General features: G+C 43.4%; 8 protein-coding genes across 18 annotated transcripts; 5 read left to right on the top strand and 3 right to left on the bottom strand.

Moving 5' to 3' along the window:
- Window positions 1–229: 229 nt before the first annotated feature.
- On the top strand, window positions 230–16,092 carry tinagl1 (tubulointerstitial nephritis antigen-like 1). The gene is made up of 12 exons (XM_061760285.1): window positions 230–519; window positions 3,028–3,332; window positions 5,543–5,609; window positions 6,547–6,639; window positions 6,838–6,952; window positions 7,981–8,107; window positions 8,187–8,337; window positions 8,635–8,824; window positions 9,098–9,143; window positions 10,974–11,097; window positions 14,054–14,099; window positions 14,188–16,092. The coding sequence occupies exons 1-12, from the start codon at window positions 245–247 to the stop codon at window positions 14,356–14,358; spliced, it is 1,710 nt and encodes a 569-aa protein (XP_061616269.1). The 5' UTR covers window positions 230–244; the 3' UTR covers window positions 14,359–16,092.
- A 2,985-nt stretch (window positions 16,093–19,077) lies between these two features.
- Window positions 19,078–28,065, top strand: ubqln4 (ubiquilin 4). Its single transcript, XM_061759790.1, has 11 exons — window positions 19,078–19,259; window positions 21,883–22,034; window positions 22,832–22,983; window positions 23,065–23,327; window positions 23,413–23,571; window positions 24,660–24,894; window positions 24,961–25,100; window positions 25,754–25,837; window positions 25,963–26,078; window positions 26,175–26,367; window positions 26,832–28,065. Exons 1-11 carry the CDS (start codon window positions 19,119–19,121, stop codon window positions 26,982–26,984), a joined length of 1,788 nt encoding a protein of 595 aa, XP_061615774.1. The 5' UTR covers window positions 19,078–19,118; the 3' UTR covers window positions 26,985–28,065.
- Window positions 28,066–29,146: 1,081 nt separating this feature from the next.
- Window positions 29,147–33,779, top strand: LOC133470875 (ras-related protein Rab-25-like). The gene is made up of 5 exons (XM_061759791.1): window positions 29,147–29,594; window positions 30,985–31,180; window positions 31,636–31,829; window positions 32,342–32,422; window positions 32,508–33,779. Exons 1-5 carry the CDS (start codon window positions 29,558–29,560, stop codon window positions 32,633–32,635), a joined length of 636 nt encoding a protein of 211 aa, XP_061615775.1. The 5' UTR covers window positions 29,147–29,557; the 3' UTR covers window positions 32,636–33,779.
- A 3,789-nt stretch (window positions 33,780–37,568) lies between these two features.
- On the top strand, window positions 37,569–41,927 carry sgo1 (shugoshin 1). Of its 4 annotated transcripts, none has more exons than XM_061760152.1 (10): window positions 37,569–37,863; window positions 37,998–38,162; window positions 39,015–39,223; window positions 39,293–39,339; window positions 39,433–39,491; window positions 39,840–40,508; window positions 40,589–40,684; window positions 41,014–41,193; window positions 41,405–41,516; window positions 41,599–41,927. In XM_061760152.1, exons 2-10 carry the CDS (start codon window positions 38,006–38,008, stop codon window positions 41,744–41,746), a joined length of 1,677 nt encoding a protein of 558 aa, XP_061616136.1. In that variant the 5' UTR covers window positions 37,569–37,863; window positions 37,998–38,005; the 3' UTR covers window positions 41,747–41,927. The 4 variants fall into 4 exon arrangements, with proteins under 4 accessions (XP_061616136.1, XP_061616134.1, XP_061616133.1 ...); XM_061760150.1 differs by having other exon boundaries at window positions 37,577–37,863; window positions 38,001–38,162; window positions 41,324–41,516; XM_061760149.1 differs by having other exon boundaries at window positions 37,578–37,863; window positions 41,324–41,516.
- Window positions 41,928–42,093: 166 nt separating this feature from the next.
- On the bottom strand, window positions 42,094–49,210 carry kat2b (K(lysine) acetyltransferase 2B). Its single transcript, XM_061760148.1, has 18 exons — window positions 48,783–49,210; window positions 47,502–47,631; window positions 47,214–47,359; window positions 46,229–46,315; window positions 45,982–46,163; window positions 45,720–45,911; window positions 45,530–45,633; window positions 44,970–45,095; window positions 44,766–44,899; window positions 44,490–44,698; window positions 44,295–44,421; window positions 43,602–43,712; window positions 43,390–43,533; window positions 43,202–43,316; window positions 43,097–43,127; window positions 42,956–43,019; window positions 42,791–42,875; window positions 42,094–42,672 (listed from the first exon to the last, which is right to left on the bottom strand). The coding sequence occupies exons 1-18, from the start codon at window positions 48,987–48,989 to the stop codon at window positions 42,479–42,481; spliced, it is 2,388 nt and encodes a 795-aa protein (XP_061616132.1). The 5' UTR covers window positions 48,990–49,210; the 3' UTR covers window positions 42,094–42,478.
- A 2,043-nt stretch (window positions 49,211–51,253) lies between these two features.
- On the bottom strand, window positions 51,254–56,133 carry LOC133471060 (ras-related protein Rab-5A-like). 4 transcript variants are annotated; one of them, XM_061760227.1, is made up of 7 exons: window positions 55,931–56,132; window positions 54,513–54,713; window positions 53,490–53,641; window positions 53,287–53,409; window positions 53,127–53,220; window positions 52,200–52,361; window positions 51,756–51,896 (listed from the first exon to the last, which is right to left on the bottom strand). In XM_061760227.1, the coding sequence occupies exons 2-6, from the start codon at window positions 54,667–54,669 to the stop codon at window positions 52,243–52,245; spliced, it is 645 nt and encodes a 214-aa protein (XP_061616211.1). In that variant the 5' UTR covers window positions 54,670–54,713; window positions 55,931–56,132; the 3' UTR covers window positions 51,756–51,896; window positions 52,200–52,242. The 4 variants fall into 4 exon arrangements, with proteins under 4 accessions (XP_061616209.1, XP_061616211.1, XP_061616213.1 ...); XM_061760226.1 differs by having other exon boundaries at window positions 51,757–51,896; window positions 52,207–52,361; window positions 55,931–56,131; XM_061760225.1 differs by lacking the exon at window positions 53,127–53,220 and having other exon boundaries at window positions 51,254–51,896; window positions 52,207–52,361; window positions 55,931–56,133.
- Window positions 56,134–56,367: 234 nt separating this feature from the next.
- Window positions 56,368–58,621, top strand: otud6b (OTU deubiquitinase 6B). 2 transcript variants are annotated; one of them, XM_061760223.1, is made up of 9 exons: window positions 56,368–56,428; window positions 56,545–56,645; window positions 57,008–57,156; window positions 57,216–57,314; window positions 57,389–57,589; window positions 57,701–57,815; window positions 57,908–57,969; window positions 58,235–58,341; window positions 58,429–58,621. In XM_061760223.1, the coding sequence occupies exons 2-9, from the start codon at window positions 56,570–56,572 to the stop codon at window positions 58,493–58,495; spliced, it is 876 nt and encodes a 291-aa protein (XP_061616207.1). In that variant the 5' UTR covers window positions 56,368–56,428; window positions 56,545–56,569; the 3' UTR covers window positions 58,496–58,621. The 2 variants fall into 2 exon arrangements, with proteins under 2 accessions (XP_061616207.1, XP_061616208.1); XM_061760224.1 differs by lacking the exon at window positions 57,216–57,314 and having other exon boundaries at window positions 56,392–56,645.
- Window positions 58,622–63,914: 5,293 nt separating this feature from the next.
- runx1t1 (RUNX1 partner transcriptional co-repressor 1) lies at window positions 63,915–100,548 on the bottom strand. 4 transcript variants are annotated; one of them, XM_061760365.1, is made up of 11 exons: window positions 100,213–100,548; window positions 80,522–80,659; window positions 78,764–79,005; window positions 77,298–77,387; window positions 75,915–76,096; window positions 74,063–74,355; window positions 73,795–73,892; window positions 72,748–72,949; window positions 72,107–72,175; window positions 69,811–70,001; window positions 63,915–69,485 (listed from the first exon to the last, which is right to left on the bottom strand). In XM_061760365.1, exons 1-11 carry the CDS (start codon window positions 100,238–100,240, stop codon window positions 69,156–69,158), a joined length of 1,863 nt encoding a protein of 620 aa, XP_061616349.1. In that variant the 5' UTR covers window positions 100,241–100,548; the 3' UTR covers window positions 63,915–69,155. The 4 variants fall into 4 exon arrangements, with proteins under 4 accessions (XP_061616349.1, XP_061616348.1, XP_061616347.1 ...); XM_061760364.1 differs by lacking the exon at window positions 100,213–100,548 and adding an exon at window positions 84,674–84,734 and having other exon boundaries at window positions 73,804–73,892; XM_061760363.1 differs by lacking the exon at window positions 100,213–100,548 and adding an exon at window positions 84,674–84,734.
- Window positions 100,549–127,127: the final 26,579 nt, after the last annotated feature.

Raw genomic sequence — 127,127 nt, forward strand, 5'->3', positions numbered from 1 at the left:
CATGAAAAGAAATCCGAACATATTTAATCCAGAGAATATTCTAGATGTTTCCCCTGTTGTGTAATACATGTGTAGGCCGCCAGAGGGTGGTGTTGCGCATACGTGACCTCCTCCGAAGTTTTCCACTTATCCCCTTTGACCTTCCAAGTGAGACAAGACAGAGAACGCTCCTGCTACTTTCTAGCCGAGTCAATGCTTCAGAAAAAAGGACAAAGGGCGCGCTCGCTCGCACGTCCGCTCTGCGATGAGGACGAGTGAGAGGGGAAAGTCGCGGGGGGTGAAGGGAAGCAGAGAAAATGGCGGCAGATTAGACAGGCTGTCAAGCGGGGCCGCAGTGGAGGAGAAGGTGGGGTCAGGGTCCGGGGGTGTGGTCATCCCCGCTGCCTGCCTGTATATAGAGAAGACGCAAGTGCAGCGCAACACATCCTCTCAGCTAGAAAGACTCAAAACCAGAAGTTTCCTTCTTGATGCTTTTACAAAGCGGATTACAAAGAAAAAAAGTTGGATTTCTGCAGTAAGGTAAAGTGGCAAGAGCAGGATGTGCTTACTTACTTTGTTGTTGTTCTTTGTTTGTTTTTTTATATATTGCACTGATTAACTTTTTATCGAAGCCGTTTGGTGATCAACATTCGGTTGTCGGATCTTTAAAGTCACGCAGTTTCTCCCCGCCAAAAAATTATTGTAATGTTATGTTTTCCTTAAGCGGTTTAAAGCTTCCCGTCTGACTTTATGGTGCAGCAAAACACAAACAAATCGCTTATTAAATGCATCAACGACATGAAATATGATCACAATAAGACTGTTAAAAAAAAAAAAGAAACGATTTCCTCCAATTTAAAGTATCTATATCAAAATCCTACACTCCATTAAAATATTAATTAAATATTGTGTATGAAATAAAATAATTATTTTAAGCATTTCAATTTTAAGTGTGGTTTTACATAACTTTAAGTCATATTTTCTTACCCACACTTAAAAATCTTTGTAATTTAAGGTCAATTTATTTGACATATATTTGTGTTCAACTGTGTGGGTCCAGTTAACCAGAAATAGTTGGACTAAATGTATTGTATTCATTATAATTCTTTCTTATATATATATATATATATAGAGAGAGATATATATATATGTCAGTGTTTCACTTGTCTTCCCCGAAAATTGAAAGCAGCTAGCAAATCTTGCCAATTCACTTTGAATTTGCTTCAATTGAACTCTTATGAAATACACATTCGCGTCGTTGCACTGTAAATTCTTACTTTATATTTTGAGGTTTGTGCTTGCATGTAACTTTGATTTTGAACAGCGCAGCTTCCCCCCCCCCCCCCCCCCCCCCCCCCTCCAAGAGGTTACTGAGTCCAGTGTGTGTGCGCGCGTGTGTGTGTGATTGCTCTTTGTACTTGACAACAATTCAGTATAAACCTCACCCGAGCGCAACCGATTACCGATGCCACTGGTACTTTCGATACGTAACATTTTTTCACACAATGACAGATAATTGTGAACAAAGACCTCCTTTTTGATGTACATGACGATTCACCAATGTGTCAAACTGCCGCATTGTAGCGCCAACTACTGGTGAGGAGGACTTACTTATTGTCAGTTTTTTTTTTTTGCCTTAATTATCGGTGGCTGGCATCAGCAGCCTTCACGGGTATCCGATACCTTGAAAAGGTATACTGCACTATGGAAACATGAACCAAAGCAGCAAAAATACCCCCAAAATGATCTGGATTGAACTCCTGCTGGTGGCGTGGAGTGACAATATCTATAATTTAAACATTACTATATGACGTCAATGTGAACAAAAGCAGCAAGAGTAGTCTGCAGCATTATAGTGTCACACATATATATATAACAAAAAAAATATTTAAAACAATATATATTTAAAAAATAAAAATGTTCCAAAAAGAAACCATACTTTTTACTCTACTAATGAATGAATGCTTCTTAACATCCGGCAGCAAATGGAGGCCACACTGCTACTATTTTATTTTACTTTTATGTTTTCATTTAATTAGCGATGATAAGTGACCCTGAGTGTTTTTTTTTTTTCCCCCCACGGTGACAGTGTGACCTGAACGCCTCGGCGAGTATTTGATTGCACTGCTGCTGCAACAAAACATTTGTGTTAAGGAAGAGTAGGCCTGCCCATCCCATAATACTATGCGGGTGTGGCAACAAAAGGCACAGTCATGCAGAAAACAGCGCAGCAAAGATCTCTTCCGGCGCTTCATTTCACTCGGGCAGGGGGGGCTCTCATTGTGTCCTCTGATCTGATTGGATAATTAATGATGCTATTTATGTAAGCAGCAGGCCAAACGCTCCAGAAAATCTCACATTTTCGGGGGGTGGAGGCGAAGAGGGGCGGGGCTTTTTTTTTAACCGTATGGGAACTAACTGTAGATGGGAAATAAACACTTATGGTTTTTCCCATCAATGGGCCCGCAAATTCACCTATTTGTGGATTGTTTTTGTTTTTTGTCCAATTCTTGTCCTTTTTTCAAATTTGGGGGTAGCCAACCCTGAAAACGCTTATTGGTGGTTTATTCAAGAATTTTCTGGATTTAGAAAAAATGTATATATAGTTTTTCAATGCAATCGTAATGGCCGTCAATGATCCAAGAATTTTCGCTATTTGCTGTTTGGCCCGCTCGCAGCCCCCCAAGGTGAGCAGAAGAGGTACGCCGTACGTATCGAAGGGGATAGGAAAAAAATGCATATAATTGCGTAAAAATATCCAAGTTTGGGTTTTTGTTCCGTGTCATTTACTCTGTATTAAATAGAATTTCTTTTTAATGAAGTACGCAAATCTTGAATGTGAAAGCAACACAAAGGATGCTAAATAAGGACATTTCGGCGGGGGGAAAATGCGGGAAATGCCTCTTCCCCTGGGAAGCTGCCATTTTCCGTGACCTCCCCCATGATGCATCGCTTTTCATTCCGAGAACGCTCCATCTTTTCGCGTCGCATTTAACTGCTGTTTGTCTTGGCAGCGTCATTTAATTCCGTCGTCTTGCCCGCTCGCAGGCTCATCATGAAGCTCCTCCTGTTGGGCGCGCTGCTCCTAGTGGCGGCGGAGGGAAGCGCGGAGAGAAGCCAGCGGCGAAGGGCCAGGCGGGAGCTGGCCGCCCCGCTGCACACGGGCGGCATCCGCGACCCCCTGGGCTCGTACTGCCAGCGGCGAGGCGGCTGCTGCCCGGGCAGGGACGACCTTTGCACCGTGCCGTACTTGGACACCATCTGCTACTGCGACCTCTTCTGCAACCGCACCGTGTCCGACTGCTGCCCCGACTTCTGGGGGCACTGCTTGGGCGTGGAGCCCCCCTTCATTGGTACGTGGGCACGGCAGCGGGTTGTGTTGGCGGGTATGAAAATTATTCAGGCGTAGAATTGGGCGACCTGCACTTTTTTTTTGTTTTTCCGTTTTCATACTTTTTCTTTTTAAAGTGCAGCAGTTCACCTAGAGTTTTTCAAGTATATTCTCCCACACAAAAAAGCATAAACTTTGAAGATGGCCAATCTGCTACTAAATTAAAAAAATTAATATATTTGATATTTATCATTTTCATTTTATTGTGTGGTTATATGTCGAATACATTTTTATTCATCAAGTTTAAATATTTATTTTTAATTAATTATACTTTTTACTTTTTTTTTTTTATTTCACAGATTTTGGATTTATGCTATTACTTAAGTAAATCTCTTCATTATATTTCAATTTTATTTAGGTTATATATTCATATTTATTTTTAAGTTAAGATATATAAACTATTAATGTAAGTATATTATGTATATATTATTTTATATTATATATATATATATATATAATTGTTTAAAATTTATTTTGAATGAATTAATATAAATAATCTTTGCATGTTGTACTAATATTTCTTTATTTGAAAGGAATTTATACAACTATTTCTTCCTTTGAATTGCTTAAAAAAATCAAATTAACCCTTTTCACACTCCCTGAACGACGAAATCATCCTCATCATCATCATCGTCATCATCATCATCATCCTCCGGTTTTTGCTCCTCAAACGTGGACTTCTGACTTCAACATGCCAGTGTTGTTTGTTCAGTCCCTCCAAGTTTCTTTGCTTTATTTATTTATTGTATTTCTTTCTTCAAGGCAAAGTGTAAAAATGGGCCCTAAACAGCAGAAGTCCACCTGAGAACAGAAGACTTCTTATGGAGTCACGACGGGAAGGTGGGAGGTCGGGACAAAGAATGTTGACTATGTGGTGGGGAGGAGGGCACAGACAGGCCACGGGGGTTGCAGGACAGGAGCTGTAAGAAAGCCCCCTTAAAATGGCTCCTTCCACCTCCATGCCGTCGTAGTCAATCATTTTCGAGCATTCGTGTCCAGAACATTTCCGGAATTTTCCCGGCAGACGTGCTGCTAATGTGCTACGAATGACGTAAGCGCACGCTTCAGTCACCTCGCTGGAATTCTGCCTCGCACCTGACGAGGAAACCTGCGCGCCTTGTAAATTCTCCGCGAGCGCATTCCCAGAATTCCACGCGGGAAGCTCACGGGCCGATAAACACACATCGTCGAGCTGTCACAAACATTCCGTCGGGACATTATTTGTGTATACGTTGGAACCGGGGTTTCAAGGATAGTTGCGCTGCTCCGCAGTCTCCACTTTGCTGCGACGCTCTGTCTTGCTGCCCACAGTCTCCTCCTAGATAAAAGTCCTTACCTACATTATATCTTGAAATGAATAAAGCAAACACACTTAAAGGTTATTTTACCCTAAGGCTGCAGTTTTATGCTCCACAGTCTCCGCTTTACTGCAACACTCCGTTTTCTAGCTGCCCACTGTCTCTTCTTGGTCTCTCACCATGACCAAAAGGGAGGTAAATCCAAGAGACCTTGACCCTGAGTCTCCTCTTTCAGGATACATGGCTAGAAGCTCGGCACACTGCAGCGATATGCTCCACAGTCTCCACGTTGCTGCAGTGCCTTGTTGTTTTACTGCCCTCCGTCTCCTCTCGGATAAAAGCCTTTACCGACCTCCTTACCTACCATCTCGAAGTCACAAAAATAACAAACTCTAGTGTACCCTGACGCTGTAGTGTACTAACCCACAGTCTCCGCTTTGCTGCCGACTGCCCTCAGTCTCCTCTTGGATACAAATAGTCTCCTTTACCATGACCTGACTGTGGAGAAGTACAGGCAGGACCCTTCATTTTTGAGCGCAATTCCATGCCTTCAATACGGTGTTGTTTTCCCAGTTTGACACAGTTGTAGTCAGACTCAAAGGGGAATCGACCAAAAAACTGCACATGTAGCAATGGAACCGGTACTTTGTAGCAGAAAGTAAGACGCCGACAAGATCCCGGGAAGTGCAAGAGAAACGAACAGCACATTCCAGCACTGGATTACCAAAGCTCAGCGCCCTTTAACCCTCCTCTCTGCCTTAAACGTACACAAGGCTAACACAGAACACGATTGTGATGGCAAACGTTTGCACTTTGTGCGTCTCAAGACGCATTCTTGACATTTCAAGTGTTTCAATTTTGTGTCTCCTTTTAGGCTCCTGTGAAAGAAACGGGATCAAGTTCCTCTCAGGACAAACGTACAAAGACAACTGCAACTTGTGGTATGTTAAGACAAAAACAAACCGTATTTCGCTTATTGCAACATAAGCGTCACGTTATCTGCTGAAAAACTCGCAGCTGTCCGCCGTCGGAAGCCGCCCGTCAGCGCGATTGGCTCCCGACTTGGACGCTTATCAGAGCGTCTTGGGGAATTCTGATAGGAAACTTCCAGAGAAGTAAGAATAGAAGTTGACGGTGACGGCAGCCGAGCAAATACGCACGCCGAGTGCTGAAAATAGTCGGAAAAGATCCCATATGTTGGCCTTTCGCTGTCAAAACACAAAGACGCCTTATTCGTGTTCGCGTTCTCCAAGAATTGACAACTCCCACTCGGTCATTTCCCAAACGTGCATCCTCCCGTCCGGCCTGGAATCTGGACAGGCGGGCGGAAGACTTAGCTTCCGCTCCTCCCTCCTCGTTAGCGGCTGTTCAGCCCACGCAGCCGCTTATCGGCGTCTTCCTGCGCTGATTTTCATTGATTGAAATCACTTTTGTCCATTTATTCGGGGCAGGTATGATTCTGCCCCGTGAACTCTGCCTAGTAACAAGTGACAATCCAGGAACAAGAATGCGAAACCAGGCCGACGAGCGCCTGCGAGCTAGCGTGAAATGTTAGCTGTGAAGTTTTATCATTTATCTCATAGCCGTCCCAGCTGGCTAGCTTCAAACATGATGTTTTATAGTAAATCATCTCAGATCCGGCAAATTCCACTGTATGTTTTTTCTTTGTTAATACAGCGAAGTAACCCACTTAAAAGAATAAAGTTAATGTGTATACACGTCGTCGTTCAATAGACTGCCATGCGACCAGCCCTCTGGGGCATTTTCCATTGGCCGATGGGGCAGTTGTGATTAATATCTGTGAACTCTGCCTAGCAACAAGGCAAAAATCCAGCATTTAGCATTGAAATGAACTTTTTTTTTTGGTTGGCTTTGTAGCACATGCGGCACCACGGGGCGCTGGGAGTGTGAACAGAACACCTGTCTGATGGACACTAACATGATCCAGGCTGTCAACAGAGGGAATTATGGGTAAGACAGATACAAACGTAAACAGTACTAGTGTGATCTAGCAGTCATTCCACTGTGGGAAATTATCCTATTTGACCGAAAATGAGATTTTTTTTTTTTTTTTTTTGGGGAATGTAAAATATGTGCCTTGGCTCAATAAAATTTGGTTAACACTGTGGTGTAGTACTTGATGGGTCCTAATAAAGTGCTTCCAACCAGGTGGAGGGCCGCTAACTACACCCAGTTGTACGGCATGACTCTGGACGAGGGCATCCGGTACCGACTGGGCACGCAGAGACCCTCCAAAACCATCATGAACATGAACGAGATCCAGGTAAGCGGGAATCTGGGGTGCGTACGTCATGTCGGAGCTTGTTATTTGTCTTTATAATAGGGGCCGGAGATCAAAACGTCCTTCGTGGTAATTATGCTGGCGGCTTGGTATGCGGCTGCCGCGGCCGGAGGCTCACCCCTTTGTGTGCACTTTGGCCCGTTACATAAGACCCCAAGCAAAACATGGAGGGGATGGTCCGCTACTTTGTTCCAACGCCCCCCTCGTACCTCGCCCCGGCATTCCGTTCCGGCTTCTTCCACTCGCAAATCATCACAATGCGCCTCCTCCTCACGCTTTTGTCGTCGGCGGCATGTTTGTTCTTGCACCTGTGTCGCGAACAAAGACCGGTCCCGAAAGACCACTGGAGCCGATTCATGCGCTAATGTTACCACTTAGCTTTCAGGTAGCGTAGCGTGAGCGTTTTGCTTCATGAGTGAACTATTTTGCGAATAATTCGAGTACATACTGTATCTTATTTTGGATAGTCAAAGTTGTGCTATACGTATATTAGTGAGTACACGGACATCCGCATAGCTTTTAGGCCTCACGTCAGCAGCATAATGTTAGCGTTTAAGCTAACAAAAGCGTAACATTATTTTACGATTCATTGCTTTCCTTTGAGCAGTCAGATTTTTTTAATTTTTTTTTTTATACACAGATTCAGATAACTATGCAGACAACCGCATAAGGTTTTATGTTTCACATGAGTAGCATAATATTAGCATTTTGATTAACGAGCTAGCAGCAGTGTAGCATTATTTTACAGATATTACAAGTAGATATGTCGAATTTGTCAAAAATGCCGATTTTTGACAAATTCAAATGACTCTGCAGATGACCGGGTAGCTCTTAGACCCCATGTTAGTAGCATAAAGTTAGCATTTTGGTTAATGAGCTAACAGCATACCATTGTTTTCCATCAAATTGTGTCGATTTTTGACAGATTCAAATAACTATGTGGCTAAGGGATCAGGTTCAACCTGTGACTAAATTGGTTAAGGAAAGAAAGTCTTCCATCTTTGTCCCAGATGAACATGGACCCTGAAAGCGACGTCCTGCCCGTCAGTTTCAACTCAGTAGACAAGTGGCCCGGCAAGATCCACGAACCTCTGGACCAGGGCAACTGTGCCGCCTCCTGGGCCTTCTCAACAGCGGGTAAACTGCAACAAGACTGATATTTGAGTCTATTATCTATTCAGAACCTTTCAAAGACTTTCTCCCGATTTTTCCGTAGCCGTGGCATCAGACCGGATCTCCATCCAGTCCATGGGTCACATGACTCCTCAGCTGTCGCCGCAGAACCTCATTTCCTGCGACATCAGGAACCAAGGCGGGTGCGCCGGGGGCCGCGTTGACGGCGCCTGGTGGTATCTACGCCGCCGAGGGTAAACACTGAGACACTACGACACACTACGAAAAGCTAATACGATAAAGCTAAGCTCGAAAATCAACAGGCCCACCTTGTTTTATCTGTGTACCTTTATTAGTCATAAAATATATGAACGCTGTTGTTGCTCGATAACAAAAGAACTACTAACGTGAAACCTAGTTACTATCTGAGGCGCTAGCAAGCTTAGCCAGTTAAGCTAACTAGGCTAGCTGGTTGTGACGTTTGTATATGCTTCTTAGCGACAGGTCAACTCCCTCCGATATTGTATGCTGACGGCCATTTTGGTTTTCAGGGTGGTGACAGAAGACTGCTACCCTTACACGCCTCCGCAGTACACGGCGGCGGAGGCGGCCCGCTGCATGATGCAGAGCCGCTCGGTGGGCCGCGGCAAGAGGCAGGCCACGCAGCGCTGCCCCAACGCGCACCACTACCAGCAGAACGACATCTACCAGTCCACGCCGCCTTACAGGCTCTCGTCCAACGTGAGCACACCGCCGCGTCAAATCCATCATCCGACCAGTCATGTGGAAAAGTACCCGTCGGCTTCCTTATTTGGGCTTTGCGTCACTTTATGTCGTCTTACATTGACCCGGCGATACTAAACGACAGCCGATGACGTCTTTAAGTCACCCGAGCCCGCCTGTGAAGTCAATAAGTCGGGCATTAAGGACCTGGGAGAAGGATCAATCTTGTTATTCGACTTTTAGCGCACTCGAGGGATTTAACGATCTCCCCGTTTATGTCGTCTCTTGCAGGAAAAGGAGATTATGAAGGAGATTATGGATAATGGCCCCGTGCAAGGTAAGGCCATGTATTTGCATTTATTTCACTTTGTGTCCATTAGGAGATGTTATAAAATAAAATACAGTCAACCCTCGCCATCTGTGGGGTTTTACATCCCAGCACTGACGTGAACAGCTAATATTCACGGAGAAGAGATAAGAAGAAGAAATCGAGATATGAATCGAATCTTAACTTAGGTGTATCATTACAGTCCTAATTAGGAGATATGGTTAAAAAAAAAAAAAGCAGAAATGATTCCAAACGTCCGCTTGGTTATTTTAGCACATGATGTCATCGTGTCTGACCTGCCGGCGGAGGGTTTTGTTGTCCGCCTTTGACCCCGGTCAACTTCCGTAACTGTGCCCGCCTCACAGTCTGGTGCCCATCTGGACTGCTGTCAAGTTCCTCTCGGAGAGGCTAGGCACGTGTGTGTGTGTGTGTGTGTGTGTGTGTGTGTGCGCCTGTGTGTGTGTCTGATTGTTCAGAACTCCAGGAAGACGCGTTGGCTTCATGACGAGTTTCCTTTGAATTTGCTAAAACAAAGGCATGTACACTGTGTTTGCATATAATTACCTATTGTATGTTCGCCTCTTTTGTGGTTTGCGGGGCGGCGGCCACGCTGTCTGTCTCCCAAAAGAGTGTGCAACATATGCCCTGGAATGATGTGACTCGTGGGGAAAGTGGCATTTGTGCATGGTGGACTCAGGAAATCATCTGTTTTAGTGCTTCATCCCATATTACAAGTGTGTGCGTGTGTGTGTTGTTTTTTTGTTTTTTTTCCTCAAGGTGGTTGTTCAGAAATTTCTGGAAAATGATTAACCTTGCGGTTATATGAAAGTCACACACTATAATAGGGGTGCAGCCCACACACAAATGAGGAATTTCAACATGGCTGCAAGAGATCATATTACATGCTTATAACAGGTTTATTACACATCACTCATAACTCATCTGTACCCATAGGCAAAAATAGCATAAATAGTGAGTCGTATGCAGGTGCATCTCGGTGAATTAGAATATGATTGAAGAGTTCTTTTTTTCAGTCGTTCAATTCAAAAAGTGAAACTCTTACATTATACTAAGTGGAGTGAATGTGTATGACATGAGGAAATGTATTATTGCGCATTGACCCCATATTACATGCTTATTATTACACATTTATAACGGCTCATTACATGTTTATGGCACATTTATTGCATGTATATATTTCTGTTGGTGATGACATTGGCAAATTTCACCTTTGCTTATAGATCCTATGATATATGCTTATTACACATTGATTACACATTACTTGTAATTAATAAAGCATCAGCACCTCTCTAGTATAGATTGTGATGTCCATCTTATCAGAGATGACAAATATTGTTCGCATTTCCTATACATCCATATTGCATGCTTATTACACATTTTTGTTTATTATATTTAATCCATATTTATTACATGTTACTACAACCTGCAGTGTACATAGTGACATTCATATGTAGCCTACAGTATATTGGAGATGACATTAGGAAACTTTAGCATTGCTTATAGGTCCCGTATTACATGCTCCGTACACATTTCTTACAGTTCATTACATGTTTATTATATGTATTAATCCCTATGATATAGATAGTGACAGTCATTTAGCGCTACATTAGCTAGGACATTAGTAAATTTTGCCTATAGCGCGCATATTACACGCTTATGACATGTTTATTACACATTTGCATCCTTAACTTTCGAGTGTACATAGTTTCATTTGTTGCCATACCACACTTACTGTATTGATCTTGTTTTATGTAAATGTGCTGTTTTATATTATTGGGTATAAAAGTTTAATTTCATTTGACTTCTGTGTTCTCGTAGCCATCATGGAGGTCCACGAGGACTTCTTCGTGTACAAGAGCGGCATCTACAAGCACACGGACGTCAGCTTCGCCAAGCCGCCGCATTTCCGCAAGCACGGCACGCACTCGGTCAGGATCACTGGGTACGTAAACGCGGCGCGACACGCCGGGAACGTGAATCAGGCTTAGAGGCACACCTCGGCTCGCGCCGCTCCCCCCTTCCTCTCCCCCATTATCTCGTAAGTGTGCAGACCGCAAATATGCAGACATCTGACACACCTGGCCTACCTGACTCGCGTCTCTGTCATCAACGGGCGGCCCTGCGTCTGCCACCGCCGAATGCCTTTTCTTCACCGCATCCGAGACAAAACACGACCGATAATTTTGAGACTATCTCCAGACGATCAGTTGCTTTGGGGCTCTCGTGTACGGAATGTGTGCGGGACGTTCCCACTTGTAAAATGTCCAAAATGCCACTTTCCTTGGAAAATATTTCACTCATCCGTCTGGTTTCAAAGTATCAATGACACGTTGCGTTTCAAATTAGGAAAACGATTGGCTACCTTCTAATGGGTCCATATAATGACTCAGAGGAATGTAGGCGAAACATTCGGACACACCTCAGGCTGAAAAAAAGAAAAGAACATGCCAAAGCTACAGGTGGTGCTATAGCCCCCAATCAGAAGCCTGAAGAAAGTCAATACTGGAAAAGGCACAAGAACACAAAAAAGAAGTCAAGTAATGCAGTTTTAGGGGACTCCTCGATCTAGTTTTGAAGTGTTGTCTCAATTTGGAATGAGTGATTACCTCCTAACAGGTCCTTTAATGAGGCAAAGGAATGCGGGCAGAAATTCCGACATCCCTCCGGCCACGTTTGCGTTTTTTAAGCATTTTTCCCACTAGTGGCTGTCCTATGAAAATCCTTTGCTGAAAATGCAAAGATTTTTGGGGGGGGAAATCGCTACTGTATGCCTGTGTAGATAGAAATTAGTACCCGCTAGCGAGGAATTGCTTTGTTGTTTCTCGTTCATGTATTGTGATGTATCGCCGTCACGCACAGACACGCCAAACACCTTCAGACCTCATCATGATTAGCGTGTTTACGCTAAAACACGGAGAGCTACGCAAGGCGCGGAAAGGCGAGACGGCCACTCCCAGCGCTGCCGCCTCTGACGCGACGACGTCGACGCACCGGACGACCGGCGAGGGTCGTTTCGGGGCACCCGACGCACCCTGCCCGCGGGCGTCCGAGTGTTTTGATAGCGGTACGCGTCCCTTTAAGCCAGCGGCCTGGGAAAGTTTTCGGAACGAGCATTGAGGTCCAGTGTGGTGGAAAGGGCATTGTCTGGGGTGCTGATCCCGAGCGCGGCGGACAGAAGAACCGGGGCTCAATCCACCCGGGGGAAGAGGTCAGAGGAGGGTCGAGGGGCGCAGGGGGTAAGGCGCGTTTTCCGAAGCGAGCTGATTGGAGGACAGATTTGACCTCAGCGGTGGTGCGATTTTGTCTGGTTCTGTCCACGCTCTGATGCGCCCACACCTGGATATACAGTGCATAATACATACATGGCGTGCCAAAAAAAAAGATTTTTTTTTACAGGCTCGACTCACAACAAGGTTCGGGATATTCGGCTTTTAGTTGAAATTTCAGAATGATTCTCAAATGTACGGGCGAACTTGCACAACTTGCTGTTCTCTTACTGGTCCAATAAATTCGCTTTTCCCGTCATAATCGGCATTTAAACGTCAGGTTGCAGCATTGAGACTGGAAGACTCACAGAAAGGCATACAAGTGGACTTCCTTGGAATTTCATTTGTCAATTCATGGATCAAACGCGCGTTGTGGATTTAGCCATTCAGTTCCTTGTCGGGGAGCAGCAATTTGGGTTCAACTATGAAATTAAATTGAATTGAAGGTTAATTAGTCTATTCTACTACTTCCCAATCCCACAATCCGGCTCCTGTTCTTTGTGCAGCTGCTCGGAACATCGTCGTTAAGTCCTGACTGACGGGCGGCCGTGTCCGAATCCGTCCATTTCCCGGCAACCCTTTCCCTTCGCTTTTAAGATAAAACGGCGTTGGCTGCCGGGAGTCTCTCGGGGGGGAAAGTGCAACGTTCAGGATTGCAAAAAAACAGGATGGGAATTGGCTCAGGGAGAGTGTTTTGTCCAAGTTGGCCATAGCGAGGCGTGATGGGAATTATTATGGCGACTCGCCAAGACGTCCCGAGTATGCAAACATTGGCGAGGAAGACGGATGGGTGAGGAAAGGCTTTTTTTGGTCTTTTTTTTTTGGGGGGGGGGGGGGGGGGGGGGTATTTTTGGGATCAAGGCGGCATTGACTTCCTCGTAACCTGTCCTCTACTTCCTGTTATAAATCAGGAGAGGGAAAAGGGCTATTCCATGTTTTTGAAGATCGGATTGATGTCGGAATGTTGCCTATGAATACTTATTTTTCCAGGATGTTATTGACATTCCATTAACTCAGATGGCATGCATTACTCCTTTTTCTCTCTGTGACTTTCTGTTTTCGTCATGTTTATTCTGAGAAGGGGTGGGAATAGAAAGCCGGTTGTTTTTGAGAATTCAATTCCAAGGAGTCGTTTGTTTGCTTGCCTGACGATTCCGTGAATCGATTCCCTCGATGTACCATTTTTAGGGACAATTTGGCCATTTTCGCAGGTCAAAATTAGGTGAACATGAGGGGGCGCATGAAAAAGTCTCGGAGCCGTACCCAAAATTGAACAGTGAGTCAGCCATTTTGGTTTAAAGCGTTCAATTTTGGCCAAATTTAAAAGTTTGATCATTTCGGAGATCTGAAAAGGAAAAAAAAAAATTGCCCATGTCTCCAAAATTGGGTGGACATGTCCGTCACAACGGGACGCAGGAAAAAGTCTCAAGGACACGTGCATGAAATTTAACAGGAAGTTAGACATTTTGGATTAAAGCAGCCATTTTGGGGCTTGTACGTGAGCCCCAATCCGAAGAAGGCTAATGACGTAAAGTTTGACGTCATTCTTTAGAATTCTGCTTCTTTTTGATGACTGTAATGCCAGTAGCGTAACAATTCCGAGACAATAACCGTCTTCTCCACTTTCTTCAGGTGGGGCGAACAGCGGGACTATGACGGCACTCCCAGGAAGTATTGGGTAAGACCAAGACCGCTTCCTGCCGTCGTTATCGATAACGAGGCGTGTCCTCAATGTGTGATCATTTCCCGCCGGCCCTCTCTCAAAGATCGCCGCCAACTCCTGGGGCAAGAACTGGGGCGAGGACGGCTACTTCCGCATCGCCCGCGGCGACAACGAGTGCGAGATCGAGACCTTCGTGGTCGGCGTGTGGGGCAGGGTCACCGTGGAGGACATGCACAACCATCCCCACCACCGGCACCGCCGCCGCCACGTTTAGGGAGCAGGCGGGGAGCACACCAGGAGCCGGAGAACTTCAACCGACGCCCACCCTCGCAGCCACCCAACTACCCACGCCGGCAGGTGGCAAACCACATCTAAGCTCTTTTTCGTTGCCTCGGCGGGCGTCTGAAGAAGCGCACGCCGGGCCCCTCAGGTACTCTTCCGAAGGCCACATTTCCCAGAATTCCTCAGCTTCAGATCAAGGGAGACACGTGTGGGAAGATGATGAAAGAAACAAGCCTTTCAAGTTGTTCTTTTCTTTATAACCACTAAGAGACGTCGATGGGAAAAGAAGAAATCTGAGAGGCGCAAATCCCCCCCAACCCCCCCAAAAAAAACAAAAACATAAACAAGCGACAGAGACACGCCCAAACTTTCCTTGGAATCCGATCCCCTGTGTCAGAGTTTTGACTTTTTGGACAATGCATGTCCGAGTTGCAAGCTGCAGGCGGTAGACTTTCCCAATTTTGCCCTCAAACTTCCCCCATCACAATCCATCACGTGGCCTGAAAGAGAAAGCATTGATACGAACCATTGCTGTTATTATTATGATGATGATGATGATGATGATTATATATTTGTGCAAAGTAGTCCTAACGCGCTATGATGGTATGTTTGTGTTGCCGTGTTATTCTAAAACTTTATTTTGCAACTCCTGTACTGTATATAATGATTATATATAGTGATCATTACAAACTCAACATTCAAGTGGCTTATTTTTAGACTTTTATTGTGTTGGGTGCTTCTGCCAAAACAAAATCAAAATATTTAACTTTCCTAGCAGACGTCAACGAGAATATCTTTTAAGAAACACCTTATGAAACTTTAATAAACCAATTCAATGAAGTGAGTTAGATGCCTGCTTGCCAAATAGCGATCCCACATTTCATCTCTCACTCCAGAAGCAACATTAAGTGACTATTTGACTTGCCAAATAGTGAGCACACAAATAGCTGTACTTCCTTGCACAACTATTTCACTTGACAAATAGTGATCCCACTGTGGCTCAAATTCCCAAAGGTACTATTTGCCCTGTCAAATAGTGAGCCCACTTATAGCTCTATGCTCCCTGAAGCATCTATTCCACCTGTCAAATAGTGATCCCACTCGTCTCCAAATACATGTTCAGCCATTTTTATTGCTCCTGAAATTGTTTTAGCATCTTTACGTTGCGTATTGCGGAGGGACGGGGTCGGGGGGGACGGGGTCTTCCCCTTCCCCCAAGCAGGGATTTCCAGCTCTCACTTGAAAGTGAACTACGCTGTTATTACCACCTAGCCTTCAATTACGCGCCACTTCAAACGCCGTAATCCTGCCTCATAATCTTTCACGCCGTCGCTTCTTCCTCCAGACTTCAAAGAGCAACACACTTGATTGGGCAGGCGATGTGCAGCGTGGCGTGCCCGCCCGCCCGCCCGCCCGCCGCCGCCGCCGTCCACCATGTTGTTGTCCTGACTCTGTGATATCAAGCTAGATAGCGTCTCAATGTCAACCAAAGAATCACAACCTCCACTCCACAATGTTGTGTGTGTGTGTGTGTGTGTGTGTGTTTGTGTGTGAATGCCACAGTCACTCGTGTGTGTCAACATTTATTTATGATAAGTAAATTATGCTACACTGTACGTTATTATTCTCTTATCTGTGCAATGTTACATTATCTGCTATACGGCGCGCGCTACATGTAATGCTAGTGTGCGTTCGTGCCGCACAATAAAGTCTTTCCGCCACCGTCTCCCTTGTAGTGTTTTTGTTGGAGGGAAAATGATCATGTTGGCTCCGGAGTCTCCACTTTGCTGCTTTCGGTCTCCTCTCGGATAAGATTTTGGGTCACGCTGATTCGGCTAGAAAGGACTCAAATGTTCACGTTAGCTCCATGGTCTCCAATTGGCTGCATTACGCCCTTTTCTGTCTGCCCACAATCTCCCCTCAGCTAAAATTTGTCGCATCGTTCTTAGCATTTGAGGATACGTCACTAGAAAAGAAAAAAGTGCTCATGTTGACTCCACAGTCTCCACTTGGCTGCATCCTTTCTCTGTCTGCCCACAATTTGTCGCATCACTCTTAACATTTAAGGCTACATCACTAGAAATGACAGAAATGCTATTGTTGGCTCTACAGTCTCCACTATGCTGCATCACTCCATTTTTCTCGCTGCCCACAGTCTCCTGTCAGGTAGAATAGAGTGTGGTCTCTCATTTGTCGAGCAGAACCATTATAGTAACATTTGAGGATACATGGCGAGAAAGGACAAAAATTACAACGTTGGCTTCTTAGTCTCCACTTTGCTGCAGTACTCCACAGTTTTGCTACCCACAGTCTCCTCTCAGATACAATTTGTGGTCAAGCTGACTGGTCATTGTAACAATGAGGATAGACTGCTATTATTTCAAAAATGCTATCATAAGCTCCAGCATCCCCACTTTGCTGGCGCACTCTGTTTCCTTGTTGCCCGCAGTCTCCTGTTGGATAAAACATGTGGTCGCTCATTGGTTGAGTGATTCGTCAACGTGTGCGCACGTGCGCGTTTCCACTCCTCATCATTGCGCAATAAAAGCTTATCTCTCCTCTGCAGCCGCACACGGAGTCCAAGTTTGGAAAGTTGGATGGAGTGGAACGCGTCCGCCAGGCTTGTTGTTTACATTTCTCTCATTGTTTGCGCGTCAGCAAGCAGACAAAGCAGCCATTACCTCCGTGGCAAGCGCCATCGTCCCTCCCTCTTCGTGATGATGATGAAGAGGAGGAAGCAGAACAATCGGTGTGGACCCCGCCCTGGCACTTTTTTTTTTTTTTTTTTTTTTTTTTTTGCACGAGGATCACAGAAAGCATCAAAGAAAAATATTTTCTTTCCAAGTGGAGGAAGTTCTGCCAGTTCAAATTTCCTCAGGGCGCAAACATACGTGACATATGTATGTCTGCTATGTGGACTAATATTCCTATATTGCATACAAACATGTTTTCCTCCATTGGAAACCTTTCTTGAGGGGAATGATTTTGTTGGTTTTTCCTATTCGTGCTCAATCGTCACATTGAAGAAAATGGAAAGGGTGATAGAAGCTGCAAAATAATGATAAAATAAACAATGGATATGTGATAGTAGACATCACTGATGGTGCTTGTGAGCTTGAATAATATTAGAAGAAGCGGTGAAGAATACGGATGGATGGATTTACATTTGCGTTTGGAGTTACATTTTCAAAAAAGGGAATTAATTTTGTTGTATTTATTCCTTTTTATTCAGTTTAATTGCAGTGTATTTCTATTTATTTTAAATTACATTTTAGCAAACACACACCTATATATATAGATATATATATATTAAGTGTATTGTTTTATTTTGTTTTATTTTATATATTTTGTAAGGATTTCATTATTTATAATAGTCCAATTATTCATTTCTTACTTTTTAATGTTATTTCAATTTGATTCTAATTGTATTTTATTTTGTTTAACTTGTTTTTAATTTTCTTTTATTGAGTATGCTTTGATTTTATGTTGTTGATTCGATTTAATGTAATTCCTATTTACTATTATTAATTAATTAATTAATTTATTTATTTATTTATTTTTTTGTCTAATCTAATTGATTTTATGAATTTGAAATGAGCAGTTGTGCAGTCTGTCCATGCCATCTGCTTCAAATCTCCCTCACGACTGCAAAACAATGTCCAGTGCTGTCATCTTGTGGTCATTTGCTGTACACACAAGTGGAAAAATACATCATCCGACGTAAATATGATTGACGCAGCGTGTGTTTAATTTTGTTTTATGTTTTTTCCGCGAATATTCTCAAAAGGAATGCAAATTAGAAATCAACCGTGGCCGGACGGTTGATTTCTATTGTGAAAAGTGACGGTTATTGTGAATGACTGGTGAAAGGAGCCATGGATGTTTTTTCTGGACTTTGTGGATTATTTCAAGTTGCTCTGTGTCTTTCTATTGTGGAAGTTGACGTTTATCACCAGTACGAGGAGACAATTGTGGATTATTTGGTGTTATCATGAGAAACTGGCAAGAAGAGCCATCCTGCCATGGTCTTTTTTTGACTCTGTGGATTATTTCCTGTCCTTCTGTTGATTTCTATTGTGCAAGGTGGCTGTTATGAATAATTGGTAAAAGGAGCGATGGCATTCATTATGACAAGCACATGGGGCATTTGCCAATCCATACTGTTGACTTTTTTTTCTTGACTCACTAAAATTTGTGGTTGCTCATTGGTCAAGACTAATTGTAATTGTAACATTTAGGATGCACTGCTGAAGATGAAAGGAAGAAATGCTAATGTTAGCGCCGCAGTCTTCAAATTAAACCCTGAAGTGGTCACCAGCCAAATGCACGATTATTCAACAATAAAAGTTTATCTATTTGCTACTTGTAGTTATTTTCAAAACATGTTTAATAAGTTAAATGGGCAAACTGCCAACTGCCAATTTTAAGTTTGTTTATATTATTGTGTCTACATCAAATGCTGTTTTCCCCGCGTGCTCCTTGCCATAGTGTATCATTCGTGCCTTTGTTTTTCAAACTAAAAGGAAACATTTTAAAACCAATGAAAGACTTGCTTTTTAAATAAAAAAATAAAACTACTTGTTTTAAAATTTCTGTGCTCAAATAAAAATTATTATAAAAAAAATAATAATAATAATTCCAAACAGTACGTCGAGTCGGGAATTCCTCAACTTCCGGCGTGGCAGATTTGACCCCCCCACCGACCCGGAAGCAAACTCTAGTCGCGAGCTGCTTCCCATCGGAGGAGTAAAGATGGCTGACCAGGGCGCCGCAGATCCCGCTAACAACAACAATCAAGCCGACGCCGCGGAGGGAACCATCATTAAGGTCACCGTAAAGACCCCCAAAGACAAGGAGGAAATCGCCATCGCAGAAGATTCGTCAGTCACGCAGGTTTGTGGCGGCTTTTTAAGGGCCGGGGGGCGGGCGGGGGCTCGGTGCGTGTGATTGGGGAGGGGGGACAGAAGCGAGCGTCATGCCCACAACTTCAGCTAACCAGCTAGCCTGCTTAGCGTCGACGCCGCGCTTACCGGCTAAGTACGACACTGTTAATTTTTATTTTTTTGTAATACTGAGACTACAACTGTTCATAATAAGAAAGATATAACGTTATCATTATTATGTGTACTAAACAGACGGGTATAGTCGCGTTTCAATGTGCGCTGTGGCTAACCGGTTAGCCGCCGGGCTAACTCAACGCTAGCCGTGTCGTCAATGGAGTGTCAGCTGACGCTTGCGATTTACACAGTGCCTGATGGTAAGAAACACTAGGTGGGCTGCCTTCGAGTACATGTGCGTGGTTTTTGGGGGGGGGGGGGGGGCGACGAATTGTCGCCATTTCGTTCCACGTTCGGAAAAGCGAATGGCGGCGTTCGCTTGTCTGGAACCTTCTCTAGTGACTGACTGACTGAGTCATGGTTCATGCCGCCTCCCGGGGACCGGAATCGGGAAACTGCAGCGCCTGTTGGCTTGGCGACGTGCTCAAGCGCACTTGCACAGCAACACTTGATAATTAGCAGTAATGACCATGAGTAGATAATATAAATCGTGTGTATCTCAACATTCAAGCTTCATGGAGTTATTTAGCTGGGATTAAAATCTTCCCTACAGCACAGTTTAAACCATTTGAGAAATATTAACCCGCCCATTTTTTAAATTGTCGCCTATACTAGTCATTTAAACTAAGGTTCCACCAATATCAAAATTTTTTCAGACGGAGTACAAGTACTTATGTTTGATTACTAGCCGATACTGAGTACCAATATTTGATAATGCCTCAATGTCTTGCAATTTTAAGGAAAATGTTTTTTTTTAAAAGATTGACTTTTATTGAACATTGCATCAGCTTCACTGAAATCAACCTACACACAATCGAATATTGTTGCGCTTTGATTGAACGTGTAATACAAATCTATTAGCATATTGTTAATAATCATTTTGCGGCACGGTGAACGACTGGTTAGCACATCTGTCTCACAGTTCTGAGGACTGGGGTTCAAATCCGTCCTCCCCTGTGTGGGGTTTACATGTTCTCCCTGTGCCTGCGTGGGTTTTCTCCGGGCACGCCGGTTTCCTCCCACATCCCAAAAACATGCATGGTAGGTTGATTGAGGTCTCTAAATTGCCCTTAGGTGTGAATGTGTGCGTCAATGGTTGGTTGTTTATATGTGCCCTGCAATTGGCTGGCGACCAGTTCAGGGTTTACCCCGCCTCTCATCCGAAGTTAGCTGGGATAGGCTCCAGCACGCCCGCGACCCTTGTGCGGATAAGCGGTACAGAAGATGGATGGATGGATAATAATCATTTTTATTCTATTTTATTGTTTTATTGTTTTTTTAAAGTGCCCTATAAATACATTTAGTTGCGTTCTGTTCTTATACACTGAATAATCTTATCCCCTGGAGGTATTTGTGCTGCTTCAGTTGTGTGCGCCTTGGCCTCCAGGGTGGCAGTATGGTGCACCCATGCAGATAACACGCACAGATTTGATTAAAAGACCCGAAGAAGAACGTCACACTAAAGCTGCAGTAATATTTACTTGTTTTTCACTGGGTAGAACGAATATATGCCTGTGAGTATCGTCATATCTATTTGTGTTTAAGTTGTAGTGGTTTGTGTTCCAATAGTCATTTAAATATTCGTACTGCAACATTGTTGTTTTTCGCTAGCCCATCTATGGTGTTTTTCACTATGTGTAAGCTAGCAGTGATGAAGCTATGTGTTTGTAAAACATTATGGTTTTTGTTTACTATACAACATATGTAATTTGCTTTGTGTGTTTAGTTTTACAGTAAGTAAACTTCAATTGGGGTGTCAAACAGGATGGCTAAGAATAGGATCCACAGAAAAAATACGCTGGTAGAGTAGGAAAATTTGAGAATAGGTGCATGTTCTCTGTACATCACAAAAAAGTCCCTTCAGTTGGGCACATACTGTAGCGTACATTTACCAGCTGTTAACTACCACCACTGCCAATAGTCAACTAGACCTCTCTCTGCAGCAATCATCTTGAAAAGTTAACCACCCTGCTTACTCGGGAATAAAGTAAGAAAAGTTACTTAAGCTTGCATTTCAAGGACTCCTAAGTAGCATAAATTGTGTTGTAAATCATTAACTCGGTTCAGGGGGCATTCTGGTTGCCCTCGACTGTCTTGTACTGGCACCACGGTGTTGTTGTGGTTAGCACGGCGACCGAGTGAGGTAGAATCTCGGATCCCCATTCTTGCTCCCATATCCCCAAAATTCTTGGGTGAATTGAAGATGTAAAATTGTCCATGTGTGTCAATTTGAGTTGTTGTTTTTTTCTCCTTGTGCCCTGCAATTCACTGACTGTCATGTTCTGTCACTTGGGCACCAAAGCATCTGTTGTTAAAAAAAACAAAAACGCTTCAGGTTTGGGTTTGGAGCTATTAGGATACCTGTACACAATAGTGAATGCTAGAACTACATTACGGAACCAAAATGATTTATTGTTATGAATTACATATGTCCTCGCTTGCTGTCATCCCTCTTTTAGTTCAAGGAGGAGATCTCCAGGCGCTTTAAAGCCAAGCAGGATCAGTTGGTTCTGATCTTTGCCGGCAAGATCCTGAAGGACGGCGACAGCCTTAGCCAGCACGGCATCAAGGATGGCCTGACTGTGCACCTGGTCATCAAGACGGCTCAGAAGTAAGGCGGCACACAAGCCAAATACTAGCCAGGCGGGGTCAAGTGTTTATGAAAGCTATACCTTTACAAATTCTGTTGGTAACCAAAACAGAAGCACCTACCATAGAATGGCTGCTTAGTTGTTCTGTCCTGTCGGCTTCATTTCTTTTCTCTGTAAAATTAATGTTTTTATTTGGTAGAATACCAGTTAACACTTTTTAATATTATTCCAAAAAAAATGCATTTTGGTCATATAAATCCCCCGCCGCTAGGGTATATATATTTGTTTGACAACATAATCTAATAAAATGTCGTTGTTTGTGTATGTCATTATTTGTTGGTTAAAAACTTCTTTATAAAATACTTTTATTGAAAATGATTTATGTGTGATAAACCTTTAGAGATGCAACATCTTATTTGCTATGGGGTCCCACAAATTATAAGCCACTCAAGTATGTCATAAAATGTACAACGGTGTGGAAAAAAAGAGCAACCTAATATAAATATACAACTCAGAAAAAGTCATGTTGTGAAGATTTGGATTTGCGAAGAGGAGGGCTTTTAGGTGTAAAAAAAATATCAGGATACAGTTGAACGGAACAATCTGAAAAATAAGGGAAAGGTCATTAATAAAAGTTAAAAAAAAAAAAGTGGACACAAGGTTGATGCCTGATGAACACCTCTAGGCTAAATTAGTAAATACACCTTCGAGAGAAACACAATTTTTTATGCTGTATGTGTAAAAACTAAACCACAATTTGCACCCTTCCTAAAAATACAAAGTGCATGGATTTTTTTTGCTCTCGTCTTGCGTGTAGGGCCTCAGATGGAGGCAGCACTTCAGCCTCAAGCTCCTCGCCCACCCCTGCAGGAAGCACCAATGCCTCCAATCCAAGCACCACGCCTTCCTCCACGGCCGGGTCCACGGCCGGCTCTGCTCCGCCGCCCACTCAGACGCCCAACCTACTGAGTGAGTCCGTCAGTTTCCCTGTGACCGTCTCAGAGGAAATGCACCGTTGCCTTCACCCGCATCCCCCTCTCTTTCCCGCAGGCGGTTTCGGTGACCTGTCCAACCTGGCGGGCCTGGGGATGGGCACGTCCAACTTCATGGAGCTGCAGCAGCAGATGCAGCGGCAGCTCATGTCCAACCCGGAGATGCTCTCGCAGATCATGGAGAACCCGCTGGTGCAGAACATGATGTCCAACCCGGACCTGATGCGGCAGATGATCGTGTCTAACCCCCAGATGCAGCAGCTGATGGAGCGCAACCCAGAGATCTCACACATGCTCAACAACCCTGAGCTAATGAGACAGGTGAAGAAACTCTCCAGGAGCCATCCCCCCAAAAAGCCTTGATCTACTGGTTTTGACTCTCTCCCTGTCGTCTGCCTCCCTCCAGACCATGGAGCTTGCTCGCAACCCGGCCATGATGCAGGAGATGATGCGCAACCAGGACCGGGCGCTCAGCAACTTGGAGAGCATCCCGGGTGGCTACAACGCCTTGCGCAGGATGTACACAGACATCCAGGAGCCAATGTTCAGCGCGGCCAGAGAGCAGGTGACCATTCACTGGATAACGGATAACGGATATCGGATTCTTTTTTAAGAGAAAGTGCAACAAAATAGTTTTGTGTTCTTTTTGGGAGCAAACCATGGAGAAAAAAAATTAACAGTAGCCATATAAAGACACCATTGTAATCATTCCAGCTTCGGAATGTTCGACACTTCCAGCATTCCTCCTTTTAGAAGAAGTCCACATTTCCCATGAGAAAATATTTAGTATATGAAACTACTTTTCCCCATAACCAGGATCTTAATCTCCAGATTTTCACAAAAACAAAACCATTCTAATTAATGTGGAAATTGAACAAATTTAACCTCAAATTTACTAAATCATGCTAACTTCAAAAAGTTCAACATTCCCCAAAATACTATTTTGGGCTTGCACAAAGAAAGAAAAGGGGACAATAGAAATTCAAATTGTTCAAATCGCAGGTTATGTTAGCGACTTTTCCCCTCAAATTTAACATTTCTCAACCGATTCCAATCATTCCATCGAAAGATTCAGCTCATTGAAGACATCCCGGGAACAATTTTTCTCATTCACTTTAGCCATTATTCCACAATTTCCCCAAAACCATTTAGTAAATGGAGACGTTTTACAAATTTCCCTTTAAATTCAACGTTTGTCAAAAGATTCAAATCATTTCAACTTAAAAATTCTCAACATTGAGAACCATGAGAAAAATCCCAGGTTGATGGACATTTTTGACAAATTTAATTTAAATACAATATTTCATAAATGTAATAAAATAAAAACCTCAAATTCAACATTACTGTCCAGATTCAAATGATTCCAACGTTAGGATCCGCATTTCAATCAAATGTTCAAACGTTTCTGCTTTTGGAAGAATTCAGCATTTACCATGAGAATTAAAAAAATCAAATGTACCTCGCCCCAGCTCCCCCCCCCCCCCCCCCCCCCTCCCCCCTAATGGCAACTGCTTCTCGATTCTACATCTCTAATTAATTCTCCAGCATTGCAGTTAAGCGTCTTCAGCATTCACATGTAATTCCTAGATTCAGTTTGAAATGCTTGCAATTGCGGAAATTAGCTCGTCTAATATGTTGAACCTCTGTCTGCAGTTTGGCAACAACCCCTTCTCAGCCCTCGGCGGCGGCTCCGAGTCGGGCGCCCAGCCGTCGCGGACGGAGAACCGCGAGCCCCTGCCCAATCCTTGGGGTCCGTCCAACGCCTCGAACCCCGCGGAGAACGGCGGCGGTGGCGGCGGCACGGCGGGTGGAACCGGCGCCGCCGCCGCAGGCACCAACCCCACCGTGTCCAACCCGCTGGGCGTCAACCCCAGCAGTCTGGGAAACGGTAAGTCGGAGACGTGTGACTTTTAAAAGGGCCAACCTGTCGGCTAACCAAACGTTGTTTTTCCAGGAATGTTCAACAGTCCGGGCATGCAGAGCCTCTTGCAGCAGATCTCGGAAAACCCTCAGCTCATGCAGAACATGCTGTCCGCTCCCTACATGCGCAGCATGATGCAGTCGCTGTCTCAGAACCCAGAGTTGGCCTCCCAGGTGGGTACTTTATCCCGAGAAGGGGCACATAAAAGCCGCAAGAAGCCATGCCCCAAAAGCCACTGCAAGTCTGCCATTTTAGCTCGAAGCAGCCATTGTAGGCTCATTTTCAAGGGGCCTTTTAGTAAGGAACCTGTCCTGGAGATTTCGACGCATTGCTACCAAATTTGAACCACGTTTCACTCTGCACCATGAAATTTGGTCGGCTTGCTCGTCACAAATAGATTCACAAAACAAAAGTCAAGATGCCAGGGACACAAGAAGTCTGCCATTTTTGTTCGAGGCAGGCGTTTATAGGTTAATTTTGGCCTTTTTGAGGGGTCCTTCAAGAAGGAACCTGTCTTTAATGAGTCTGATTGCTACCAGATTTGAACCCTTTATACTAGACAGATGTGCTAGAGTGCAAAAATTGGGAGGTTTTTTTGTCATTATTGGTGGAGTATGACGGCGAAGTCTGACTCGTCATTGGCTCACTTGCACAATAAAAGTCTAAAAAACAAAACGCATGCCTTAAAAGCAACAGCAAGTCTGGCTTTTCGTCTGGAAGCGGCTATTTTAGAGCCAATTTGGCCATTTCGAAATGATTAACGCAAACTCTAACATAGCCCCGCAAGGTCAGAGCTTAATCAAATACATTATGTGTCTTGTTGTAGGTTATGATGAATAATCCCTTATTTGCCGGAAACCCACAGCTGCAGGAACAGTTCAGGTCTCAGCTTCCCATCTTTCTGCAGCAGGTATGGAAGACATGTTCTTGTGTTTCAAAAGGGTTGTTGAGCAGTTGTTGGTTTTTTTTTTTTTTTTGTTTTTTTTTTTTTCTTCTCCTATGGTTTGGGTAATTTTGATTGCTGTTTGTTTTCAGATGCAGAACCCAGACGCGCTGTCAGTGATGACGAACCCGCGCGCCATGCAAGCGCTCATGCAGATCCAACAGGGCCTACAGACGCTGCAAACGGAAGCACCGGGCCTCATGCCCAGGTATACCCTAGAAGTGCGCACACATAAACGACATTTTCACCACATCTAATTTTCGATGTCTCTGTGGCTTTTTTTGCTTTGTTTTTTTTGCGACAGCTTGATGACGAGCGGCCTTCCCGGAGGGATTCCTGGTGGCATCCCCGGCGTCCCCACGGGCGGCAGCGCGCCCACCGAGAACCCCGCGTCCTCGCCCAGTAGCGCCGGGACGCCGCCGAACGCCACTCAGCAGCAGCTGATGCAACAGATGCTCCAAATGTTCGCCGGAGGAGGCGTGGGAGGGAGCGCACCGGTACATACACGAACTGTCTCTCAAGTCGTCACCCGGAGTTACTTTCACAGTAAAAATGGTCAATTGCCCGTGTGTTTGATTGCGGACATTTTTCAACCGATTCACCAAAAAGAGGCTTCAACTTGTTGCTAACACACGATGCAAAATTGCATAGGCGGACTAAAGAATGGCATCTATGTGGCGCATTAAGCAACACCCATTTAAACACACACGGTGCAACAACATATGTAGTCAGACAATATAACAATCGTCACAGGCATATATTCGTACTCCCCCATAAAAAAAAAAAACTGCCGTATTACTGCGGCTTTTAACCCTAAAATGGGCACTTTGAATAACAGCCTTCCTGTATTTCCAGGCATGACTTCTTCCAAAAAAAATTCCTGTACCACCCACTACAAACACCATTTTATGTCTTTTCCTTTTAAAAATGACCTTTGCTTCCTGCCCCCTCCCCCTCGCAGAACCAGACCCCCGAGGTCCGCTTCCAGTCCCAGCTGGACCAGCTGAACGCCATGGGCTTCATCAACCGCGAGGCCAACCTGCAGGCCCTCATCGCCACCGGAGGGGACATCAACGCCGCCATCGAGAGACTGTTGGGCTCGCAGCCCTCGTAAAGACACGCACACAAACACATGCACACACATGCAGTACATACTGGCGCCCTGCATACGTACACAGCCACACACGCGCACACCGCCCCACATCCACAGACTAAAAGCATCGCGTTTCGCCCCCCAAACTTTACAAAGACACTTTGGGCAAGATCCGACACCTCCATTCTGTTCTCGGATCCCTGCTCCATTACAATATTTTCCCTCTTTTTGTTTGCCATCATCCACTCGGTGTCTTGTTGGGTGGTCTCATTTGTTTATTGACAACAGTGGGACGGCCTTCCAGTTATAAGAGATCAAAGCGCACGACGTGATTGGCTATCGCCGGTGGTCGTGCGCTAGCTTTAAAGGTCTCATTTGTTCATGCGACTGGCCCCTTTCTGTTCTTGATAAAAGCAAGCTTTCCTCCACAATTGCGGCTTTCCGGATGATGCCCTCCACACTTGTAGTTTGTCATTCCAGGTTCAAGGGAAGAAAAAAAAAGTGTCTTTGTGTGTCTGAGGCACCGCTGTTGTGCCTTTTGTGTCCTCCCTTTCAATGCGAGACTTCCACAAGTGTGTGTGCGTGCCTGTGCGTGTGTGTGTGGTTGGGTGGAAAGGGGGTGTGGTCTCAAGTTAAATCCATGCATCCGCACATCACAAGACTTTACTTATCGGGCGCAAACAGTTGGCACGGTCGACACCGCCAATACAAATGAAGCAAAATGAACTTTTCTTTCATTTTAATCTGATGATTTACTACTTTTGTTCTTTTTTTGAGGCGCATTTAAATTAAACGAAATTCAGTTGAATCAGTTGGCCTCACAAAGCAATTCTGGTATGGTGGACCTACCATACGTGTCTAAAAAATAAATAAATAAATAAACAAATCTAGCGCTAGGTTGTCATATCTTTATTTTTTCCTCTCTGGAAACTCAGCATTGTAGTTGTGGTAACCATGGCAACTGCTTCTCGGGCTTTGCGTTGTTTGTTGACCTCGGCTGAAAACAACAAAACGGAAAAAAATCCATCTCCCAATTGAACATGTTGGAACTAACTTTTAACAGTACTGTACTAAAAAAAAATAAAAATGAACGTGGTCAAAAGCTGTCTGCGCCCTGTCTTAGTTGATTGTGACAACGTGGTATCTGTAAAGCTGTTAAGTTCACAGTGGAGTTTGAAGGAAAAAAAAAAGGAAGTGTGGGGCAAAAGCGCTCTCATGCCAGTAGCATGATTGAACCTAATTTATATCAAAGATGAACGCGTTTTATTTCGTAAAATTTTTTTTCACTCCGACATTAAGCTGGAATGATGAAAGCCAAAAGTAGGAATGCGCAGCTCCGGCATGTTTTTTATTTTTTTTTATCTTGTTGCTTGTGGGAAACATTTTTGATGTTTATTTTTGCTTAATTGCAAAATTTTGTGGCAAATCATCACAATTTCTTTTTTTTTTTTTTTTTTTTTAAACTGCATTAAGCATGAAATCATGTCAATGACATGACAACATAGTTTATGTGAATAAACCTTTAAATTTATCACAAAGAATGTCTAGGAAAAAAATGAAATGACCAATTTGTTTACATGATTAAACATGAAAAAACCCCACTAATTTTAAAGGTTTTATCATTTCAGATGTTTAATTTTTACATTCTTCCCTCAAAACGCTTCAGCCGAACAATGAGAACCAAAAGTAGCAACTAGCAAGGGTTATCATTTTTTTTCCATTTTTATTTTTTTAATTTTTTTCCCCAAAAGTAGCAGCTGGCAAGGTTTCATTTTAAATGGTTATTTTTCATGTTGATGTCCCCAAAATGCTTAAACTAAACAATGAGGACCGGGACACAACCATAAGTAGCTAGCAAAATTGTATTTGAAATGTTGATTTTTTTTTCCACCCAAAATGTTTTATCCTGACGAGAACCAAGAGACTCAACCTAAAGTAGCAGCTAGCAAAATTGTATTTTACATGTTTATTTTTTCCATGATTCCCCCCCCCCCCCCCCCCCAAAAAAAAAACTTTCTCCAGATGATGAGAGCAAAGAGACTCAACCCGAAAGTAACAGCAAACCGCACCTCCGTGTGGTTTGGACATACAAATACAACTTTTTATGCTATTGTAATTGAGCATTATTTGTGTAAGAGGAGGCGGGGGGGGGGGGGGGGGGGGGCGTAATAGACATCAGATAAGAGCAAACAAGCGGTTTTCAACAAAGGTCGTCCAACCTTTAGCCAATTTGGCTGACATGGATGTCATCATCAATCAAGGTGCGTCCACGCTGGTCCCAGCAGGTGCACCTGTCAGCCCAGCTTGTCCGTGGCTGGGTGGAGTCTCTCCCCAGCGAGTGGTTCTACCGGTTCCACCTGTCAGCTGACGAGGGATGGGCAGGACACACTCTGCCCCCTCACAACCGCCGCCAGCCCGCAATAAAGAAGGAAGTGTATGGATGCGGTCGGACCGGTTCTCTCTTCCGCCTCAGCACTGCCCTGGCGTGGAGGGGGAGCGACGAGGGGACTGGATGTATTTTCTACTCTCTCCGGGGGGCTTCTAATGTCTAGCAGCGCCACATCGGGAAGGGAGCCTGAGCGAGCCATTGCAGCATGGGGTCGGACGACACGTACAATTTTGTCTTTAAAGGTGAGTCCGTGCTGACTGTTTGAATGGCTGTGATTGAACTGGATTCTATTGTACAGTCGTGTGCAATTATGTTTGAAGGTGTGTGAAAGTAACATGACATTTTGACCTTTTTGATCCCCGGTGCCATGATTGGCATCATCAAAATGGACATCAAATGCGGTTGAACGCGCACAAGTGAAACAATTGCCTTCAAGGAAGCGTTGGTTTTTATCTCTTAAGATCATTGAGCCTATACTGCATGATTTTACATATAACTTGACAAAAGTGCTATCAGATTCTATCACTGATCGTGTTCTCGTTTAATACCCCCGAAATGCATTTATATACTTAATTTATCCTCACAGGACAAGTAAAGTATCTTAGCAAATTGTCCAAAAATTTGTCATTTCAGTTGCTATTTTTGCCATAGCTCCAAATTCATTATTTTTTTTTAATCTCTGTTTCAAAACAAATTTGAGAACTGATGAACAAAAAAATTGAGAAAAGTAAAAAGTTTTTAATATTGCATCAGAATTTGAGAAAGAAAAAAAAATCTTGTTACTTGAAAAAAGTTGCAGTATTAAAGGGGGGGGGGGAGTAGCACGAGCATAGTACCATAAAATTTGGTCATGAAAATGTCACGTTCTTGAAAAAAATGTCCAATGTTACTGTTGCGGTCCAATAAAAAGCATGAAACCCCAAATTTTGTGGATTTTTTTTTTTATTTTACTTATTTTTTTAAATGTAAAAAATGTACCAGTTTTTTGTTTAAAAAAATATCTAAAGTACATGCTTTTACTATCACTGTCAATCGCAAAACCGTCAAGAATATATAAAAATGTGAATGTGAGCTAATTTTTTTTCCCACCAAAAATTGTTTTGTCTTTTTGATACATAACTCGCAAAATTTGACAGTTATTAACAAAAGATCTGTTATCGATGAGTCCAAATTTTTGTGGCATGTTCCTGAAAGAAATGTGTTTCCGTCACAACAAAAAAGCATGTATCTCCAAATTTTGTGTCTTTAATAACTAACTAAATAATAACTTCATTGTCAAATTTTATTTAAATTTAAAAAAATAATAATAATTCCCCATTCGAAACCACAAAAAACAGTTTTTGCGATTTGGATTTCGAAGAGAAAATCAGATTTTTTTTCGTTAGTTTTTTTTTTTTTTTTTTTTAAAGCTCAATGTTAAAACAGACTTATGTGAAATATTTTTCTCAAAATCCTTAATCCAAATGGGAGCCAAGAGACTCAAGCCAAATGTCTTCGGTCTTCATCTCGCTTTGTAGAAGGTGTTAGCAGCGCCCCCTATAGCTGAGATGTCTAACTGCAGTTGTGTTGAACCATGGTACAGTCTATTGTGTATTTGGGCTTGTTTTTGATGTGTCTTTTTCTATTTTTCAGTGGTTTTGATCGGGGAGTCCGGCGTGGGCAAGAGCAACCTCCTGACGCGCTTCACCAAGAACGAGTTCAACCACGACAGCCGCACCACCATCGGCGTGGAGTTCAGCACACGCACCGTCCAGCTGGACAACTGCACCATCAAGATGCAAGTGTGGGACACGGCGGGCCTGGAGCGCTACCGGGCCATTACCTCAGCGTGGGTACACGCGCGCACGCATACACAGTACAAAATCACTTAATATTACAAAAATCAAGTTGTGTTTTTGAAGGGCAAAAAAAAAGAAATCTTAATGTTATGAGAAAATATAATATTTTGACACATTCTTAATTTTCAAGCAAATATCACAAGGTTGGGAGTTGCAATATGACCCAAAAAAAAAAAAGACCTCATATAAGTCTAGACTATATAAGGCAAACCTTAGCCTGAATATGATTTGGGCAACTATGCTAATATGCTGCAATATAATCTGAATATGAGGAAAAAAAGTTGACTACAAGAACACCGATGTAATATCACGAGAATCAAACCCTTAACGTTCAAGAAAAAAAAAAGTGTGAATGATATGAAGCAAACGCGCTTGTTTTCTGAATGTTGCAATTGGAAAGCGGGATTATTTTTGCAAGGCTAAAAGCTGTCACGGAACGTTTCAGCTACTACCGCGGCGCGGTGGGCGCCCTGCTGGTGTACGACATCAGCAAGCACCTGACCTACGAGAGCGCCGAGCGCTGGCTCAAAGAGCTGTACGACCACGCCGACCCCCACATCGTGGTCATGCTGGTGGGCAACAAGAGGGACCTGGACAACCTGCGGACCGTGCCCGCCGAGGAGGCCAGGACCTTCGCAGGTTGGTGCCTGCTCACACTTTGCCTTCAATGTTGCTTACCGCTTGAGTCTTGTGGTGTTCATGCTTTTATTCTTGAAACATCACAACCTTTTTATCGTAATGTTACTTTTTTTTTTTTTTTTTTTTTTATTTCTTGAAATTTACATTAGTATGCTAATATTTAATTCCTCAAGTGTTGTAATATATATTTTTCTTGGATTGCAAAAAAAAAAAAAAAAGTATTTTAACATTGCAATTTCTGACTTTCTCAAAACAGAATATGGCAAATGTAGTTTATTTCTAAAAAATTAAGATTTTTCTCTAAAATTCCAACTTTAATCATGTAATATTACGACTTCTCAAAAATTACAATTTTAGTATATTCCAGCTTTAGTCTCTAGCTCTAGTATTCAAATGGATTTATTTGTTTTCATTACAACTTGAATTTTGTAATTTACCGAACATTTTCGGAAGTTAGTAGTTTCAGGCAACCAATTAGATGTTGCCTTTTTGCTCCCGCTATGCGCATTCAGAGAGCAAGGGTCTGCTGTTCATGGAGACGTCGGCGTTGGACTCCACCAACGTGGAGGCGGCCTTCATCGACGTCCTGACGGGTACGCTCGGGTCGTCTCGGCACCTTACTTCTGCTCGGTTGACGTAAAAAGCTGCCTTCTTATTTTTTTTTCTGCCGCCCCGCAGAGATCCATCGCAAGGTGGCCAGCAGAGAGGTGACGCGGGGCTCCATCAGCGCCGTCACGCTGTCGGGGGTGAGCCGAGACAACGGCGAGACCCAGGAGGAGCAAAGGCGATGCTGTAATAGCTCGTGAAAACAAACAATAAGAAAACACACAACCGTACCGTCTTAGTCTTTGGCCGCTGACATTTAGTTTTCAATGACGACTCAAAACACACGTGTCGCAAATCGTCTTTCTGCATTGAAATGAATGAAAACGCCGTTAATCCTTTTCAGTGTCCCAAAAACAGCCACCCAAATTTTTGTAACATGTTTTCAAATTGAAAAATAGCACTCCGCAGTATTCTACCTACAAACATACGGTAGTGATATAAGTGTAAAGAATTCAACACTTTATGCATCGCGATTATTCAACGGGCATTGTGCCATTGTGCGGCTCCTTCTGGTGTGTGCGCTTTGGCCACCAGGGGGCAGTATATGCTATGCACATCTATGCCCGTGAGTATTGTATGCTCTGTCTGCCAGTGTTCAAATCAAAGTTGTTTAAAGGTTTACAAGTACAGCAATATCAATGCTAGTTTCATTAGCCCGTCGAGGGTGTTTCCCATTATGTATTAGCATTCAGCTAGCCAGCTAAAGGCAAAGTTAAGTGATTTGGTTAAATACGTGTAAATTGTCTTGCTAGCCAGCTGACGTTTTACAGTAAACCTTTACTGGGAGTGCCGTTCGTTGTGAAGTTCTCACATTTTTGCTCCCAACTCAAGACCCAAAAACTGCGACGGTTCGTATCGCGAAAATCTCCGAAGTCTGATCACTCGTAAGTAGAGGTATCACGGAAATGAAGCTTTCATTGTAAAGTTGAGTCGCTGTTGGAAAAGAAAGCACTGACAATAATTTGAAATAAATTATTTAAGCTCAAACAGAGATTCTTTTTTTATTATTATTATTATTATCATTCAACCCCCCACCCAAGTCAAAATGTACAATAATATTCAATCATTTAGCAGGGACAAAGGAAGTGAAAAATCGAATAAATGTTAAACTGCGCTTAATGTAACATGAATGTACACCCATTATTGTTAATTTGAATTATTAGTCACTGGCTGTAATTAACACTAATCATAATTATCATCGGTGTTCTTTCCAAAGTGGAATGTCGCTTTGTAAACCACATTTCTAACGCGTCACATTTTTTTCTTTTTTCCTGAAAAATACTTTTGTCTCAAAACCTTACGATTTTTCTCTCTCGAAATTACAAATAAAATCTTGAGCCATTATGTATTTTTTCCTGAAAATTGTGACTTTGTGCTCTTGAAACATTCTTCTAAGTCACTCTTGTAACATTCTGACTGCCTCTAGAAATAACAACTTTAATTTCGTAATATTTCCACTTTTTTCTCATAACAGTATATTTTTTTTAAACTGCAACTTGCGAAATTCTACAACATTCCATGTAAAATTCTCTTTTTTTTAATTTTAAATGTGACTTTAGTAATAGTGCTAATTTTATTTTCTACAATAGGAATTTTCTTGACAATTAAATTTTTCCCCCAATAAAGATTTTGACTTTTTTTCTTATAACTTACAACTTTAGCTGAGCAATATAACACATTTTTTTCCTCATAACATAAATTGTTTTTCTTTCGACTCATAATGTTATGTTTTTTTCCTTGAAAATTACGACTTACGTCTCATAATGTATCACAATTTCGTTTTCCCTCAATGGTGTGATTTATAATTTTTTTTTTTGTGCATCATTTTGCATAACTGTCTCCCAGTTGTCATAAATGGATAAACAATTTAAACAATATTGTGCACGTCGGGCGTGTGAAACTGTGGCCTGAAAGGCATCAACAATATTGCGCTCACATCTTCAATCTGGTATTTGCTCATCATGTGAAAATACGGTTGTCATGGTAACCACCTCTGACGCCTCCGTGGCTAGCTAACGAACGACCGCACGAAGAAAGGAATTTGCTTAACCGTTTCACCACGAGCGAGGATTTAATTGGCTTACTCGTGTTGTATTTTGTGTGCATGTGCATATTGTGATGACTAAGACTTATCATAGAAGTATAATAGGACAAACTCGCGTAGCAACACGGAATAAATGCTCTACAAAGCTATTTTTTTAATTACATTAATTCAATGACAATATGAGTGGTATTAACACTTAAGTCTCATATCTTTTTTTTCCCTTGGGTTTGTCAAATGTAACACTTATTTTATATTGTTACTTTTTTTTTTTTTTTTTTTTTGTCAAAATAAAAAATGTGTTCTCGTAATATTCCAACTTATTTAAGTAAACTTTTTTCTTGATTTTACATTATTATTTTTCCCTCAAGCCGTGACTAGTCTTGTAATATGAAATTTCTCAAAGTGAAGTTGCAATTTTGAAAAAAAATGGTTCAAGGAAATACAATTGGTTTTCCTGCGGCATCGTGTTTTTCTTGTAAATTTCACCTTTTTACACTATAGTACAACAAAAAGTTACATGACGCCACTCGACATACAAATTGAGAAAACTTACTTTTCATGACACTAAAATTGCAATTTTCAAGAAAAAAGTCAGCGTCATGAGGAAAAAAAAAGACTTCATATTATGAGAGTAAATAACTCTTTGGAGGGGGAAAAACATTGAACAGTGACCACATTTGGACTCCATCTTTGATTGGTTCACTTTGACTACATTTGTTTTCCCAAAGTGGTATTTCAAAATTGAAACACAAAAGTGAGCACGCACAGGTGCACAGGCACTCTTGACCCTACTTTTTGCCCTCCATCAAGCTCTCTGAAGACTTCCGGAATCATCCGAAATAGAGTCCCAATCGATGCTCGCTGATTACCGTGGTGATGTTCCTATGGCGACCAGTCATTGGCTTCAAAGTGCACAGTGGGTCTATTGTAATGCACGGGAGAGTTTGTTTAATCAATATCGTACTGCATCTTGCCATTCGTACTCCAAGTGCCGTGGGCCGCTCGCGGGGTTGCCGTGGCGACTGCAGCGTCGTTCGGTTTGAGGCAGGCCTCAGGTGACACGAGAAGAGGAAGGCGAGGTGTAAAGTGGCCTCGACGAGATCACCTTTCGGCCCGCCGGTGGCGACTTCAGCCGCTTGCGCGCTTCCTTCCCTCCCCATTAGGCGAATTAATTGGGACACACACACACACACACTCATCTGACTTAATTGCTTTAGGTGAGCACAGCAACAATGTGGCAAGGGTTAGACATTACACATTGACACTTGTGGCCAACGTCTGCCTAGCTTAGTTTAAAATAGCATTTATTTTAGAATTTTTTATTTTGTTTTAAATTTTGTTTAATATTATTTTTAATTTAATTTTAACATCTGAACTTGTATTTTAGCTCTTTTTTTTTGTTTCTTTTTTTTAGATCACTTAAATTAAAAATTCTAAATTTGAATTTAGTTGAGTGAATTGAGTTCTTTCAATTCAGTTTTGCATTTTGAAATAGTTCACATTTAAATTGGAATTTTATTTGAGTTTAAATTGTATATCATTTACATTTAAAATGACGACTTAATTTAACTTAACTTAGTTTCAAATATTTTGTAACATCATCGATTTTTTTCTTATTTTTTTTCTTCACTTTCCGCACGTGGACGTTGCAGACCAGCATGCCCTTTCACCTTTCAAATCTGATGCAGTCACCTGTTGTGTTGCCATGGTGACGTGTGTGGATGTTGTTACAATAGAAGAACGCTTTTTCTTTTCTTTTTTTATTTAACAAAGCACTGCTTTAACCACTTTGATGTTTTGGATTTGATCAATTAACTTTCTCACTGGAAGGCACGACGTGTAGCGTGGACCTACCGTTAATGCAATTAACTGTGTGTGTGTGTGTGGTTAGATTAGATTAGATATGATAAAACATGATGGATAAATAGCCAGAGGTGGTGATGAGTCATTGGAGAGGCTTCAACGGTTAAAAATGTGAAAAGATGAACCTTTATTAGATGTACAAATACTAAAAATAATGCATTGTAAAATTCGTAGAAAATGATATAATTACTGAACATGCAATATAATGCTTGTGTAAAAGTGTAACATATAAATACAATAAATGAACACTAAAATGATAATGAGGCCAAATGTAATAAAAAATATAAATATGATTAAAAAATAATTACCTAAAACATCTAATAAAGCAACGTGAAAATAAAATGCAAATGAATACAAATGGCCTTATGTAAATAATAGTAATGAAATCAAAGCTTAAACTTATACTTCACTGGAAAAAATATATATAGTGACCTGGGATGCTTATTCGTGTTTTCAACCGAAAATGTAAAAATGAAATCGAAATATGAAAAGTTTTTTTCCCATTACAACTTAATATTTTGGGGTTGAAAGTTATCACTTAAGTCTTGTAATATTGCAACTTCTTTTGCATTGAAAATACAAACATTGCCAACTAGTGGCCTGGCATGCTTATCATAGATTTTCTTGTTTTGTTTTTGCAATTTTTTTGAAACAATATCAGTAAATAAAAGGACAAACTACAATAACATATTACCGGTAGCTTGTTATGAGCTATTATTGTCATCTGAAAGTAATTTTTATTTTGACATCATGGTCGCTGGTCAAAGGTGAGACGCTCGAACGTATTCGGATGTTAAAAGTCTACACACCCCTGTTTTCTGATATTAACAAAAAATGAGACCAAGATAAATTATTTCAACTTTTTTTCCACCATTATTGTGACCTATAATCTTTTTTGAGAGGGAAACAACTGAAATAATGGAGTTGGAAAAGTGTGCACACCCTCTACGAACTGGGGTTGTGGCTGTGTTCAGCATAGAAACTGATGTTAAATGGGAGTCGGCACACACCTGCCACCATTTGAAGTGCCTCTAATTAACCCCAAACAAACTGCAGATGTTCTAGTAGGCTTTTCAAAATATATATTTAGTATATTATATTTATAGTGATTAGATAATGTAAACTATTGTATTTAAATCTTTCAAAATGTAAAATGAATTAAGTTTGTAAATAAATTATTTAAATGTAAAAACATTCAAATGAATACATAAATGCAAGCATTAAAGTAAACAATATAATGAAAAGAATACTAAAAATAACACTACACTGAAAAGATGAGGACTGAGATGTTATTTAATGACGAGAGCGCCCTCTGGCGTTCAGTTTACCAGGAAGTGACGTAACTTTCCATGGCAGCCAATGGGCGCTCGTGGCAGGCATTTCGAACTGTGGCTCACGGAGGAGTGAGAAGACGAAGCTGCTCAAAATTGAACTTTTTCGTGTAGTTGACTGCCCGGATAAAACTCACACTTTTTTTTTTGTCAAGCAAACACAGAATTACGTGGATACGAACAACTTCTGGTAGGTTGTTTGGCGAAAGTAGTTGTTTTGAAGCCCGTTTGTCGAGAAGCTAACGCGAGGTAGTGGCGCTAACGTAACTGGTCTTGTCCGAGCGGCCATTTTTATGATCGAACTTGTGTTTTGTCGGTCACAAGCAGGAGCCATGGTGAGGGAGCATCTACCGAAAAAGCCCGTCGGGCGCACTCTGGAGGAGATTAAGGAAAAATTGAGGGAGAAGCGCAACAAGCAGCTGGCCCGAGCCGCGGCGACCAGCAGGACTTTGCGCTCGAGACTCGCCCACCCAAGCGGCAGCAGCGCCGGTATTCGTTTTCATATTCTTAACAAAAACAAAAAAAAAAAATCCATATTGTTATTGCTTTTTTAATTCAACGCATATATTGGTTAATTGTTTTGTGCATTTTATGACCATTATTTTATTTACATGTGTATTTATCGATTGTATTTTATTTTTCAATTACATTTTAAAATATATTTTCGTACTATTTGATTAGTTTATTGAAAAAATGCATATCATTTCTTTTATATTTACTTTGTATACATTATTTTATCAGCTATTTATCATAATTTAAAAGCAATCTATTTTTATTTATAATTAAATGGTGTTCTAAATAATACATAAATGTATATATTTTATGTAGTTATTTTTTCATTCAGGTATGCATAAGAACAACATTTCATTCCACTTGTAGTTTAGAATACAAATAAAAAAATAGTGCTTACATTTTTATTTTTAAAGTAAAATATTTTTAAATTTCATTTGTATTTTTTTATTTAGACATTTTGTTTGCATTTTACTTTTGTTATACTGTACATCATTTATATAATATATTTAATCTCTATTAATCTCAATTGCATTTTTATTCATAATTTCACCTTTGAATTATTGAAACTATTTTATTTCTATTTGTGCTGTATTTGTATTTGATTGCTCATACCTTTTAATTACATTTGAAAAAATAATGAATCTTTAGAATTTAAAAAAATAACATTTTCATTTTTTGGTCATTTTTAGACTGAAGTCTTTTTGTTGTAGTAGCATTCTTATTTTAGTATTTTCTTCAAATCTTTTCAATGCATAGGCTTATTTTGTTGTCGCCGAGAGCATTTTCCTCACAGTCGTGTTCACCGCGTGTTGTCGTCGGCGGCGTCAGGCGGCGCGATGCCGGGCGGACTCCTGAAGGCGGTGCAGCAGAACAACCTGGCGCTGGCGCTGGCGCTGCAGGCGGAGAAGGAGAAGGTGCGGCAGGCCAACGCGGTCGTCCTGCGGCTGACGAGGGAGCGGCAGGACCTCTTCCTGCACCTGCTGCTGCTCAAGAGGGCGCTGCACGAGCGACGGGCCGTCGCCGCTTCCTCTCCACTGGTAACGAACAAGCCGCGACGTGAAATTCGGAAGCAACGTTTTCAAATACGCGGCCGTCTTTTGGTTCAGGTCAAAACATCCGAGCCGCGCCTGGAAGCCGATGTAGAGTCACCAAGGTACATTTGATGATGATGTTTTTTTTGGGGGGAGGGGGGGGGGGGGATCAATAATGTCAGTTTTCTAATAAGGATTGCTTGGGTTTGTGTTAGGAGAGAAAGTGTCGGCGAGTGCAACACCGCCGGGTGTCAGCTCACCCCGATTTGTGCAGGTACGCGCACACGCACACACCGGGAGATAGTATGCGCCGTGCTTAAACTTATGCGACTAGGTTAACAGTATGTCATTCAGTAAATGTTTGTGTGTGTTTGTAAAAGAATTATCTGTGCATGTGTCGGTAATTAAACGACAAAACCAACAGTAAAGACATTCTGACATGAAAGCCTTGAAAAATATTACTTTAGAATATTTGTTTAATCAATTATGACCTTTTGATGGATAACGACTGCCAATATAGCAAATCTGTCAATGTAATTGATTTTCCAAAGGAAATTCTTTACCTTTTTATGATCAAATATGAACTTGACCCATACATCGACCTTTGATTTTATGTCGCCAGATTCTCCTAAAATGGACGCCCGGCCCGACGCTGACCAAATCGCGCCGCCGCCCCCGGTGATGGTGAAGCGAAGACACGGCGACAGAGGAGGGAGGACGAGCGGGAGGCGATCGGACCGCGTGCGAGAACGGCACTCCGTCAGCGAGGCGCACTCGGGGGCGCTCGTCTCGGGACCCCCCGCGCGCAACGAAGGCCGCCGGGAGACAACGACGGAGGCGGCGGCCGAAGACGATCGCATCCGCGCGCGAGACTCCGAACCGACCGGGAACGCCCGCCGACGGCCACGGCCCAAAGCGGACGGGCCCTTGCGAGGACGCAAGCCCGAGCGAGCCCCCCTTAAGAAGCCCTGGGAGAACCCCAAGAGGGTGCGATCCAAGAGCCGGGACCGCAGCGCGCCGCCCCCCCAGCAACTCAACACCTCGCTGGGCTTCAATGACACTTTTGACTTTGACTGTGAGGAGGCCGTCCACCTCACGCCCTTCAAGGCCAAGCCGGACCACCCGGAACCCCCCGCTCCGCAACCCAGCTCGCCGTCGCCCGAGTCGGAAGACAGCCTGTATATGCCCAAGAAGAAGAGCAAAAGGGGGCGCCCGTCCCTCGAGACCACCGAGGCCATGGCCACCCGCAGGGGACGGCCCCCCCAAAGGGACACGAGCCCACCCGAACCTGGTCAGCGATTACATTGTCAGACATTATTTGTGTTTTTATGTTGTCGCTAATAAGTCTGCGCACGTTCGCGCTCCTCACAGCGTTGACAGACGAGAATGCGGCCGAGACGGATCAGGAAGTCGATGGCCACCGATGGGATTTTTCAAACAGTCGTCACCTGATGACGCAGCCGCAAGGTCAGGCAAGACTCGCGCGGTGCTGAAAAAAACTACACAATGTATGTTGAGGTTCATGGATGTGTGTGAGTGACATCGCCTGGCTCAAACTAAAAGCTCAGGCCGCCGCTAACTCAGTGGCTGGCAGCTTCTTTTGAAGACTGGAGCTGGACTGGTTTTACCAACTTACATTCACACAGCGCAATTCTGCACCCGCAGCAATATACCAAATATTTGGAGGAGAGAAAAATGTTTGAATGTAAGCATGTGTGTACAAGTTAAGTAGTTTTGATTATGTCAAATATATGCGAGCGTTTGTATGATTTGCACGGCTTTTCTTTTGTGAACAGAAGCTCTGAGGCAGGACACGGCGGTCGACGCCTCCCCCTCGGTCAGCGCCCTGGCGGACGTCGAGACGATGACCGTCGACGCCGTCCTGTCCCGTTTCGGGGACTCCCTCTGCCCGGCGTCGCCTCCTCCTTCGTCTCCGCTCGCCAGCATATGGCGGCGAGTGACCACGCGCGAGAAACGTACGTCATCTTTTCGGAACGCTGCGCGTTTGTCCACGCGGTGTTAGCTTAGCATTAGCACTCTCCTCCTTTCTTCCGGGGAATCACCGTGCGCATGTGTCCCCCTCTTCCTCGCGCTGCCGTCCTCCAGGCGGCCTCTGGGGCTCGGCTCTGCACGACGCGGCCGGGCGGAGTCGCTTGAGTGACGTGACCAATCTGTCGTCCCCCGCAGCCACGCGCCGCTTCTCCCGCCCCTCGGAGACGGCGTGCTCGTCCACGCCGGCGGCGGCCCGCATGCGTCGCCGCACCGTGGCGGTGAACTACAAGGAGCCCTCGTTGAGCACGTGCGTTAACGCCGTATTTGGCGCAAGTTTGAGTTGGACAAAACTATTGCCTGACCGATGCCCGTCTGTCTTTTCCCCGCAGGAAACTCCGGCGTGGGGACAAATTCACTGACGTGCGCTTCCTCCCGCCGGGCTCGCCCATTTTCAAGAAGAGCAGGAGGTCGCGCGCGTCCACCGGCGCTCGCCACAAACTGGACAAATATAACGAGTCCTTTGTCGGATGTCGTTGATATTTTTGGTTTTTCCCCACAACGTCGAAATGTTGTGCAGTCCCGCTCTTTACAATTGAATTTTTTTACAAAATAAATTGATAGACAAATAGTTGGCCGGCCAACGGACGTCAGTGGAAATGATTGCAAAAATAGCTTAGTTTTTTTTCCTCACTTAATAAATCTCTAAAGTAGCAAATTAGTTTGTATGAAGCCCATCAGTTGATACATGAAGTGTACAAAAAACTACATGTAATATTTGTTTTACAATCGCTTATGTTGCATTTTGCAGTGAAATTATCTTTTGTCATTAAATGTGACAAAACACATTGCGCTTTTCAAAGACGCTCAATATACAAGACTCCCACTTCAACGAGCCTTTTAGTTTTTATTCCGTCTGTAAAAGCGACTAATACTGCGTCGTTAAAATCCACTGTACAAAGAGTCTCTTACAAAAATCTTTTTTTTTTTTTTTTTCTTTATACAAAACAGAAAAACTACACCGTATTGCACAAAGTATAAAGTTGTCAATCTCTATCTGCAGCAAAAATATATCAGAGAGAATAAATTAAGACTTAATTTAAATCGGTTAACAGCAGTCAAATTGTCAGGAAAGGAAATACACACAGAATCAAAAGTGCAATTTTTGATAGTCACACGGCTGCCCTACATGAAACAAAATAGATGTTATGTACATTTTCATATGAGGAGAGCGACTTCTCCTCGCTCGGTTTTTGGCAGGACGGCGGCGATCTACTTGTCGATGAGCCCGGCCTCTTTGATCTTGGTGTAGAAGAACTTCTCGAGGAGGTTGGCGCACTTGTAGTACTCGCTCTCGGGCGGGTTGTACTCGCGGCAGTTGGTGAAGACGCGCTGCATGTCGGCCATGAAGAGTTTGCGCGTGGTGTAGTAGCGGCTCTTCAGACGCTCGCTCATCGTCTTCAGGTCTAAACATACAAACAATAAAATCTTTTTTTTTTAAATGATGGTGTGTGGAAAAAAATGGCCTTTTTTCCCCCCAACGCCATCGTGTTTTTGTTGCGAGGACAACAGCGTTGGACTGACCCATTGGGAAGCGGATGACCTGGTAATATCCCGGCGCCTCCGTTTTCTTCACCGGCTCCATGAAGGGCCACGCGTTTTGGTGACTCTGGCAACCCAAATGAAAAATGAGAACCGACACAAAGCTGGCGCGAAGGCCGGCCGGCCGGAACGTCGGCCGCGCGTCACCTTGACGTGCGTCAGGATGCTCTTGAGCGCGCCGTACAGCTGCTCGGGGTCCTTGGCTTCCTTCCTGCGGCCACCGCGTCAACGTTACAAACAAAACCGACGTCATCCAGCGCCCTAAAGTCTCGGCCGACGCTCACTCACCCTTTCCCCGGCGGCTTCCAGCCGCTCTCACCTGCGGGCGGACGCAAAGAGGTCAGAGGTCAGAAATAAAGGGAGGATGGAAGGAAGGCGGGCGGGATGACGCACGGATGCCCGGGATGCTCTCGATGGGGATCTGCCGCACGCCGTCCTTGAAGCACGACAGGCCCGGGTAGACTTTGCGGATCTGGACCTGCTTCCTCTCGATCAGCTTCTTGATGATCTGAACGAGGACGAGTCGTAGTACACCGCTCCAGACAAAAGTCGCGCGCGCACGCACACACTCGCAAACGCACCTCTTTTTGCTTCTTGATGATGACGGAGAACTCGGTGTAGGGAATGCTGGGGTTGAGCTCGCAGCCCATGAGCGTGGCGCCCTCGTAGTCCTTGATGTAGCCCACGTACTTGGCCTTGGGCACCTTGATGTCCTTGGAGAAACCCTGGCGGAAGGCGGCGCCGCGTCAGCGAGCCTCGTCGGCGGGGGAGCCGGCGCCGGCCGCGAGGTTACCTGCTTCTTGAAGTAGCCGATGGCGTACTCGTCGGCGTAGGTGAGGAAGTTGAGGATGTGGTGCTTGATGTGATATTCCTTCAGGTGGTTCATCAGGTGGGTGCCGTAGCCCTTAAAAAACAAAACCAACAAAAAAGACCCATTTGAGTACGATTTCGCTAGGAGTCTGCGCGTGTATATGCAGTAGACGTAAATAGGAATGTATGGAAGTCAGTAAATGTACAGCTAATGTATAGTGCAGTGTTGCCGAGTAACAAATGACATCATTGAATTACAAAATGTACGTAATTGTCGTCCATTACGTGACTGGGGGGAAAATGTGTCATTAAATCACAGTTTCACAGTTGGAAATTTGCATGATTACTTTTTGAGCTACAATTGAAAAATCACCACAAAAGCTCAGATTTATCAAATGTTTTTTTTTTTTTTTGTGTTGCGACATGTAGTTAGTACATGTATATATTAGTGATGGGCGAGTACCGATACCAGGTTTCGGTATCGGGCCGATACGGCCTTATTTCAAGGTATCGGGTACTCGTGTAGGCTGCCGATACTTAAGGCAAAAAAATACAAAAATCGGATGTGGAGTAAGTCCTCCTCGCCAGTAGTCGGCGCTACACCGCGTTAGTTTGACACATCGGTGAATCATCATTGTTCTTTCAATGATCTGAAATTTTACGTAGGTCAGCTCACCTTAACCTGCTCGTTGGACGTGACGGCGCAGAAGACGATTTCAGTGAAGCCTTGCGAAGGAAACATCCGGAAGCAGATTCCTCCGATCACGCGACCGTCCTTGATCAGCGACAACGTCTTGTGCTTCCTGTCCAAAGCGACAAAATGAACCCAAACCCGTTTCGGGCGAGAAGGCGCCCGGCGGCCGCGGCTCACGGGTCGAAGACGAGGCGCGTGATGTACTCCTTGGGCATGCGGGGCAGCTGGTGCGAGAAGACGTTCTGGAGGCCCACCAGCCACATGAGGATCCGCTTGTTGGGCTTCTGGTTCAGCGAGTTGCCGATGACGTGGAACTCGATCACGCCTCGCCGCTCCTCCAGGCGCGCCGCCTCGTCCCGGGCCGAGTGGGCCGACAGCAGGCCCGTCTGCCGGCGGCGGATAACGTTAACGTCCTCGATGGTCCGGACTCGGCTATGGAGTGGCGGCGCTCACCTCCGGGACGGCGGCGGGGTCGGCGATGGTCGCCATCACCTCGTCGATGAGCTCCACGGGGATGTCGCCCAGCACCCTCGGCCGCTTGCTCCCCTCTTGGGGGAGCGGCTCGGCCGGCTTGCGCTTCTCGCCGACTGCAACGAAAACACGACGGCTGGCAACGTGTCGGCCGAGGACGTCGCAGTCGCACTTTGTGTACCGTACCGGCGGCCGGCTCGAGCGCCGTAGACGTTTTCCTGGCTGGACTGCCGGCGCCGCTCGAGAGGTCCACGGACGACGCTGGGCTGATGCTGTAGTACAAGGGCCTGGCCACTGGGGGCGCACTGACCACTAAAGCGTAAATAGAGAGGCGGAAAAGTTTGATTCTTGCCGATTTCCGTCCATCTACTTCTTTCTTATGTCCACCTGCAAACATCTGCAGGTACTTCTTGACCTGCGCACGCACACCTACGTCCAGCCACTTACTGACTTTGACACATACAGCGGACCGCCGCCGACTTGCGGTTTGGCACCTCCGGATTCACGTCGGCGCAGATGGTTTTTCTTTGTGTTTTGACTTTTTGGGGGGGGGCGGAGGAGGCAATCCTGATAACACTTATGTGGGGTTTATCCCTGCTTATCAAAAATCTTTGGAGTTTAAAAAAAATTAATACAAAAATCCCCAATACAATTATAATGGCTGTCAATCATATGTGGATTTCGGCTATTCGTGGCTCGGTCCGTATCGCCGTTTATGCGGAGTGAGGCGGGGATGTGCGAGTTACCCGTGTGGACGGGAATCTGACCCCCGGGGGCTCCTGCCGAGAATTCTTGGCCCCAGATGGGGGAGCTGTGGCTGTAGACTTCCTCCTCCAGCATGGACAAGAACCTGAAAACAACAACAACAACAACAACAACAATAGACGGCTGAATATTCAGCCTGGAATTTTGTGGCTTTCGTTTCAGCCGTCTGACTTGGGAAAGTGCGTGAGGATGAGCGTTCTCTTCTCGGGCGGCAGCTTGTCCTTCTCCTGCCGGGCCTGCTCCAGCAGCTGCTTGCGCATGACGGTGAAGACGGAGCGCAGCAGCGTGCGGCCGAAGATCTGCGTGGTGTCGTACCGCGGCAGGCTGTCGCAGAACTGCGGCACGTTGCAGAAGCACAGCCACCTGCAAAACAAAAAACAAAAACACGCGTCGAGTCCAGGAGTCGGCCGTCGCGACTAGCGACGCTCGCTACCTGGTGTAGTCGGCCTTGTATCCGGCCGTGTCGTCGTTGGGGAGTCTCTGGCGCCTCTGCGACGGCGTCTCCAGCTGCCAGAAGTTGATCTGCTTGAGGAACATCTTGGCCAGCTCCACGATGGTCTGGTGCTCCTTGGACGGCAGGTGGCTGAATTTGTACTGCACGAAGTTGTTGACTCCCTAACACGTGAACAAGCGCGTTGAGAGCGACTCGGCCGACCGGCTCGGCGCCGTCGCGCGACTACCTGCTCGATGCTGGGCCTCTCGAAGGGCGGGCTCTCCTGCGCTTCCAGCGTGGGCTTGCCCATCTGCAGGACGGATTTCCTCAGCAGCTGCGAGAGCGACGCAAACATCACTCGCCGTCATCGGAACGTCACCGTCGTTCCTTTAGGGAGCGGCGACCTTCTTACAATCCGAAGCGCGCTCGAGCGCGGGGGATGACTCGGAAAAAAGAAATGGCACGTTCGGGCCGACCGGAGGCGCTCGCCGACGCGTCTCGTAAATGTCAACGAGGAAACCGCGCTTTGCTCTGGCCCGCTTCAGTCAACTGACATTTTGTGTCTTTTCTGCGCTTACTTTGAACTTTCCTGTTCTTTGGAGCTAACTTGACGCGGAAGAGGCACAAGTAGACACCATTATTGAAAAAAGGAGAAAAGACATTTATTCTTCTCAGATTGCGATTTTTTTTCCCCTCAAATAAATTTCCTTGAATAAATGCAACTTTAACTCCTCTGAAAATTTGGACTTTTTTTTTTTTTCTTAGATGAATTAACAAACTTAAAAAAAATTATAGTGTGACCTTTCATCCAAATAATTTAAACATTTTTTCTTTATTAGTGACTTTTATCAAGTAAATAATATGAAATTCTCCAAAAAATAATATTATTATTCTTGTCAGATTGTGACTGTTTTCCTTGAATAAATGCAACTTTAGTTCCATGGAAAAATCTAAGAAAAAGTGCTTTCCTTTTTATATAAGGAAAAAAAAAAAACATTCTTGGAAGATTTGTTTCCCTCAAATAAATATACTTGTTCTCTTTGGGTAAAAAAAATAAAATAAAAGTAACTTTTTTTCCCTCAAATAAATACTATTTACTATTTTTTTATACTGTTACTATCACTGAAAAGTACAACTTTTTGTTCTTCAAAAAAAAAAAAAAACATTCCTCCAAAATCCACCGCGAGCTCGCTTTTGAAAAGCGGCCGTGCTTGGATATTTTGCGTGCTTACTTTGAAGAGGGAGAAGTAGACCTGCTTGGTATCGGCGTCCTCCTCCTTGTGCACGCACGTGTACAGGTGCTCCACGTCCAGCACCATGCCCAGCAGCCGGTTGATCTCGTCCTCGGGAACAAGCTCCAGATGGCTCACGTGATCACCTGGGACGAAAAACATTAAAAAGGCTATAATAAAATAAATAACAGACATTTCAAAACACATGAAATGATTGTTTTTGGGTTGGTGTTTTTTTTTTTTTTTGGACATGAGAGATTTGGCGACGGCGCGTTGACGCAGACGCACCCAGCGTGTGCGAGCAGCTGCGGCAGGGCTCGTGCAGGCTGACGGCGACGGGCTGCTGCTGCTCGCTGCGCGGCGGCGTCGGCGGCGGGTTCTGACTCTTCCAGCCGTTGCACTTGCACGCGCCCTCCGCCTGGCGGCGACCACATTAGCGTCGTCAAAGAAAGCGCTAAAAAACGTTGGCAGCTGGAGACTACTGCACAGATGGATTAGGGCGCTGCCACAATGCGTTGCATTAACATTAGGAATAAGACCTTAGTTCCTTGAATGAATGCAACTTTATTTCCTCCAAAAAACAAAAACAAAAAATATATATAATAATCTCTAAAAAAAAACAAAAAAAATTTATTTAAAAAAAACACTTTTTTTGCTTGCATAATTAAAAACATTTTCTCACATTGTGCCGTTTCCTTGGAAAAATCCGACTTTTTTTCCGCCTCAAATAAGAAAAATGTTCTCTCTCGAAAGAAAAACACTCTTATTTTATTTGGAGAAATGCGCACTTTTTTCCCTCCCCGAAAGCTTTTTCTCAAACCAATCAACGTGACAACTTTTCATCTTAAAAATTGCCTTTCATGTCCGCAAAATACACTTCCCCCCCCCCCCCCCCCACACGCACACAAAACCCATCATGAATTCCTGACTTTGCTGTTAAAACGTCGACAACTTCTCGCGTGGCTAAATAAAGCAACCGTCGTGTTGCAAGCGACAGCTGAGCGCGACGCGGGTCAAATGGAAATCGAATGAAAGTCGCTGGAGGCAGGCGGGAGCGCTCAACTGCGCATGCGCTTGGAGACAACAACAAACTCCGCCCCCTTCGCTTGGCCAGCAGCTGCCAGGCTGTCAAAACAAAGACCGTCGCTGCATAAAGCGCCGAATAATCTCAATAGTACGAGTGTAGTGCTCCAGGCCATGTTATTTCCAAGTAGCCGTGGAGCAGTAGAACGCGTTCCCGTTAGGAAGCACCCCCTCCCCTTTGTTTTTGGCCCAATGTTTACACCCGCCCCCCCCCCCCCTGTGAAACCAAGCCTGCACAAGGGAAGGCCCGTGTTGGGAACTCTGCTGGAAACCTTTCAAAATCTCTCTTCTTCTTCTTCTTCTTCTTTTTTTACGCTCTTGCACAAACGTGCATGCAAACGTGCATTAGCGCACTCGTGGCTTCGGGCTTGCATTTGCAGCCAGCTAAAGCGAAACAAAATGCACAAAAGTCGCCTTGACCGCGATCATAATAATAACAGCAACAACAACAATAATCATAAGATAATATCGGGGAGGCGAGCCCACCTTGCAGGACGAATAGACGCCGAGCTTCTCCAGCTTCTTGGGCCGAGGCGACGAGCGGAGCTGCGCCTTCTTCACGCCGATCCGCGCGGAGCCTCCAGCGGCGCCGGAGCCCTCGTCGGCGCCGCCGGGACCCGGAGCGGCCGGAGCCGAGCCCACGGCGCCGATGGCCGGCGAGCCCTGCTCGATCCCCGCGCTGCTGTCGGCCATGGACGTGCCTCTCGGCGGCGGCGAATCCCGACGGAGGGGGAGCGACACCCCCCCCTCCTCCGTCCACCTCCTCCCGGCGGTGGCGGCGGTGGTCGTCGAGCGCCTCCCCCCCCCCCTCTCTCTCTCTCTCGCTCTCCCGGCCGCCGTCCGTCCGCGCTAGTCCGCCAGCGGAGGATCAGAGATGGCGCTCGCTCAGCTTTCTTTTCGAAGTGGAGCGCGCGCTGCCATTTTCCGCCTGTGGGGGGCGCTGCGGCGAGGACGCCCAATAGGCGTCAATGCGAAGGAGACCAGGGAGCCAATCACAACGCTCGCTTCGCGTCGCACAACCGTTTCAAGGTCGAGCCGTCTGACAGCCCAGGGCACGTGACCTTCATTTGACTATGTCTTAACTATTATATATATAAATACATTATGACAATAAATTATGATTAATAAATGTTAGATTTTTTTACATAAGAAAACTACTATGTCTAAGAAAAATATTTAAAAAATAACTAAATATTTTTAAATAATGTTTTGAAAGACATTCTCTCTGCATATATTTTAAAAGATTAGTATTATCAATATATATATATTTTTTTAAGTATGAGATATTTTTTTAAGTTGTATTGTTTGAGAAAAAAAGTATTTTTAAATAAGAAAAAGTATTTTCTAAAGGGAAAAAAAATCTAATTTTCAAGAAATAACTACAATGCAATTGTACATTTTTGAACACGCACAATTTATTTTAAAATAAGTTACATATCTACATATTTTAAGAGAAACAGTATTTTTAAAATTTTCTACAAAAAAATGTTTTAGAATTTTTTGGATCATAAAGTATTTTTAAAGAAGGAAAATCGTATTTATGATATAAACGATAATTCAAGAAAAATGTTTGCTTGTATTTCCACTATAAATTAAAATTAAAATAAAGAATAATGATCAGAGTTTGAATTCAATGAGAAAATGTGGAGTCACTAAGAGAAACTGTTTTTTTTGTTGTATTATTGTTGTATTATTATTATTGTTTTTTTTTCTTCTTTTTTTAAAAAAGGAAAAAGGTCCCCCCCCCCTTCCTCAGATTTTTTCTAATTTCATTTTAATTTCCTCCAGTGAAAAAGTTATTTTTGAAAATGTCCACATTTTTTATAGATTTTTTTTTTCCAGGCAGTGTTTTTTTCAGGAAAAAAATAGTTGGCATGTTTTTCTAGGAAAAAAGTCAGATTAGTATAAAATTACAATTGTAATTTAATGGGACGATAAAACAACAATGTCAAGGAAAAAGTCTCCATGAGATTAAAGTCTTAATTTGAAAAGTGAATTTCGTTATATTTAATGTGCAAATGCGTGATATGAACCATTTTCATTGTATATGTTGAGTAGACTTTTAAGCTGAAAATGATTATTTTATTGTTTGTTTTTTTTAAACAGGAGGGCTAATGACACCACATACATTAAGAAAAGACCACCAATGAGAAGAAAAACCCCGGCATATAGTAACTTTTTTTTTTTTTTTTTTTTTAATCGCTAGACTGCTAAATCGACAACACCCTATTTACAGTATATTATTTATATATTTATATTTATTTATAACACACTGGCTGTGATTAGGACACGATGATATATACTTGTGAGTCATTAGTGCAAGGCATGTAAAAAGTGGTACATAACGTATATAAATATGAAAAAAAAAAAATGGGCACCTCTGACGATCAAAGCACTTTCTAATGGGGCCGATGCGAAGCGACAGATTACAAATTTTCGTTGCTGTTTTCAGAATATCGTAAATTGTCGTCGCAGGTGTTGCGGCGGGTCCGGTGAGCGGGAAGAAAAAGTCTGCAGCGAAGCCAAAAGGTTCGCACAAAGCCGCAATCCAAAATGTCCCGTACAAGTCGAGGCTTTTTTTGGGTTCTCGCAGGTGCGTCGCGCAGCCACCGGGGGGCAGCAAATGCTCCTCGACGAGTTGCGTGTGCGCAATTTGACTGCAGCGCAGACAATCATCATCCAGTGCTGCCTTGATTTACAAGTGACCCGATTTATCATTTTTTTGCGATACGAGCGATTGCTTTGATGATTTTTTTTGTTTGTTTTTGTCTTGCGTTACGATTGCTAGCTAGCCGACTTGACAACAAGCCGCAGTTTGGCAGATAGTGAACAATTCTTCCAATGAGAGGCCAAACCAAACCACGCTGACTTTGTCTTACAAAAGTCCATTAGCTAAATGCTAACACACAATGCAAAACACCATTTATGGGCTAATTAAACTATCACCAAGGTCGCGGTAATGCATATGCATTCTTTATTCAACGCAAAAAACGACTAATATGACTGCAGCTTACTGAGCGGTTGTGGCCGTCTTCTTCGTGTATTTATTATGTACGTATTATACTGCTTCCTGGTGGCCAAGGTGCACACACCGGGAGGAGCAGCACAATGCCCATTGAATTTTCAAGATGTACAAATGATTTACTTTCTCATGAATTGTGTTTTTTATTGAATATTTTTATAACGTATAATATTATAGAATGCTAATGCAGCCCTATGGGGGGCACAAGCCAGTGCAAACTGTAGGCCGGTCCCAAGTCCGGATAAATGCAGAGGGTTGCGTCAGGTAGGGCATCCGGCTTCAAACTTTGGCAAACAAATATGAGCGTTCATCCAACGAATTCCATACCGGATCGGTCGTGGCCCGGGTTAACAACGTCCGGCAAAATTAAGTTACAAAGTTAGAGAGCGCAGACTTGGATGGTTTGGACACGTCCAGAGGAGAAATTGTGAGTCTATTGGTAGAAGGGTGATGAGGATGGAGCTGCCAGGCAAGAGAGCGAGAGGAAGACCAAAGAGAAGGTTGATGGACGTCGTGAGGGCAGTTGGTGTTCGAGAGGAGGATGCAGGAGATGGGGTGACATGGAAAAGGATGACGCGCTGTGACAAGCCCAAAGGGAAAGAAGAAGAATATTATAGAATGCTAGTTTTTCCGATCAAGAGTGTTTTGGTTTCATTTGTTCCGTGACCACGCTTGTAAGTCAAGGCACCACCGTACATTGAAAAACAGCAGAGCGGTGTTAGGATCGCAGCGGTGAGGCCCGCGTGCCGTTTAGTCCAATCAAACGCTAATAAACGCTCCGCTAGGTCCAGCTAATTAACGAAGGAGCAACACAAGCAACCTAAATGTCCCGCACCGCCTCCGCCGCCAACAATCGGCCACGAGGCGCAGCGCTTCCGTACGGGTTACCATGACGATAGGTTCCGAGCCGCTTTCGGCCGCGCTCTAGTTGCTGCAACACGGCGCCTTGGCGGGCTGCGCCGCCTCCGCCAGGTCCACGCCGCGGTTTCGCCCGCCGCTGTTGGCGCCCGCCGACTGGGGCTCCGTCTTGGGCAATCGTTTGGCTGGCAGAGAGAGAAAAAAAAAAAAAATCATCATGTGCATTTGTTATGAAAAGTATACACATTTCCATCACCTCGAACTTAAAAAATGATGAACTATTTGTAATATAGATAAAGTTGTATTTTATGCAAGTGGGCAACGTTTTTTTCTTTCTTCCCCCAAACAGTATTTATTTATTTATTTTTCCAAAAAAAATGGGTGGAATTTTATTACATTTTTTTTTTTAAGGGTCAGTATTTCTCTGAGTAAAAAGTGGATTTTTTTGGGGGGGAGATTATGTTTTTAGGGAAAATGTATTTTTTTCCTTTTACAAAAAAAGGTTAGTATTGATTTGAGGAAAAAAATGTATATTTTCAAGTTCAAAAAATAATTTTTCAGAATTTTCTAAGTCAATTTTTTGGGGGAAAGTTATTATTTTGAGGAAAAAAAGTTAAAGAAAAATCTGTACTTAGGGCGAAAATATTTTAGTAAAAAAACAAAAATGTACATTTTCAAGTTTAAAAAAATATATATATATATTTGTGATGAAATAATTTTTCAAGGAAAATTCGGTATTTTTTTAAGTTAGTTTTCCTTGGAAAAAATCAGTATTTTTCAAGTAAAAAAAAAAAGTAGGTAAATCTCAGAGGCAGAATGTTCTATTTATTTGAAGTGTTTGTTTTTCCATCTGTCCAATTTATGTGGAGAGCGTCTTGGCCTTCAGTTATTTGTTCGAGTTATTTCTTCGGGACGGCATCGAGCGAGCCGCTAAACTCGCCGCGACTTACCAATGGCCAGAAATATTTCGTTGACGTTCATGGACGTCTTGGCCGACGTCTCCATGAAAAGTAAGCTGTTGTCGTCGGCGTACGCCTGCGCGTCCTGTCAAACAATAACACACCTTAATAAACACACGCTTATGGCTATAAAAAGTTGACGCCCACTGACCTGAAAGTCGACCGCCCTCTTCGAGGCCAAGTCGGCCTTGTTGCCCGACAAGGCGATGACGATGTGCGGGCTGGCTTGCCTCTGCAGCTCCTTCACCCAATTCTTTGCCCGTGCAAAAGACTCCTGAGGTGGAAAATAAAAAGTCATGAATTATTGAAAAGGGGAAAACTAAAAAAATAAAAATCTGAGAGCATCGGGCGTGCCTCGTTGGTGATGTCGTAGACCACGATGGCGGCCTGCGCGCCTCTGTAGTACATGGGCGCCAAGCTGTGGTAGCGCTCCTGGCCCGCGGTGTCCCAAATCTCAAATTTGACCGTGGTGTCGTCCAGACACACCGTCTGGGTGAGGAAGGCCGCTGGGAGAGAGACACAAACCACACCGGAACATCATCCAACAATAAACCAACTCCGGTGTTGGGACAGCTGCAGGATGTGAAAGGTTAAGAGTCTTTTATGCAAGAAAAAAATACATACTTTTTTTTTTAGGGGTCAAGTTATACGTAAGCAAGAATGTCTAATATTTTTTTTTTTTTTCGGGAAAGGTCGTCACATCATAATTTTGAGAATGTTGTATTGTTGGGATTAAAATAGTGGTAATAGTCCCCGATTTATGGTTGAATTTAACAAGAAAATAAAAAACTGCTTGTCATTTTTTTCCAAAGAAAAAGTTGCAATTATGTGACAATAAGCGAGATTTAAAAAAAAAAAAAAAAAAAAAAAGTTTTAAATAATTTTAATTCCAGAAAAGCTTTTTTTTTTTTTTAACCCCCAATGAAGAAAGTCACAACTACTGGCGAGGACTTGCGTTCTGAAATATCTTATTTTACAAAATTATGGAAAGAGAATAAATCTCATTCTTTTGGGAAAAAAAATAAAAAAGAATATATTTTTAAGAAAAAAATTATTTTTTCCCCTTGGTAAGAAGTTATAATTTTGCAATACTGTCTTCAAGATAAAAGGTCCTAACCTTATGAGAATGTCTTATTAATTCAAGGAAATTGTTGCATATACCCATCATTGCAATTGAAGTCAATGAATAAATTAAATAACAGCAAATTATTATTTCTCAAAGACAATGTTAGTTCAGTTCCGAAATCTTCATCATCATCATTCTAAACAACACTTTCATATACAATGCTATATGGAATACATATCTGCTATTTTTCTTTGCGAGCACAGTCTGAAGGAGCATCTGAGCCGACGCCCACGTGGCCGCCTCCCACTCACCTCCAATTGTGCTCTCCTGGAATTCGTGGAATTGTCCCTTGACGAAGCGCAGCACCAAGCTTGACTTGCCCACGGCCGACTCGCCCAGCAGCACCAGCTTAAACTGGCAGATCTTGTTAGCGCCGTTGGGTCTGGTCGCCCCGCCCCTGCCGGCCATGACCTCGCCGCTCGGATCGCAACGCTCGCGATTGGCACCTTTCGCTGCAACCGGAGGGAAGTGGTCAGTCGACGCTCGATGGTTCGATTTTTTTTTTTCTGCTAAAGTTGTATTTTTTTAAGAAAAAAAGTTGAAATTGAGAAATTGTCTATTATCACTACCAGACAAACTATTTGCTATGACACAGGAGACACGGACATCATCTGATTACCCAATTACAGGAGGCTATACAAAATCCTACCTTTGCTCGGTCCTGCGCAACATGCACGGGTGGATAAATGCCACAAAAACAACATAACACCCAAGTTCCAGCCACCGTATGCATTTTGATCCTCTTACACAGCGGCGACAGTGGGCACGCATACCACGCATCGCTTTGTAACTTATTTAAGGCGGAATTGCCGTTTAATTCCCACACAAACGAATGTGTGTGAGCGCCTCAAGTGTGACTTCTGGAATGTTAACCTTCAGCGCATCAAAAAAAGTCCTTGTAGAATCGAATAATCTTTGTTTAAATGGTCCACTTTTGATGTTGTACTGTATGTACAGTCAAAACAAACCTTTTTTAATTTCTTTATTGCGTTAAGTATTGGTGGCTGTTATCAGCAGCCTTCACGATTACCCGATATTTTGAAATAAGGCCGATGCAGCCCCCATAACAATACATGGTATCGGTACACACCCATACCTACTACACCCAAAATACAAGCAATGGCATGTAGTTTGTCCATAAATGATGTGGGGGGGGGGGGGGGGAGGCAACTATTATATTCAACAAACTTATAAAGGAGTTTTGGTTAAATAAATAAAATAATCGGTGCAATATTTGTATGATAAAAGTATCATTATTATCATTGATAGAAAGTCAGCTCACTTGTGGAGAGCAAACATTTCGCTTTTCGGTCTCACCCGCTGAGCAAAGACACAATCAATTCAATATTTAACGTCATTTTATTTTTGTTTTCACGTACGGTTTTTTTATTGTATTTATTTTTTTCTTTTTAAAAGGGACAATCAAGCTACGTTAGCATGCTGGCTAGCTAGTTAGCACAGGCTGGACATCGCTACCTAGTAAAAGTACAGCTAAAACACCAAAACAGGTTACACAGTCCACAAGATACTGCGATTTTCTTTCTACAATTGAATTTCCGAGGCTGACAGCGATAATAATAATTTTAAAAAAAACGGCAGCATTAGCCCGAGTAGGCTAGCGAAAGGGCTAGCTGGAAAACACCAATGTGACGTCATGTACGCGGCTAACCTGTGAGCCAGACGACGCTTTAGAACGTCAAATGTGTTCAGATGTCCTCACAGATTCGGTGCTCATCTGTCGTGGAGGAAGAAATGAGTTGGGAAATGCACCGCCGTCACGTCTTCCTCCCTTTCTTCTCGCAACTTCCCTTTGGAAGCAAAACACAAACAAGCAGCTCTTTTTCCGCCCTTACTAGTTATTTTTCCGCCCTTACAATGTAACGTCACTAGCTGAGTGACGTAACCAAAAGAGACATATGGACGGCAGCGCCCATGTTTGGTAAAATAATACATTTTTCGTACATCTTAGTAATTTAAAAAATATTATATATTATATATATTTATACTTCCTCAACATTCACTTTAAATTATTATTTTTTTTTTAAAAACCTCTCCTTATACAATGGACAACGATGGCGATGTCTGTATTACCCCATCCGGCCAGAAGAGCGCTGTGACCACTTGTGGTCGCTGGTGCTACAAGCGAAGGAGACACTGCGGAAGAAAGGTCCCAAACACAAAACACGTTTCATTTATCGCCTCATTGAATATTTTGCGACTAATGCGGTCTAATTTTAAACTTTAAAACATATAACATGTAGCCTTATTAACATTTTCGCATAGCGCACGTCAAGCATCTTCTTGAATTATGGACGAGCGGGATGTGGAGACGCCGGAGGAGATGATACTAAAGCAGCATCGTAGGGAGAAGAAGGACCTGCAAGGTACATATTATATGAGCTTCTTTTTTTTCTGTTTAAGCTGATCATTTAACACTATCTTTATTATGTCGCTTTTAGGACTGGACTGAGCCATACTTAATTTAACAGTGCATGTTGTTAAATTAACACCTGTATAACAGTGTCAAAAATAAGGGTATTACTACTTTTGTGAAGGTAGAATTTTGTATTTTAAAGCCTAAAGCTATATATTTTACATGCTCACTTTGCATTTGATTGACTCAAATTTAGAGATAGACTGATACGTTTGATTTTTTTTCAGGGCCGATGCCGATGATGACTAGTTAATGCAGAATATGATAATCGGTTGACCCCTACTCAATTTTGTGTTGTTTTTTTTTTGACAGCCAAAATCCAGAGCATGAAAAACAGCGTCCCCAAAAACGACAAGAAGAGGCGTAAGCAGATGACGGAGGAGATCACCAAGATGGAGGCCGAGCTGGATCAGAAGCACGACGAGGAGCTACGCCGGCTCGAGTCCGCGTCCGACGCGAAGGTACCGCTCGAATACGAGTCTTTGAAGTCGTTTGCATCCACCACGGATGTTCTCTCAAGGTGGAGGAGGTGCTGAATGGGGTGGAGGAGGTGCTGAATGGGGTGGAGGCGCAGACGGTTGAGCAGCAGCCCCGCGTCACCAAAGCCCAGAAGAGGAGGGTGCGCCACAAATTTAAAAGCCTCCTCCCCCAAAAAAATTCAACTCCAGAATTTTTAACGAGCGCCGTTGACAGGACAAGAAAGCCGTCCAGGAGCGCCAGCGCGAGAGCAGGATCGCGGAGGCCGAGGTGCAGAACTTGCGGGGAGAGCGCCACCTGGAGGGCGTCAAGCTGGCGGAGAAGCTGTCGCGGCGGGGGCTCCAAATCAAGGAGATCTCCACCGACGGGCACTGCATGTACCGCGCCATCCGGGACCAGCTGCTGCGGCGGGACAAGGTACAAATATACTAAAAACGATCGGATCTCAAATCATCTTCTCAACGGGTTCCCGGCGCGGAGTTATAGACGAGTCATTAAATGCCTCCGTGTTGCTGTTTTGGACGGAAGTCCGAGTTGAGCGTGAAGGAGCTGCGGTGTCGCACGGCGGCGCACATGCGGAGCCACGCCGACGACTTCCTGCCGTTCCTCAGCAACCCCGACACGGGCGGCGTGTACGCAGCAGGTACCCGAAAGCTCAACGTGTTGCCTTTCCTGGGAAAAAACAGCACTGTAATAATAATAATCATACGAGTAATCATGTCAATTGCCTTGCAGATGACTTTGAGAAGTACTGTAGCGACGTGGAGCACACGGCAGCGTGGGGCGGACAGCTGGAAGTGAGTCTGTAAACCCCGCACACACAACCAATATATACATTTATATGAACCTGAAGCCTTCTTCAGAAGATTTTGAGAAAAGACTATGAATAATTTTGGACGTGGAACATTTTGACAAAATGCAACAACAACAAAAAAAAAAAAAAAAAAAAAGCTAAATTACACCAAATGATAACCGACTCCCACCACATGAAAATTCCCTTCAACTCCAAATTTTGGGATTAATTACATCTCCTAACAATATTCCAAATGTTTCTTTTTCCAGCTGCAAGCGCTGAGCAAGGTCCTCCAGCTGCCCATCGAAGTCGTCCAGGCCGACTCGCCGACCGTCACCGTCGGCGAGGAGCACGCCGGGGACGCGATCACCCTCATGTGAGCTCTTCCAATAAACAAAAAAAACAATTCAATAAAATCCCATATTTCATTTCGCCTTCTCTTTTGTTTTGTGTGACTTTACAGCTACATGCGTCACGCTTACGGGCTGGGGGAGCACTACGACTCGGTGGAGCGGGCCGACAACAGCTGAGAGGCCATCGCGACTTACCGGGGAAAATGAAAATGAGTCATCATCCGTGTGAAGTGGGCGGGCGCACGTTGGAAACAATAGCCACGCTCCAGAAGCATATCAAAGTTGAATAAAATATGAAAAGAATGGACGTGCGTTGCCCTTTGATTTGTTGAGTATGTGTTCATACACTTTGGTGCTTACGTTGCACCGAATGTTCTGGATGGCGTGAAAAGAAGAAAACGTGCCAGTAGATGGCAGCCAATAAGCACGCCCGCGTCTGAGCGTCTTATTAGTTAGAAATCAAGCTTTGCCACAAGTGGAAATAAATGGCCATACAAATGAATGTTTTCGAGAAAATTGATTCAAAAAAAAAAAAAAAAAAGAAACATTCACTTTGACTACTTTGTAGTTGTGATATATAATAGATTTTTAACTAAATATAGATTTCCTCTCTCTCTATATATAGTGTATATATAACCTTTCAAAATGTTATTGTGATAAATTTCTGGAAAATATATTTTTGTTGTTCATAATTTAGTCATCAAAATAATTTGTGGTTGTGGCTGTTACATTTAAATTAATGTACATATATTTATTTCCATTTTAAAATGTATACATGGTTTCTAAAAAATTTTTTATGGATTTATTTATTTTCAAATAGATTTTGCTGTTAACATGTTCTATCCATTTACATTTGTTGTCATGTTTTACCAACACATTCTATTTCTATTTTGTACATTTACTGTACAGTATATTTTTGATGTTTATGACTTGTTTTTTTTTGTTTTTTTTAAGCTGTACTTACGCCTGCACTTTGGCTTGGATGGCATGGATGGCATCTCCTCTTCCAGCTGCAAGCATCAGGAGTTTTTCCTACAGCGAGGGCGATACAGAACAGAGAGAGTGAGAGAGAAGTTCATTTCTGGCAAATTAATTTCCCTTCCACGCCTGCGGAGCTCGCGGCGCGCACGCGCGTCCACCGGGCTGAGGGCTCATGCATAACGCATGAGCTTTAATTGCAAAGCCAGAAACTAATGACTTTGGACTGGTTAACAGCAGGGGAGCCATACATCCCGCGCAAACTGCATGAGAAATCAGCTCAGAGCAGAGCGAGAGAAGGGATGGGGAAAAAAAAAAAAAGAAGGCCGAAGCCCTAATTGATGAATAATTGAAGCAGGGAGCGACGGGGCATAATTGTGACATTTTGTTTCAATCAATTTCCCGACGGCGTGGAAGGAAAAAGAACGCGCGGCGCGGAAATGGACTTCGGCGTCTCCCTGACATTTTCCCGGGCTAACGAGATTCATTCCCGAGACATTTTTTCCCCCCGCATCTCACCATCTAAGATTGTCACTGCGATGTTTCCTGGCATGTTATGAATGATAACAGCCATCTTGCACAGTAGGAAAAAAAAAAACACCCAAGAAACATGGCACAAAAAAGTGCTCCGTATTCACTATACAGCCACCTTGCACAATAGAAATAAACATGACAACTAGAAATATGCCACGAAAAGTCCACCTCATTCGACACAACTGACACCTCGCATAATAGAAATAAAGTCAGGCGACTAGAAATAAGCCATAAAAAGTCCATTTCACTGATACCTTGCACACTCGAAATAAACACCATGACTAGAAATCCGTCAAAAAGTCAAATCACATTCACAGTGCTGCCACCTTGCACAACAGAAATAAACACACACGCTAGAAATCAGCAACAAAAAGTCCGCCCATGTTATGCTAACCGCCACCTTGAACAATGGAAATAAACATGACAAATAACAAAGAGAGTAACAGAATTAATCCACAAATCTGCAAAGTCGCCATCCTTCAATCGCTTCAATGCTGGTGTACCTAATGTATTGTCCCAACAAGCCCTTTTGTTTCGTTCAACTTGGCTAAGACGACGTCCGCAAGATGGCTACGTTGTTTCACAACTCGCGTAGCCGAGCTTGATTGACGTTTATGTAAATGAGGGGGGGTGGCGGCATCCTCAGAGGAGGCGCCATACAGACCAGAAAACAAAAGGGATTGTAAATTCCCAACATGCCGAGCAAATGTTAATGAGCCTCTTTGCAGCGCTGATATAATTACCGTGAGGGGTGGCGTTTGGGTGGGACGTGGGGGGTGCTGGGGCATCATCCCTGGTGGAAACGTGCGCCTGGCCTGGCGCGACTGCCTCATTGCATCGGCGGGAGGCGTTGAGCAAAGCAGGATAAAGTGGCCACGGCACCAAGTGGCATTTGTCTTCCGACCTCAACATCATTTGAAGTTCTCTAAATGTAATCTGAAAAAATAAATGCCTCACCTCCAATATACAGCTCATGTTTTCTCTTCAGGAAAAGCAAATAACAGGTAGTATCATTTTTGTGGGTGTAATTTAAAATTAAATGCCTTTCCTACAATAAATGCCCCCATTTTATTTTTCAAGAGAAGAAAACTGCAAGTTGAGTGCTGCTGTGGTGGATATAATTAAAATCTAAATACCTCACCTCCAATAAACACCTTAGTTCCTGTTATAGTACGACATACGAGTGACAGAGTTTATGCCTCAATTGATAGCCAGGTGCGTTGTCTACTTCGAATAAAACAGTAACACAAATAACCGGTTTGCAATTACAAAATAAACACCTTGCCTCAAATAAAAAATTTCTGTTATGGTGCAGCCTACGAGTGGTAGACTTTACACCTCATTTGATAGCCAGGTGCATTGTCCACTTCCACAAAATGTTTTACCTTCAGGAAAAGCAAATAACGGAATTAGTAATTACGAAAATAAACACCTCACCTCAAGTAAGGCTTTACTTCTCGTTATAGTTTGGCATATGAATTGCAGGATTTTGCGCCTCCATTGATTACTACACCCGTCCTTCACTTGAAACGCTGATAGCGGGTAGTGCCACTTTAATGGAGGTAATTACAAAATGAATGCCTTACCTCAAATAATTGCCCTTTGAGTTGCATAGTTTGCGCCTCAGTTGGTTGCCGGGCTTATGAACCGTTACAGGCATAGTGCCATTACGGTGGACGTAATTACAACATAAAACACCTCCCTTTTCTCTACTGGAAGAATGAATGAGTACTTGAACAAACAAATACCTCACCTCAAATAAACACCGCCCTTTTCTCGTTAGGTAAACAAAAAATGGAATAGGTGTTATCAACTATAACATTTGCAATGATCAAATAGCATAAAAATGTACTTGTTCCAATAAAGTGCATCCTGTTTACTAAATGCCTTAGTTCTATTAAATGCAGGTTACTGTGAATGATACTGAAGTAAATAATTAACATCCTGGCAGCAATTTGAGGAATTCACTAATTTCTGCGAAATGCTGTGATGTGCTATAGTGTTCGCTTCAATTTTCTCATTGTGACTTTCGCACGCAATTATTGAGGGGATGGCAATTTGTCGCTTGTAACGCTCTCTTACACGCCTCACCGATCTCAAGTCTCAGCCGCGTCAAAGCGGTGATTGATGCCGGGGGCTCGTTTCCCCCCAACAGCACTGCTAGCATCGATTGTTCACGGCGAAGAACCCTCGAGAGCAGAGGAAGAAGAAGAAGAAAACAGACGTGCCATCAATACACAGCCGCCACTCAGTAAAATGCAGGCTCGCTCACGCGTGAACAGCCACACTGCATTATTTATTGATGGTGCGGCGGCTTTAAGAGCGGCAGTTGCCAGTATGGGGCAGTATCAGCCTTTCGCTGACTGCATTTGGGGCGGCAGGCGCAGCGTCACTGAAGGAGCTTTGAGATACAAGAAGGGAAAACAAAGGGAAGAACATTCGAGCATGTTAGCACCATCCAAAGCTCACATAAGCTAAAGGTGTTTATTATGGGTAAGGTATTTATTATATGCTTAGCAGGTTTGTTATTTAGAAAGGAGAAAATGATTTGTACAAATGCATGTTCATTACATCTACATTTTAAAATATATTTGCACCATCACCACCTGTGATTTTTTTCTCCCCCAGGGGAGATTAATAAGGAGAGGTTTATTTGAGGTAAGGCGTTAACAGTTGGTGTTATTTATACCTGGCAATTAATGAAGTCATGGCACCTGTGTATGTGGAGGTCACTATTTGGTAACTATAAACAATTTCGTGATTCCCCCCCCCCCCGTGCCGCCCCAAGGCTAGGTGTTATAGAAGGTGAGGTGTTTATTTTTTCTGTCATGCTCAGATTAAACACTAAAAGCTGTTGAGTCGGGCTTCTGTTCCAGTCCATGCTGCCATCAGCCTAACTGACAGCAAACAGCATCAAGCAGCACCTCGAGGTTATGCGACGGCCAGCGTAATGGTGGGGAGGGGCGAAGCGGGCATACGCGAGGGAGGGCACCAGAAAGCGGCATCTGGTCGGCAGGTTTTTCTAGACCGCGTCTTGCCCGCGGCACCGCAGGCTTGACTGCGCCAACATCTGTGAAGCTGCGAGGACGCCTGCTGGACGTCCTTCAGCCAGACGTGTAGTCGCGTGTCCAAAAGACTTCAGCTCCTCAGCATGTCTGCATTTTCTCCTGTAGGGGGCAGTCATGCACATTTTAATGCTGTCAACTGCAAACTCAACACTTAAGCGGCAGCTATGACTGTGGAAAAGACTTGGCATTTATTTGATGTCGGGCATTTATTTATTGAAGTGGATGACGCATCTCGCAATGCACAACGCCTCAGTCTATTAGAGTGGAGGCCGGTTTTTGGTATCTTATGGCACCAAGTATTTTTGAAGGGGAAAGAGTAGGCAATTATTTGAGGTGAGGTGTTTACTTGTTCCCAAGCTAATGACACACCTAGCGATTAATTTAGGCATGGTATATATGGAAGGCAGTCCATTATTTGGTGACTGCATCCCTGAGTTGCATCACCTGATATTTATAGCTGAGGTGGGAAAAGTAGGCTTTTATTTCAGGCCAGGCGTTTATTTATTGACGTGGATGACGCATCAATGCACAGCGCCTCAGTCTATTAGAGTGGAGGCCGCTTTTTGGTATCCTGTGGCATTTAAAAAAATATATATATATTTTTTTTACATTTTGTTTGACTCAAAGACATTAGGTTGACCTAAAATTTATTACTACTTCATTTTATTTTACTTAAAAAATACATTGTGAGCACAATATTTAAGTAAGTTTTAAAGTTAATGTAAATATTTTTGTAGTTAACTAGCAAAATACAAACGACTTTTTAAATTTTATGTATATTCTTTTTAAGTGTCTGATTTAGTTAACTACAAAAATAGTAAGCTAACATTTTTTTTTGTTACATTTTATTATATATATTTTTTGCGACTTAAAAAAATATCTAAAAAATATCCAAACAAATTATTATAATAATAATCTATTAGCTTTTGTTTTGTCTTTCGTACATTTTTTTTGTAGATTTTTTTTAATTTTTTTTTAAACAATCTGCATGGTGCTGCTCACAAACAACAAAAATGTCAGGTAAGATATTTTATTACACCATAAAGAGAACATCAATACCAGAATTATACTGCAAAGATTCACAGACTGACAGACTATTTTGTTTACAGCCCCCGAACGCAATCATCATCATAACAATAAAAAAATAATAATAATAATTGAAAACAAAAAAAGCAAAAACCAAATCAACAAGAAAACCACAGTTCTGACATAGGAGACTGCGAAAGCTCTCTTGAGCTGTGGTCTCCATTAAGTATTGCACAACAACGTTTTTTTTCCCCCCCCCCATAAATTTCTTAGGAAATTAAATAACCCCCCCCCCCCCAGGATTGATGCCACGGCCTTTAACCATTTTTTGGGGGACTTTGGAGGAACAAAAGTTTTATGAGCATAAACGAGAAACAAAATGTTGAAACACTCCAAGAATGAAGTCAGATTTTTATGAGAACAAAAACCAATGCTAAGAGAAAAAAGTTGTGATGTTATGAAAATAAAGTTGAGCATTATTATGACAAAAAAAATGTCAACCTTTTTTCCTGTAATATTGCAAATTCATTCTCAAAATAATGCAACCTGATGCTCATAATACTACCACTTTATAAAGAAAGAAATCTTTATATTATTCTTTATGTCGGCTTTTTTTTTTTAAAACACGCGGACAATCAATCGTTATAGTGCTTTAAAGTTTTTCCTCTTAACATTACAACTTTTATCAGGCAAAGAACAAAGATCTTTTGAGGACTAAATTAATATATATTTTGTTAATGCTGTGAAAATAAAGTCAGATTTCTAAGGAAAAAAAAAAGTTGTAACATTACTAGAAAAACTATTTCATGACAATAAAGTCCTTTTGCGGGGAAAAAAGAAAAAAGTTGGGACTTGTAATATTCCAACTTCATTCTCGTAAAAAACATGAATTTCGTAATACGACAGTGGGGAAAAAGAATCGCAACTTTGCTATTCTCGTAACATCACAACTTTTTTCCTCGCAACATTCCAACTTTTCGGAACTTTTTCGGGATGTCGGGCAAAGAACTACGACAATGTTTTTTGAGGCCTAAAATGTGTTTTTACATTTTTTTAAATTTTTTTTAAATTTTTTTTATACAAGTGTTGACTTATTCGTCCACAGACGTCAAGTGAAAAAAGGACCAAGGTTACCCCCCCCCCCCCCCCCTCCCCCCGAAAATTAGCAAAAACAAGAATTTCCATTGACTTATTATCTATGAGGTCCGCATTGTTAGCGAGTGCTGATATGGTTTTGCACAGCTGTATGAGCTTCGACTTTGGGTTTCATTGTTTTTTTGTCATCATTCCTTTTCTTTTGTGACCATTCGTTGTTTTTTTCCATGTCCATGACGAGACCAGAACTGGCGGAAAAGAGGTAGAGTGAAACATCGAACTAATTTGCGCACATTTTTCTCTCTGTTTTTCAACTCACTTTTTTTGTGGCTACTAAAAATAAATGCGTTTCAAAACAGCTGGGCTGTTTTCGTATTTCACAGCTTCGGGGGTGTCAAAACACCTTTTTTGGACACTTTCAAGCCTTCAGCAATGCAGAAATGTGTTGGAACGACGTTAATTTGAGGTCACATTTTGTTGCGCATGCGTGTGTGCGTGCGTTGTGTGTATGCTTTTTGTGATGTTGTGTGTGTGTGTGTCAGGTTAAATGGTGACTCGCGGCAAAGCATAGGCAACAGCTAATTAGCTTTCTCAAATTAATTACGACAAATTAAACACCGATTGAATAGAAGTAACCCAGCAAGAAAAAGTGGTACGATCAAATTTCTCAACATTACGAAAAAAAAAAAAAACTTTTCCCCGTTGAGAGAGAGAGAGAGAAAAAAAAAAAAAACCTTCGGAACATTTTTTCTGGTAATATTGCTATTTTTCACATGCAAACTAATCTTGTCAGTTATTTTCCCCATATAACGCCTTTTTGTTTAATCCCGTAAATATTATAACAATTTTCTTCTCGATGCATTTTGACGATTTGTAAAAAATACGATTAGAAATGAGAGGCGTGATATGAGAACAATAATCGTGATGAGATTAATTTGTATGAAAAAAAAAAAAAAAAAAGGTTGGACGGTTACAAGATGAAGTCATTTTATTTTTTGTGGTAACGTAATGACTTTCATTAAAATATGATTTACATCATAATGACTAACATTATGACTTGCAATATTACAATAAAAAAGCTGACGTTACGAGAATAACGTACTTTTACAAGTGAAAAGTCGTAAAACCTCCAAATATGACGACAAGTTCATATTACAAAAAAGTCCAAATATGAAAACAACTAAATAAGATCGTAATTTTTTTTCTTGTAAAACTACGTTGTTTTTTTATTTTTTAAACTTTTACATATCACAACATTACCAACATTCTCTTGTAAAGTTATGGCTTTTTTTTTTCTTCCCTTTGCCGACTTCATTCTGGTTTTCTCGTAATAGTATTCTTGTAAAAATAGGATTGTTTTTCCTAATTACGATTTATCATAAAAAAATGTTACGACTGCATTTTTTCAATGTGACTGTTGTTTTCAGTGTTGCCCTCCCATACCTCTTTCAGGTAAGAAAAACTTAAGCAGTAAAAGCAAAAATCACTTTGTGGAATGAGAAAATGCCAACCAATAAGTTGTAAATCTTGTTTTTTTTGGGGGGGGAAAAAAAATAAAAAAACAACACAATGTTCAAAATTATTGCTCCAAACAATCAGTTGAAAGCTTCTTATGACACTTGATGCTTGGCAACTTGACACCAGAAAAAAATAATAAATCAGGTTTTAGTCCTTGGTGACAATCTTTGGCTGTTTTTAATGCGTGCTTACAGTGTGTGTGTGTGTGTGTGTTACCTGGTGCGTTGCAGTGTTAAAGCTGTCAATCGGAGTGTCCGCCATTTGGAAAGTTAAGATTCCTTTTTTTTTATTTTTTTATTTTTTTTAAATTATTCTCTATTTTTTTGTCCTAGTTTTTTTATGGTCATTTTTCTAAAAAATAAATATCTACCAAAACGTCGAGTCATGCACCATTGTCTCTTCTGAGAATGGCCGAGTTTAGCTAGCGTGTCGAAATACGCTGAAATTTGATTTTTTTTTTTTGTACATTCTGCAATTTAAAACGGGATTAACGCTAATGTATGAAAAAAAAAAAAACAACAACAACAAAAACAACAACAACCAAGCATGCTGTAAAATGAACATCTGTGACAGTGCAAATACATTTTGGTTAAAAAAAACAACAACAACAAAAAAAAAAGCAAGTGTTTCCGTGCTAGTTGTCGGGAAAAATTTCCGGCTCGGATTGGAGTAGCAGCTCTGAAATTTCGCAGGCGTTTTTTCGGGCGAAGAACTACGATGGTGTGCTAGCATGAACACGCCAGATGAAAGCAGCGCAAAGAGATAAAACGGATTGTTTTTGCTCTGACGGCTCACTGGATGAAGACAATCATCTGTAATTGTCAAAATAGTCCAAAATAACCTTTGGGGCCACCGTAGATGAGACTCAAGTCTCAAAAGAATATGCAGGTAAGCGAAGAAAGCGGATTTCGGACGTGATGAGCTTCCGGAATTCCCGACGTAGTCTTCCGCCACTTCCCGGCCGTGTGACGAGAAAATGGCCTCACTTCCCGCGTATCCAAAACGTCCTGTTTTTTTTTTTTTTTTTTGCATCCTGGATTTGTATTCCGCAGTTCGCCGACGTGGATTTTGTGTTCGGAGTCGGAAATTGACCGACATTCGAGATTCGCTCCATTCCTTGCAAATCCATCGGCATTCCGGTCCAGCAATTTGAGTGAGAAAAAAATAAAATAAAATACTGAAGAATATTCTGGCCGTCTGTCCAGCGGTGGCAAGAAATGTCCAAAATCCAAGGAGGGCATGAGTAATCCAATCAGGAATGGAACATTTGAAAAAAACTCCAGCCCATCTGAGGCAACCATAGAGTCCAAATTCCAAATCTTAGCAACACCACAGGCAGAATGACTGGATTCGACTCTTTTCCCAAAAAAAAAAACAAAAAAAAAAAACACGTATGCAGGAGGCACGTTTGTTGTATTAGTTGTCTCCAAATTCAATATAAAGTTTTGGAACACAGCACAACGCCGCAGTTTCCTGGAGGGAGAATTAGCGAACCCGTCTGCTGAAAACATCTGCTGAAATTCGACGCAGATGCTCGATTCTGTCGGCTTTGCGTCTCCAGAAGTAAAGACGTTTTTTTTGGTTTTTTTTTTTTTGTCAAATTCAGCGAGAACGCGACACTGCGGGTTCCCCTTCAGGGAGTTACGGGAATGTGCTAAAACAAAAATACGTTGTCTTGGTTGCGTTTGTGTCTTGTGTACGTAAGAACACGACAACACTATTTCAGGTGTTGGGAGTGGCTGCGGCGGCACGGTGGCCGACTGGTTAGAGCGTCAGCCTCACAGTTCTGAGGACCCGGGTTCAATCCCCGGCCCCGCCTGTGTGGAGTTTGCATGTTCTCCCCGTGCCTGCGTGGGTTTTCTCCGGGCACTCCGGTTTCCTCCCACATCCCAAAAACATGCATGAATTGGAGACTCTAAATTGCCCGTAGGCATGACTGTGAGTGCGAATGGTTGTTTGTTCCTATGTGCCCTGCGATTGGCTGGCAACCAGTTCAGGGTGTACCCCGCCTCCTGCCCGATGACAGCTGGGATAGGCTCCAGCACGCCCGCGACCCAAGTGAGGAGAAGCGGCTCAGAAAATGGATGGATGGATGGATGGATGGGAGTGGCTGCAGGTTTGGGCAGTTTCAATTTGGAATCGGTAGATCCGGCTTGAAGGGGGAGCCGCGTTTGAATTCTGAGTGCTCGCCACTGCGGTGTTGCGGAAATATTTGTCATTTCCGACGTATACTCTCTATGGCGCTTGCTTATGTCGGATTTGTGCGTCCAAAAGTCAAAAGAAAACACCGACCAAGTGGCAAACCTTCCCGCCGTCTATGGTTGACTCAGTTCAGCCTTTCAGTGGGTTGGGACAACGGCGCTTTCGCTGCGAGCAGTCTTATTTACAAGGAAAATACGCTACATTAACGACAACAATTGCAACAACAACAACAACGGGCACCAAAACCACCACGACAAGTCGCAAGAACGCTGAGCGCGAGCGTCTATTTACATTCATTCATTGGCAACAAAGAATATCTTTGCTATTAAAGTCGAGGCGAGTCAATATGACCCACGTTAAGGAAGTTCTCCGTTAGCCGCGTTAGCTTAGCATACTGCACGGGGGGGCGCGCGCCTCTAGTGGCCGTCCGGAGCGGACGACGACGACGGGGTGCCCGGCGTGGACGAGCGAGGGGCCGCGGGCGGAGTGGGAGCCGGGCTGCCGGCGCAGCTGCTGGGGGTGCACGCGGAGGAGCTGACCGGGGCGGGGGTCTCGGGGGCGGGGGCGGGGGCGGGGACGGCGACGGCGACGCCCTCCTGCGGCGGCGGCGGCTGGGCTTGGAGGGTCTGGCCGCAGACGTGGTGGTGCTTCTCCCAGTCTTTGTGCTGGCAGAAGGAGCCGCAGTAGCGAGCCGTGTTGCAGCCGCTGCACGTCTCGCTGGCTTTGCGACCGCAGTTCCAGCAGCTCTGGAAAAACAATCGGTTTAGTGGCTTTGAATTGTTTTCTACAAACATTTGCGTAATGTGCTTTTTACACACATACAAATACACACGCAGACTATGAGTATTGTTATATTGTCTGTCCACATGTGCTGCTGCACCGTTTGTGTTCAAATATCCTACGCTCGTTTTGTTAGCCTGTTTATGCTGTTTTTCATTGTGTGTTAGCATTATGCTAAGAGGACTTTCCTAAGGCAAATATGTGGTTGAACCTCGCTGTTTGCGCGCTTCGGATGTAAAAGTATTGCCTTTAATACGACCTGAGAGAAACACGAAAAATATGCGTTCCGACCTCGCTGGAGTCCTCCTGCTGGTTGACGATGGACAGCGCGTCCTCGGCCGCCTGCCGCTTGACCTCGGCGACCGTCCGCTCCATCTTGGCGCGCTCGCTGCCGATCATCTCGTGGGCCTTGCGCTCGGCCTCCGACACGGCCTTCTGCAGCTCCGACACGGCCTGACGCTTCACCTCGTTCACCGCCTCCTCTGGAAAGAGCGCGGACACACAGGAGGTCAGACCTCCCGCGCCTGCAACGTCACGGTCCGATAAAAATACACAATATTGTAACCGCAGAAACGCCACATTTGAAGAGGGGGGGCCGCTACAAAAAAGAAAAGAAAAACTTACGGTGGGAAAAAAAAAAAAAAAAAAAAAAAAGGTCGCAGTGAAAAAAGTTACGATGTAGATTAGCGAGGAAAAAAGTATTATGTCTTACTGTACAAGCTAGAAGTCGGAATTTAAGGGAAAAGTCGGAATGTACAAGGAAAATGTCGGAATATGCGTAGAAAATAATCACAATGTACAAGAAAAAAGTCGGAATATAAGAGGAAAAAGTTGTAATGTACATAGAAAAAGACAAAATTAGGAGGAAAAAAAAATCGGAATCTACGAAAGAAATAGTCGTTATGTACGAGAGAAAAAGTCGGAAAGTAAAAAAAAAAAACAGAAAATAGTCAACGTAAGAGGAAAATGTCGTAATGTATGAAAAAAGTTACAATGTGTGAAAAAAAAGCACGAAATTTACGACAGCGTAGCAATAGTCGTTTTTCTCAAAATTACGACTTTCTTCTTTTTTTTTTAACCACTTTTGTAAAATAACCATTTTCGTAACAACTTTTGGGATTTTTTTTTAACTAATACTGTGCTTAAAATATTGACTTTATTCTTGGAATATGACTTATTTGGGGGTAAAAATAATTGAAAAAAATTATTGTAATGTAACTTTTGTCTGTCACCGTAAAATTGACGTGTCTTGTGAAAGTAGAATTCTCATAACGTAACCTTTTTGTCACAACACTCTTTGACTTTTTCTCATAAGGGGGGGGGGGGGGGGGGGGGGGGGGAAAAGTCGCTAAAATGGAAACAAAAAAATGCACACCCAATTATCTTCATTTTTGACTTCAAGCGTGTCATTGTCACTCAAACAAAAAATATGATTTGATTTTTTTCCCCCCCATAATCGTGACGTCGCCTCGCTTTCTTTCTCCGCCGGCTCCAGTCGAGCCCGTAACCGGACTAATTGTGTATGCAAATGAGGCAATTTATATTGAAATGATGCGTTTCCATTGTGTCGTCCCCGAGGCCCGCGCGGGAAGCAGGGGAATGCGCTTGAATATTTATCACCAACTGTAAACATTTGCACAGCAGATGCATCGTCTCCTCGCTCGCCATTGTTAAAACAACAACGGCGACGACGGAAAACTATTTTGCAACCTTCCCTGCAGGGGAAAACCAAACGCGCGGCGGGAAATGGCAGCATTTATTCGAGCGTACACAAAAGATAACTACACCGTTTTTGGCATAAATACGCTTCGCTTAACTTAATGGCCTTACACTTGTTTTTCCAATTGCATGTTTGTTCCCCGTGTCAAACGAGCGCTCGTCAAAATGGAGGATCTTCTCCCCCCCCCACCCCCCCCCCCCCCCCCCCGTGTTGCGCGTGGAATTGCGATTACGCACCGGAACGCCTCAGCCGGAAGTGACACTGGATGAGATTTAAACGCGTATTACTCGCGTGAAAGAAATCAAGTCACGACGTCTCGAGTCACAATATTACGGGGGAAGAAAAAAAAGTATTCACATTACAAGACTAAAGACATTTTAATATATAAAATATTTTAGGAGAAATAAGTCAGATCAATTTGTATTTTTGCAAGAAAACGGCAGTAACGTGAAAAGAAAATATGACATCTTTTTATGAAAGAAAAATAGAAATGACAAGAAACTCAAATCCTTACAAGACAAATAAAAGCAGTAGGATCACGAGGACAATGTCACAATATTACGAGAATAAAGTTGTACTCTTCCGAGGAAAAAAAAAAAGTCATTATCATCACGAGAAAAAAATGCGTGCCGCATGGTGGCAAAAATCAACGCTACTTATTCAGCGCGCAAGAGGGGGTGAGGGGGTGCGGGGGCCGGCATTGGGATTCAAAAAGACACTCCCTCCTCCTCCTTCACTTGCAGCTCTGAGTCAGAACCACCTGAGCTTTCTACCAGGCGAGATGGCGCACACACCCGCTGAGAGGCGATAGCAAAGGCTGTGTGCGCGCGTGTGTGTGTGTGAGAGATAGCTCGCTTACTCACTCACCAGCTTTCTTCCAGATTTCTTCAGGGACGTAGCCAGAAACAGGCCGATGCAGAAGCTCCCTGTGAATGTCTTGAGGGGAGAAACAAACACAGTGTGTTCATCATCCACTGCTGGGTACATGTAAATGCGCGTTATTAAATAAAAGATGCAACAATCAATGGTTTGCGAGAGCAATTCACTTGTCAGGTAGCATAGAAATCAATCAAAGGTACTTAGAAAAGAGGCTTGCGGAACGCCACTTTCAAAACTTGTTTGTGGACGGAGATTACACAGTCATGCAACTGTGTGATACTACACACATTGACCACTTCGATAGGTACACCTTCCACTTTAAGTAGTATAGAAATATGTAAAAGGCAAGGTGGTAAGATGGGAGCCCTGTGTAACACCACTTCCAACACCTGTTTTTATACGTATGCACAGACATCACTACTTTTTCAGCCAGCTATACTTATTGAAGGTGTACCTTCATTAGGCAAACCCACACATTCAGGTAGCATTGAAATAAAGGAAAAGATGAAGGGCTAAGATGTCAGCCTTGTGGAACACCAGTTTCAATACTTGATTATATGCATTATTCTAACGTACGATCAAACGGAACCCCTCGTGACAAATAATGGCAGATTTTATCGGAAACCAACCGGATGTGGCATTGTCCTGCGCCGCGGGACTCTGCTGCCTGGACTGGCCACTGGAGGCAGCGGCGCTCTTCTTCAGCTCCTCGGCGTCGCTGTAACGTCGGATCCAGTAGTTGAGCTCCTCGCGGTCGGCCTCCTGGCAGCGTCGCAGCACCGTCAGCGAGCGCCGCGTCTTCTCCACCATGTCCATGATGCAGTTGAGCAGCTGGCGGCACAGGACAGGCGCTGAGTTTACATGGAGACCAACAAACTTAAAACGCACAAAGTCATGAGGCCATGAGCGCCGTGTGACTATATTGTCTTATTCCACAATGGGGAATATTAACATGCGATTAAATGACATTTTATTTTGATAAAACAATTTAACGCTAAAATAAAAAATTCAAAAATTGTATTGTTCCATGTTAAAATTGTGAATGAAAAAAAATATGCTTGTTTAAACAGTAAATCTTTCTTAAATATAAATGTATTCATAAAATACATGTACATCAGGTTAAAAGTATAAATAAACTTTGTATATATTTTTACTTTTAACAAGATCAAATAAATGTACTAAATGTGAGGTGTTCAAATTATGAATGAAAAATGTTACATAAAACCTTGTTTCAAATGGGGAAAAAAATATGAATAAAGCCATACAACATGTATACATTTTATTTTTTATATATCGTAAATAGATTTGATATTAGTTCAACTTTTTCAAATCAAAACATTAAACGCCATGTAACAAACAGACAGAGTAAAACATAAAGAAGAAATATAAAACTAACACAATTTTAATATAAAAAGTAACATACAATTTTAATGAATGGACTAAAATACACATATAAATGCAATGACTTGAAAAAAAGTGCATGTGTAATCTAAATAAAGTTGAATGACTACATTTCAAAAATGAATCCAATTTGAATTGAATACAAATAGGAATACAATTCTAAGGAATGGAATAAAATATATACCGTCAATCAATTAACTCCAACTTAAATGGAATAAAATGGGTGAGCAGAACACGGATGCAGGGCGTAGTAAATATAAAAAAAAGGTTATTACTTTTCTTACATGGTCAAGGTGCTTCCACTCCTCGGCCCACTCCCTGTCCGTCAGCCGGTGGTCGATCACCTCCTCCTGGCGGCCCCCCGCGTGGATGCCTCGAAGAAGACGCGCGCACACACACACACACACACACACACACACTCAACAAAGCGCAACTTAAACTTACTAACGAACTTCCCGTCAAGGCGATCTACTTGACGTCAAGTTCAATCCCCGCCAAATAGGAAGAGGAAAAAAAAAAGCAAGTTTGAATTTGGGGACTTACCGATGGCGCGGCCCCTCTCGCGCATCTCCCTGTGGTTGGCGGGCGGGTGGCGGTAGGCGTCGCGGTAGTGGTGGTGGGCGACGGCCATGTCGTCCAGGCGGTAGTGCTGCTGCTGCTGCTGCGGCGGCGGCGGCGGCGGCGGGCCCGGGTGCGCCAGGCCGTTGGGCTGGTACGAGATGCCGTTGGACGGGCTGAAGCGTTGCCCGCCGGGGCTGACGGTGCACGGCCGCTTGCTGGGGTGCACGTCCGCCCCGTGCAGGGCGCCGTCTCGGTCGAAGCCGTTCTCTTTAGTTCTGGGCGACACAGCGGAGATGGCCGAGATATGAAACGCTGCTACCGTGGCTTCATAAACACGTTTGTCGAATATACGTGGTTCGCTTCAGTAATTCCATTTTACTTTGTGTTAATAGTCTTATTTTGTAGCAATAAATATTGTTACTTTGAATTGCTAAAAAGTATGAGTCTAAATACCGTTCGTTCCTTTTAGTTGGGTGTTTTGTTTTTTTCCCCTTCCTTTGTGTTAATAGTGATAATTTGTAGTAATATATTCGGATATTTTGAGTAAATAAAAATGGCTACTTTTTTAGAAATAGTATTACCAGTACGTAATTGAATATTATTTTTTTTGTCAATAAATAATGTTACTTTGTGCTAGTGAATATTGTTACTTTGAGTTAATAGTGTCACTTTGAGTCCATTCATTTTGTGACTTGGGGTTAATAGTGTCAGTAAATGTGGTTAGTCGAAGTTCATAAAGAGCATTAATAAACGTGCAATAAATAGTTACTTTGTGTAATTAAATATTCCTTTGTGTGAATAAACCGTTACTTTGACGGAATACATTGTATTAATGCGTGGTTACCTTGAAATAAGTAAGTAGTCTTTATTTGAGTTGCTGTTATTGTTTTGTGTCACAAAAAAAAAACAAAAAACACATTTTTGTTGGTCATTTGGCGACAAATGAGCACAAAGCGGAGACACGTGGTTTTCATTGGCGCCAATGATGCGGAGGGAGGCGGGCCTGTTGACAAAAGGAACGCCGCCATTCCTCCATGTTGTTCCATGCAACTACCAAACTAGATAACGTATACATAGAACATTGAATCTAGACGCACGCGTGTTACACATTGCCACAAGTAGCCTTCGTCAAATCAGGTGGATTTTCTTGCCAGGTGCGTGTGTGCGTCTGACTTTGCACATATGGGCTGTGTGTGTGTGTCTGTTGACAGTGAACACCCCCCCCCCCCCCCCCCCCCCCCCGCATGAACAGATTGAACTTGTTAATGAGCTGTTTTTATGGGCTCCTAATGCTCATCCACGACTCTCCATATGCTCTTTTCCCCTCATCCCTCCTCCGTCATTCCCAGCCTCCCTCTCCGCTCGTCCCCCCCCTCCCCCCCACCGGCGCCGCCACCCCTCTCGTAGCAACAATGTATGCATCCGCAGGAGGTGTCTACTGATCCGTTTGTTTGTATTTATCTACCACCAACAACCAGAAAACAATTGAAAATACAAAAATGTAGGCTGCTATATTTTCCAATCCTCGAATGAAGCGGCTCTCGGGCTTTTTTTTGTTTTTCTTTCAGTTTTGTCATTTTGATGCAGGAAATGTTAGAATAAAATTCAGATTTGCATTTTTGGGTTTTTTCATTTATTTTCTACTCATTTTATTTTTCAAATTCTTTTGGAATGAAAGAAAAATGGATTCATTACATGTAATTTGAAGTGCAATATGTTCATTTGCTTTTAAAAAATAACAACTTTTTGGAATGAATGGAAATTTTTTTTTTTTTACATTTTTAATTACATTGTTTTGAGAATGTCTTTTTTATTCAGGAGGCGCGCGTCTGACCTGTCGGGCGTGCGCCGCTTGCCGTTGTCGTTGACGTCCAGCAGCAGCTCGGACGAGTCCAGCGGCGACGCCGTGCTGCTGTCCAGCAGCAGCTGCTCGTGCTGGGCCAGGTACTGCGCCGGGTTCTGCTTGGCCAGCCGGGCGCAGTGGAGGAGCTCCCGCTGCAGCAGCGGCAGGTTGGCCTGCGACCGGGGGGGGAGGAGCAGCAAAAAAAAAAAAAAAAAAAAAAAAAAAAAAAAATTTCAATTAAAAAAAGAACATAAAATAAAAAACAGAGCGAGTTCATACGGGACAGCCAATAGCACGTTAACAGCTAAGTGAGGCACGCATGCGGTAGCATGAGAGCGAACCGTCTTGATGGATGTTAAACATTCGTCATCTGCTTTCACTTTCCCTTCAAGCCAAATTGTGGTAAGAAAAAAAACTAAACACAACATTGTTTTGGTTTGGCCCGAGTCCCGCCCCCTTTCCAGGAAACACTCGAGCGCTTTTGCGGCATCGGGTTGGACGCCGGCGTCACTTAGCTCACCGCGCTAACATTAGCATCATGAAATGCAGCAGCTGTGCACCTAGAACAAAAGTTTACACACCCTCGCTACCATATGCTCGCTGGCATTTAAGGTCCCGCAGCGGGGGAGATGCTAAATTTAGAATTGGGTTGGGGGGGAAGTGGGAGAGGAGGAAAAGTAGCGATGGATGGATGGATGGCGAAGAAGAAGAAAAAAAAGGAGCTTCTCCTTTTGATTGTTTCTGCGTTGCGCCGGCGAGGTGCGCGTGAGGCGACAATGGGGCACCCGGGCGGCAACACGGCGCCCAAATGACGGTGGGCGAGTTTTGCTACTTTGTGTTAATAAATAGCTCTACTTGTCAACATTGTTACTTTGTATAAATAAATTGTGATACATTGCGCAATTGTCATGACTTAGTGTTAACAAACATTGTTACTTTGTGTTAAGTGTTATTTCCTGTCACGATCATTACTTTGTAGCAACGATTATCCTTGCTTTGTGCTACTAGGGTTTCATTATGTGTCGTTATTTTGTGTTATGGAATAGCTCTACTTTTGTGTTCCAATTATTTATGAATAAATCACAAATACTTTGCGTCCATGTCGTTGCTTAGTGTGAGCAAAGGCTGACTTATGTCAGTGATTATCCTAACTTTGTGTTAGTAAATAGTGTTTCAATACGTTAAAAAATATCATCGCGTTACACCGTGTCAATGACTGTTGTTACTTTTGAGTTCGTTCATTAACGTTTGCGGGTCAAACCACACACACAAATAAATCATCTGCTGGACGTTAACACGCATTCGCTGCCATTGACGGCTTAAGAAGTCAAATATCCATGGTAACTGGAAAGTGGAAGTAGCTGAAGGCGTTACCTTGAGAAAGGGGATGACGAAAGGTCGCAGGGGGAAGTTGGTGGCTTCGTGCAGTTTGCAGTGGAACTCCTCGATGGTTAGCGTCGAATTCTGCGCGCACACACACACACGCAGAACAAATAAGTCCATGTGGAAGACATTAAGTGATAATATGACTCTCTGGGAGAGTGTGTGTGTGTGTTGGCTAACGGGAAGCATATGTACGTGCTGAGAGGAACTAGTATCTTCCCTTCTGAGACAAAAACAAATGTATCAAGCAAAAAGAGTCACGCTGCAACAAAACAGGCAAAGCTTGTTCAACATCAGTCACTTTTTTTTCTTTTAACAAGTCATGTTTACGATCATTACAGAATAACATTTATTTTGCTTGTATTCTAATGACGAGAGAGTGATATATCAATTTAATTACACATGGTTTAGGGGGTTAAAGTGTGGTTTTAAGCCTGGTCTAGGGTTTCAAAATTGGGTTTGGGTTTCAGGGCGGTGTTACGTGTCAAAACAAGGATGACGGTTTCAAGTTAAGGTTTCAAGGGCTATGATTTCAAACAAGGGTTAGAGTTTCAAAGTAGGGTTTTAAGCCAGGGTTAAGTGTTCCTACGTTTGCGTTGAAATCAGGGTTAGGGTTTTGAAGTAGGGTTTCAAACTGTCGTTAAGGTTTCAAATGAGGTTTTCGAGGCCTGGGTTTGTTTAAAGGTGGGTTTTGTGTTTAAAAGTAGAGTTTCAAACCTAGGGTTAAGGGTTTCGAGGGATTTACTGGATGCCGATATGCTAATGTTAGCATCGCTAACATGAATCAAACTTTATTATTCGTTCCGCTTGTCAAAGGAAGAAAGAAAAAGCATTTTGAAGCTTGGCCATCATCCGCTACGACTCCCCCGGCGCCACCAACAACAAGAAGATGATTGACAGCGCAAGTGAGCTGAGGCGTAAATATGAAAAAATGAGAACAAAACACGGAGACGCCTTCCCTCCTCCTCCTCGTTTCTCGCCGTCATTTCCCAGGACGGAATTTTGTTGCATCTGTTGGCCCAGATTGCGCCCGCCTCGCCTCCCCGGTGCCACCAAACCGCCTCATTAGCGCCGCCGCTACCTCCGCGGAGGCGGAGGCGAGACGGGCGGGAGGACTTGGAGGTACGCCGCCGAGACAAACAAACACGGCCGAGCCAAAAGACGGCCGCGCTCACTGCGGATCATTAAAATCCAATCTCGACATCGCCTCTTGTCCCTTTTTTTTTTTTGTGGCGTCGTCACACCTCGCACAATTTAACGTCTTTACATTTTCGTGTTCGATTTCACAGATAATATATATTAATATATTAATATTAGTGTTAAAAGTGGCAAGAAAAGCGAACTGAGTGGCCAGTGCATTTTGCATTTGCATAGTTTACCCAATTTAATGTTTGAGATCATCAAAGAAAAAAGAAAAATATCAGACAAAGATAACAACCCAAACTTCGGATACTCACCACCAATCCGAGGACGAGCGTGCGGACGCGTTCTCCGATCTCGGGCGAGATGTCGTTGCCGAACTGTTGCAGCGTGGTGAGGAAGCGCTTGAGCTTGCTCAGCTGCCGGGCGCCGCACGCCGGCGGCAGCTGCTGATTGGCCAGCGACGACGACGACGAACCCGGCCCGTTGCCGTACCCGTTGGGCGGCGACGGCGCACCGTTCAGGGCCGTCGGCGAGTGGCTGCTGCTACCGTTGGTCACTGCGGGGGGGGGAAAAAACAAAAAAAACTATCACCAAAACATTTTGACATAAAAATATCGTATAGAACAAACATTGAACTAAGCTAACGTTCAACTCAAAAAATTGCATGAACATATCCAAGTAAATTTTGACATGCAATAAAATAGCGTACAGAACCGAACTGCTGAAACCCAAAAAAAAAAAAGAAAAAAAAAAAATACAAAATTGCACACAAAATATCGTATAGAACGAACTTTTGACAGACAAAAATATTGCGTGGGCAACTAAACTTACTTTTGACGCACAAAAATATAGCACACAAAAATGGAACTTTTGATAAACTTCTTCAAACTGAGCAAATGTTCGACACAAAATTGTGTGTAAAAAAAAAAAAAAAAAAAAAAAAGGAAACAAAAAACTAAAAACTTGATTCACACAAAACTGTACAGAACGGAACTTTTGACAAAAAAATATCGTATATGACAAACCTTTTTACATATTGAACTGAGCTAACTTTCAACACAAAAAAAAGAACAAAAAACAAACAAAAAAATGCAAATAGACTTACTACAAACTTTCAGCTCACAAGAAAATAGCATATCGAACCAAAGTTTTGATGCAAAAAACTAAGAATGTGTTTTAAAATTTTGCACAAAAAAATGCATTTTCATTCTTTAAATTAAAAAAAAATAAAATTCTTACTAAAAGTTTGTATGTGTTTGCGCGCCTGCATACAAATGTGTACATAGACTGACTGCTGTGCGTGTCTGTATTTGTTTGTGTTTGTCTCTAATGAGATGAAGTGGTGACTCCCCCCCCCCCCACAAAAAAAATAAAAAGATTTTCTGGCGTCACATCTGCTAACAACTGTAGTCAAAATAAATAAAGAGAAGCTCCGAAGGTGGGGTGCCCAAAAAGTGGTACAGTAAGGAGATGTTCAAATGTAACGGCAGAGCGAATTGTGCCATTATGGTTCGTACCGTGCCAAAAGTGAAGATGCTAGCTACAGTGGCGGTCACGCTTTTCTTATGGGACCGCAAAGCATTTTGTTTAGCAAAGGTTCCACAAGAGAGGGTGCCACAAACCACACACACACACACAAAAACTAGTCTAAAGATCTGCTCTTTTGGTACGCCAGCCTTGGGGAGCCAAAATGTAATACGGTATGATGTTATTTTAGTCCCCTTAATAACAATGGAAAAACAAAAGCGTTATAGACCAAATTTCGTCTCGCTCCACCCTTTGGGTACCCTACCACTGCAATTTGCACCCCAATTTAAGGATGCCAAAAAAGCTGCGCAGTTTGGTACCCTTAGTTGGTATCACACTGATTTTCGGAGGTGATTTTGGTACCAATCCCCAATGATGGGAACACAAATCAAACAGAGTGGCTAACAGCTAACTCAAGCCTCTAATTCGCCGCCGCCCACGCCCAATAATGCCTGAACCTCACGTGCGTTTCATAATGCAAAATGTTTTTTTTTTGTTTTTTTTTATTACTCCAATGAATCGACGTGGAAACGTGGGCCACTCACGGGTGGTGGGTGTGTAGGAGCCGTTGCGGGGAGGTCCTTGCGTGCTGGGCGGGGGCGGCATGGCGGGTGGGGTCAACCTGGACTGCGTCTTGACGTCCGCAGGTGAGTCGGGCATGGTGGAGCGCTTCCCAGGCCGACCTGGCGGGAAGACGGAAGTACGTCGGTCAGGTGGAGGGAGGCGGGATTTAAAGAGACGGCGCGCATGCACGCAAACACACACACACGCGGCATTGTGACAGTGATGCATATGCTGGCGCCGCCGTGTGACCAATGGGAAGAGCGACATTCCGCGACGGCTCATTCCCGCGCCATCTGTGCCATCCTGCTGGACGCAACGTCAGCGCACTGCAGAGCTCGCTGCCCATTCCATGCGCCACTTTTGCGCATGGGCAAGAAACGGATGAAGAAGGGAAAGGTGGCGCGTCATGAACACCTTCGACCCTTCGGTTACGTTTTGGATGAAAGTTGTGAAAAATAAATATTAAAAAGTTTGATAAAAATAAAAAAAAAACAACAGCAGCAATTAGGGGGAAAAAACAAATGATAGTGAATAAGCGGCACAATAAAACAATTAAAACAAATAAAATATACAATAGTAAAGAAAACAGCAATAAAAAATAAAGTGCAACAAGAGGGGAAATGAAACTAAAATAAATCTAAAATACAAAAATGAAAAAAAAAACAAACGGCAACAACTAGAAAAAAAGAACATTTACACGAAATGAGACACCCAAAAATAACAAAAAATGAAATCAAAATAATCATATTCAAAACCGCAACATGATACATTAAAAAAAATTATACAATAGAATAAAAACAAAAAGATAAATAAAATATCAAATAAGAACTAAGAGGTACCTGCCAAAAATACAGCAACAAAGTGCTCAAATAAATCAGGAGTCCCCAGAAAAAAACAAAAACATATTCAACATATGTTAAAATGAATGAGAAAATACTACATCAAATGTATCAAAACACTATTACGTATGTATTTTTTCTTTGCAGAAGATAGGGATGATTTGTCTCATTTTTTATTCCATGTATTAAAGAATGTAAAAAAAAAAAAAAAAAAAAGGCCAGCTAGGAGAGGCATGAACAGATCAGGTACACATCTTTTTCAAACATTTTGTTGTTGTATTTCTCCTTGCTATCTGTCTGTAAGTGTGACAAAAGCCTTTTTTCATCTTTAGAGAAACAAAAAGCCAAGTGACATGCAGGCGACAGGCTCATTTAAGCCCCGTTAGCTTGATGTTCGTGTGACAAATACGTTTTGTGTGATTTCGAAGAAAAATGGACGCGCTGAAGCCCTTCTGGCAAGCGCGATGTGTCTTCATGTACACTTTTACGGCGGAATTTATTAGCTTGACATTAGAAAGACGCGCGTTTTCGTCTAATTGCTCCGAGCGCGACAGTAAGTGCGCATAAGGATGATTTACAACAGAACATTTGGAAAGTCCACTCGTAGCTTTTTTTTTTTTGGGGGGGGGGGGGGGGGCTGGCTGCCAGCAAAATGAAAAATATACGAGAACCCAAAGTGATTAATCACCGCGCTGCCGTACGACGCAAAAAAAAAAAAAAAAAAAAAAAAAAGACCTTGCACGCGCATAATAGCGCGTTAGCGTCAGGCCAAGACAAATAAAGCAAAAGCGCTCGGTCAGTCGGTCAGAAGCTGTTTTCAGCCCAAGACCGCCGAAGAAATATTGAAAAATAGGAAACTAATCTAACCTAATGTCATTTTCCCCAAGTGGAAATCATGTAAATGGATATCATCCGTTTAGAATAACACCAGTGTAAAACATCATTTTGTCGATAAATATTAGTGCGTAATGTGCACTTCTTTGATTTAAAGTGCGCTTTTTTTTTTTTTTTTATTAATCAATTTCCTTTTCAACTCCAAAATGAATCACTTATCAACTTAGTTTGCAAATCCTGTCAGCAACTTTTGCTCGGGTTGGCGTATTTCGGTTAAAGCGATGAGTTGACCGCTTTATTACTCCGCATTGACGTTAGACACTTGAAGTCGCTTAGACTTGCGACAACTATCGATTAATCGACAGCTAATCAATTATCAAATGAATGGACGGCTATTCTGATAATTCATCGTTTGGAAACCTCGTTTAACTTACAATTGTCCGAATCGTCGGTAAATATTCTCCGATTTCTGTCATCCACCGTGAAAGCAGGCGGATTATCTTTGCGTTTCATCCAAATGAGACATTTGCAAACATCTGCTTTTATTTTGGAAAACAATATGATCAGCTGTCAATTTGAAATAATGTCCTCTTTTTTGATAAAAGGATGGAAATGATTTTTTTTTGTTTTAATCGGATTCATCGATTAATCTAAAAAAGTAATCGAATATTAATCGATCTTTAGTGGCAGTTTTTTTTTTTTTTTTTCCCCCCTTTCTTATGCCCGTCTGTTGAAATATGTCTTTGAATATGAATATTCCTGACAGCGGCGGCGGCGCCGCCAGTGTGCTGCGATGCATAATTCACGAGTACACCTTAACCAACCTTGAAAAACAAAGCTGGCACGGCAGCATCGCCCGCGTGTTAAGACTTAACGAGCGCGCTTAATGCGCATCTATCGTCCGTTTATTACGTCTGGCCCGGCAATCTCCGAGTCGGGGGCCGCCGGACACTCCCCGCCGAGCGGTCGGCTATCGACGTGCGGAGGGAGCCTTAATGGGAAAACGCTTCCACTGGGCCAGAGTAGCTTTACGACTTCTCCGAAGTGCCGCCGCTCGGGGAATTGGCGGGCGAGGAGGAAGGACGGCAGAAAGTCGCCATTACGGAAGCGAGCGGCCGCTTCAAATTATTGATGAAGGCCGCAAAAAAAAAAAAGTGTGGAGAGTGTTAGTTCCAGCTGGTCATTAAACGCACTCACTGTACTAGCAGTCAAAACTAATGACAGTGGTATCGCAACTTATGGAACAATAAAAAAAAAAAAAAAAAAAAGACGCTTGGAACTGTTTTATTGCCACTCTCATTTGAAGTTTGCTGTAAAACCAAACAGCAAAGTAGGGCCGCAATCGATGAATCCAAAACAGGACAGGATTTCAAATTGGCAGTGGACAAAATGCTCAAATGATGAGTTAGGGGCCGCTTTGCTCTGTAACGGGTCAGAAAAGAGGCCGAGATGTTGATAATTGGGCTCCGAAGTCAAAGAAAAGGTTGGAAAAATCAAACAGCCTGAGTCAAGGCACCATTTTATTATCTATCGAATGAATATTTCAAAATTTAAGTTCATTTGAAAGTAAATGTTTTTTAATTTCTAGGGCGCGCCAACTCTTGGTGATTCTGAAAGGGGTGCTTGGCTAAAAATGTTTCTCGCAACGGCTGCTCAAAATGTATTTGAAAGAGAAAAATGAACAATTACACAAAAAAGTTAGTGGAAGGCGAAGATGTCTGTGGGCTTACATCACCTGTTTGGCGGCGGCGCACCGCGCTTACGCGGTTGCCCGTGTTTACCAATCTTTCGCTCGCTCAAAGAAATGCCATGCGATGGCCCGCCGGCTCACCGGGCGCGGCGTTGCTGAGGTTTCGCGCGTGTTGCATCACTCGGGGCCCCCGAACAAGGCCGCCGCCGCCGCCGCAGTGAAGCATTTTCTGGGGGGAGCGGGAAAAGGGGTGCGCCAAGAATGAGGTCACAAACTGCCCGATATTGCTTCACCCGGATGGAAGTCAATCACTCGTAGTAGCTACTTCAAACAAAAGTGACGGTGATTTCTCCAGATTCTCTTTACCTTTTGATGATATTATGGACCGCAGATGATGAACTCTCTAAATTCCTTCCAACTGTACGTCGAGGAACATGGTCCTGAAACTGTTGGGACTATTTTGTCACGCACTTGTTCACAAATAGGTGACCCTCGCCCCCTCTTTGCTTGTGAATGACTGAGCAATTCGGGGAAGCTCCTTTTCTACCCAATCACGGCACCCACCTGTTCCCAATGAGCCTGTTCACCTGCGGGATGTTATGGTATGTTATGTTATGTAATGGTACTACGCCTTTTCAGTATTGGCACTGGTTGATTCCAGCGATTGGTCCCGCTTATAAAATATCAAAGTACTGGAAATTGACAAAAGTCTAAGCCGACGTAACAAATAAAGACGAGCGCGATGAAGAGAAATCGTCGTCATCACGTACCGGCGTCGTCGCCGAGCTTCTGCACATTCGCGCAAATCATTTCAGTATCCTCGTCTGTTCTTTTCGAAGCCATAACGTCGATTGCTCCGTCGCAGGATTTATTCGGACTCGTATTTATTAACTCTTTGATCCTTTACTCGACTTACATGTTAGAGCCAACAAAGCCTTTTGACGTTTCTTTCTTCTGGTCATAAACAACAAAAGCCTTGAGACATCATTTCAAGCGGGTTATTTTTGATGCAACTATATATATATATATATATATATAAAAAATGCCACCACTGCAGAAAATTTGTGTCTGAAACCGATTGAAACCAATTATTAGTCAAATTGCATTTATGGCTACGACTGCAGAGCCGCCAATCAATGGAAATTCACTTCCAGACCAACTTGACTGAATTTCCATATTTTTTTAAAGTCGCTCAAGAACATTACTGCGAGACAGTTATTGCAGTAAATTATGTAAGAGTTTTTTTAAACCGCACAACACAATAACAAAATAAAGGTTATCTCATAAATATTTATCATATTAATCTAATAAAAAGCCAAGCGAACGTTTAGCCGCGTTAGCTGTAGCTTGTGGGTAGCTGGGGCTGCGCATAATAGCGCACAACAAGCATTCCCCGATACGGACGGCGGTAAACAGGGAGGTGGGGCCACTGTTCAACATGGACGGACACACCGTTTACTTTTTGTAAACAACATGTGTACATGACCGCGTGCTGGTTGCAGTTTTTGTTTGCGTCCAAATAAGACCCCGTTGTGGTCGATTTGCGGCCAAAAATATTGGTTGGCCGAAGATTCGGAGCGTCACAAATATGACTGCAGCTTACTGAGGAGCTGTGACCGTCTCCATGTATATCCGTATTATACTGCCCCCAGGTGGCCAAGGTGCACACATCGGAAGGAGCAGCACACTGTCAAGTGAATTGAGGTAAAAAAAAATATATATATATATATATATATATATATATATATATTCTTTACATTCCATTTAATTGTTATTTTTTAATTTTTTATAAAGTCCAATATTATAGACTGCTGCTTTTTATTGAGCGGCTGAAACAGGTGAATTGCATTTAAATTCATTCCAGGCACACTCACATTTTAAGGCGACGTTCTGAGCGTGTCGGCTGCCCGTCGGAGCACGAAGCGATACGGAGGGTGTCTCGTCGTGACGGGAACGAAGAGGGTCAACGTCTGCCGCCCACCGCCCTCCGTCGCCCTCTCCGGGAGAAGGACGCGCTGAGGGACAGGTGGCTAGATTGCGTTTTCGCAAGGCGACGGCAGGGACGGATCAGTATGCCAGCCGATGCTCCGCTCTCTCCGTCATTATTACACTCACGCAGACGCGGAACGGGCAGATGGAGCTGCATGCAGAACGTGTCCCGTCAAACTCCGCCCGCCTGTCGAGAAGATGTATGGATGCAACGCCGCAACCGCGAGCCCACACACACACGCACACACACACACATAGATTGGATTCGCCCTCAGTTGTCTGGCAACATAAAATCACGCAAAGGTTTTTCAATAGATTCCATCCATCACACCTTAAACGAGTCCACTTTACAAGCTCTGCCCCGCCCTTTTTTTTTTGGAAGGGTCGTTATTGCGGGATTGCTGGTTAAGAGTTCAGCGATAAACCGCGATAATTCAAACGGTTGGTATTACAGTTTCAAACTTCTCCATTAATACGGTGAGCCTTCTTGCGCGCATGCCTTGGCCGCCAGAGGGCAGTGTAACGTATCCATGCGTACATACACAAAGACGGTAACAACTGCTTAGTAAATTGCAGGAATATTAGGGATTTTTTTTTCGCAGACAAAAAAAAAAAATGCTCTGGCAGCATGTGTTGCTGCACCGTTTGTGTTCGAATATCCGTTGCTTCGAGGGTTATAACAGCGCAACGTCAGTGCTAGTTTCCTTACCCAGCCTATTGCGTTCACATTTAGCTAGCAGACTTTCAAAGACAAAATTAATGTGGTTTGATGTTTTGTTTTTTAATATTTTTGTATTTTCATTTTGTGTTTTTGCCCCATATTATATATAATTTTGTAGTGTTTCGTTTTCTATCTGATTTAAAAAAATATACTTTTGTCGATTGTTTTTGTATTATTTTGTATTACTTTTGTTTATTAGGTTTGCATTTTGTCTAATATCTTCATATTTTCTTTTGTCCAGGACTTTAGCATTTTTGTCTAATAGTTTATATTTTTGGCTAATAATATTGTATTTTTTTCCCCTTCTGATATTTGTTAGTTTTTAGTATTTTTTTTGTCATATTAAGGTATTTTTTTTCTCCTAATACTTATATTTTGGGGTTTCGTCAAAATTAGTTTTGTTTTCAATGTACTATTTCCCAGTCAAAATGACCAAAATGAGCTGCTTTCCGCTTCGCTTTCAGTTCCCTGGACTTCTTTATGCGTCTCGCTCCATCCTTAAGATCTCCTACCACTGCTGACGGTACCCCAACGGCGGGATGCCAAGGAGCAGTGCAACATGAGGGCGTTTACATTTTGACGTTAGGGAACGGGGGGTGGGGGGCGGGGGGTGGGGGGGGGGGGGTGTAATGAACCCACGAATCCCGACACACTTGCGCGTGCCGCTGCAGTGTTTACACTGTGCCGAGCCAGCAAAAAGACATAAGGAGCTTCATCAATGGCACGCTGAAGGTCTGAACGCCATCTGTTTCATCACACAAATATTAACACACGCACACAAACATGGCCACCAAAGGCCTAACACTACCCACACGCGCGCGCACACACACACACACACACACACACACAGATGTGCACGATGGCCAATAAAACATGTGGTGTCGAACATCAGTTGTCCTTTGCTGTTTTTGCCTCTAAATAAAGAAATGAATAAATAGACGGAGTGTCATGTCTGTCATCACCATCTGTCGCAGCCAAGAAGAAAAAAAAAAACATTTAAAAAAAAAAACAAAAGTTACTGGAAAACTATAAATGTGATTCATGGTGCCGGAACGTCACACAATCGAGACGTGTCTTGTTGAAAAATTCAACGACAACACAACAAAGCGAAAAACAAAATATACCAATTTACTTGGGAAAAAATGATGGTACCTTACAACTTCATAGTACCTCATTGGTACTATTCACACAAGAAAAATACCAAAAACCAAACAAGAAAACCAGACGGAACCCGTACATGAACAGCGAAAATTCGCAAATTGACTTTGCATTTGCTTATAGATACCACAAAAGATGGCGGCAAAGCCCTTAAAATGGATAGCATCAAAAACCATCAACACCATCCAGCTAGCATGTACACTATCATGAACTCATGTTACATATTGACTAGTTGACCACCTCCACATGAAGCTCACCAATGGTATTAGCTAGCATACTAGCCTAAATAATATGCTAGTGCAAATCCTCCACACTTAGGTACTGTACCGCTATCACTTGCTACTCCAACTAATGCTTCAAAGTGTCTTAAAACAATATCACATTATAACAAATTAATCGCTCGATGTTCTGGAGTTGTTCGCGGATTGGCGCACTACTTGACTGCAACCAGCAGAGGCGCTGTCGGCACATTCTCGGAGAGTTTGCTATTGAAAGGAGAACTTGACAACAAAGTGCTCACATGCGGCCTCCCGACTGACTGCTGCAGAGCTACAGATGGATGCCACCACTCTCTCTCTGGAGCCGTGCCAGCACCAGCTAGCGAACAGCTTGCCTGGCACAGACCCTCTCGGGCTGCGTGCGTGCGTGCGTGCGGGTGCGCGCTTGTGTGTGCGTGTGTGTGGAAACAGTGGCAAAATACCCGCGCACAGATGGGCGGCCAAAATACCTCCCTCGCACACTCCCAGAGCAGCGGCACAAAAGACGTGCTGCCGTACTGTCAGAGCCGCAACAGAAGCGGGACGGCGCCAGTGCGTAAGGGAATGCCGGAAAAGAAGAATGGTTCATACATCACGCCACACTCGGGGTTGAAAACAGTCGGCGAGTCAGCGGCGGGACTTTACAACTCCGTACATATATTTGAAACTTGAAGTTGACTATTTGCTAATAACGTTTTTGGAATCTCTGTTATTATTAAAAAAAAAGTATTTTTTTTTTGGTCTCTATGCTGGTCCTGGAACTGGCAGGTGGCGTAAAAAAAATTAATAAAAAAAGGCCGGGGACAGCAGTACAGTTCTGGGAAGAAAAAACGTCATCGATTAATCACGTTACAGTCGACAAAAAAAAAAAAATGTATCTTCAGTCGTTCAACCACTACACAACACACTGGAGCAAGCGCACTACATCGTGACATCGTCAAACAATCTTGTATTGTATTTTTGTATTCAGAATAAAAAACAAAAGAGATCACCATGTCAATGCAAATTTATAGCCTTTGTTATTCCGCCTTTCGCAGCAACGACAGCCCGAATATGACGCTTATATTTGGGCAGTTTCGAGAACTAATAGTTCCTGGAACTTTGCTGGAAATGCTAGAAATATTTCCGGAGTCATTTATCAGGGCTAAAAGAAGGCACTTTCGCCGAGGTAGTACTTCTAGGCTGATTGAGAAACTTGGAGGTTACGATTGGACCTTTTTTTAGTTTCAGGTCCTCCAACTACAAAAATTCACAAATAATTAACGCCCCCGCCCTAAAGAGGCTTGTAACTGCATACAGATGCCACAAGATGGCGACAAAGCACTTAAAATGGAGGAGCATAAAGCATCAACACCATGCTTCTAGCATGTACACAAACATGTTACATAAACAACTGTATTCAGCAGTTAAATCATTTAACAAACAAACCAACTTCACATGAGGCTCATCGTATTAGCTAGTAGGCTACTACTAGCCTAAATAGCATACTAGCAGTAACTGATCGCACATGGGCAAACAAATATGCACTTTACACAAACAGTTTCACTTTTGACAATGCACGAGGTGCATTAAAGGACTGCCCAAAAAACAGGAAATCTTAAAGGCTGGCGAAAAACAGAGGAATTTGACCTAAAAACAAAACCAAGATTCCACCAGATGTCGCCAAATATATAAAAATTCTCCGCAATTTTCAGCCAATTATGTAGGATAGCTCTCAAAATCAGCTAATTTGCGGACCGCAAATATGCAATGGTTCACTGTACTCCAACACTTGCGGCTTTCCCAAAGTTGCGAGGGTACAACCGGCAGCAGGTACACTGGAGGGGAAGTTGGTTTGGGGGCAGCACGGTGGCCGGCGATGCCAACTGTGCGCCGCCAGCCGAGCGCGCCCGCCGAGCCCGCGCCATCTGCGACTGACGGACGCACGGCGCCCGAGCTCAGAGGGCATAGACGCGCATCCATGCGTGTGCGCAGGCGAGACGCAAGGGCGGGCGCACGGGCGCGAGGACGCTTGGGCGCTGACAGCTCGCCATCTGTGCACCGCCACCGACTTCTCGCTCCGCTGACGTTTTCTTGCCCTTGCTTTCGCTTCCCGCGACCCCCAACTAAATCACACCTCCACTTTTTTTTTTTTTTTTTTTTTTTTTTAGTATACATGAGCACGGAATTTTATTTTTTTTATTTTTTGTATAATAATCCTCACTTTTGTCGTTGGTATTCAGCTCACATCATTTGGAGCGAGTTTGTCATTTTGCATTCACACTTGCAGACTTTCATTTGGCACCCCAAAACAAGCAATATTATGACTTAAAAATGCCAATACATCATTGAAAGCACCACATTTAGCCAGAAAAAAAGATGGATTTTGCAAAGAAAATACTACAATCTGCCGACAAAAAATATTACATTTTGCTGTGAACATGTAAAATGTAGCCGCAAAACGTGACACTTTGCCCCCAAAAAATACTGTATTTTGAATGATAGCAGATATTTGCTCATGAAACTGCTACATTTGGGCACGGAAATACTATTATTGTCATAAAAAAAACAAATGTTGCCAATGAAGTACCACACTTGCTATAAATGTCAAATTCTGTCACAAAAGCAGATTCTGCATGACAACAAACATTTTGAAATTCAAATACCACATTTTGACACATTTAGCCACAACATTAGGCTACTTAATTATTATTATTATTTTTGCATTATAACGCACATTTTACAATGAAACTTTTTTTTTTTTTTTTATCTTTGATGTCCTTTTATCAGGCTTGCAAAATAATTTGGGCTGGAAATGCCCAGAATGTCCTTTTTTTTCAAGCTATTCTAGTTGGTCTTTTCCGCCTAGCATTTGAGACAGCCGGCTTTCTCATTAACGTGCGGCATGTAAATAAGCTTTGCTCTGATTGGACCGCTCATCTCCCCCAATTTGAATATGGAAAATCTCTCTGCTCTGATTGGTTTGTAGCACGGGGCGGCCAAGCATTCACAGCCACGTCGTGTCCTTCGATGTCTCATGAAAAATTATAAATATAGCATCGCTGTAAAACACAATGTATACATACAGACTGCATTTGCATAGTTTGAGACTCGTATCACAGACTGCTTTTGACCTGTTGTGCAAAACAATTGTAGGAAAAAAAAAAAATGGATCCTGATGGAAGGGGACCTTTAAAAATGACAAATAAAGTGCTTTTATGGCACAACCTCCACCGCGTGTAATGCGTACTTCGCTGCTGCCGAGCAACCTGAAGCTCGTCCGTTTGGCTCGCACTCGGTTAAACTAATGGACGCTATATTGATCCCCAACCGCATCCTGTCATCCTCTCCTCCTCATTTTTTTTTTTTTTTTTTTTCTCTCCCTTCTTCTGGAGTCTTATTGCAGCCCACACCACTCTGCCGGCATCACAACATGTAATTAACATATGTCGGCGCATTCACTCCTTGTCGCACACGCGCGCGCGCGAGCGAGGCGGCAAAAGCCTGCGTTTATGTCGCTGTGTGCGCCTGTGTGTGTGTGTGTGTGTGCGTGCGAGACAAAGCGTGCAGATATGATTGCAAGCCAACGAGCCTCACGCTCCCCGGCGGCCTCTTCCATTGCCACTAATGCAGGCGAGAGAGCAAGAGAAGCCGCGACAAATGTCACCGCAACAATAACACAGACACAAAGACAGACAGACAGACATGATGTGTTTGTGCATGTGAGGACAACAAAACGCTACAGTTGGCAATAAAAATGTGAGCTTATAGCAATATTGGCTCCTAAAAAAAGCGATCTTTGGCAACAAAAACACGTGCTGCATTATTTTTTTTTCCCACGGGAACGCCACATTTTGGCATGAAAACACCATTTTACAGTCAATTGCAGTGTTTTGAATGAAAAATAAATGCTACATTTGCGTGACAACGCAATATTTTGTCATTAAACATGTCACACTGTACTGAGAAAATGCCACATTTTGCCAAGAAAATACCACATTTTTCAATGAAAATATTTCATAGAACAATACATAATTGAGCTAAATATTTTTCAAACAGGTTACACTGAAAAAGTGTTTTTTTTTTCTGAGATAAATTTGTTTTTAAAATAGTTTTTTTTAGAATAATGTATATTTCATAAAAAATGGTACTGTATATTTTCCCTAAAAAGCAGATTTTAAAGTTTTTATATATATTTTGAAATAGTGTACCTTTATGTAAAAAACACAAAATATGATACAAAATATTCTTATTTTTATAATAGAATAATATATATTTTTGAGGAAAAACTTGTATGTATTCAATCATTTTTAAAAACAGTCCTTACAAAAAAAATATTTTTTCAAGTTTAATTTTGAAAAAAGGTACGTACTTTTGACTATTGTTTATTTTATATATTTCTGAGAAAAAAAACTTTCAAAAACTTCAACATTGTTTAAAAAAAAAAAAAAAAATATTATTATTTTTTAAAAAATAGAAAAATTTCACATTGTTTTCATGGAAATATGATTAGCCGAATAGCATAGTTGCCTCAGTCACGTGTGAATGTTTTCGGGGTTAAAAAACAAAATTCAACTCTTTGTGGTTTACCCGGATGACTGACAAACATAACGAAGAAATTGACTTTTTTGAAAGCACCGATTTTTCTTCTTGCTAAAGTGACATTAAGCTCGAATCGACCCGGGCAACTTTGCAATTAAGCTAGCGACTTCCGACTTCATTGTGCAGCGATCACGCCTCCCGTGCAGTAGTTTTCCCAGTTATTTTTGGCCCCCTTAACGCTCATTGGTATTCGCGCGTTGCTCGGCCGATAATCAATAAAGCGACCTCGCCGACTGCTGCTGATCGGATCAAGTCCGTGCAGTCCTTGTGCCCGGTTCAAGCGAAACTGAGGTTAAAGATGCACAATGCAGATGATGAGACTCATCTTGGGGAGGCGATGTTGTGTGCATATATATATATATATATATATATATATATATAGCACCTTTGTTCTGTGTGGCATGGGTAGGGAAGACGGAGGCGCACAAAGATGGCCGAAATGCTGCAATGAGAGCAGGAGCGTGAAGACTCCCCGTGTGCGCTGCAGGTCCCCAACCATCTGGACGCTTCCTCGTCTTCCTCCTCCTCGCCTCCCTCCTCTTCCTCCGCAGACCGATGCGATGCTATTCGCGGCGGCCGCGCTTCACATCTCGCCGGCCACCGACATGCACCGCGCATGCTAATCGGCCAACAAATCTGTTGGCCGGATCGACGCCGGGGGAGCCGTTGCCTTCTAATCCGTACGAGGCATTTTAAGCCTAAATCGGAAAGTCAACAAGCTAACATGCGCGGTTACGTCAAAACGGTCACAGTGTGACATCGCGACAATTCAGCATTTGATCCGGTTGACTTTTTCCTCTTTAAAATATTGAAATGCACGACCTTCCTCCTTAAAAGTATACCATTATTTTTCCAACACTATACGGCTTCTGTTTTCAAAATTTGATGGTTTTTTTGGTGAAAAAAAAAATTGAGAAACTTTGTCCGACAGCATTTAACATCAAACAAAAGCGGCAATGTCTCGCTTTGCTGGGTTCTGTGTGAAAATCTGCATTTTTGTATATTTTTTTTTTTTCCTGCTCGGCCAGCTTTCCGTAAGCGCTCTGAGTGTTCCGACGAGGCCTCTGAGGAAGTCTGCCAGGGCGAGCCGGGGTCGCCTTTCCCGGTGCCATCGACCGTCCTGCATCCGCGGCCCGAATCACCTGCGACGGCGGCGCAAAAAAAAACAAAAACAAAAAAAAAAACAACCAAAAAACAAAACAAACATCCTGTGCGCCGCACGCACGCCGACATCCTGAGCAGGCCGGCGTTCCTGCCCGGCTCCCATCCTCTCCCGTTCCAGGTTCCTCTTCTGGTTCCTGAGCTGCGGGGCTATCTGGGTTCCTCTGATTCTGGAGGCCCATTGTGTGGCCGGCCCGGTTCCTGTCGCCCCGGCCGGCCGGCGCTGTTTTCCGTCAAGTCTCCGTCGGCGGCGCAGCGATCGCCGGGGCTATTTTTGTGGAAACATTCCATGCGGTCGCGGCGGCCGGCCCGCTTTCTGGCTCGGTTCCCGCTCGCTCCAAACCCCGACCGTGGCACCGGTAGAGTTTTAGGACCCTTAACGCGGGTGTGTGTGTGACTTTCTGCGAAATTTGAGGAGAAAGGGGATTACGTCACTTTCGCTCTCGACGATTAGCATCTTTTTTATTGTAAATTGGAGGAAATCCACTCACCACTGAGGCGCATTTTGCTGTAAAAACAACTGCATTCGAGCTACGACATATGCAGTCATCCTGGAAAAATGTCAGCTTTCCACAAATTCCAGGGTTTGCTTGGTACAAATCCTATTTAATTCTTAGCAGAATCCATCTACACACCCAACGCACGAAGAGCACAAAAGAAATTCTTACACGACTGTTTTTAACTCCACAAGCCTGGAATACATCAGTTATTATTAGCCGGTTTTGATCGTACTCGCCACTAAATCTGCATTTTTACACTTTGCTACATTTCGGAAACAAAACTTTTGGTAGAAAGACCGCATGCCAAATATTCAGTCGCCCCGAAAACAATGGCACTGGATCGCAACTACATTTTGCGACACTTTGCAACAGGAAATCGACATTTTGTCTGGCGTGACAGCGACGATCGTTTTCGACTCGACAGGACGTGACAGGGAACAACATGGACTGGACTTTCCAGACCTGAAGAGTCGCAGCCAGATGCGCTGCACGTTTTTGCGCCGTTGCAGGTGCGTGAGCGCAGCGCAATCGCCAATCAAGATCAACGGCGAGGATTACAGCTCGCTATCGGCTAACAGCTAGCATCACTCGGCCAGCAAGTCGTCCTCACACGGGGGAGGCGTAAAACCACTAAATTGTTTGCAGTTATGGAAACAACTTCAAAAAATAGTGAAAGACTGAAGAGTATTACACTTTCTGAATGCTATGACATGCTAATGGTTAGCACATGTGTGAGGCAGCGGTAGTTAAGCAGTGAAGGGGTGCGGCGGGGGAGGGGGGGTGGGTAGCGAAAAGCAGATGTTGATAAAGAGACATAGGTGGTGGCGTTGGAAACAGATGGCGAAGAAATCATCGCCGCGCAAGCCAAACAATCTCGCAACATCTGCAAAAAGATTTCAGCCCCGTACGAGAGGGGACGGACTTACGCTCTCGGTCTAGCTACCCACGAATCTATATTGTGCGTCTGCGGGAGTCATTTCGTCGAGGGCGGGGGGGGGGGGCAAAAAATAAATAAAACGAGCAATGGTCTTGGGCAAACGCGTCTGTAAGACGGGTCGTTAAATCTCAAAGTAGCTCAACCAAAACTCCGTAAATGTCACGAGAACGTCAACTTTATTGAGTCCCGTTGGAATTCTTTCCAAGGATGTCGAGAGTATTCGTGCGCCAAATGCTGGTCGCCACAGAAATGCGATCTCCTTGCTCAATTGGAAACGATTGAGCATTTTGGAATATTGGACGTTTACGGTTACGAGGAGAAACAAATAATAATAATTCTGACAAAATGAATGAATGTGATTAAAAGAATAATTAATGTTAGTTGTAGTGAAAAATGATGCTGGATTTTGTTCCAAAAAAACATAACTACTGGAAAACTTGCATTTTGTCTATCTAATTCTAATTGTCTTATTTTTCCCAAATTAATCAGTGTTGATAAATAAAATACTTCCATAAATAACTATTATACATGTTAAACTTATAATCATAGAGGATGGAGTTAATATTACCAAGAATTTCGTAGCATTTTGTATGAAAAAGCACATCAATTAGTGAGAAACCAAACATTTTCGGCGATGAGCAAAAATTGTGTCTATTTTTTCTAAATTAATGAATGTTGATTAAAAATACATGCTAATATTTGGATACATGTTAAAATAATATTAATTAATCATTTAATCATAGTGGATGGAGTCACTTCTACCAATAATTTTGGAGGGTTTTCTTAAAAAAAAATAAAAATAAAAAAAAAATGTTTTTAAATAAAAAACACTGTAAATAGTGGAACATTTACATTTGAGGGTGACCCCCAAAAGATTTTTTCCCTTCCAAATCAAATCAAATAAATGAACAAAAACAACATTAACACAACAAAACCAACATTTTTTTTGCGGGTGTGATTACATTTTATTCTGTTTTCCCCAAAATTAATGAGATTAAACAATAATAATATATTTTTTTATAAATAAAGTCTTCAAAACAATCATAGCGGATGGCATGAAATCGACCAAGAATTTTGTTGGGTTTTGTACTTCAAAAAAGAAATCACTAATTAGTTGAGGAAAACAATTTTTGGGAGGATGACATTTTTGAATGTTTTGATTCCCCCCCCCCCCCAATTTAATGAATGTCCATTTAAAAAAAATACACCAAATAAATAGTACACACAATAAAAAAAAACAACATTTGAGCATTTTTAACCTTCATTCTTCCGGATGCCAATCGCGTCGCTTTCGCCGCACAGCTCGTAAAAGTTTAAAAACACACACGCGCACACATTCCCACACTCCCGCCATCTTTTTAATGTCGAATTGGGGTGATACCAGGCAACGTCTTCACTTTGGAGTACAGGCCCGTCTTGTTTTTTTGTTTTTTTTTATTCACCCAGCGTATAGACACCTGCACACACACACACACACACACACATACAATCACATCCAGCAGCTTATCTTTTAGGAATAAGAAGAGAATAAGAAAAGGGGCTTGTCAGGATGGGCACATTGTGTGTGCGTGTGCGTGTGTGTGTGTGTGTGTGTGTGTGTGTGTGTGTGTGAGAGAGGGGAAGGCAATGTGCATTAGGGCGATTACAATATCAGCAGACTCCAGATGGAGGCAGGAAAATAAACAGTGCGAGAGAAAGACAGGACAGACATCTGCGTGCGTGCGTGCGTGCGTGCGTCCGAGAAAGTACAGTTAATTAGCGACTCAATCCCAGTCTGTAGAGAGCGCCGAGGGAGAGCTGCGCGTGCGTATGTCTGTCTTGGACGCGCAAATAGTAGAAATGGTACAAAACGGAGAGGACATTTTGCCTCAGTGGGTAACAATGGCGATGGAAATAAACTGTTCCAGGGGTCAAAGGTTTTTGACCGTACAGGGCAGGCTTGATCATTTAGACGCGCTTAACTGCGGGGGCGGGGGCCTCGAGTCACATGACTTGACTCGAGTCGTCAATTTTAGGACTTGAAACTTGCTTGATCAAAACGTTAACTGTTGGAACTCTGCGCTTTGAGTATGCCATTGCTTGTAAAAGAAAATGTGTTGTGTTGTTTATCGTTTACGCCGGCCATCACGATGAAACCGAAAAGGCGGCTGAGCTACGTCGACTACGTCGACTTCGCAATTAAGTCAGTTCTGCACTTAAATGAGAAGACAAGACAAAAGTACGGTGGCAGCTCAACTTACAAGACTGAAAAAAAAAAAACTTTTCCAAGAGACGAGCCGTCGCTCATCCGATTTTTTGTCCCGAGCGCTCGATGCTAGCAGCGAACTTCACAACAAGTAGCAGGTTGTGAACCATTCTTCCAATAAGAGGCCAAGCTGTTTATTTCCACTCCGAGTGGAAGTTTACTGTAAAAACTAAACAAAGAGAATTGCACACGTATTTTACCTAACCGCATAACGTTGCTCGCTTAATGCTAACACATAATGGGAAACACCATAGCATAGCAAACTAGCATCGATGTCGAGGAAGTTATAAACCTTTAATCCAATTTGTAATTGAATAATACTGTACGTTGTGGCCCAACAAGATTGTATGACTTGACTCACTTAATGGAAGTAAAAACTTGACTCGCATGAAAATTTAGCCAGGACGCACTCAGCTTGACGGGCCCGATTTTTGACGCGGGAACGTAGGCTAGCTGCTAGCGCTTAGCAGCTAACATTCCCACCCGCCAATTGGGGCCAATAAAATCATTTTCTAGTGCTCAGTCTTGACATTAAGTGAGGCCCTCGTGTGGGCACACTTCTTGCTACAATAAAACACACACACACACACACACACACACACTCTCACATACAGAGTGCGTCTGCGCATACACTTGAAAATACAGTCCTTTAACACCGTTTCTCACAGCTGATGAAATTCGATAAGCGCCGACGAGTGCCACCCTCTCACTGATAACCATCGATGGGCTTATTGATCGACAACCTGACACGCGCCCGAGCGCACATACACACACACTTAATTCCGTCAATAACACACACTGGGAGACCCGGCCGATCCATACGTGCTCAGAGTACAGCGGACCTGCATTATTCGCGAGGGACCGCGTCGCACCGCAAATAGGCATTATAAATGCATTTTTTAAAAATTCATTAAATGGAAAACAATTAGGGGGATCGGACGATCAGTAAATGCGGGGGTCCAGTGATCACAATCGCCCATCAAAATTTTTTTTCATTTTTCTACTTCTTATGCAGCATTTTTTTTGTACGCAGTCCTACTAAATGTTGTCAGTCTTTCACGCACAGTTGGAATCATACGATTTTGAGATAGATTACATATTGACAGTTGACAAAAGTAATGGGACCGTCACAGGAAGATGGAAAAAATGCAGACAAAAAAAATATGGAGTTGCTTTAACAGTTTCCAAAGTGGGCGATATCGAAGGGACAGAGACGGTGGCTACACAAACATGGTAATAATAAGAATGCTATCGCATTTTTGCCATATTTCATAGCATTTTGGGAAAGAAAAAGCTATGAAATGAGTATAGAAATAACATTTTTCATTTTCAAGTCGATAGTTTGTATGTAACATTAAAAAAAGTGAATGCTTCCAAATTTAGTCGGACTTTGTACAAAAAAAAAAAAAAAATGAACAGATGAGTAGAAAAATGATTTTTTTTTCAAAGTTGTTTTTTGAATCAATAAATGCTGACAAAAAGCTATGCCCCTTGAATATTAGTAATAGCATTTTAGGGGACAAATTAAATTTCTGCCATATTTCGTAGGATTTGGCATTAAAAAAACAAATTTGTTGTAAAATTACTTTTTTTTGGACAAAGGTATTTTATTTTTTCAGGATATTCTGTGTACAACATGTATCATTCTAAATGTGTGGGAGAAATAAAAAAAAAATAAAAAAATTAGTAGGAAATCATACAAAAACAAAAGCTAGAAATTAGTAGAAAATGACATTTTTTGGGTTTTTATTTGCTCCTGAAGAAATATGCCACTTAAACGTGTAATAGCATTTTCGGGGCAAATTTGACATTTTCAGCCATATTTCGTAGGATTTTGTTCCAAAAAAAAAAAAAAAAAGGTTGGAATTTACCATTTGCCCCACAGGAAATAATTGAAACAAAAACAATCTGTTCCCCGCCGCTAGAATTCCCCTCCGACGCGCAGCCACAACATGTTTGCAAGGCCACGTGCGTGCATGCGCGGCGGCCTGATGCGTTTGACCTCGTGGCCCAATAAGGGGGGGGCCTTGGGTGGTTGGGTGGGCTTTTTGTGCCAGGTGTGCGGCGGGCTGGCGTCCAGGCAGATGGCAGCGGCGGATGCTGCAGGGGACGGGAGCGGCGCAAGCCAGCTTGTTTATACAGTGTGTGTTCATGCATACACACACACACACACACACAGCAATAACCTGCATTCTTTGTTTACCTTTCATTTATTCCCCTTTTCCAAACACACCACTCAAGGTAATAGCCTGACCCACAAAATAATTCCCAGTATTGATCCTAATTAAGAATTTTGTAGAAATCCAAAAATGCACAATGCAAAAAAATGGCACAATTTTGTACTACTTATGCCATCAGCTGCATCATCAGCCCAACGCCAACACCATCTGTGTGACAACAACATGCCAACTGGAGTCCAACCCGTTACACTGTTACACACACAAACACACGCATTGAGAGGCAGCCCACGCAGTGACACTTACACGAGAATATATCTTGCAAAAAAAAAAATAATAATAATAATAATAATTTAAAAAATGAATTAAAAAAAAAAAAAAAAAAGGGGAAATGACATGAATTTGCTATGAAAATGCATCAAAATCCAGGGTACGTGTAGGTGCACACAAGCTAGGTGATGTCGACTTCTTGGTAATACGCATCAAAATGTACACAAAATCCTCCCATATATTGCCGAAATCGTGTTTCCACATCCAATCGGCATCATTGGGTGGCAATGTGACGAATACAAGGAGGACTTACACTGAAAGGAGTCGGAGATTCCCACCATGCGGCACGTCGGTGTGTGATTTGCGGGGCAGTTCTCGGGAAAGGGACCGCGGCCACTCCGGAGCTCCGCGTCCGGACGGAGGCTCACTCTCGGCGGCGTGTACTTCCCAAAAAGTCCGGTATGGAGGATGGAGGGAGTGGGGGGACGGGGGGGGGGGGGGACGGAAAAGGCGGAAGCGGGTGACAAGGAAGGAAAGGGGGGGATGAGCAGGCGCCCGATATCCGTGAAAACGTCGCTGAAGACGGCCAACTCGCGATTGTGGCGGCGGTTGGACACACGCGCTGCGCTGGTGCGGACGAGCAGCGGCGCTCTGACTCCGGAAGGCTGCGCGCGCAAAGCCAGGTGGCGGGGGGCGGGGCCAAGAGTGGCAACGACGCTCATTGGATCGTGCTTCTGGTTTCAATACACTTGCAAAAAAAGAGACGTTGAAAACGATTTGGTTTTATTTATTAAATGATATGTAAAATACAAAACTATCGGCAATCACAATTTCAAATATGTTATTGAATATTTGGGTAAATAATTACAATCAAATTAATTGTAATACAAAATACATTGTATCATTAAAATGAACATATTTACATAAAGGACGATATTAGTAATATAGAAATATTTACACTTATTAAAATGAATTATTAATTGAAAACTAAATGGAAAACATGACAGTGAATTATTTGTCAAAATTAGATATTTTATGTATTTTATATGCACTAAATCATTCATTGATTTAGTTTACCATCTATAAATGAGTCCTTTTAGAGTCCTGTACTTATTGTTGCATTAATTTAACCGTTTTTTTCCCCCTTTATGTCAAATAACCCTCAGAAATTAGTCAAACAATGACATCGTAGGATTACGTAAACATTTCCACAAAATTGGCCCATGAAAATAATGATTTAGATCACAATTATATGCAAACCAAAAAGCTAAAGATTGTATTTGTTAGAAGACTACAACTTGACATTTCATCATTACAGTTGCAGATCTCGCGGTTGGAACTCAGTGTGTGTGTGTCAGTTGGCGCACACACGTTGTATTGCCAAAACACCGCCCCCCACAGGACCGGAGTGGAACTGTATCGCCTGGCGCTTGCTTGCTTGCTCGCTCGCGCTTTCAAAAAGGCGAGCTTTTAGGATCGGAAACAAAAGCCAACGCGTTTCCTTGCGGGAGGTTTTGAGCCCAAGAACTACGTCACTGATCATCTGCTCGAGAATCACATTGGAAGTCTAAGTGGCGAATTATCACTCATTACGCCCAAGCTGCGGCGTGGACAAGAACCAGCCGGAAGCTGGAGGGTGTGTTTGACTGGTGTGTGTCTGTCCGGTGCGCGCTCTCGTTCGGAGACACACAAACACGCACACACTGCATGTGTGTGCGCCTGAGCGAGTGACCTAAGGCAAACACGTTGGCCGCACCATCTGGAAGTCATCTGGCCCACAGAGTCGGTCAAACGCAACTTGCAGAAGCTGGTGCGACTCGTATATCCAATAGCACGTGGCCGTGCTAGCTAAGGGTTTTCGTAAAAATGTGTACAAAAATCAAACATAATGTACATTTTTTTGGGAAAGCTTATGCAAAAATGATAACCACCTTCTGCGAAAGTAGAGAATTTGCCATGACAAAAATGCCATGGCCAATTTCAGCGAAATCCAAGAATACGTCAAAATGACAATTAGGATTATGTAAAAACAACAACCAATTTTCACGAAAGTAAATCATTTATAGAATTCCGTTAAATAACTGATTGTCATAAAAGTAAAAAAAAAAATGAGTAGAACTACGTAAAAGCGGCAATCAATTTCCACTAAAGTAAAGATTTAAGTCATTCGATAAACTGCTGAATACATTTCCCAGAAAACTAGTTGGTTAGCTAGCTAGTTGGTGGAATGGTGAAAATATTTGTCACCGATTTTTACTAAATGAAAGACTTTGTTAGTTAATTCGTTCATTAGTGCTATTGTCAGCAAGATTAGGCAAAAACTACTTTACCCATTTCTACGAAGTTATAGATTTGGTTAGCTGGTTAGCAAAACGACGGAAATACTACATCACCAATTTCTACGTCGCTAAAGATTAAGTTACCTAGCTAGTCATCTTGTGTATAATTATTGTTTTTTTAAAACACTGGATTGGTGATAATTTGAAAAGTAAAAATAAGCAACTGAGATAACGTGGTTGCACAAGTGTGCACATCCTGTAACTGGGGCTGTGTTCAGAATGAACCAATCACATTCACTCATGTTAAACGGGAGCCAGCTCATACCTGCCACCATTTACAGATGCCCCCACTTATCCCCAAATAATTTTGCTGTTCTAGTAGGCTTTCGTAGCTCCATCCCAGTTATAAAATGATGTGCACACTTGTGCAACCGCATTATTTCACTTGTTTATTTTTACTTCCCCTCTCCAAAAGATTTCTTTTTTCTCCTCCATTGGATTGTACGGGTCGTAGGTCACATTAATGGTGGAGGAAGTTCCGAAAGCATTTATCTTGGTCTCCTCTTTTATTTATATCACAAAAACCTGGCATTTGAACAGGGGTGTGTAGACTTTTTTTATCCACTGTATGTCCCAAATCGATCTCTTTGTCTGAGCGCGACGCTTCGTGCTGTCAAGCGAGCGCTTTTGTCTGTCGTGTACGTGAAATATTCGGTGGATTTTCCATCCCCGCCAGAGCGCATTGTTGCCGCCGCGCCGTCTCTGCGGGGAAGAAGATGACGCCATAAGCGCCAACGGATTGCAGCACTCCTCTCTTTTTCTCGCCGCCTGCGTCGCCTCGTCCGCACGCGGACAAAGACGCCGGGAGGGGACAAAAGCCAGGAGGCGATGGCGGGAGGCAGGGGCGGCAGCCGGCGCACACCCCCACCATAACGTTCGTCAGGCGTGAGAAAGTTCGCCGACTAACTAAAAATAAAACATAAGCAGGTTGTCCCAGTGAAACATCGCGGAGCTTCGTTAAGATCATGACCCAAGATTTAAATCGTAAGAATTATGCAAAAACAACAGAACCTACTTTCTTAGAAGTCAAGAATTAGCTGGGTTACGTAAAAAAAAAAATGACATAACCGATGTCTACGGAAGTAAAGAATTAGTAGGGTTATGCAAAAAAACTACCTAACTGATGTTCACAAAAGTAAATAATTTGTAGTTATGTAAGAATTTTTTTTCTCCCCAATAGTTAAGAAATAATAAATTAGGTAAAAAAAAAAATTTTTTTTAAAGTGTAAAAAATTCGTAGATTAGACTTAACTCAGTTCCCTGAAAGCAAAAAAAAAATAAAAATAAAATCAGGATGCAAAATTAACATTTCAATTAGCTTCTTAGCAGATTACACATCAAAATTGTTTTTGGGCTCCCGCTAGTGCATAGGGGTCAAACTCAAGGCCCGGGGGCCAGATGTTGCCCGCCACATCATTTTATGTGGCCCGCGAGAGTAAAATATGTGCATCAGCTTTCATGATTCTTGCTCAAATCTGTACCAAAATACCAAATTATTGTCATGTATAATAAAAAATCATGTTGAGGTGTTGCAATTTTCTGTTAGCAAACCCCTTTTTACAAGCACTTGAACAATAGTTAAACAAATTATGATCCTTGTCTTCTGATTTGAAATGAGTTATCCCTCAGTTATTTGTGTAGATGTAGTCATAACATGATGAGCCGATGAAACATTTCTATAATTTTACTGTCATAACGGCGCTCCGAGGAAAATCATAGCTACAGTGTGGCCCGCAACAAAAATGAGTTTGACACCCTTGCTCTCGGGATACGCCAAAGAATCACTGCTTCCGTACACTTCAGTTGTATTTAACTTTAAAGTTCGATAGGTTTGCATTCATTTCAGAACTGCTTGCGTCATAAACACTTATTTTTAATTATCCAGTATTTTTTTTTTAGGTAGTACTCGGTGTAAAAAAGATTGAGAGCCACGGAACTAAACGAAGGTTTTGTTATCATCCTGGCTCGAAGCTCTCCTCCTTCAACCTTGACCTGTTTATAATGTATACAGAGCAGACAATGGCCGCACTGAAGCCGCTCGCGCTCCTGCTCGGGCTGGATGACGGCCGCGACGCTCCCGGCTCGTTTTTGAATGACACTTGTTTACTGTCAACTGTCCCCTTCGCTTCGCGGTGTGTGTGTGTGTGTGTGTGTGTGTGTGTGTGGGCGCGCTTGTTTTCATCACCCACGGGGTCCGGCGGCTTCGTGACACAGGTGGCCGCCCAGTAGGTGGGAAAACGCAGGAAGTCTGCTTGTCTGTGTGCTTGTGTATCACACGCAGCACGTTTCCCCCTTTCGGAGGCGAGGTATCCTGTGCGTGTGCGTGCGTGGCCGATCGCACCGGGCACTTGACTTCCAGGAACCCCCCCCCCCCCCCCCTACCCCCCCGGCAGCAAAAACAGCCGCTGTATGTGTTTCCTGCTGGTGCCCCTGCACCATTATCACAGGACGCACACGCACGCACGTGCGCGCGCGCACACACACACACACACACACACACACACACACACACTCTTCCCTTGCTGGTTTCCTCACCGCGTATCCTCGTCGTGTCTCCGGCTGTCAAGATGTTTTGTTGCGATTGTCAGGGGGCAAAATGAGGTCCTCGCAAGCTGTTGTTGTTGTTTTTTTTTTGTTTGTTTGTTTTCTTTTCAGTTGGTTGTGCATCTATTTTCATGTGACGTCACATCAACTTTCTCACGCCTGATGAATCTTAGCGTTCAGTGCAAATGTCTCTTTGGATCGTGTTTTTGCGCAATCATGCTAATAAACGAACTTTTGTGTGTCGTTTGTACGGATTCCTGATAAATGCATCGAGAAACTAAAAAGTTGAATTTGTTAGTACATTTGTAGTTTTTGCGTCCATCCATTTTCTTTTACCGCTTCTCCTCTCCCAGCTATCATCGGGCAGGAGGCGGGGCTTACCCTGAAGCGGTCGCCAGCCAACGGCAGGGCACAACCATTGGCACTCACGTTCACACCTATGGGCAATTTAGAGTCTTCAATGAACTTAGCATGCATGTTTTTGGGATGCGGGAGGAAACCGGAGTGCCCGGAGAAAAGCCACGCAGGCGCGGGGAGAACATGCAAACTCCACACAGGCGGGGGCCGGGGATTGAACCCCGGTCCTCAGAACTGTGAGGCAGACGTGCTCACCAGTCGTGCACCGTGCCGGCTAGTTTTTGCGTAATCCTGCTAATTAAGCGACTTTTTCGTGCAGTTTGGACGTATTTTTTTTACATAAACCTGCTACTTAAACTAACAAACTAAAAGTTTACTTTAGTGGGAATCGGTTATGTAGTTCTTCAGCCTGAATCCAACAAGTCATCATATTTTACAACGTTATTTTTTTCCGTCTCTATGCCGCATTATTTATCTCATCTGCTGACATTCTGCGTTGGAAGGACAAATTCGTGCATAGCGGCACAAAGAAGTGACACGACTCGACGGGAGAAAATTGCTTTGCGGGCGGGTAAGTAAATCCTTTTGGAGATGGCAATTTGCGGCCAAGGTGATGGCAACTTTTTTTTTTTTGTTGCGATTGTCCTCAAGTTATTCAGCCTGACTTGAATGCTTGATGAAAAACAAGCAGCGACAAAAAAAGAAAAAGCGACAGAGGTAAGCGATGGTAATTGAAAGGCCCCGCAAGGTTAATTGGCAAGAAAGAGAGTCAGGGCTTTTGTACAAAAAAAAAAATAATAATAATCCGCCAGAATGAACCTGTGACAAACATAATCAACGGCGTTGCGGTGCGTGGAGGACACGACGGTGAGCAAAACAAAATGAAAGTGAAAGTAGGAGTGTTATGAATTGGATAAACTGGAATCAAGTTTAGAAACGCTTCCTCATTCGATTGCACGCGGACGTGTCTCAAAACATTTGGAGGATACTGATCACGAGTAACGCAAATTCATCGTAGCATATCGCACCATATATCGTACATTGTACACTATCCTAACCTAGCGAATTGAACAATTATCATATCGCGCCGCATCGTAGTATGTTCCGTCCAAACTTAGTGTCAAATTCGATTCCGTCGTTTCCTGTCGTATAACCGTTCGTCGTATCGCATCGCGTTGTGTCGTATAATAGCATGTCGTATCCATACAGTATCTGTGGTATCTGTACCGTATAACATCGTATCACATTGTGTCGCATCGTTATTTAGTGCCGCATCATGTAAAATCCGAACGTATCACATCGCGTATGTGCCGTATCACAATGCTACATTGTTTCATCGTATCACGTCACATCCGCACCGCAACGTGGACGATCAACATCGTATATGAGCCGCGGCGCAATTCAAAAATGAATACCCAATGAATACCCGCGTGTCTTCGCCTTGTGCGGAGTTTGGCAACGAGACCACCAAACCCCCCAAACCCTCGCCCTCAGGCTTCATCCATCATCATCACCCACCTGGGTAGAGCACATCCCTCTCCTTAGCCCCCGCTCCACCCCCCCCGCTAAAAAAAATTCTGGTCCAGCTGGCCCCCGCCACCGCTCGCGCACACCTGATGTGAAGCTATCAGTCATCAGGTAACGAGCGAGCTTTGGCTGCGGCCCAGCTGGGGCCTGTTGCAACAATGGCCGTCGGTGGGCATCGAGGGAGGGAGGGGGGGCCGGTTGGAGGGGCCGAGCCCCAGTGCCCCTCTGATGGATTAGTGCCAGGTATGCTGGGAAAAAATTCAAACAAAAACATGAGACGAGTGGGGTAAATTTGTTAAATTTGTTTAAAGCAAGCGAGGCACACCCTCGCTTGCCTCACCTTTGGAAAACCGTTTGAAAATGTGTGTGGCAAATCGTGCAAATGTTCTCAAAATGCATGAGAAAAGAAAAAATTAACTAGGAAAAAACAAAGCTGATTTCAATAGTCTTTTTAATTGTGCAAATGTAATCAAAAGATATGACAAGATCATTTTTATAAATTACTAAGCGCAGTTTCTCCTCTGCACACCCAAAAAAACAAACAAACATAAAAACAAAGCCAGTTTACAGGCCTCATGATCAGTCATGCAGACATGATCCGAACATGAAAATATAAAATAATTACAAAATTGGCTACCGCAAGCTAGGCGCACCCCCCAGCCCGCACACCCATTAACAGGTAGTGTGTTCAATTAGCCTAATGGGATCAAAATACATGACAAAATAATTTGAAAATGAGTTACCACAAACTCGGCGCATCCCTAATTCTCCTCACACCCCTTCAAAAAATATCAATACATAGCTAATTTAAACAAAATATGTTTAATCATGTAAAGGTGATCAAAACAAAATTAGCTGCAACAAAATTAGCCCCTTTTTTTCTGCGCACCACTGCCAAAAAGTCAAAACAAAGCTCATTTAAAAAGGTATTACGTTTATTCTTCTTCACTACATGATCAAAATGTGTGACGAAATTATTGAAAAAAAAAACAATCCAAGCTTGGCGCACCTGCCCTTGCCCGCACACCGTTGGAATTTTGGTTCCAACCAAAGCTCATTTGAAGCCTTTGTGTTTAATTATGCAAACATGATCAAAAGGCGCAAAACAATAGCATTGTTTCAATTAGCAAGGCGCACCCCTTTACCCCACGCGCAACACTCTTGTCTGTGGCATGCCAAATTTACAAGATATATTTATTTTCCACTTACGACGCGTTTGAAAGTTTTTTTTATTTTATTTTATTTTATTTTTTTATGAGTTAACAATGCGCTGGCTGTGATTGACAGGAGACAAAGAACCTTGATGGCTGCGGTTGAACTCGTGTAGCCTTGTCGCCCACTCGCACGTGTCGGCGCACTGCCAGGGCGGCAAAGACGCACGCGCGCACACACACTCAGACACGGAGTGATTAGTGGGCGGGGGCGTGGCGGGGGAAAGGCGGGGGTCCGCGCAGCCCGAGGACTCGTTTGTCAGCAGAGGGAAAACAATTAGCGGCGAACGATATGTGCCGTTGCGTCTAACGAGTTTGGCCGGGTGACTTGGCGAACTCGGAAATGTTGCGGAGGGCCCTCCCCGGGGGGTCGGGGGTCATATCGCCCTGACGAGTACAAGTTCCTGTGTTCATGAATAAATACATAAGCGAGCACACCTTTTTATTTTTGCGGTATACTATTTTTCAAACGTGTGTCTGCAGTCGACGTCACAAACACAAAGGAGTAAAAATGGAAAAAAAAGAAAAACACACACACACATACGCACACGTCGCGGAACCTGGCAAGACCGCCCACATGCCCCAACGAGATGATTATTTGTGACAAATTGCAATCAAAGCTCCCAAAAAAAAAAAAAAAAAACACTTGATGATGAGCTAAAGCCATTTTTTTAATTTTTTTTTTATTAACACAATGCATCCTGCCATGCATTGACATTTAAATAAATATAACAACTATTTTCTAATAATAACTACTCCTGGGTTTTTTTTTCAACACTCCATGTACAAATATAGACTTTTTCTGTACTAAAACTCACTTTTTACAAATTGCAGTTGTAGTATAGTGTTGCTTTGTTTACAACATCGGCAGCCGTAAGGGTTCAAAGTTGGGTTTTAAGCCAGTGAGGCTTTCAAGTACGATTTAGGAGCAAGGGTGTCAAACTCATTTTTGTTGCGGGCCACGCTGTAGCTATGATTTTCCTCAGAGCGCCGTTATGACAGTGAAACTATATAAATGTTTAATCGCCTCATCATATTATGACTACATATACACAAATAATTGATGGCTAACTCATTTAAAATCAGAAGACAAGGATCATAATTTGTTTAACTATTGTTCAAGTGCTTGTAAAAAGGGGTTTGGTAACTCCTCAACATTATTTTTTATTATACATGACAATAATTTGGAATTTTGGTACAGATTTGAGCAAGAATCATGAAAGCTGATGCTCATATTTTGCACTCGCGGGCCACATAAAATGATGCGGCGGGCCACATCTGGCCCCCGGACCTTGAGTTTGATGGTAGGGTTTCAAATTAGGGTTAGGGTTGTGTCTTAAGCCAGGGTTAAGGTTTTAAATTAGTTTCGATTTTTAATTTCTTTTTTTAGATCTGGTTGAAGACTTCAAGCCAGGATTAGGGTTTCCAGGTGAAACCCTCATTTGAAACCCCGACCCCGGCTTCAAACCCTATTTCAAAACCTTTGCTTTGACATTCAGTCAACCTTTTCTTTTCCAACGGAAGGACATCGAAGACGACGACAGAAAGTTCCGGACCTAAATTGAAGCCCCTCGGCAAACGCGTTGGGGAAAATGTCTTGTTCTTCCAATGTCCTCATTTCTTCCCACTCACGACAAAAACAGCTACTTGCTAAAATAACGTCCATCCTCTCCACTGTTATTAAAACATCTCCACGCTTCAATAACATCCAAAGCGCTCGTTTCCCCTTTTAAGGCCAAAAGGAGCGTCCGATACGGCGGGATTGGAACGTCCACGTTCGATGTTTTGTTGCGTAATGGGGCCTTGCTCATCCACTTCTTTTTTATTTATTTTTTTTTGGGGTTGTTGTTGTTCTTCCTTTCATTAGCATCGAGTCCTTGGACGAAAACGCGGTCGCCGCACGCAATAATGGCCCGACAGGCAGTGAAGAGGGCGCTGGAACCTTCCCGTTTGAAAGCATTTCCAAAGCCATTAGGCATCGTTTGCGCGCGCGCATGTGAAGCAGTAAATCCAAGGCGGTCGCAACGGGGACGGGGTAAGGTTTCAAATGATGGGAGCGACCCTTTCGAGTGTTACCGAATGAGAAGCTGTGTCCGAACATTTGACCGCTGGTGTGTATTGGCCACGATATTAGGGACATGAAACCCTAATTTGAAGCCGTAAATCAGGCTGGCTTGAAACCCTAACAATTGGAAATCCCAAACCAGGTTCGACACCATGACTTGAAACCATAACCATTGGTGTGAAAACCTTAAGAAAGGCTTGAAATCCCAATTTGAAACTCGAAATCAGGCTCCAAATTTTACTCCCTTGAAACCCTAACTCTCGTTTGAAACCCTCGATCAGGCTTAAACCTCTCATTTGAAACCGCAGCTTTAGTATGTAACGCGCCGCCAAAGCTTGCTGCCGAACACAGAAAACAAAACCAGCCATTAGCCGGACACTCAACAAACCAGCGCACGAGTTTGCTAACCAACCGACCGAGTATTCAACTTGCACTCGAACACAGAAACCACAACGACAAGCCCCTCCCCTCGTTTTTTAAATAGAAAGACGATAAGATTGGTCCCACCAACAAGGATTTAAGCTATCTGGCGCATCGCTGTTATCGCCGCCTCACCCCCCCCACCCGATCTCCCAGACGCCGTCGACGGCTGCTAATCAACACGATTAATTTGTTTCTTATATTTTTAGCCGCATTTCTGCAACGCCGCCCCCCCCCCCACAAAAAAAAAAAAAAAAGCTCTTATAGTTTATCAGATCAGAAAAAAAAAAAAAAAAATCTTATTACACAAATCGTCTTATCTGTCATATTTCCTGGGCGCTAGCGCAGCGGTGCTTCCAGAACAGGACTCGCTTATCTGGCTGATGAAGGGTTCGGGGAAATGAAATGGTCGCGATTAAATCTGACCCACATGCTGTGCCGCTGCGCTCGTGCGCGCCGGCAGAGCCGAGCGCCACTTTTGCGGCTTCGCAGCGGTCGGGGCGACTGGCGTCGAGATCAAGGCATCACACGGCCACCGGGAAGTCGCAACATTATCGCTCCAAATGGGCAATATTAAAGGAATTGCAACCTGCCGTTAGCCGCAGCCACGCGAGGACAATGGAGGCGATGCAGCGCTTGAATGTGTGTCATAAAGTTCGAAGTTAGAATTAATTCAGGGTTCGCTTTAAGATTAGGGTGGAGTTGGATATCTTGTTTCGTGGAAATGAACGATTTACAATTGTGACGTTTTCAAGATCGTAAACGCGGGCTAGCATTGTGGCTTCCGTTTCTTTCCTGCGTTAGCGTCGCTACCGCGTGATCCAATAGCGAGAGAAAGTCTCTTTTGTCCTGATGGCGGAAAAGGTGTACAAGCGAGGCGCCCGGGATTGGCATAATTACACGGCTTAAATGCAAATCCACAATGTGCTTATTAATTCCATTCTGCTCGTTTCATGTGACTGACTGCACTTAATTAAATCAGATTGATTAGAGCCTTTTTAGTCTTTTTTCCCCCCCCCTTCTTTACAACCACATAATTATGACGAATCGAGCCACTTGAGAGGGAACGTACCGCCTGGCATTTCCTTCTTCGGTTTCGGATCGCGGGCTGCTTCAAAGCATCTGCCGGGAGCCGCGCTCCTAGCACGGAACCTTTTCTCAGTCCGATCGCTGCATTCAATGTTCGTTAATCGTGCGGTCATTCGGTATTAGGCGAGTCACAGGGTTCGTGTCGGATTAGCGGTAGGGTAGGTATCATTAGGGTAAAGTGAATTTAGGGTAGGGTCAGTATGGGGGCGTCGAACAGGGGGTAAATATGAAGAGCTCTGACCACTTTGGGGTCGATTTAAAAATGTGCGAACGTTGTGACCGTGAATTTGCGGAGAAAATCAACTTTCCAAACACGGGGTACAATGCAATTTAGGAGCTTCTGAATGATCGAAGGGCCGACTTCTTCGCCAGTCACAAGAAGGAGTCATGCCATATGACAAAACTCAGCACCAACCTTGCATTGCCATCCAAAATCATAAAAAAAAAAAAAAAAAAAAAAAACCACATTGAATTGATTGTTAACACTTCCCATAGTTGATCAAGGAAGCACGTCAGTCTTTCAAGACATCCAAACAAGTCACACGAGAACAGAATAAACGGGATGATGTCTTCTTCCAAGTGAAATTTCCCCTCGTAGCTGTCAGCCACATTTTACCGTCGGGGCTTTGGGGGCGGGGGGGCTACATCACCGCCGTCCCTCCCCCGCATCGCACTCACACACACACACACACACACACGCATACATACACTACATCATACACTTAATAAAATATGAACTAGATGTGTTTTTTAGTGCTGCCAGATGCCCTGACTATTAGCTGACGGCTTCGCAGTTTCACACAAGCGTGACACTATACGCACCGACAACTTCCCTGCCCCCTCTGCGTCCTTCTTCCAGCTGTTTAGAAAGTGCAGCGACGAGGCGAGGAGGGCGGGAGGCGGGAAAATTCCCTCTTCGAGTCCCACGCCGCACACATTCATCAAGACCGCCTCATGCTAACGCGGTCGGCACAAGCTAAAAGGCACCTTTTAGCTTCTTAGCGATACCGCAAAGCACATTAACAGAGGATTGACATTTTCTTTTTTTTTTTTTTTTTTTAGCTCAACTTTGCGAAATGGAAGATATCACCAATAATGCTCCCGCTCGTTTCTTCGGTGCACCAAAAGCGTTTACGGGTCAATGTGACCCGCTGCATGTTGAACGCACCCAAAAAGTCCGATATTTCTGCTCAACATCTTGATTTTCCACTTTTAGCTCGTTGTCTCGTTGCAAGAACAATATATGGAATATGCAATGTTAATTCAAAAAAAAACAAGGCAAAAAAGTATTTTTTTATACACGACTCAATTTGCAATGCTACTTCCCAATTGTCCATATAATTGACGCTAACCTTAGCCATATCGTTGACTGTTTTAGCTTTTGTTTTTGTAACTTGACAACCAACATTTTTTTAACAGCTGAAGTCACGACAAAATGATTTGCCATTGGTCGCTCGTTTTGAGCACACTAATCGGTCTCAAAGTCTCCATTTTGAGTGAACCTGAGAAGCGGCGATTTGAAGGGCGAAATTACGACACAATTGTGTCTCGAGCAAGCCGCCAATGTCATTTCCCACCCGCTGCCTACATCCATCCATCAATCTTTTCAGGTGCTTCCTGGCTCGGTAACTTAAAAGCCCTCAAAGATTTTTCTCCCTGGCGTTTTGTTGCCATTTAGCGTAACACAACTGGGGGGCCAATTGACTGCTAGCATAGCATTACACGAGTCGCGCTGTTAAGTGAATACCAACCTTTGCTTTTCTTTTTTTCCTCTCCCTTTTTCTATGCCTGCAGATGCAATTATCCACTCGGCGGTCAAACCGTGGACGCCATCGCGAGCTAGTTGGCTGTCAGTACATTTTTTGGGGGAGGGTGGCTATGTAGATCTCAAACAAGTGACAGCTAAACAATAGCCCGCAGGAAGCAGGATAAAACAAGGGAGTTAAGGATCACACCGTGCATTTATGCACATCGTAAATGATTTGATTTTCACTTTTTTTCACAGCAATAAACCCTCGAACATTGCGCGCATGTGCTCCTATTTTTTGCTAATTGTAAAGGGGCTAGCCATGCATTACGCAGATGAGCTGTACGGGGGCCATTTAGCATTAGTGCCTCCATGCATCTTAATGAAGTGATAAATTCTCAGCATACTAATAAAGCGGCTGCACTATGTATGATTCAGGTGCTCTCTGCAAAGAATGCAAATATGGGTGGCGAGAGTAGGTTATACATATCAAGTGCAGATGGGACGAGGCAACGTATGACTGGATTTTTGCTGTGTAGGTAAGCACATTGGTAACCATAAACCTGCCTACGCTGCCTCGGTCGCGCTCCCTGGAAAGTGGAACGAAAAAAATAATAATAATAATCATAATTCAGCCCCTGATACCAGTTTCGCCGATCGACGTGAAATTGGGCGAACATGTTCGTCACGACAGAAAGAAAGAAAAAGTCTCAAGGACCGTGCCCAGTATTTAGCAGGAAGTCGGACATTTTTTGTTTTTGGGAGGGGGGGGGGGTTCCAAACTTTGCCAATCATTTTGACGATCGGAAAGTTGGAAAAATGTCCTCCCGACACCGGTTTCACCGATCGACATGAAATTTGGTGGACATGACGGGACACACGAAAGAGTGTCAAGGGCACAGGCTCACAATTTAACAGGAAGTTGGTCATTTTGGTTCAAAGCATTCATTTTGGGCAAATTCCATCGTTTGATGATCATTTCCAGAAATCGGAAAGAAAACAAAAATAAATGAGCCCCCCGACACCAGTTTGATCCAGCAACACAAAATTTGATGGACACGTCTATCATGACAAAGTCTCAAGCACCCATATCCAAACTTAAACAGGAAGTCGGCCATTTTGGTTCGAAGCAGTTATTTTGGGGCGAATTCCAGGAACTCTTGAGCAATACTCTGATGAGAACGGGAATGGCGTTTAAATCCAAATCACTAAAACCGTGATCCAAAATGTTCATCTCTACTGTGCATGTCGAAAAAAAAATAATAATAATAAATAAAAATCAATCAATAGTGTAAAAGGGTGCTCATGTGAAAAGATCAATGCACTTTTTATTTGAATTTTTTTTTTTTTTTTTTTTAAAAAGGACGAGTCTGAACAAAGTAAGGGCTGCAGACAAAGGTTGATCGTGTGTTTGAGCATGTATGATTCTCTGTGAAGAGCTCTGCAAAGATCATTCCGGCTCTCCTCCTCCCAGCGGGAGGCTGCGGCAGCACGCGGCGAACAAAAGAACGGCTGCCTCGACGCCACGGTCGCAGCCCCCGCTCGCCAGCCTCCATCCATCTCAGCTGCGTTACCGACGCTATCGCGCCATCAACGCCGATGACAATCCAGAGGCGGGAGGTGCTGATCAAAGATAAATTCCCCTCCTCGCCTCACCTCCCTTTAATTACGCCATCTGTGTCGGAACGCGGCGGGGAAAGGGGGGGGGGGGGGGAAGGGGGGGTTGCTGGATTCTATCGAAATGCAACTCGAACATTTCCTGTTATTCAGGGCAAAGACGATTGCGAACAAGTTTTGAGCCTGATTTCAATCACTCGGGTTTTCAATTTCAATGCTGGTTGGACGGGTGGAAGAAACTCAGCTCCCGATTGGAGGAAATTCCTGACATGTCAGAATTTTGCTCAGACACGATCAAAGTCAGAAGTTTCAAGCCAGATTTCGATCTCTCGACTTGGACTCGTCGGACGTGGTTAGGGATGAAGGGTGGAATAAGTTCGGCTACCAATCAGACGTGCAGGAAGCAGATGAATTTGTCGGGAGTTACGCAAAAAGCGACGATCAAATTAAGTCAAGTTTCAAGTTTCGACTTTTGAACTTCGAGTCTTGTCAGGCGTCGTGCGGTAGTGTAACAAAGGTCAGTTCCAGGTCAGATGTACAATCAACAGAGGAATTTCCAGCATGTCGTAAATTTTCCGAAGCACGATTTTCGATCCGTTGACTTTTGACTTTTAAGTGTTGTCGGGTGTTGTCTGGCAGGAAGACTAGAACGGGTTCAGCTACCAATCAGCTGTACAGTGACCAGATGAATTGTTGCGTGTCAAATTCGCTCATGCGAGATAAAATTCGGAAGTTTGGCTTCAAACTTCCGATTTCAATGGAAAATTCGATGGAAATTTACTCAGCCGCAAATTTCCAAATTTCAAATTTTCAAGCTGCTCGACGTTAGAGCCCCTGAAAATGGTTTCACTTAGCAACACGAAATCGCTCGTCCATCACATGTAAGCAAACGCACAGATCAAATCTCAGCAACCCATTTCTGGAAATAAAATCATAGAAAGAATTTAAAAAATGGACTTCTTCATTTTTTTGCGTCCGATTGCTCACAAATTTGAAGCACGTATACTAGGGTGGAGCTCAACTGTCAAAAATTGAGCGTTCGTCATTGCGTGTGGGCGGAGCGTGACGGTGAAGTTTGATGCCGAGAATAGAAAATAAATCCTGACGGCGTTTTGGAATGGAGTAAAACACCGAGGGACGGGCACCCGCCTTTCCCCCGCCCGCCCATCACCGTTTGTGCCAGATGTGCGGCCCTGCTTTACGAGGCGGTGCCAGCGTGCCGAAGAGGCGCACGCCATTAATCTCCTCCTCGGGGGACACCTATATTACACTTTTAAGGGCCCCCACCCCCACCCCCCACACCTTTTTCCTCAACGCCATCAATCGTCCCATCTGCCTCGCCGTAAAGCCTCCACCTTCTACTTCACTCCTCCACACTTTCTTCTGTCACTTCGTCTAATTCATCGGCGCGCACCCCCTCCGCCCCCCCCCCCCCCCCCCCCCACCTGCCAGCTGTGAAGCCATTTCATGGGGGCTTGCGGCGCTGATCACGCCATTACGATTACTGACTGTATTAAGCCAAGATGGCGGCGCATTGTAGCAGAGTATAGAGCCTTGGGGGACGCCAGGTCGGCAACACCCGCCCCCCCCCCCCCGAGCCAGGGCGAAGACCGCCAATCATTAAGTGAGCCACTATCGCATATATACGGCATATAGAGTTACCCTTCGTTTATCGCGGGGGTTAGATTCTGGACCACCCCCACAATAGGTGAAATCCGAAGTAGCGACCACATATTTTCGGGATTATTTATCCATATTTCAAAGCTGTATGACTCTTATTAATCTACCCCACAAGTATTAACCTCTACTATAGCGGTTAGGGTGAGGGTTACCCTTCGACGCCGCTTAAATGACGCGTAAAGCTAAACTTACTAAAGCTGGACGTCGCCTTCCTGCGGGCGCTCGTCCACCTGTCCCCCCCCCTCCCCCCTCCCCCCTCCCACCTCAGCGTGCGATTGATGGAACATCTTACCGGGGCGGCAGAGGTCAGGAGACGCTTTCAGCCTGCCTGTTCGCCGTCGTCCTCCCTCGCTCGCTCTCGCTTTTCCTTCCCCACCTGGCCCGCCTCCAACAGCTCATCGCGCGGCGGGCGGGCGGGCGGGCAGACGCGAATTCATATTCATGAACGGCGAAAGAACGCTCCGCTTCCGACGCGACAAAGCGAGAGGGGGAGAAGACAAAAGAAGAGGATGGACGCCAGCAGATGCAAACGCACGGGGAAAAGTCAAGTGAGGTGACGGCGGCCATCTTGTAGCGCTCAGCTGGAAGCGCGAACAGATGGACGCCCCCCCCGCTTTCCCCCCCCACCGCCAAATGCGTCTTTCGATGGTGAGTAGTTTTACTCCATTTTAGTTTTATGGTTACGGTGAGTAACCACTTCAAACTGTGAGTCCTTTGACTTGATTTTAGTTTCATAAGGCAGCGGTTAGCTTTCTTTTTCAATTGCATGACACTAGATTACATAAAATATTGCCTCTTCAAAACATAAGTGCATTATTTAAGTTTTTTTATACACTTGTGTGAGAGTAAGAATGCGAAAAATGTTAATACGGTCACTTGCATGCTAAGCTAGCTGTTTGATCTTATTCTTCATATCATGTGGTTATGATTGTACATTCGTACTCTATTCGAACAGACAAACGCGACTTTTGGTGCGTCTCAATCCGCGGGGGTTCACCTTCCCTCCCGGTGGAAGTCGGCGAGGCGTGCCGCCACGCGGCGCGCGTTACTTAGCGGTCGGTTATTGTGGCGGTCACGCTGCGTCCCGTATGGCGGCGCGCGAAAGCAACAGCGCGCGAGCGCCGTCTGGCCGAACAGCTGCCGCGGACACGCACTTTTAGGTGGCGTTCCAAAAAAAAAAAAAAAAAAAAAAAAAAAAAAAAAAAGGCGGAAGAAAAAAACGGAAAGGTAGAGCGGGAAAAGTAAAAGATTTTTGGCGTCGTTTTTGCTTTGTTAGATGTTTTGTGTGTTAGCCTTCATTTGGCGACCTACCGTAATAATAGTCGGCACTCTAGGCAAACAAAGACAAAAAAAATAATGGTCAAAATAGGCGAGAATAAAAATGTCGGATTCCAAATATACGTTGGTAATAAGAAAAAAAAATCCCGTAATGTTACGAAAATAGTCGGAAAAGATTGTAATGATGCCATCGTAAAGTGTTGCGTTGTGAGAATAAAGTTGTAATGTTAGCAGAGAAATTTGTGATGTTGGGAATATAAAGTCGGAATGCGACGAATAAAATCATGACGAAAAAGTCGGAATCTTGGCGGGATTGAATCGTAACGTACCGAATTGATTCCGCTAACATACGCACAGAAGTCTAAAGAATAAAGTTAGAAAGTTGAGCGAATTAAGTCACGTTACAACAATAACGACAACAAAATGTTACAGGAAAAATGATGAGGAAAAAGTTGGAACGTTGCTCATATAAAGCCAGAATAGGTTCGGAAAAATGTTTTGATTCAAAAGTCCTAACATTCTGACGAATAAATAGTCAAGAATAAAGTACAACTTACAAGCTAAGAATATTTGCTCATTCAAATAAATGTGTTACTTTTCACCGTTGGCGGCATTTGCTAAAGAAAAAGCTTCTCTGGTCGGCATCATTGATGGTCGGATTATTCTTATTCTTCTTATTATTCTTATTATTGCACGCTGTAACGAAGCCAATCCTGATTGGGTATTTTGGGACTTTTGCCAGTGGAAACTCCCGGTTGGCACTTTCTGTTTCCTTTCCATTTCAGTTGGGTCCGGTTCAAATTGGTAATTCCCGATCAGGCTCGATTAGAGCTCGAGTGGAGACCACTGTGGGGTGTAATGTGAACCGAAAGGGTTCTGAAAAGCGGCTACTGATCCGCTGCTGGTGCCTTTGGTTTTCTTCCCCTTCCTTAAATGGACAAATCGGCAGAACAGAAGCGAAATTTCCGTCGAGTTGGCCACGGACGGTATGGTTTGTATCGGTAAAGCCTCGGTGCGCTTTTGCACTTCCGACTTCCCAGACTCTCCTGTGATGTCACGTCTCCAGCCGCTATCAAGAGCACTTTGTCAACGCTGCGCTGGCGTCTCCGCTCTCCGCATGTAGCGAATACTGTACTTCATCTCCCTCCCTTGTCACCTTTTCGCCGGCAGACACCGTCTGCTTTTTGTCAGGCCGCCGCCGCCGCCAGCGACAAGTCGGGAGCCCGCAGTGGCTGATAACCTGCCCCGAGGCCCCCCCCCCCCCCCCCGGTCCCTTTTCAAGTGTGTAACACAAACTGGCTTTTCTTTTTCAGCGCCGCCGATTAGAGCTCAATGGGCATGGAAAGTCCTTCAGTTGCAGGGCTGGAGGTCAAGTGCGGTTGCTGAAAAAGTCCTTGGGGCTAAACATTGGATCTTTACCAGCTGTGTCACAGACTGTCATTGTTTTTCTGTCGCTGGGATTTTACAGTGAGGGTCTCGGTCTCACTGTAAGAGTGACAGCTGCAGCGCCACGGGGTCTGCGAGCAGGCTGTACGCAAAAATAAACAAAGCCTCCGCCAGGGTCAGATATGCCGCGAAGGAGTTGGAAGGCGTTTCGCACGACGATGGAAACAATCGGACGACTTTCACGGCAAATCGTCAAACTCCGCCCACACCTCGGGTTCATTTGGTTATTATTTTAACCTGTACAACTTTTGGGAGAATAATGGAAATGTTATTTTGTCATTTTAACCCGAGCAACATTTGAGTCAACAGGAAAACAGCAACTGCAGGAAACGGATGCAGATATGAAATTGCACTCACATGCTACGTTGAAAACTCAGATGTATGTTTTTTTTTTTGTATTATTATTTAGTGTGATCTATCTATGTTACTTTCATGTTGATGGTAAACTAAACCAGAGTTTGTGTCAATTGGGCGCACTAGTTCTAGGTGAAAATATTCTACCGAGCGGGTTTTGTTGTCACGGTCCGTAGTTAGTCGTGAGTAACTGTGTCGTGTTGATTCATTTCCGTAATCTACAATGTAGGAGTGAAACACACCGCCAGAAGACGACATCATAATCGTACGACCCATAAAAAAAAAAATCTCGACCTTCAAAATCAATCATCCCCCAAACCTGGATCTGTCTTATCCTGCTTTTCCCATCAAGCCTGAGTGCTTCAACAGAGCCGGTGGAAAAAAAGGCCGCGGAATGATTCCATCTGCAATCAAACGGGAGCGGACGGTGACAAACGCGTGCAGCGGAATTCCGACTTTCCGAATCCCGCGTCAAGTTCACGACCCCAACGCGCGGCGACGCCCTCGACGAGCGGCTGGTTTTCCTCAGACGTCTTTGAGAGCCAAATAAAAGCAAAAAGCAAAAAGCATCTCGATCAACCACAGCACCAGAAGCTACACCCTCAGCTGATGCTAAGGAAGTTAGCATTAGCAATTCATAAACAAGTTGTGAGTAATCGCAGCCCCTGTGTCAAGAACCCTGCCTTAAATTGCCATTTTATTTAAAAAAAAATAAATACATGTTAGGAGTCCGAATTCAGACGGGCTCGTTCGTTTTGGAATCGACCAAATATCGCCGTTTTTTTGCTCAGCTAACGCTAAGGAAGTTAGCATTATCATTTGGTATCGAATCTGGCAGCAGTCGTTCAAAGCCCGACTTCGGACTCGGAATCGGCCCCAAAAACAAAATTGCATCTTTTGAGTCAAACAGTCACCTCCGTTCATGCTAAGGAAGTTAGCATTTCCATAAAATAACAACTTTATGCTAATAAGCTGCCTCTTTATCGACTCAAGACCGTAAAATAGGAAGCGTTTGCGGTTTATTTTGGTACTCAGAGGTAAACAAACACTATTTACTGCCTAATAATAGTTAACGGCCTATTTTAGTGGCTACATCATGAAAGTAAATCTGTACTCTTATCCCAAAACTCTTTCCGTTTGAACCTCACAGAAAGCACCTGTTATCGTTACTGTCAGCGGCTCCCCGAGGTGCTTGTAATGTGTCTTTTTAGCGCGGGCGGGACCGCAACGATGCCGCAACATCTGCGAAGCTCCTCGGCGCAAAAAAGCAAAAAAAAAAAAAAGCAAACGCGGGTCGAAACATCTTGCCGAGGCATTAAGAGGCGGCTTTGAGAAAGGCTGCATTGTTAATCCCCTGGCCAAACGCTACATTGTCGCCGTCGACGCGCGTCTCTCGCAGCCCCGCAGACGGCCTGACCTGGCAACCGAGCCCGGGATCTGGCAACCCTCCGGCCCTGAGAGAGTTGCGAGCCGAGATCGCTTGCCAAGTTTGCCGCGTTTAGCGCCGAGTCATTGTTGTGGAACGTGACGCTGATGGGGGCGCTTCTTCCGTTCAGATTTTTGATAAAACAACGTGGTTTTACCAAAAAGTTCTCTTAAAAAAATTTTTTTTTTTTTTTTTTTAAAGAATTTGTTTGCTGTTCATTACTTTTCCCCCCTCCTTTCTTTGTTTTAAAACATGACTAAAAAAAAAAAAAAAAGACCTTTTGTTGAAAATTTTGGTAAATGATAAATATGACCTTTTAAAAAAAAAAAAAAAAGAACAATTTTTTTTTTCTCTCTCTCCAAAATTACAACTTTTTTCCTGGATAGAAAGTGCACCTTTAATCTCATAAATGTTTTTTTCCTCTCTAAAAAAAATTTATTTAAAAAATAAAATAAAATCTCATAAATCTATGACTCATCATTAAGAGGTAAAATACTAGGGTACTAGGTATTTAGGTATTATGGCACACCAGTCAGTAACAGCGCAGGAAGTGACCGGCTGCCAACCGTCGCTCGCATTAAGACGAGCCGAACAAAAAACACAAATAGGATTCCCGCCGCGCCTTTGCCGAGCGACGCTCCAATTTACTCGCGACAGCCATTGTGCTGCGCAAACACGGGGCTGAATAAGAAAAAAGGCGCGCTTGCGTTTATTGACAATGACTTAGCCTCCACATTATGCGGAAAAAGTGAGCAATTTGAACCCGGATGCACTTTCGGCTGCAATTTGCCGATTCTCCTGTCGCGCAATTGGCGGCACATTCGGCTCATTCGCCGCTGAAAGCCGCCGCCTTTCATACAAATGACACTTTGTGTAAAGCGTACATGCAAAAGAAAAACACTCAAAATGATTAGAACGATTAGACGGGCTGCATTTGTGGAAATTCATTTCAATAACGTCACGCTGACGTGACTCGGCCACGAAATTCGTTCGTGGAAAAGAAATGCAGGGACAAGTGCTTGCGGTGAAATGTAAACATACTGAGGAACCGTGAAATTTCATCATCGTCCGGTTTGGAATTGGAAATTTAATCAAAAATGTGACAGATGATTACAGCACAACACTTAACGGTAAAAGTAAGTCCATTTTGAAAAAAATAATATGCATCAAAAGTCGTGCAACATTCGGAGTTCGTATTATTGTCACACATGACATCAAGATGAGAAAAAATATGCAAGATTGTGTGACCAAAAATTCCACAATTTGGAATTAGCACCATTGATTTCGACAAGCAAAAAATAGCAAACATTTCGGGAAAAAAACATTTTCTTAATTTGTACAAAACCTCAGAGTTCAAAGTTTTCCAGTTTGGAATTTGACCAAAAAGTCCACGATTCGGAATTCGTGCTGTTCATATCAACATGAGACTTTAGCATAAAATAGCAAACATTTTGGGGAAAATATTTTTCTTAAGCCGTGCAAAACTTCGGAGTTCGAAGTTGTCCCGATCGTAATTTGAACCAAAAATTCCACAATTCGGAATTCGTACTATTGATGGCAATACGAGACTTTAGCATAGAAGAGCTAAGATTTGGAGAAAAATATGCTGCTAAAATCATACAAAAATGCTCCAATTAGAAAAATTCGACAATCTGAAATTCGTTACACCGATGTTAGCATAAAATATATAATGTTGGGGAGAAACTATGTTTCAAAAATTTTAAAGATATCCAATTCATAATTCTGCCGAAAATTCAACAAGAAGGCAACAGAAGTTAATGTACAACAATGTGAAGAAAAAGTTTTATCGTTTGTTGTTTTTTAACGTCCTGCGCTACATTTTGCTCCAATCGTTGAAAATGCAGTAAAACGTAAAAGCTACAGCCAAGATTTAATATTCCCCACGGGGGGGGGGGGGGGGCGTAAACATGACTTATAAAGCCAACGTCAAAGCTCATCGACGCGAGCGGACATCTTGCTAGGACACCCGTCACGCGCGGACGGTAGCTTAAAGCCGGCGTACGGCGACGTGTCGAACACAATCACTAAAGCCGCGCGCATCTGCCAGCCGTAAAACAAAAACAGACGCGCTCCCCTCCTCTAATTTTTCGACAAATACATACAGGGTATATAGTGGACGCATGCGTATCTAATGCGGTTCAATGTAACAAGCGCACAATAAATCATCAAAATTACAACGTGCACTTTTTATTGAATCGTTTAACGGAGGTGTTGATTTATTTGATGGTCGTTTTGAAGGCTTTATTCCTTCATTTTATTGACCTGTGAGGCTAGCGAGGGGGAAACGGCGCTCCCACCTCTTTCTAGCGATGAATTAGTGCCCAGTGCCCCTCCGAACATTGAACATTACGACCGCGGAGTGTTAGGAACACCGGAAAGAGGAAAAGAGGAGAAAAACATTTTCCTTTCAAAAAAAATTTTTTTGAAATGTTTGAACGTAAAACATTTTTTATTTTTATTTTTTTTAAATATGGTTATTTTTCTGAAAATGCCTTTTTTTCTTGCAAAAAACAAAAATGAAACACGTTTCCTTGGAAAAAATGTTTTCACAGAAAAATATGACCCAAAAAAAGAATTTCACCAGGAATTTGAATTTGTCTTGGAAAAATGACTTTTTTCTGGAAAAAAACATTTCTCGTAACACTCCACCTTTTTACCTTACATTTTTTTCAAGTATGATTCCAATCTTGTTCCACAAAAAATGTCATTTTTTTTCCCCAGAGAAAATATTTATAATTTGAAAAACTTTTGTCATGTAAAAACTGTGATTTTCTTTATGAAAAGAAAACAAATATATATTTTATTTTTCTTCTAAAATAAAATGTTGTTTTTTTTTCCCCCTTGAAGAAATACAGAGGCTTTCTTTTGTGATTGAATTTGTTTTCTTTCCAGAGTGGCCCTACCACTCCGATGGAGCCGACGTAGATGAAGATTAATTGCAGGCAATTTTGTCAGTGTCGGTGTACCTAATGAATTGTCCCACCGAGCCTCAAAAGTCCCTTTTGTTGTTCTTCGGTGTCAAAGATCTGAGCTGCCGGCGACAGAAGCGTTTTGGTGAAAGCTGCTCTGTCCCGCCGGCGAATGACCCGCGGACGGAGCGGAGGACGCGGCGCGAGAGCGGCTGGCACAGAGAGGCCAGTGTGCGGAGAGCGCCCCCCCCCACCACTCGAAGGGGGTCACGAGTCCAAACTGTTCTGAGGAAGAGCCTGCTCTTTGAGGGGCGTTAATGACCCTTTGAAAACACTCCAAAAGAGGCTCTCCTCCACTTGTGACTCTCCATCTGTGACAGGAAACATTCCCCGAGGAGACCACAACTCGGTCCGACATTCAAGAAGTGTGACCGGCACGGAGACTTAAAAGCAAAAAGCCACCAATCACCCGGCCGTAATTGTCAGCTGTCACACGGCAGCGACCCGGCATCTCCAAAGCTCAAACGACGGCCATTCGGATCAATCAATCGTTTCAAAACAATTATATATATATAGAGAGAGAGAGAGAGAGAGATTTCCGAGAAAAGATTCAAGTTGAAATTTAACGGGAAAAGGTGCAGACGTGTATTTTAACTTTTTAAATAACAGCGTGAAATCACACTTTTCTTTTTTATTTTTTTTTTAAATCGATAATTTTTATTTGACTTTTCAAGTTGAACTTCCCCCCCCCCCCCCCATTCGATCCACACACACAAAGATTATTATTTTATTTATTTTTTTTTTAAATGAAGTTCCGATCAGATGGATTGCCGCAACCTTCACGACTGCGCCTGTCGTGACGCCAGCAAACAAAGCGAAGGCGGCGAGTGTTACGCATCGGCGAGCTGCGCGACGGCCCGAGGCGATCCGGCCAACAGATCGCTTCCGTCGGAATCCGTAAGACGATCTTCTTCCTGTCTCCCGGTCGCTGTTCCGGAGAGTGAGCGAGCATCGCGTTTAAGGAAGCTTAGTGGCTAAATTCTTTGTTTTCCCCACATAGCGTAGAGATTGTTGTTGTTGTTTACGATATCCGATATGAATCGCTAGAAAAAACATCAAATCGACAGTAAAAAAAAAAAAAAAAAAAAAAAGGTTTGGGCACTATATAGGATACCGGCCAATAAATGGGAATTTATTGCCTCTAAGTTGTTCCATTCTTCAATCAACGCGGACGTGCAATAAAGTTGTAATGGCCGCCCCCTTAATTGCATCCGCGGAACAATAAGCCGGCGCTGTGAACATAAGTCACGTCATTAACGAGGACGCTTCAACAAACGAGGGGGGGGCAGATGATCGACGGTCCGAAGAGACGGAGGCCGTCCGTCTTCTCTGCTCGCTCTGCTTTGGCTCCCGAGGTCGTATCAGAAGCCCCCCATTTCACACGGCCCCTTTTTCTCCACTGTCGCTGTCGCCAAGCAAAAAATAATGAAGCCCAAACGGCGGTTTTTGCCTTTGGAAGGTAGTTACAGAAGCTCCTTTCACATTGCCCCTGTCGAGGTCAAATGGGGGCGGGGTCACCGTGTCCAACTGCGAGTATGCGGGGGGGTCCACTGTACTTGACATACTTTCGGTTACACCTTGTAATTTTGTTACCACGGCGCTGGAAAGACAGGATTTCCCGGGAAACGCTGGTGCTTTCCCTAATATGTGGACTCGATTCGGCGCAAATGGAGAAGGAAGTTCACCGGAAACTAATTTGCCGATCGCTGGCAAGGCCGAAAGTACGTCACGCACCTGGTGCACGTAGTCCGCGTCAGTACTTCGGCGGTACTAAAGCAGCACGGCCGTTTTTCCGCCTTCGGAGGTCGTATCAGTATCCGGGAGGCAAAAGGCTGAAAACTTCCGGGTCTACTTCGGTTCTCAGGTGAGACGGACTCAGATGGTTTACTCGCTCGGGAATGGCCGGATCGGGTGACAGCTGCCGCTTCCTGCCTTCATCCCGCAACAGGAACTGGCTGTGTTCCAGCGTGCGTGTGTGTGCGTGCGTGTGCGTGCGTTGTCTGGGCAACGGGCCCAGGTGCAGCGAGGCCCAGGTGTTCCTCGGCGAACGACACAATGGCGGAGGCGTGCAAATACGCAAGCAAATGGAGAACGACGGGTGTGTGCGCCGACACCTGTTGAGCACCTGCTCGACACGCGCATTACACATCAACACGCACACACAACGTAGATTTTTTTCCAAATAATAAAACTGTATTTACGTATATGTCGTGTGTTTGTGTGTATCCTGTTTTCCAATGTCAACTGTTTTAATGATAATGAGTTATTTATCCAAGGATGTTCCACTGTATTTCCTTAAATATAGCGTATGCTTACATCATTTTGGCATTGTTTGTTTTTACAGGACAATAAAGATGATTCTTTTTTTTTTTTTTTAAGGTCATGACGACTAGGTATTCTTCCAAGGAGGTTCCACTGTATTTATATAAATGTAGGAATCGAAAGTGCAGTCGGGAATTGGTGAGAAAGAAGAGAGGACCTAAATGAGCTCCTGGCGGTACTGACCTTTGCTAGCTTCTTGCCGGTCCGTCAAAGAGACGATGTTAGCGCTCTGCTGGAGCGTGGCCGCGGGTACACTACACACACCCGCGCACACTACACACACCATTTCATGGGAACCCACTGGGCAGGACGCACAAAACGTGGCACACTTGTAAAATACCCGCGATAAAGAGTGAGCTCATTTCTGTTCACATGCCAAACGTGACGAAACGCACACGTTTGTTTATGTCAAACGTAACTCGCCTGGTCGCTAGCGAGCGAGCCGAGCGCGTGGGAACATTTCCGAGGCCGTCGGCCGCGAAATGACTCTCGCCGACACACTTAAAAATGACTAGTGAGCACCGTTTTACCTTTGATTTGTTGTTGTTGTTGTTGTTGTTACAGTTTCAGTGGCTAAGGTTGGCCACAATTGGTTTATTACCCCAAAGTAACGGCAATCAGCTCTGTTGTTGACACGGTCACGTTTACCCTCTTAATCAAAATGAGAAAAAGGACCGGCATGTAACGGAGCAGTCAAACGCTAATATAATCGAACATGTTTTCTTTTGGTTTATTAGCACAAAGTAACGACGGTCAGCTCGGCGATTGTCACGTGTCCCATTTACGCCATTCTCCGATTTTTAACGAGCGACAGTC

This window comes from Phyllopteryx taeniolatus, chromosome 21 (assembly GCF_024500385.1).
Source record: "Phyllopteryx taeniolatus isolate TA_2022b chromosome 21, UOR_Ptae_1.2, whole genome shotgun sequence".
NCBI lineage: Eukaryota > Metazoa > Chordata > Actinopteri > Syngnathiformes > Syngnathidae > Phyllopteryx > Phyllopteryx taeniolatus.

Coding starts and splice junctions, on each gene's coding strand:
- tinagl1 (XM_061760285.1), top strand. CDS start 245: ATGAGGACGAGTGAGAGGGGAAAGTCGCGGGGGGTGAAGGGAAGCAGA. Junction 3,333..5,542: donor CGTGGAGCCCCCCTTCATTG/GTACGTGGGCAC, acceptor GTCTCCTTTTAG/GCTCCTGTGAAAGAAACGGG. Junction 6,953..7,980: donor TGAACATGAACGAGATCCAG/GTAAGCGGGAAT, acceptor TCTTTGTCCCAG/ATGAACATGGACCCTGAAAG.
- ubqln4 (XM_061759790.1), top strand. CDS start 19,119: ATGGCTGACCAGGGCGCCGCAGATCCCGCTAACAACAACAATCAAGCC. Junction 23,328..23,412: donor ACCCTGAGCTAATGAGACAG/GTGAAGAAACTC, acceptor GCCTCCCTCCAG/ACCATGGAGCTTGCTCGCAA. Junction 25,101..25,753: donor ACCCAGAGTTGGCCTCCCAG/GTGGGTACTTTA, acceptor GTCTTGTTGTAG/GTTATGATGAATAATCCCTT.
- LOC133470875 (XM_061759791.1), top strand. CDS start 29,558: ATGGGGTCGGACGACACGTACAATTTTGTCTTTAAAG. Junction 29,595..30,984: donor GTACAATTTTGTCTTTAAAG/GTGAGTCCGTGC, acceptor TCTATTTTTCAG/TGGTTTTGATCGGGGAGTCC. Junction 32,423..32,507: donor CTTCATCGACGTCCTGACGG/GTACGCTCGGGT, acceptor GCCGCCCCGCAG/AGATCCATCGCAAGGTGGCC.
- sgo1 (XM_061760150.1), top strand. CDS start 38,006: ATGGTGAGGGAGCATCTACCGAAAAAGCCCGTCGGGCGCACTCTGGAG. Junction 39,340..39,432: donor GCCGATGTAGAGTCACCAAG/GTACATTTGATG, acceptor GGTTTGTGTTAG/GAGAGAAAGTGTCGGCGAGT. Junction 41,194..41,323: donor AGTGACCACGCGCGAGAAAC/GTACGTCATCTT, acceptor GCCGTCCTCCAG/GCGGCCTCTGGGGCTCGGCT.
- kat2b (XM_061760148.1), bottom strand. CDS start 48,989: ATGGCCGACAGCAGCGCGGGGATCGAGCAGGGCTCGCCGGCCATCGGC. Junction 46,316..47,213: donor TCTACTTCTCCCTCTTCAAA/GTAAGCACGCAA, acceptor TCGCTCTCGCAG/CTGCTGAGGAAATCCGTCCT. Junction 45,912..45,981: donor TACAAGGCCGACTACACCAG/GTAGCGAGCGTC, acceptor TTTGTTTTGCAG/GTGGCTGTGCTTCTGCAACG.
- LOC133471060 (XM_061760225.1), bottom strand. CDS start 54,669: ATGGCCGGCAGGGGCGGGGCGACCAGACCCAACGGCGCTAACAAGATC. Junction 53,642..54,512: donor CCAGGAGAGCACAATTGGAG/GTGAGTGGGAGG, acceptor TCTCTCTCCCAG/CGGCCTTCCTCACCCAGACG. Junction 53,410..53,489: donor TCTACGACATCACCAACGAG/GCACGCCCGATG, acceptor TTTCCACCTCAG/GAGTCTTTTGCACGGGCAAA.
- otud6b (XM_061760223.1), top strand. CDS start 56,570: ATGGACGAGCGGGATGTGGAGACGCCGGAGGAGATGATACTAAAGCAG. Junction 56,646..57,007: donor GGAGAAGAAGGACCTGCAAG/GTACATATTATA, acceptor TTTTTTTGACAG/CCAAAATCCAGAGCATGAAA. Junction 57,315..57,388: donor CCAAAGCCCAGAAGAGGAGG/GTGCGCCACAAA, acceptor CGCCGTTGACAG/GACAAGAAAGCCGTCCAGGA.
- runx1t1 (XM_061760363.1), bottom strand. CDS start 84,713: ATGATTTGCGCGAATGTGCAGAAGCTCGGCGACGACGCCG. Junction 80,660..84,673: donor GAAGCTCGGCGACGACGCCG/GTACGTGATGAC, acceptor TCTTCCCGCCAG/GTCGGCCTGGGAAGCGCTCC. Junction 72,176..72,747: donor GCAGGACAATGCCACATCCG/GTTGGTTTCCGA, acceptor TCTCCCCTCAAG/ACATTCACAGGGAGCTTCTG.